Source organism: Brienomyrus brachyistius, chromosome 11 (genome assembly GCF_023856365.1).
Source record: "Brienomyrus brachyistius isolate T26 chromosome 11, BBRACH_0.4, whole genome shotgun sequence".
In the NCBI taxonomy this organism is placed as follows: Eukaryota; Metazoa; Chordata; class Actinopteri; order Osteoglossiformes; family Mormyridae; genus Brienomyrus; species Brienomyrus brachyistius.
In genome coordinates, this window is record NC_064543.1 from 19,195,599 (window position 1) to 19,339,777 (window position 144,179).

The 144,179-nt window shown below is 50.2% G+C and overlaps 1 protein-coding gene across 1 annotated transcript; it reads left to right on the forward strand.

Annotated features, from left to right (window-relative positions):
- Positions 1-50,307: 50,307 nt before the first annotated feature.
- Positions 50,308-121,047, forward strand: LOC125751459 (zinc finger protein 536-like). The gene is made up of 5 exons (XM_049030284.1): positions 50,308-50,471; positions 54,747-56,992; positions 83,283-83,441; positions 87,671-89,290; positions 118,911-121,047. The coding sequence occupies exons 1-5, from the start codon at positions 50,452-50,454 to the stop codon at positions 119,036-119,038; spliced, it is 4,173 nt and encodes a 1,390-aa protein (XP_048886241.1). The 5' UTR covers positions 50,308-50,451; the 3' UTR covers positions 119,039-121,047.
- Positions 121,048-144,179: the final 23,132 nt, after the last annotated feature.

Genomic DNA, 144,179 nt, shown 5'->3' on the forward strand with positions numbered 1-144,179 from the left:
GTAGTCCGGTTCAGTCATCATATTGCATATATCTAATAAACTCCTTTGCACATAAAATAACTGTAATTAGAGTATGTTCATTACCTCTGCTTTCCCTTCTTTTTTTTAGTGCTGGTCAAAACATTCCCGTACAGGAGTGATAAATGTACAGCAGAGGGGCGATTTTGGCCCTGTGCTGCCCCCTTTGCTAAACCGCCATCGTCTCATGGGTTAGAGACGGCAGCTCGGATACCTACCATCCCTCCCCCGGCGCCCCAAATGCTCGCCTTTGAAGTTTTCATAATCCATCTGTCATCCTCGAGTGGGGAGGGCACGCGTTCCGCGGGGCGCTCTTATGCCAGGGCTCGTACGGGGCGGCCCGAACGGTCGGCATTCCTGGGATTCGTGCCCCCCCCCCCCCCCCCACCCCCTCACTCTGAAAGAGAAGGCACAGCTCGTCTGCTATGGGAGGAATGCCTCAACCGCTTCCCACTGTCACAACTATGAGAAGTTCAGGCGAAGGGTCATTGTTCCGCAGAAGTCAGTCGCATAAAACCAGGAGCCCTGGCGTCTCGGGTAGCTAATCTCGCTTCATTTGAAAGAAATATTTACTCCAATTCGGAAAACGGGGGAGAAATCTAATTTCCAAATGCTGGGATGTGCGTTTTAATTCAGCGCTCCCCCTTTTCGCTTAGAGATGCGTACAGTCGGAGCATTTGGTGTTTGTTTGATGTGCATTCTAATGAAGTTTGTTGCCGGGCTCGGTGTTAAAATCGTCTTTAATTAGAATGCGCCTCGCTCTATTTTTTTTTTTCTTTTAAGTGACATGGTGAAGGTTTCTCTTTAAGGAGGGATGCAAACTTTGCACACTGCAACTTTAAAAAAATACGAGATACGACAACAGTGAATTATTTTGATTTGTGGCATTTTTTTATTTACTGATAAAAAGCCTTTAACAGTTCTTTTACATTATAAACGCTGCCGTTAGATCCATGTCTTGTATCTCAGCTGCAGGAAAAGAAATAAAAGCACCTTTATATGATAAAAGATTGTGCTTTGCAACAAAAAAGGTGATTTGACATTCTCTTTTGCCTTTGAAACTTCAATATTTAAAGTAATTGTTTCATGCAAGTTATATATCTTCATTTATGGTGGAATAACACGCGGATCTTTTTTTTGTAAATAAAAGTAGCACCCATCTGCTTGTTGAGACGCCCCCGGTGCCTCTGTATTGCAAAAATAATACTCGTCCTAATGACTTCCACATATTTTGAAATCTCCCTTTTGAAATTGGTCTTGGCATGTTATTTGCAGGTACTTGAGTTGCATCTGTTTGCAATTTTGCAAATGTGGAAGACTTTAATGCAGAGCTCCGTGCAAGCGAAGGGGGCTACTCTAATCCTTGGGTAACACCGGCTGTCATCACAAAGGAGTGCTTATCTCCATCCTCCGAGGTGGGGGGTTGGGATGGGGGCGGGTGGGTGGGAAGGTGGCTGAGGAGGGTGGGCTGTCGGGTCCGTGCGTGATGTGAAAAGTGCCCTCAAGGGGTCGAGGGTCAAATTCAAGGTCTAAAGTGAAACCACATCTGCCCACATCCCCCCATCCCTGGTAAATCCCTGGTGACGTCTTTGTCCCTGCCCCCCTCTCCTCCAATTGGAGGATGGCCCCCATAAAAGGCCCAATTAGGAAGTGAATTAAGCTGAAATAAATGTGGTTTGTTTCCCTTCGTTTCTCCCACGTGGCATGCAGCTGACCATGGTAAGCCCCTTCCCCTTAAGCTGTAAGAATCTGCTCTTTTACCCCGGTGGCCCTTCTGGAGCCTGCCTGGCCCGGCCCTAGTTGTATAGGTGTTGCATAGGCATTAATTAAGGAGCGCATAACCAGAGTTTGCTCGCTCTGACGATGAAGGCAGAGAAGTTGTCTTCCGCTATGGTCGTGTTGCCAGGATTTTGTTCAGTTTCGACGGGTGTGTGCGGGTGGGGGGGGTGCCGAGGCTCGTATCGGGGGAGGAATTATTTTGAAAGTGTATGCCTTGAAACTTTCTCTCTGTTGGAAATGTTTATTTGAACAGTAAGCTCATGATTTGAATATTTGTAATCCATGCTTAAATTTACAGGCCAGATGAACTTTTTGGCACAGGATCGCAGCCATAAGTAGGATTTTCTCAAAGCTTTACAAAATTTTAAGCCATTTGTGCAGCTTATCTAATTTAGAAAAAAATCCCTTTCACCTTTAAAATTTCTGTATAGATTGTCTATATATCTGTAAATTTATATGTATATTTGGATTGTCACATTAATTTTTTTTTCATGTATCTTGACAAATAATAAAAGGCAAAATAGGAAAATGATATACAAAAAATAAAATAATTGCCTACTATGGATGCAATGGGAATTTTTTTGTCTGTACTTTCATCTGATCACGTTACTTGACACGGACTGCTGATGTGAAACGCCAGCCTTTCCGGGGGGGGGGTTGGGGGTGGGGTGGGGTATTTAAACACCACTAATCGGCCAAGGGAGGCCAGGCCATGGTCACCACCGGCCGTGTGTGATTCAGATGTGCTGAGAACTTGAGATTACATGTGTCAGAATGTGATGGCGGGTTGGGGGGCAAAGGGGAACGAAGAGAGCCCTCAACAGAAGATGGAACAGAAGCTGGTATCACCCCCCCCCCCCCCCCCGCATGGCACTGTGTAACCGGCTGTGATCATGACCAGAGTCCGCTTTTACAGTTTGTTTTAGGGGTAGCATGTGTGTGAGAATGTGTATATATGGGTTTGGGGGTGGGCTTGGCAGGTGGGCTCTGCGCTGGCTTCTGGCTCGGCAGCTGAATCTCTGTTCTGAGGTCTTGCCAGTTTGCAGTGTGAAAAAGACAGTCCTTCCAGAGCATTATATAGATTAATTTACTGTGCCACGGGCTTCCAGTGACACCTCGCAGGGGAGCCTGTATCCCGTGTCTGTTAGCTGACGGGGGTGTGGAGGTGGGGATGGATGGGGGGGGGGGGGGTTTGCTAAGAGGACCAGCGTGGGGCTCTGCTGAAGGCAAACAGCGACGTCTGGGCTGGATATGAGAGGATTGCCACGGGTGTTGTGTGTTTTAGGATGTGCATCATCTGGTGGGGGGCGTAGTCACCACCCCACTCCCAGGCGGATGAGCTGGCCCATGTCCTGGCTGCTTCTCCCCCCGTCCACCTGAGGTCCGGGAAAAAAAAGCAGAACAAAGGAGAAAGCTTCACCTGTGTTATCCTGCATGCTTCGGGCTCCCTCGGAGTCCGAAGGGCAGTACATTAAATCGATATCTACCGGCCTATGTTTGGGGATGTTGGGTCTCCGGTCTCTGGGCCCTGTGTTGCTCTCCAAGGGAAATCACGAGAATGAGTGCGTCTCCCAGACGAGGCGAAATATAGGTGACGCGTGACTCAAAAAGGAAAACAAGCTTTTGAAGGTACACGTGAAAAGAAACCCAAAAAAAGCAAATGTAAATCCGATATGAACCTTCCCGCACAAACAAATTAGGAACGACAGCTTCTTTGTGGTCTTCGTTGTCGTTGTTTGTTGTCTTTCCCTCTCTGTTAGGGATTCACAGATCTGCATCCCCTAACTATGCCTGGTAGAATGAAAGAAGAGGGGGGGAAAAGGATGGAGGGGAAATCTTTGTTTATCGGGATGTGTGATTGTAGCAAAATCCAGTTTGGCTCCAGTTGGCGTCTTTGTGTGTGTGCCCGTGCGTGTGTGCGTGCGGGTATTGTTATAACAGAAACTCTGCTTAAATAACCTACTTTTGTCTGACAGCGGCTTCGGTTGTAGAGGTGCATATATGCAGAAAGCTATTTGGAAAGGCCTCTTCGTAGTTGTCAGCTTTTATTATGCGGGAAGGTGTCATGTTTGTAACGAAGCTGAGTGCAGATGGCAGAGTGGAAGAAATGGATCACTAATTTTAACAATGATTAATGAACAGAGATGGAAAATGAATTACATCGGACTATTGGATGCAAGGAATATTTTCAGCGAAAAACGTTAACTCCGTCTGTCAGGTGAATGCTGGAGCTAAATTATTATTTTTTTTTTCCTTGATATCCTCTGTAAAGTAGACACTTTGCTGTTTATTTCCACTATCCTCTGCCTCTCCTTCTATAAGTGCCTGGCAGATAATGGATGTTTGTGAGATCTTTTTACCCCCAGTATAAAACAACAAAGGTAAATAAAACCGGGGGGTAATATTTCAAAACGGGGTGATTAATCTGCGCTGTGCTTGCCTTTGTCTCTGTGCGGCGTGTTTGGATTCCGCAAGGTCGCAAAAAATCGCATCCAAAGTGTTCAGGGGCAGCATGGGGGAAAATCAATGTCCCTTTTCGAGGCGAGAGGGGTTCTGCAGTTGTACCCTTGAGTAAAGTGGAAATATGCTTCTATATGAAGTGTTATGCTTTTACATAGATCAGTATAGACAGCAAAGGGAATAATCTTCATCAGTTGGGTACCTTGGTCATTTAGGTAGATTTTGCAGTCTGTAAATGTCACTCCCCCGGAGAATGACTTTGTGGTGGTGGGTGGGTGGGTAGGGGGGGGCCGGTGCAGCACAGTTGTCTTGAACCCACAATTAAACAGCACAAAGTGTGGGAACACACCGAGAGGGACGTGCCCTGGAGCGTCCAGCGTGATAACACGGCCGACGGCAGAAGGGTTCGCGGTCTGTATCCAGCGAGTGGCCACGTGCCCCCCCTCGGCACTACGGCGCGCAACAGGAACCTGCCATCCGAAACAATAGATGTACGTGAACTATTTTGAATGTAATTAAACTGCTGATGGGAAATGCTTTGGGAAACAACTTCTGGAAAGGGGACAGGAATGCGTGTGAGCGTGTGCGTGTGCGTGCGTGTGCGCGTGTGTGTGTGTGTGTGTGTGTGTGTGTAAGGAGCAGCTTGGGTTACCCTGGCAGCGCGATGCTAACGGTGAACAAGGTGGGGCGCAGGCTCCGGGGAGCCAATTTAGAACATGACTTAAGGCAAGTGTGACTCTCTCCGTCAGTTTGCTTTCTTCAGACGACGGCTCAGAGGGTGGCCTCTTCCGAGACGTGCATCTGCGCGCCCACCCCTGCCCTTTTGGACTGGGGGGGGGTGCGCAGTCACTGGGTTACGCATCACTTTAAAGGCTGAGGATGTGCGGTTCTCATAGTTGTTGTGCCTGCTTATTTGTGTAGTGTCGAGCGGGAGCCTTTTCAAGCAAGATCGCGCTTCCCTTTGGCGTTCACTCTTTCTTTTCGTCTCTTCCTTTTTTTTAGATGTGTAAAGTTTCTGGATAAGATGGGAGTCTGTTTAGATTATTAAAAACAATGCGTCGATGTGATCGCGCATGAGGCAGGGCTCTGTCTGTGTGTGTGTGTGTGTGTGTGTGTGTTTGTGTGCCTGTGCGTACACGTGCGTGAGCGAGTGCGTCTGGCAGAGATGAAGGGGCCCGTTTGACGGGTGAAGGATTGGTGGGAGGAAGGATGGAATTGAAATGATGTTTGTTTTCAGAGAGGGGGAGGCAAGAATGGAAATGGTGAGGGCAATTAGGAGATTCTCAGTAACGCACAGAGCCCAGGCCACTCGACACCTAGTGTATGGTCACAGCATGCTTCATGGAACCACATCTCACCCAAAACAAGTGCATGTTGTTCTGATATAAAAAGTGTATATATTCTCACTTACCACTATGTGAAGCGGTATTCTTGTCATAGAGGTGTTTTTTGGATTCAGTTGGCAAGCTGTACATCTAAGTGGCTAAAATTTTACTAGCGCTGCTCTGGATACGATCGTGGATGAAGACAAGATGTATTTATGGGGGATGTACCCTGAGTGATTCAGGTGGGGACATGTATTCTTGTTTTAATTCATAAAGGGGGACCCTGATTAGGTACCGTCAAGGGGAGAGTCGCCGGATGGGTCGCGTGACAGAGCGTGGGGTGGCATCCAGGCCCGTTAGTGGAGGCGAGGAGTAGCGATGTGCTGAGACACGCGACGGCAGACTTTAAGGGTCACATGCCTGCTCGTGTACGTGACACTGCAAGCACGTCTGAACCCGCGACTGCATCGTGGTATTGAGTACCGGCTTTTAGGAGATAGGCATGTGCATATATATTTTCATGTTGTATATACACACGCACACACACGCATATGTATAGCAGTAGAGGTGCCATGGATGTCTGGAAGTGCGATTGGTGGTGTCAGACTCATCAGTGCCAGGTTGTGCTAAACAGCCCCCGGTGGAGTCCTTACCGGCTTCGTCGCTGTATCAGTACTGAAGGTAATAACTGGGCAGGCTGCCTCATGGGAACCGATCGGTCTTCTGACGGACACGTGCCGGCATAACAATGTTTCCTGGAGACACGCTGACACACGGCCGACTGGGCACAAAAACAGGCTTCCTGACCAAACGAAAACCCTTAGGGTGGCGGGCGTAAGCAAGACTCGCGTTCGAGGTTGGGCCGGAACGTTTGGGAGGGGACGTGAGGTTGCAAGGAAGCACGACGCTGTCGAGCTAATCATGTTTCAATGCGGACGGTATTAGTGTAGCTGAGGCAGCCCGGATAACTGGATAAGTGGGCCTAATGTAAGAAGAAAAATGGTAACAACCGCAATCCCAAGGGACTCTTGGTATCCGTGAAGCTCCTTGTGCATCTTAAGATGCGGATCCTTTTTTCCCTGATGGTGTCGTGTGAATTTCCTGGTTGGTCTGCCTCATTCCTGAGGACTCGCCCTCCCCTCCTCATAAAGCCGGCAGCCCGCTTGATTCTGGGGACTAACCGGGCTGGCGATTGATCATTTAAACGGGAGGATATTAAAGTTGTCTGTCACCTGCACCTCTTTAGCCCCAAATAAACAAGTGGATGTGAACTTTTAGCGGTGTGCTGTCACCCGGCTAATCGGGACGCGGGATGCGCACCGCGACACTTCATTTAGTTTCAGCGAGAAAAGAGAACAATCGCGCTGGAGGTGAAGCGGTTTCTAAATAAACGTCACCTGTCAGAGCTCTAGACGCATTTACTTTCCGACGTAGCTCAAGGAGACAATTAGCCAACAGAGGTGACACGGTAAACAGGTGCACCCATTATTCCCAGAGCTCATGGCAATATATTCCCATCTCTTAGACTGATGGGAGATCATGTGACGGTTTGGTGAATTATCTGTCTGCATCCAGTGCGACTGATGATGCCTGCCCGCGGTTCGAGCATCATCTCGAAACGGCTGCTTCAAATTATACGAGGAAAGGGGAAAACACTTGATACTTTGGGGGTAGAGCTAAATCTCTCTCTTGCTCTCTCTCGTTCTCACTCTCTCTACCTCCTCCCCCCCGCCTCCCCCCCGAATAATTATTAACGCATTTTATTCCGGACTGCTGATCTCCTTTAATTCATAACACACAAATGCGCTGCATGGAGGTCAGTGCGATCCGTGAGAATGGATCGCGCTAAAGTGCAAATCGATGAAAACGTCTCCCTGTGAGCTGCGACAGCTCGCCCAATTTATTTAAGAAATACTTCCAGTGTCGAAATCTCTGTTGTTCTACAGATGTCCCCCGTAGCCTACAGTGCTTGGAAATTAAAGTCAAATTACTGGTTGTCTCCAGTTTGAACATTTTGCTTTTATTGAGAGTCATGCCCAGGGTATTGCTGTTTCAGCTAGTAAGAATTATGTCTTTTCCTAGCGAATAAAGATTGGTTGCATTTTCCTAATACAAACCCTTTCGCTCTCATTAGGTATGAAGCTGTAGTGCAGCTGTATCATTTTTCAGAGCAGTGTATGAATCACTGTGTCCCCCAGTCTTTTCTGTGAAGTGTTGGCTTCTGATTTCTTATTTTATATTATAGTCAACCTGAGGTGCATCTTTTATTTGTAATTTTTGGTTTTTCTTCTTCTTCTTCTTCTTCTTCTTCTTCTTCTTCTTCTTATTATTATTATTATTATTAACAACAAAACAACAGGAATGATATTTAAAAATTATTTTGATACATTTACTATATTATTTGTGGTATTTTTTTATACACAGTACTTTCTGTTAATTGCTATTTGTGATGCCATTAACGCCTAGATAATTAGTTAAGCGGCCCCTACAGTAGAGTTACAGGGATAATCAGCCAGGAGAGATTACTGCAAATCCACAGGCCGTCCGGCATTCTGAGGCTCACCTGAAGCGGACGGAAAGCACGGGACTCCGCTATGGTCGTGGTGCTAGCAGACCGGCCTTGCCTCATGAATTCATTTAATAGATGGGTAAAAGACATGCTTTGAAGGTATTTCAAATTCAATTTAAGATAAATATGTGAAATTGCAGCTGTAGTATACCTTGCACGCTGTCCCATACCCCCCTGTAGGAGAAGACGCTCAAGTTATAGGAGCAGTCACACTAAAGCGATGCGTGACTATTTCTGTATGCCCTGCATCACATGTACGCGTGCATTTATGAAGGGGGGGGGGGACACGCCCAGGCATCGGCATGCCGTCCCATGGCTGGGATCGAGCCGACTGCAGCTCAGAAGAGGCTGTCCTACTTTCCCCACTAATTGCCTAATTGGGAAGCTTCTAAACGAGCTGCCGCCTCCACCCCCCCCTCCCCCCAGCAAATCACAAAAGACCATTTTGGGAATAATAATAATTTCCAACAAAAAAAAAAAGGGCCGTCGCTAATCCTGGCTCTGTCAGTGCCTCCTCCCTTCCCCTCCAACCCCCCACCCCTCCATCCCCTCAGCTGGAGCCACATATGGCCGCGGAGGACTGGGGGACTGTGGGTCACCGGCGTGTTCCCAACGCTACCTTGTGACGATGTCAATTATTGATTAACGTGGTTGAACCACAGGCACTCAGAGGAGGGTGACCGAGCAGACGGCTGCCCCGCTCCCACTACTCGAGAGAGAAATCTCCGGATTCAGCCGGCATTTCTGTACCATGAACATCAGATGTCATTTCCGAGCGGTGCACACCTCAATAAATTTGCAGAAATTTTTTTGCGTATTTAACAGATTAATTTCTCACATGATTACAGAGAGAACCCCAAATACAAGACAATGGGTTGTTTAAACCGTCAAAAGCACATTTTATTATTTTAAGTTAAGCAAAATATATACAAATCATGCTGCAGTTCCTGTTTTGTGTTAATTTTATATTAATATGGTAGACAACTGGTATAATGAATGAAAAGTCGAATTAGCTCAGTCTTAACTTCTTATCAACTAACTGACTGTACTGTGCCATGTGTTACCATGTGATTCCTGTACTCTGCTGGGACGCAGTTTACACTTTTCATTTATAAACCAGGAACCGCATCATTAGAGTCTCCTGAAGTGACGCCTGTGATTTTCCGTGCACCCAGGACGTGGAGTACAGGGGAAAGACCGTGGGTAAGCAGGGGCACTGCACACGTACATGGCATGTCTGCGTCTGTTTAGTGGTGTCGCGCTTTGAGGATCTCCGCATCGGCAAGCGAGATCCGGCTACATGGTGGGAGTGGTTTCGGCTAAAAGTCTCTCCGAACGGTTTCGGAATCACAAAAGGGTAATTGTTTTAGCCCAGATGTTACTTTTAGGCAACATGCAGGATACAGTGTTCCCCCTGAGCTGATGAGCCCAATCAGGGAAATGATTAAAAATTGATTTTGTCCCTGTAATTACAGTATGTAAACTACTTAGCCAGGATTGCAAAGGAAGTGATTTTCTAATTACGTATATACTCTGGTGTCTAATGATTGGTTTTTTGAAGTAATGAAGAGAGAGCCTTAACGACTCCTTGGCGTTGTGTTGTTTAAAAAAGACCATAGTGGGCGCGGCAGACAAAGAACTCAAACTGAATCCCCGCTGCTGTAAACGCATGGGGCATCTATGCCCGTCCGGCGCGCCTATGCCAGCCCCCATGCGCTGCTGCGGCCGCAGGGAATGCTTGAGGTCTTCATAGCACAATAGAGCATCCTAATCTCGATTTAATACGATCGAGTACCCCTTACAGCAACCTTTTAAACCTACTGATACAATGAAGAGTCTCTAAATAATGTTCTCATTGGGTTGTGGAGCATTTCCAACTGGCGTTACTGGGATTTTATGAAGAACCTTGACCTTCTGGACGAAAGCAGTGTATCCCAACGGTAGGTGAAAGGCTGAGTTGTTCTTGTCTTTCAGGTTCTCTTTTTTTGCAAGCATTTGAGCAAAGCTTACTGGTTATGAACCGAGGATGATTGACGGTCAAAAGTCTAGACGAAAGGTGTTGCAGCTCACGGAAGCCTGTGATCGTCTGCCTTTGTGGTCGCATGCTTCCACGTGGATCCCATCACGGTCACCCCATTGTTTGGCCATGGAAATTCCCACCTTCAGGGAAGGGGGAGGGCGCAATGATTCCCAAAAAATCTTTGCAGATACAACACAGGCCTTCATTCCTGCATCCGTTAAACTCTCAGCGTCGTTTTCGCGCAACCCGTCGTTGGTTTTACGTCCCCGGAGTTGGAGCTGGGCGTCCGAGTGGCGCGGAGCGTGGCCCTGTGGCTCCGGACGGGAAAAGGATGCGCGCCCAGATCCGCGGTGCCCTTCCAAAAGCGAACGTAACGCGGGAGATGCCCCCAGGCCGTCAGACTCCTCCCTGGATAGGCACTTAAGCGGGAAACAGTACGCCAGTGCGTGTTACTCTTTAATAATTCACCTAGTAAAGCTGTAATCTGTCATTCTGCATCTTTTGACATATGATATTGAAATTTAATATTGTGTTAGTGGAAATGATGTATTGCCAGTGAGAGATGGAAGCCTTTCAATTTGTGTTGTTAAAGCCACAAAAAAAAAACCCTCAGCCTCGTTTAAACCTATATGCTGTGTTTGTGCCCCTATATGCTGGGTGTGCTGTAAATGTAGCTCATTTGGGCAACATTTTCCTATTCAGGAATTAATATTTAATTGAAGCACTTAGCTGGCAAGGTAAAGCTTCACGTGTGATGTGAAAAGATAAAAAAAAGTGTCATATGGAAAAAAAACTGTTGCTTGGATGGCCTTTTGGTTAAGTGAGCCATTTTGGCAGACAGCGCAGCCAGAGAACCGGGAAGGTACGGGGAGATGGCACCCGTCTGTTGGACTGTGTTTTCGGTGTGAAATCCGTGCGGTGACCTCCATGCTGCACCCCGTATGTGACTGGGAGCCACTTCTATCCGAAGCTGCTTGGACAGTGTAACATTTTACACGGGTTTCCCCCCTTTTTTCTTATTTTGAAGCAGTTCTGGGAAATTGAGCTTGGGAGGACAAGAGCAAGTCCCCTCGCAGAAACGGATCCAGCAACCTTCTGGTCACAAGTCCAGTCTGCCACGCTACCAGCTGCCTTCACGGCTCCACTAGAACATTCTCCTTATGTTCCCCGCAAGCCGGAATGGCGTTGGATCCCGGCTCTTCTGCCGGAATGTTCCTAGCGATTTATATGTTACATTACCACCACGTTTAGAGAGGAAATGTATTCTGGCCCGGTTTGGAATGCGATCGCGGCTTGGATGCGAGTCGTAGCCCTTTTCTCAACTCAGTGTTTCTTGACACGTAAAGAATGCGTCGTGTTTTTAGCCTCTGCGCGGGTGCTAATGATTTGTTATTCCTGTGATTTCGCTGATGTTCCGCGTGGAGACGACAGACCTGCGAGGGTGTCATTAATGCAGCTTTCGTTCCTCTCTGTCTCCCTCTCTCTCTCTCTCCCTCCCTCTCTTCCCATCATTCAAGTCCCAAACGGGCTGTAGATGTATATTCTGTGTCTAATTCCAGCCGGGATGCGACGACGCGGAGCTAGAGGCTGTCGTAGGCAGCCCAAGGCCCGACATGCAGCCTAACATCGTTTTATTGACTCCTGGGTGCTTAGCTGGTGTCCTTCCAGAGAAAGACGTAGGTAGTCGTGTGTTTGCTCAAGTTGTTCAACAGTACAACAATCAGACCCTCCAGAAACAAAGGTGGGCGGAGCTTTTTCAGCAATACAAGAACCATGCCCTATGAAAGCATAATATGCAAGCTTTTGACCATGTACCTGCCTTCCTAGTCTGTACTGTAACTGCATGTCTATATGTGTGTATGTCTGTGTGTGTGTGTGGGTATGTGTGTGTGTTGGGGAACCTCCATCTCCCCTGTGGCAGCAGGAGTTGTGACCTTGCTGAAGGGGTCAGCGCTGCCATGGACTGGTGCAGGGAGCTTAACCAACATACATTCTGGGGGCAGTGTGGCCGACTGGGGCTCTGTGCTCCCTGAACACCCCCCGTCCTTTCAATGCATGCCCTTCTGCCTTAGATGTGATTTATATCTTTATCATATATTTAGGATGCTGGCGGGGTTGGGAGGGTTTTTGCGGGCCAAGTTATATGATCTGCATCCTCATCTCAGGATTCCTCATGCGTGTGTGACTCAAAAGAAGAAAAAAACTAAGGAGAAGGATGAGAACATTTAGTGTGATTATGAAGCTGGCAGTGGGGCACACAGTTTACACCTCGCTTTAGGAAATAGCCTCATGGCCTCGCCTAATGCAAAAGTGCATCTGACACACCATGTTTGTTCAGGGGACCTGAAGTGGTGTTCTGTCTCCAGGCCAGGAGCTTGGTCTATTCTCTATATCTCTGTATGCCTCCTGGCCCATCCCCTGTGTCCCTGCATGCCACCCGGTCTGTCCCCCATCCCCTGTGTCCCTACATGCCACCCGGTCTGTCCCCCATCCCCTGTGTCCCTTTACACCGCCTGACCTGTCCCGCATCCCCATGTCCCTTTACACCGCCCGACCTGTCCTCCATCCCCTGTGTCCCTTTACACCGCCCGACTTGTCCCCCATCCCCATGTCCCTATACACCACCCGACCTGTCCCCCATACCCATGTCCCTATACACCGCCTGACCTGTCCCCCATCCCCTGTGTACCTATACACGCCCAACCTGTCCCCCATCCCCTGTGTCCAGTATACACCGCCCGACCTGTCCCCCATCCCCTATGCCCCTATATACCGCCAGGCCTGTCCCCCATCTCCCAGTCCCTAAATGCCGCCCAGCCCGTCCCCCATCTTGTGTCTCTATACGCTGTGCAGTGTGTGATATAATGGGATGTGGTTGCTATAGGGAGCAGGGTTTATGACATGCAGTTCATTTCTGATGTAAAACTGCCAGGCCTTGATGGAGTGTCCCATTAGTGCCTGGAACAACATTTGATTTGCTCAGAATTATCGATCTTTTGTTTGGGAGCCGAGGCAGCAATAGATAACCAAATCTGAGAGGTGAGTCATTATCACTGTCCCAAATGACGAGCCCCTGTCAGGACCCCTCCCCCTCCACCCATTACCTAATTTAATCCTTTTTTAATTTTGTGTGTTTTTATATCACTCTCACTTAAGGCTTTTCATCCTATCTGATCCTGTATAAATTTGAATCGCGCTGCGATAACCTATTTTATTTAATGTTTTATATACATTATTTGGGAGGGTTTGCTGTTTTATTCCTACCTTCTTAGTAAAAAAATCCTTTTATCACACAATGGGTAATTTATATCCATTACCAGCGTTTTCAATCCCTTTCAGTTTCGCTGTCACTGCCTTTGGCATAGTAATGATTAATGTGATCTAATAATAGTGTGCCATTATATTTCCTTTAGTAAAACACGTACCAACATCCTTTTCAGATCCACCAAATTCATAGCCCCGCGTAATGTGCTGCGTCTGCGTCTATAATGTGCCACATATACATGCACACAGTGTTGATTGTCCTTTTTCCCATTTGTTTACATCCGTTGGACGGATTGTTTGCATTCAGTATCTCTCTCGTGATTGAAACTTTTTGAGCTTTTGGGGGTTGGAATGTGGGTGGGGGTGGTTGTTGCTCCACCACACCTGCGTCATTCTGCACTGGGATTCTCTCCTCCCAGACGCAGATCGCCCTCTCAGCCTGCCTGTGGCTCCGTCGGCACCACACTCATGCGACGAGGGCTCACGCGTTTCCAAGCTGCATCCCGTGGCCATAGATAAAAAATAAATACATGCCGTGTGTCAAAATGGCATTCAGTCTAAAGTGTTCCTTGCCTTGTGTATGTTGCTTGAGGCTTCTGGCTTACTGTGACCCTCTACTAATAGATGGATGGATGGATGGATGGATGGATGGTTAATAATCATTTCTTTTTCGTAATGTTGAAACTATGTATGGAAAGTGGATTTGTAAAATATATGGTTTGATTAGAAAAAGAGAAGCTGTTTATTGATTGAACCCATTCAGTAAAAATGAGCATACAAAATGTATGAAAATATATAAAGAAAAATATGAAAGATTAAATAATACAGGTCAAGGACAAGGAACCTAAGTAGCAATGTAATTCCATCCCCACAAAGAGATGGCTGTCTTCTGTACAGTCTTTAAATGATGTCAGTAGTGATGGCATGAAGGATATTCACAATAAAACTTGTTTAGAATGTCATAAAAGTTGGTTAGAATGTGGGATGAGCCAATCACAGGGCGGCGAGCCCGTTCGGAATATGGGATGAGCCAATCACAGGGCTGTGAGCTCTTTTAGAATACGGGATGAGCCAGTCACGGGGCCGTGTGTCGGAGAGAGCCGGCGCGAGTATGTCCTTGTGGAGCGCCTTGGCTCCTTGCTGAGGGAAGGGTAGATCTGGGAGGCTTGGAAAAAAAATGTGGAGCGGTCCAGGAGTGGGCTCCGGTCCCGCCGGGCTGGACCAACTGATCCGGACCACACAGCATGGGCACACGTATCGGCTGGGGGTGCCAGCACCCCCCAGCAACCCCACACCACCCTCCCCGAAAGTGTTAACCCTTGTCATGGAGTGCCAAAGCTTTGTTTGTGTCCAGAATGAACAGGTGGTCTCTCCAAACATGGGCAACTATTTACAGATGACTAATCTCAGTGTGTGCGTGTGTGTGTGTGTGCGCGTGTGTGCCTGTGTGTGCGTGTCTGAGTATTCACGCATATCTGCACTCTGCGTGCGTGTGTGCGTGCCCGACTTCACGCGTGCGTACTCCACAGACACGTGTGCTCCCTTATGCGTGTTCACGGTTTCTGTGTGTGTGTGTGTGTGTGTGTGTGAGCACGTGCACTCGCCTGTGTCTCTGCACTCTGATCTCTTCCTCTCTTTCTCTATCTTCCCCCCTCCATCTCCCTTTCCCTCCGCCTGCATGCGGCTCTCGCTTCCCTCGTCACTCATTGGCTTGTGTGTTGTGTGTAGCAGTCCCCCGGCGCGTCAGCTGACATCAGACAGGAGGGGCTTGTCTGGTGCCTCGTTTGATGTGAAGGTGTAGGTGTTAAGCTTCGCCCCGCCCTGCTTGTGGGGGGGCAGCCATTGGGCGGGCGTGATAATTCCCACTTTTTTCTATTTTTTTTACTCATTGGGCGTTACTATCCAGAAACATCCATCATATCTCTTTTCCATTTCACTCATTTATTTCAGAACCAAAAGTTTGAAAACAAAGACTTAGGTGAATTAGTAGCACTTGAGTGCATGTCTCAAACCGTAGTGCTTATCAACTTCGTCTGGTCTTTATAGCTGCTGATGATGTTGGGGTACGGTGTGGTGCAGTAGGGGTCCTCCAGTTCTGCCAGTGCAGCTTTTGGATCTTTCCAGAATGATGGATTTAAAAGGAGGAGCAGGCCATCATGCCAGCCGTGAGTTGCCCCCGCTAGCCGACCTGTCCATCCCCAGTTCAATTCGTGCCAAACTTGAATAACGGGCTCATATTATAGGGGGGGGGTATGGGATGAGTGCTGGAGGAAAGAGTCAAGTCTTGACCCCCCAGAGTACTTACAGCAGGTGTACAAGTGAGGAGAGCTTGGGATCAGAGGGCACCTTGCCCTCTGATCCCAAGAGGCCAAGGTGCCTCGCCTGAGGGCATGACAGTGATAGAGTTACTCTGCCAGCTACGGGATTCGAACATGCGACCTTCCAGGCACAGATCTGCCACCTACTTATGAGGGAATGTTTGCAAGCTTGTTAAAGAGAGCATTTTGCCTGTGGTTGGCCTGTACTCCTTCAGCCTCTAGGTCCCAGGGGGATTCAGGGATGAGGGTAACTCCACATTCACACAGCTCAGCTTCATTAGTGAGACCGCTCCCCCCACCACCCGAGAGGCAGAGCGAGCCACGAGGTGCCACAACAATCCTGCAGTCCCCCCCCGGGGATCCCAGTGGGATCAGAGGTTGGGTAGATGGGGATCCTGCACTGCAGGTGATGGTGAGAGCCCCTCCCCACCGCACACAGGTGTAATTGCATAAGGGTTATGTTCTCTGGGTATGTGTATGTATGCATCGTTGTGTAATCACAGGGGGTTTGGGGGTTCTCGATGTGAGCTCAGCGTTTTCTTTACAGGGTTCATGGGGGGTGGGGGGGGGAGGTGATGTGGAGGAGAAGTACCTCCCTCTTCCTGTACCTGTTCCATCCTCAACACTGGAACTGGCAGGCCGCCCCCTCCCCTAGTTGATTTCCAGTTTAATCGCATAAGTTCCATTACATCAGAGTTGTATTATAACCCCCCCCCCCAACACATTGATTGGCCTTTAATTGGAAGTTGGGGGGGTGGCGGTAGAGGCAGGTCGCCGGGGGGCCATTGGCGTCCATCCCAGTGTCATGCCTGTCTGCCACACCCTATCTGCCATGCCCTGCTCGCTATGCCTCACTCGCTATTTCTAACCTCTGTGTGAAAATGCCTTCACCCCTGCGACACACTGCACCACGCTGGGGAGGTGCGGGGGCAGTGTGCTCGGGGGCATGGACACGGGGTGCGGATCAACTGTTGATCTCGAGCGTTTGCAGAGGGAATGAGGAATAAAAGAGGAATAGGCAGACCCCTGCGCGTTGATTTATACATGCAGTTATTAATCCGGAGAAAGTCTGCGGGCTTCTGACTCGGCAGCGTGCCCCTAGCCCCCCCCCCCGCCCCCCCAACATGTTCCGGGGGGTGACGTTAAATGGATACGTGTTAAAATTCAGAGGGGGGTGGGAAGACGGCCTGCGAGTGCGTGGTTATGAAGTGAGGCATTGTGGCAAAAACCCTTAAATAATTTAACACTCACATTATTTTGTAATGTAATTCCTCACAGAAGGTTCAGTCATGCTAATAAATGCTTTCTGGAAAGTTCATAGAAGTTGCGGTAGACTTCTGACGGATTTCTTACAAGATCCCTGCCCTCCCCCTACCACCGATTGCTGGCACCCTGTATGTTGAGCTCTGTTGGAAGCGGACGGCCCCTACAGCCGGCATGCTGAAATAGAGGTGTATGTCGTCTCGTTACTGAAACGTTGATGCCCCGCCCTTACGGTTCCATTTAGTCGGCCGCGATGGGGCTGTTTCCCAAGGTGGCCGAGCGATCAGTCGGCAGCGGTGGCGTCGCTTAACGGCCCGGCCTGAAGGAAGCCGACATTCCGGAACTTCCCCCAGCCTCCCTATAAATGTCAGGGCTGCGCTTTAAAAAGTATTTTTTAATTTCCGTAAAGGCCGCGCTGGTGTAAGGACCGGGATGGCAGTTTGATTGTAATTCATCCCTCGCTTTTGAAAGGGAAGGGAGAGGGAAGAAAAAAAACAGGAGGATTCTCTGCCATAAAAGGGATAGTTTAACAATTGATTGAGGGTAGTGGTTGAAATGGGTGCCCTAAATCAATTTTATCTTTGAGCTTCTAAAGAGTGTTTTCTAATGAGGTTAATACCTTATAATGACCAGATTCTCCCATCCAAAAACGGCCCGCAGGTGTTCATATAGATAGATGTCAGTCTGCGGGCCAGACCTGCGATCCACAACCGGCTTCCTCAACGCACTCAGACCCAAAGCGCCTCCAAGCCCAGCAGACACTGAGAAACAAAAGAGCATCGCAGCTATCTCTTTATCTCTGGGTCCGTGGGGACGGCTGGGGGGGGCGGTGTTAGCGGGTAGGGCCGGGCCATGGTGCCATCCAAACGGGTCTCAAAGGATAGGCTGACCCATCACTAATGTCCCCTGAATGGGGGCCGTGCCTGCGCCTGTCTCTGAGGCCTGTTTACCAGACCCAGGGCCAATACAGGGGATTTAAGAGAATTAATTATTGGGGGGGGGGGACCCGGGAGCTGCTGTTGTCCAGTACAGAAAGTTCTGCTGTCTTGGGTGGACCACCCCTACCTCCCCCCCACCTGCCTGGGGACGTCTCCCACTATCCTCCGATGCTGGACCACGGCGCTGCCCCGTTTTGCCCACCCCACCCACTCGATTCACAGCCCAGGGTCCTAAAACTATGATTCAGTTGGGCTCACCTTGATACTGGGTTGTGCTGCTGTCCAAAACAGTGCCGATACCGATTACAGAAGTCTGCCCCCCCCCCCCCCCCCCGAAGCTAAGATTGCATCCTCTCATCTTCCACAGCTGTTGGAGTGGCCTTGTGTTTCCCTTTTGGGGGGAGATTCACATGTCCTTTCTGGGGGTGCGTTTCCTGCGGTTTTGTCTTGGAGGGGTCCAGGTAGCACCCAGTGAGGCTCCCTCTTGCAGCTCCATTAATCCTGTTGTCAGGGAAACTGTATTTATATGTGTTTTATATCTAGGTTTCGGTGATCAAATGCAATTTGAATTACCAACAGTGACATGTAATTAATTTTCAGTGTGATTAGGCCGCAGCGCTTTTGTGTGCTTGGGTGGGTGTCTGGCTACGCATCGGGGCTGCTCTGCTGCGCACTGCCCCCCCACAACCTGTGCTGTGCTTTGTTTGGCTGTGCGGGCAGAGGGGAGGGGACCGGTGGGAGCTTGAGGGGGCGGGGCTGTGCATGCATGCAAAAAGGACGCGGTGCATTTCAATGATGCTCGACACGTCCGTGCAGCTCCTCCGCCTGCACCTGTTACTGCTCCCCCTGTGGATAGTAATAGCACCTCCCTATCCCAGCATGCCCCGGGGCATCACCTCTGACATGCCCGGGCTTGAGAAACAGTCGTAACTGTTTTGGCATCCAAGACAGTATTTCTTGGAGAGTTCGCTCCCCTGTCTTTTCCTTCTCCACGGCAGAACACCCTGCTTGACCCTTTTGTCGAAGTCTGAGCTCTTTGGCTGAGATGTGGCCCCGCACCTTTTACACTTACATATTTTATACATTTTTTTTTTCCCCTCCTTTGCGGTCCCCCCGTCCTCCATTGTGGGCAGTGCCCTGTCTAAATGAGACAGTATGTCCGCCGCGGTCTCAAGGACCCACTCCTCCAGCTGAGGGTCTCCGGGAGCCCGGCTCCTTTGATTGATATGTGAAATAAGTTTCTTTCTGGCGACATAAAGGCGGGCCCACTGCAAGGCTGAAAGGTGACCATTGTCGCGACGGGGACACTTTGTCAGGGAATAATACCGTTCCCAAGGCTGAGGAACGTGTAAGAAAGATACCGCCTTTGTGTACTTTAGGAACTTTAATTTTACTTGTGAGGTCATTTTAATCCTGATGAATTTTTATAGTTAAACCGCGCAACAGAATGGCGGGCGGCTCCAATGCAGAGCCACCCACAGACTAACCCGAAGCCCAAACTTAAAGAGGGATGAAAAAGGACTTTTTGTTGAAGGACACATTGGGGTGTATTTAAAGTTGTACAATAGCGGTGCCCTGAATGGGGCTGGGTTTTTTAACATCGTGCTTTCGGAATGGCGTGGACAGAGGCAGGGCCGCGCCGGGGTCAGCTGGGAGCGATGCTGCGTTCCCTGGTGGAGATGCTGCAAGGCAGGAGGGGAGAATCCCGTGGAAAATGGGCTAGTTTTTCCTGGGAATTTTTTTTTTTCCGATTTCTTGTTATTTTTTTTGAGCAGCCAGTTTCAAAGATGTCCGACGTAGCCCGACAGCCGCTGACCGGACACGGGTTCCGCTGGGCCTGGTCTTCAGCACCGTGCCGATCGGTGCGAGGGGGTCCTGACTCGCACGTGCATCTGAGCCAGCGCTGAAACGCGCAGCGGCTGTAGACGGGAATTCAATTAAGACATGCTGAGGTGCAGTAACTGAGCCACCGGACCCCTGTCTCCCCTCCGCTGTTTAATCAAAACAGAATCCTGTTTTTGGAATTGAAAAGATGACTGAAACGATGAGTCATCATCAGCCACTTTCAAAACGAACACGTCCTGATTGGAGAGGGCCATGTCTTCTGTCTTTGGCGGGGGGGTTGGTGGTTCTTGCCGTTGTACGCTTTTCTTTCTGCCGCTCATTGTTTTATTAACGGGTTTTCTTCTCCTTTTTCTTTTTTTTTCTGCAAAAGGGGCCCTCTCTGAACAAATAAAATGAAATGCCAGCATAATCCTTTTCCCCGCTCTGCGTTTCCCCGAGTTAGTGAGCGCTGAGGGTGTTTAAGCGTCTAATGGTGAAGAGTAAACATTTATTTTTGGCCGAGGAGTAAAAACGAAGCCTGATTTATCCCGACGTAACATCTTTGTTTGCTCTGCTCCGCTTGTAATTTGAGGACTTTTGTCCTTAAAAATGTGCGCCCCCCCCCCCCCCCCCCCCCCCACCTCGGTTCCGCGGGCCCTGGCCTGTCGCTGTGGACGTCCACTTCATGCTGCTGGGCGCTGATGCTGACTTCCTGTCCCGCCTTCACCGTTCTTCAACACCTTTCCCTGTGACCAGCTGACCTGAGGTTCTGTAGGGATGTGTTCTTTTGGAAAAGGGGGGTGGTCTCCGTTCATTGACATTCATGCATTTTTGGGCGTGTGTTTGGGGGTGCACGCTAAACTTCCCCATTTTTATTTCCCCTTCATTCTGAAAGTGATCGTCTGATGCATCCCCCTCCACCCTGATAACAATAAAGGATGGAAAGAGAAAACTGTGTGAATACTTAAAGAGCCCGGAATGTTCTGTTACAATATCCTTGCATAGTTAGAGCTCAGCAGAAGGCCAGTGGAAGGGAATACTTGCTATTTAATTACTGTCAGCTGAATGAACGCAGCCACCCCCCCCCCACCCCCCAGCGGTGCACGAATTCTTATTCACTTAGTATGTAGGTCACATTACGGCGCTGTCTGCCATTGGACGTGGGCTTAGATAACTGTTTGTTGAGTATTAAATGGTTTCGCTGCCTCAGCACACTTTGGACCTGCTATTTCTCACACGGCTGTGCGGGTGCAAAGGGCCGGTGCGGCAGCAGGAAGGCCCCGTCTCCACTTCCTGTGGCCCTGCTGGGGCCCCCAGAGGTGGAGGGGGATGTCCCAGGGGCACAGCGGGAAGGTGGCGGATGGCAGGGCAACGGGGCGCGTGGTGGTTTGTTCCCTTCTTCATTCAACAGCCTCACTCTGAGCCTCTGAAGGACGGACAGAGGGACGTCACCTCGGCCCGACATATTTCTGAGCCCCCCCCCCACAGATGGCCATCGATTTTCCGAGCTCCCGCCTCCTTTGTGCTGAGCCAGTGAGGCAGGCTAACGTGATGATGCGGCTTTTGGCGGGGGGGCGCCCTGTCATGCAATGCTAAACGTCACATGGAGGTGATGCCCCTCCACCAGGGCCTACCTTTCCCTGCCCCAGCCGTACCACTTAGACCGTAAGACAAACAAACAAGATAAGGTGGACAGGACTGGGATGTGCCCGAGGCTCTGCCCCCCCCGTGGATACGGCAAGGCAGATCTGTAATGGCTCCATTGAGTCAATTCTGCTGCTAAATGATGTCATTGGCTAACTAGCCGTTCTCAGGCCATTGCCTCTGTTTGCGTGACTAAATACATACAATTAAAGCCCAGCACTCCTCAGTCTCCATGAACTCGTTGTTATCCAGGGTTCAAGAGCAGCGATAATGGGCCTGGGGTGGGGGGTGGGGGTAGCGGGGTTAAGAGGGGGCGGCCGGCGTGTCATGCCACATAGAGAGCCGCTCAGAGTGAAGCTTTCGCTTTGGGCCCTGCTATCCACCACGTCACTGGGGGGTATGAACTGTGCAGGCTGTGATCTACAGGATGCCAAGGGGGCTTGGGCACTCTCCACAGCTGCTTTTATAAAGGAAATGCGGTCATAAGAGCTCCTGACCTGACTGGTTACTGCCCCCATACTGATTAAGCAACAGGCTGTTTCTTTCCTGTGTTTGTTTGCTGATGTATACACATATGTACTGATGTGTCCATGTGTCTGCCAGGGTGTCTGCATCCTTGCCGGTGTATCTGCGTGTCTGCTGGTGTGTCTGCTGGTGTGTCTGCCGGTGTGTCTGCGTGTCTGCCGGTGTGTCCGCATGTCTGCCGGTGTGTCTGCGTGTCTGCCGGTGTGTTTGCATGTTCTCATAGCAATGAATCACAGGGGTCCCTTGGGTAAGTCAGGGTAACTGACAAGGCTAAGTCAGGGTTACTCCTACAGATAAGGCACAGTGATTCCTACTGATAAGTAACAGTGACTCCTACTGATAAGTCACACTAACTCCCACAGTCACAGTGACTACAGATCAAGTTAGGTTACAGTGACTCCAGTAGATGAGTCACAGTGCCCTTGATGGGTTAGTCACAGCAATTCCCCTTTCTGACACACTCTCCCTGTTCCTCCGACCCCCGAAACGACTTGCTATCTCTGGTGACCGTCAGCAGACGCGCCGCGGTATTGGGGGGGGGGGGGGGGGGGCTTTCTCGAGCAGAGCAGGCATTCCACTGGCGATGTTGGTAAATGGATCTTACTCTGCAGTGCGTCGACACGTGTAAGCGGCCCATGGCTCATTAGCTGGCCCCGATCTGGCTGCAGATAGGGTGATGGATGGCGATCCGGCCCTCCCCCCCACCCCCGCCTGGGACTTGTTACGGCGGGGCCACACTGCCAGCGAACTGCAGTGGTGTTCAGCCGTCGTCGCTGCGTGGATCCCTGGTGTGACATCATGAAGTGTTAACCCCCCCGTGTGAGCCATCCGCTGTCATGATGACACTGGCTCCATTTGCCCACCCCACACACCCTCCCCCCTGGTTTCAGCCATACCAAGATGACATTCCCCCCGTCCATGCAATAGTGGTTTTTCCCTTTCGCCCTAGACCACACAGATCCTCCCGCGTTACCGGCCACACCAAAGCTTGCTGAAGGAGGACGAGTTGCTCCGAATGAAGGGGCGTGTCTTCCAGCAATCTGTCACTCCCAGGCATCTAGTGCCCCCCCCCCCCCATCCGTTTCCCGTACCTCCACCCCACCCCCGTGCTAGTGTCACGGCGAGCATGCTTGATCGCCTTCACGGCAGTTGATGGGATGTGGCTTCCGGAAGCTGCCATCACTCGCCATCCTTCTGTGAGCCGTGCGCCACTGGCAGACATTAATGACTGCGTGGAAGTTCGGCTATTACCGTCCACACCCATTGGCTGAAAATAAGGAGCGTGCTGTGTTAATTTCTGCCATCACCTTGGCTAAGCTCATCGACTGGCTCATTTGCAGAGTATTTGTGTAGTTTTAAGGGGCTTAGAGTGCGTATAGGATAGCAGAAATGCTGCCATTTAAGTGGCACGTCACACACCCCTCCCCAATACGGTCGCAGTCGGCCGTAGACAGGAGAGGGAGTCCCTTTCGTAGGCGTCCCGTTTTATGTTTAATCCGTCGAATGCGCCTCACAAGATCACTCACTTTTTTCTGAAGTGCCTTGTTTATGCTGTGGGGGCTTTGCTTTCCCACCCCAGCACTCGGCAGAGAGCGCAGAAGACCCATGATCCTGATCCAAGGCCTCTGCTCCGGGTCACATCTGTCCGGGAGCTCGGGAACGCAGCAGTGCGGTGTGAATTACTGTGGCGATAGCGTCTACTAGCTGAAATAAAAAAAAAAGTCTTTGAGCTCAAGTCAAGCCTGATGCGGGAGGACGGCTTAGACCCCAGAACCTGTTCTGCTTGACTTCTGAAATGACCTCATCTTCGTATACGTGTTAGTGGGGGGGCAGTTTGGGAGCTATCGTGTTGGCTTGGTCCGGATTGTATTTCAATGCCGCTTTGTGAAGTCACCCTATACCATCCAGCTCTCTCACCATCATTTACCTGATAAATGCAAACTAAATCTGGCCGAAGCTGACCGCAACCCTTCAGAAGACGTATTTAGCATTAATGTAAGCGCTTGTAACCCCCCTGCCCCCGAGCCTCCTGCCCACCACTAGGTCTTTGCCGTCGCGCCTTTGGAGAGGTAACTTCCGATTGGCTTTCCTCCGTCCTGCCAGCCGTCAACTGGATCTGACAAGTGCTCTCGCCCGGCCGCCCTGGCAAATCGTGATCACAGAGCCTGGGGTCTCGCAGCGGTGCTGGCGACTTTGGTGGTAGGGGGGTTTTGAGGTGCACCGGTAAATAGCCGGGGTGTCGCCCTGCCAGACAGATGGAAAGATCGATCCTGGTGTAGTTAGACATCTTTAACAAGGCCGGCCGGCGACCCACTTACCTGCTGATTAAAAAGGGGGCTCGTCCTGCCATATTCCTAATATTTTTATTCATTATGTATCTGCTGGAACAAAAAAAAAACTCAGCCCAGCCGCTGGCAAGATATATGATATCTCAGACGTGAGGAATTTGAAGAGGGGGCGATATCCAGTAAATGGATGGACAAAAGAATCCCTTTCACTTTTATTTGATTCGGTAAATAAGAGTTTGAATTTACCACTTATGTATAAAAAGAACAGGGTTTCGGGAAAAGCGAGGCCTTCCTCGAGAGCCTGTTTCGAATTAAACGCAGGAGTGACTTGTCCAGATTTCTTGCCCCGACTTTCAGATTAATTCTTTGCAGACTCTGACTGTTTGTTTTTGATTTTATTTTTTTTTTCCCCTCTTGGTCTGAGAGCTTTTCTCCACAGCAGGTGCTCACCATACTCAGGGTCTAATAAAGAGCAGGGGGGGACGTGTATAAGGGCGGACCACCCACAGGCGGTTTGGGGGGCATCTCTGTGTAGGGGAGGGGGGTGTTGAGAAGGAAAATCTATGCGTGTGTGGAGTGCAGTTCATGCCACTCCTGGGGGGGAGGGTGCAAGGTGCCTCGCCAACAGACTGAGGGGCCACACTGACCCACATGTGTGATCCCCTGGCTGGTGGGGGGGGGGGGGGGGGCTCCTGCAATGGTAAGCTTGTCCTTTCCTAGAGACACAGCCTTTTAGGAAGCTACGTCGCTCCTCTGATTACGACGTCTTCTGTCTAGACTCCGATCAAAGCAGGTTTCTCAGCCACCCAGAGCTTTTTGCTCAATCTGCCCCTCTGAGGGGGGGGGTATTTGGACCGCTCCAGTAGGGGCTGACCCCAAAGGTAAGTAAGGGAGCGAGTGCTTTGGCCTGGCTGGGTGAGCTGCCTGTCCGTGTGGCTGTGATGGATCTTTCACCCCGGATGACCACGGAGAAGCCAGGCTCACAGGCCAACACAATGGGTTTGAGAAACGGTCTGTCATCGCCATGGGAGCACATCCCATCACGGCCTTGGCCCCGGCACGCAAGTAAAGACACTTAGAGGACAGGTAATTGATGTGATTCAGGCTGATTCATCTCGCGCGTCAGAAGGTGCCATCTGTGGCCTCTTTCCTGATTTTTTTTTTCTTTTTTTACTACGCCGATGACCTTTGGTTCGGGGGTGTCTGAACTTGTCCTCAGTGATCTGGGAGGGGCTCTGCTGCTGTACCATAGCACAGCACCTGCGGAGATGTTAATCACTACTTAAACCCCGCATTTGCATGGTGCCCTTGAGGTTTAGGGGCCCCTGCTGTTAGGGCCCCCTCCTCAGTTGGCATGGTGACTTTTTGAATGTGGCTCCAGAAATGACAAACCGGCCTGCTTGCACCTGAGTGGCCTCCATGAAGCAGGCGTGACCGTGAATGAGGACTGATTGGAGGTTCAGTTATTAACGTCCACACTCATTGGCTGGCCTGCGCTTCACCGTCAGCTAATGCATCTCACTGACGGGGCTTCCTGGCTTCCTCACGAAGGAGAGACAGGGAGAGCGAGGTCCGCATGGACCTGCGTCACGCAGCGTCAAGACACTTTCTGAAAGGGTGGGCAGGCTGGAACCAGGAGTCAGAACAGACCCGGTCACATTCATAAGGGCATAAGGGAGGGATTTGTGTGATTTAGAGCATATTTTCGAACTGCACTCGTATTTCCTGCTTTTTAGAAGGGTTTTTTAAAAACATGACATCAGATAGGCATTGTCCAGTCATGTGTCCATCCGCTTTCCGCAAAGACTTCCGTGAATCTGAACCATGCTGCCACGACCATTGTTCTGTCAAAGAATTTACAGATCATAGTCCTGTGTAAAAAAAGTGGGAAGAACGTTTTTTTTTTTTTAAGTTATTATGAAATGTCAAAAAAGTGAACCACCCCCCACCCCCCTGCCCACCACCACACCTCCCCCCACCCCCAGTGACTGGGGATGAGAAACACACACTCATCCTTAAGGCGACACGTTGCCAATAAGTCAGGTTAGGAAGTGATTAGAATGTATCAGGACACACCTCCTCAGCAAGGCGGCCGCTGGAAAACGCCAGTCTCCTCACAGAATATCTCCGGACACATGGCCTTTTTTCTTACGGTTTTTTTTTCATCCCTGATGCACACTTTCACAACTGAGGATTTCATGTGTTTGTCATTGCATTTCGGAAGCTCTGTCCCCTTCCCTTTTTGGCCACTCTGGGTTCCAGCCATTCTCTTTTGCCTTGCTGGGCCCCCTTCGTAATGAATATGACCCCTGTGTCCGGTAAAGCCAAAGGTGCAGGGCTATGAAGCTGACAGCTCTGGCCTCACTGGAGAGCCCCCTCGATCCCCCTCTCCTAAAGTCACACGGCACTGGGGGACTTGGGGTCTAATCTAATCTACGAATGACCGCCTTCCTCAGGAGGACCCTCTGATGATGCCCTGCTGGCGAGACAGCCGAGGGAGGGTGGGGAGGGGCTTTCTGCGTCTATAAGATGAGGCCTCTGCGCGTCTCCCCCCTCAGTAAATTTCATTGCTTTTCTCCTTTTGATTTCCATTTTACGCATAATGCTCTTTCCCTGCATGTTTGAGCTGGTATTATTAACATGCGAGTGTCTCTCAGGAGGATCCCGTCAGTGGGATCCTTCACTCCGCATGCATTAGTGTCTCGTAATCGCCCAGCGAACTTGGGCAAAGGATGTGAACTTAGATACAAACCGGGGTCCCTCTCCCCCTCCAGCACAGACACTCGCTGATGATTAATGGAGTGCGCCGGCTTTATGGAAATAGAGAAGCCTGGTTTCAGGAGCGGCCGGACGGTCCACGGTTGGCGTGCGAAGTGCTTAGATCTTGGCATTTCCCAGCGCGTGAATTTTTAAAATAGCAAATATCTAATGCGATGCACCATGAGTGCTACCCGCAATTATCCCGGCGCGAGGAAGGCGCTGGCGCATCCCGCAGGGGGGCTGAGATTTCGGGATCACAATTCCTGGGAAAAGCGGCGTTCGGGCCGGACGGCAATCTGTTTTCCAGGGAGGGACTGATGAAACCCTTTTTGCAGGATTTGTCTCATGTGGCAATATGGTATCAACGAGGGGGGTGGGGATGGGGGGGGGTGATAAAATCAGCTAATAGGCTAAAATCTTACACTTATGGAGAGCGAACGATTTGCGCATCACAAACTCACTATATGATGATATTCATGTCTCCATTACCTTTGGAGAGTTTGGGCTCTATGGTTTTATACGGGAAACCAAAAGAGCAGTTATTTCCTTTCCTTTTTGGTTAACGAACCCCCCCACTAAGACCAGATACATTTGACAGGTGGCATTTTATTTCTTCTCTGAAGGCCAGCAGAAGATATTGTTGTTTGATAAAGCCTCTCATAAATGATGAAAAGTTAATGAAGAGGTAACCTAATGATGTAATGAATATTGTTTCACAAGGTCAACGGCAAGGGGAGGGGGTTGGGCCAGACCGAGGGCTAGGGGGCTGGGGGGCATCTTTATATAAAAGGAGGAGCTGTATTTTTGGCTGGGGGGGTTGATGTTAAGATCTGAGAGCAAAGCAGGTGATTAAAAATTGAGAGGGTTTGAGTGACACCAGGGAGGTAGAACTGGAGCTGGGTGGAATCGATGGGACTTCAGCAGGGGGGGTCCACATGGTGGGGGTGGGGGGGTGCACTGCATCCCGGCCCCAGAAACAGAGATCGAACGTCTGTGTTTGTCGGATGTGAGGTGTGACCCCCGCACCCCTCGCCCACTCTGTCTATATAGTGACTGCGCTGACGGAGATTCATGGAATCCATCCCCGGGCACATTGATTAGTGTACGGGGTTACACCAGCAGGGGCGCATGGGGAGTCTGCGGCCCCAGCTCTGCCCACGACCGGGGTAACTCTGAGGTCTGTCTGCACACGGGCTATTCCTTCCCGTCGCTGAGCCCTAAGTTAGTCCTTGACGGTGGATATGCTTTCAGACTCACCGCTGCTGATGGAAACCCAACTCGTTTGAATGCGGGGCAGTTTCTGTTCCCTGGGGCAGAGCGTAGGGGTGAGAGCAGGGTATCGTAGCAGCCTGAGGAAGAGCCCGCAGGCCACTTCCTCTTTCAGCCTCTCCGAGCCTCCAGAGGGGAGCTGCTCACTCGCGAACCCGTCAGGTGCTCCCTTCGATCTGTTGTATCTGTCCTGTGGTCCCCACGTGCCTCGCCGCTGTGCTAACATTGTTCCGGAAGTGTACCCAGGGCCGATGGGGCGGGGGAGCTCCTTCCAGGGTTCTGATTCTATGTTAGCGTCTGCTAGCGTGAGGTACTGTCCTGAGGATCGGACGGAGAGGCAGGGGATGCTTGCGGGTTCATGGATCTACAGCACGGACGTGTATCAGATTCCGAAAGTACCAAGGGTGGGGCAACAGGGGGCACTGAAAGCAGATTGGCGCTCGCAGTACCCCACCTCCAGTCAAGCACTGATTCAAAACACATCATTGGATATTGGTAAGGTTGGCCCCGCTGTATGACCTTTAAAAAATCGTAGAATGCCTGGAAAGAATACTGTGCTGTCATTCAAGCACTGCCTGATTAGCCGTAGGATGGGTGTAAGCTGGGGAAGGCTTGTCTTCAGCTGGCTTCGAGGGAGCTGGCCCAAATGGGTCCCCAGAATCCCCCGTCAGACAGGCACGCCACATGATGGAGATCCGGAGATCCGCCTGCTTGGCAGTTTTACTGGCCACCCCTATGGAGGCTTAGCCGTCCCTGTTTAACTTCTAGCTGGATTTTTCTTCCCTCTGCAAAAAACAAATGTTTAAAATAATGGGGGTACATCTATCTTGTTTACTCTGGGTGCCTCAGCGCAGGCTGTTTACGCGCCGGACGACGTTGGAGGTATTACACTGATATTTAGATATCCGCAATAGAAAGGGCCAGTTTGTTGAGATTATGGGCAGGGGGCTTATGGTGAAACGCGAAGCAGGACTTAATAAATATATCCAGCGACACAGCGGAGGATGGGGGATGGCTTCACAAGGACACAGAAACACGGGAGGGGGTCAGGGCGGGGGGGATACCATTTGAGTGAAATCATTTCCTTTTCTTAATCGAAAGATGACAGGCTTGTCTGAAAGCCCCCATCTGTGCAGCACAGATCTGGGGTCAGCTGCTACGGCAGTGAGCTGGCAGGGTGGTTAGAGCTCGGGTTCGAGAAGGGCTGAGAGATGTCGGGTTAAGTTTGAGGATGGCTAACACACATTCATGCCTAGCAAAGGGGAGGCGCTCAAGGACCCCTGTGATTTTTAAATGACTCATCTGTGTGGGATATTGGATGCTGGGTAATGAAGGTGCTTGGATTCGCCTCCAGGTTAAAATGTGCGGTGGGGGCGGGGCAGCAAAGTGGGCGGTCCCTCAGAGGTGGAGCCATCTCCTGTCCAAAATGTAGGTAGTTCTGCACACTCTTGCCGAATTTTCATTAGGAGGGAGACAGTCCATCATCCACTTAGGAGCACCAGTAAAAAAAAGAAGCCAAAAAACAGACATCTGCTCTGCAGGCCGATCTCCCGCTCTCTCTCCCTCCCCAGCCGTAAATCACCTCCCAGCGCACATGCACCCAGAAGCCATGGGATGCGCACGTAAATGTCACCCTCCGCGCCCCCCCTCCCCCACCCCCCAACACCGCTCCCACAGCCATCAGTGAGGGAGAGACGCCGACCTTTGCACCCGGATACCATGTGGCTCGCCTAATGGGCCGCTGTTAAATGGGGCTGTTAAACGCTAATGTCCTTTATGAGGCGGCCATGTTTACGGGTTGGGGGGACGGGGGATTGCAGATAGCTCCCTCCTCTGCCTCTTCAGCCAACATGGGATGATGTAAACATGTTGTGAGGAAGCCTCGCATTCTCTTCCCCGAGACGGTTCCGCAACTTCAGGCCCCGCTCGGTTTACGTAGGCCGACCCATTTAAGCCACAAGTAACACTAAATCTTACAGTGATCACTCTGTCGCATTAAACATACGTACATAATCTTGGTAACGTGTTTACACGTATGTAGCGATGATGCCCGGCTAACAAGATGCACGTTTACAGACACGGCACATCACGTGCAGATCGCACGCAGAACCGTATTCTGCACTGTAAACACGCTTCAGCCAATCTGACAGCGTGATTTATCCCAGAAGAGCGTCCCAGAAAACAATCGGCCAGTACGTAAACTTTGGGGAATGTCCTAAAAAGAAGTATGAAACAATAATCTGTGTGTGGGCCGCGGACACCGGGAAGGCAAACATTTCACAATAAGCTGTTTAAATAAAGTCCTCGGCCGCGATGGTCGCAGATACGACATGCTGTGTTAATTACGCGGCCCCCGGAAAAATAATCGGGTAAGAGAAACGTGGCTTTCCGGACGGACCGGGAGAGAGGGGGGGGGTGTAACCTGTAAAAGAGCGAGGCGCTCACGGCGGACGTACAAGAGGATGTGTTGTTTTAACACAAAACAAAATAGGCCAGGGCAAAACGAGAGGGAGAGAGAGAGGGACTGGGAGAGAGAAAAGCTTTACAATCAACAAAGGCCTCACTGTTTACTCTGAATTTAAAGACTTTCCAGTTCTGGCCCTCTATTGTACCATGTTACAGAAAGAAAACAGCTCTCCTAACTACCTCGTTTATTATTCTTAGGCAGCGTGAAAAGTAATATGCATAAAAGTCCTGCTAATACTCCACGGTGATGTGCGTCCACAGTAACACCGATATGCCGTACCGGAGGTGGGGGGGGTGGGGGAGCAGAGAGGGCGGATTATTTTCTGCGGAACTCCAACTCGAGGTCGCGCTGTCGGGGTGGGCCGCCCCGTTTAGGCCGGTTAACATAAGAATAGGGGTTAGCTGGTTTAAATTATTCCGCTCCTCTGTGGCTGCGTAGCAGGGGCTGCTGTTATCCACTTAAGACTTCACAGGCAGCCCCCCCCTGCCCGCCCCCGTTCCCCGTCTCTGTGGAGGACTTGGGGCAGCGTATGCGGTCGCACAGGTCGAATCCCGGCGAGTGAGTGTGCGTGGGGGGTTGGGGGGGCGGGCGGAGTGTGCGTATCTAACACCGAGGCACCATCTCCAGCTAATCGCATTACACCCACGGATCTAACCTTTGTTTCTGATTAACATTAACTCACCTTAAAATTGACTCGCGTAGGATGCGTGAAATACTTCTGTTCTGCGATTTTAAGGTCCGCTGAGGAATTGGGTTACAAACGCGTGGTTGGAGACCTTTTTTTGTGTGTTTATTTTTATTTATTTATTTTAAGTCATTTCTTGGACTGGGCTGATAGAGAGGATGGGTATCGGGTGAGTTCTGCTTAAATACATCTGGATGAGATGAAGTGGCACATGCTTAAACAGAAAGCGGAAATCCCACAAGCCACCCAGGCCTGTACGGCGTTTTTGAAAGAGTAGCACAATGAGAGACAATTCATCGCGGCCAAGCAGCAGACTCTGAAGGCCTGGTTGCAGGATGCCAGCGTTTTCGCAACTTCTGCACGGCCTGTAATAGTTCTGACGCCATCGTCAAGTACCACTCTTACAGAACAATCCAGTGGATGTATTTACTGAAAGTAGATATTTATTCGGTGGGGGCCCGTAGCTTTCATAGCCTTCATGCCGGAGATCTTGTTTATGAGATTACTTGACCCAATGTGAACAACGGTACGATTTTAACGCGCATAATTAAATTCCGCATTGATTTCCCCCTCCCTTAATCACGGAAGACCTTGGGACGATTGAAGACGTAGCACGAAAGTGCTGACTGGCGTTCTTTAACGATTATTTTGCTGTTCAGATGGCTCCTTGACACGCTTTGGCAGAAAGATATGTATTACTTACTGCTTCAGGGCTCCGTGGAATTTCGGGAAAAGGCTAGAAGGGGCAGGTGTGACTGACACTCCCTGGAGTTTATTTAGCAGTTACGACCGAACACCAGCCGGAATGCCGAATGCCTATCAGACGTTTCGGCCGCTTTCCTGGTTATTGGTGCCCCGCCCCCCCCCCCCCCCCCCCCCCCCGCCCCCCCCCACACCATACAGTAACAACCGGCACCCGAGCACAGCGGAGACAATCGCGGACGTAGCGACGGGCCAAATAAATATGTAAATAATATATCTAAATGCAAAACACTACAAGTTTCCTTCTTGTATGTTAATTTAGGTTTGTAATCAATCGCCGGCTTTACAGTGTGGGTGAGACTCGGGCAAAGGGCGGGGGAAAGGGGCTGGGTGGGGGGAGAGAGCGAGAGAGAAACACCTATAGATTTATCCCTTTCTTAATTCTATTTAAACAAATGGCGGTGAAGCTAGAGAGCGCCGTGCAGAGGCATGCCTGGAATTATAAGCATCATGAAATCTAATCAGATTTATAAGAGGAATTGATTGTTGTGTGGCAGCATGACAAGGAGAGGGGTTGACAATAAGATGAAATTTTAAGTGTTAATTTTTATGCTAATCTGCCCACGTCTGCATGTGATGCAATTTGGGCTCGGTGCAGCGAACAAAAAAATATATATGAAATTGTGCCATGTGGACGTTGGCGGGGGGGCAGCATGCCTGCCTCCGAAAGCTTATAATTTATTAGGCATGTTTCTATTAGTATGTGTCACATTTGTTGGGGGGGCACGTACATGCACACGCACACACATGCACATGCTCTGCCCCCCCTGGGGAGCCCCGCCCTCATACTGCCACCTTCCATCCCCACTCCACCCCCCCCCCCCCAGCGTCTCAGCTCAGTGGCTGGGACATGGGGGCATTAAGGCATTATCATATATCGGGTGGTCTGTGCCCCCTGGACAAAAGCCTATTTAATGCAATTTAATGACATTCCCGAGGAGAGTGGGGGAGTGGGGGAGGGGGGTTGTGGGGGCAGGGGGGGCCATCTGTGTTTCTCAGGGTTTACTCATGCAAACATTTCAGGCTAGTGGGGGGGGCAGAGGAGCAAGAAAATAGTGACGTGGGGGAGAAGAACCACAGATAGGGGTCACACCGGGAATGCCCCTACGGCCTCCCCGGTATGGACTACGACTGTTGCCCCCTCGACCACTAGTCGACGGGTTTACATCACCCTGTGATGATGTCATTGCAACCTCCCAGCCCTTATGCCCCGCCCCCCGTCTCGGCCCCGCCTCTCAGCGTTACAGTGTGCCAGCATTTAGGGTCCATGTCTGTCTCACATATAGGTCAATGAAATGCACCGACATCTGCTGCCCCCCCACCTCAGTATTTGCATATAGCATTCATATGTTAATGGCTGCCCTCCTCATCCCTGTTTATACCTCCTGATTCCCCAAATTTCCGCCCTCCCCCTTGTGCCGACACCCGCATTGTGCATCCACACCGGTAGCTGTGGCAGCGGAGGCGAGGGACACAGCCTGTCCCTCGCTAGGCCCCTCCACCCCTCCCGAGTAGCTCTGAGCAGAATTCCTCGAGTGGTGCGGCCTTCCGTGGGCGCCCCCCCCATACCGCATGGAGACGGTACCCCCTTCTCACAAAGCCTTATAAATCAATAATCACACAGATGGACCAGTGATAATCTATTTAAAATGCCTGCTAGCAAATATTGTTGAATGGGGGATTAGGGCTGGAGTGCCTGTTTTCTTATGTATTTCCTGTTTTGGTGCTGACATTAAAGTGTACCTTTAGCTAACAGTAAATACAATATAAACACGTTATTTAAATAAGAGTATAGCAATTAGTGAATATAACTAAATTAATTTGGTCTATATTTATATTTAATGTATGTATTGAACATCCTGTGGTTTGGGGATGGAGCAGGTTCAGGATAGCTTTTGTCCCCAGCCTGGACCCAGTGGCCCCCCCCCCCCACGTCTGGGTTTAGCAGGAGGACGGGTGAGGAGATGAAGTGGATGCTGTCAGGGGCAGCTGCGAGAGATCCTGATAAATATAAGCCCGTATTGATCTGCTGAAAATGAAGGATCCCAGGGTGAGCCGCCGTGTGGGCCGTCGGCGCGGCCTTGTGTCGGGATACGTTTTCATCCTGCCGCATGGTCCGGCTCGCGTTTCATCTTTAACCTTTCTAGACAAGTTTCCTTGACCTCTGCGCATCGCTGTGATTTGGTGAATTTGTTACATTTCACTTGACATCATCTCTCTACCCACCCCCCCCCCCCCTCTTCTTTTGTGACAGGGAATCGGAGTGCTTTCCTCCCCACTTTGGCCTCCCCACGCCCCATTCCGCTGAACGCGGTTTAACACAACTGGCTCTCTTGGCACAAGTATGCTGCTAGTGTGATAAGGTAAAGACCAGCTCCTCCCGGCTCGATCCAGCTCAATGTACCTCACTCCGGTTCGGTCCAGCCTAATCCAGCTCGCTCCAGTATCCACTGTTTCAGTCCAGCTTACTTTTGCTCACTTCGACTCACATTGACCCACCATCGGCCTGTCATTGTCCCCCCTTGAGTAGCCTCTCCTTATTCCGGATCCAATACCATACTCTTTATACACATCCCAATTCAGAGCCTGGGTCATCGTGACCCTCCCACTCGTCACACCAACGCCACCGGGGCTTCTGGGCCGCCACTCAGCACGTCGCTCCTAGCTGCCAGCATCTTGCTGGATGAGTATGCGATCCATCATTTGTGGGGGGGGGGTGAATCACGATATGCTGCGGGGTTTATCTTCGCTGGCTGTCAGGGGCAGAGTGGCAGGTAGGCCCAGGTGAGAGAACGCCGCGGAGATGCAGATAGTGGGATGCGGATCTGCGTGTGAAGCTGGGCTCGCCTCACACTTGTAGATGATGAATCTGCAGTCAGGGTGACTACAACAGATGTTGGCAGACAGGGTAGATATGAAAATAGCAGCAAAAGCATTAAACATTTATATGCTATTTAGCTTCGGTGTATTTTAGGTATTTGACATTTTCATGTCCGGGACAGACTAAATTTATTCATGGTCCAAAAAAAAGCCTTTGACTGCAGGCTGCTCAGTGTTAACGGCTCCCGATCTGTAGGGCAGGGCCCCGTCTGGCACGCCGATCCCCCGCGCCGTCGTCCAATCAGGAGCTCCCTGCTCTGGATTGGTCGTGTAAATTCCAGAAATTAGCTCATGAATGGGAAAGAGATTATTACTCGAAGGTATTCCCATAAATAAAAATACTCACTAGAAAACATAAAAAAAATATTCTTCTTCTCCCAGTCTTATTTTTCTTAATAGTAATAAGATAGTGATGAAGATGATGATGATGTGTGGAAAGCAGATAATGTTTTGCCGAGCCAACGGACGGCTTGAAATCCTATGTCCAGACGGTGAAATAGCTAATCCCAGGTTGCTGTGTGATTAATTACTAATGCTCCCCCAGAACATCCCCGTACTCTTCACAGTCTCATCCTGCTGAAATGTAGGCGTGTCCCGCAAGCACAAGGCTTCTGTCTATGACCACCTCTTGCTCTCCTTCCCTGTGTCTCTCCTTCTCTCCCTCTCTCTCTCCCTGTCTCCTTATCATAGTCTTTGACTCGCAGCAACACCCGAGGACATTTCACCCGTGAGCCAGGCCTCTCTCTCTCCACTCACACGATAAAAATCTGTTGTTATTCCTCGCGGGAGTATGTGATAATATCCCCGGGGACCCTTCAGCATCTAACTCGACTCCCCGCCAGTCGTAACTTCCAGCACGGAATAGTCCGGAAAGCTAAAAGCGGAGACACCCTCCATCCTTTTAAGAATACAGTGCGGTACCCTGGGAGCAAGCGCGGTTGAAAAATGTTCTCCTTTCACTGAAAATTGGATCTACGGAGGTGACGCGGGAATATCAAAGGGAATATCCCCCCCCCCCCACCAAAGTTATCCTGTTAGCAAATTCCGGGTCGGCCTCGCCGCTGAGGTTTGAGTGAGACACCTTACCTCTTCTTCAAATGTCAATGTCCCCGTGCCGCTAACGACTTCTAACGCGGCAGGAGACAAGCATGGCGGACACAGTGGAGAGAGGCTTTAAAGCACGGCTGGCGGCCGGTGGCTGTCCAGAGCGGGACTTTGTTTACGGGACATTAGCAGTGTCTGTGCTTAACGCTGTGGATCACAGGTAAGACGAGGAAGGTGTCTCAGTCGGCCGGCTTCCCTCTGTCGACTGTCACACGCAAACATCCTAATTCCGTTCATAGAAATATAAAATGAGGCTTTATTATTTCTTGGAATGTGTTTTTTTCAAACATCCCATCATGCTCTCCTTTGAGATACACACACATGGGTTAGAGTGAAGCTCGGGGTACTCAAACCTGACTTTCTGATTGTAGGCACAGAAGCCTACCCTCTGAGCCCCCTAGTCTGAGACCCCTGTTTCGATCACACGGCGAGTTGCCCTGCCCTCCCTATTCCCAGCGGCCGGACACGAGTGTGGCGCCCCCTCCAGGCAGACGGCATATCACACATGTGCCATTTTCTTTCGAACCGGATTGTTTCGGGATCTTCTGAGAACATGTGAGAACAGAGTGTCAGATCATAAATGCCCGCAAGCTCCCTGTTAGAACCCCCTCCCCCACCCTGAGGCCGCCTCTACGGGCCCCACGACGAACAGGTCTCTGAGCTCCTGTATGAGTCCATGAGTAGTGGGGGGGGGGGGGTCAGGAAGCCTGGGAGGGTTTAAGGGGGGAGGGGGACACTGTACCATCAGACCATCACTGTAATCTCGGGAGTAATTGATATTTGGTGCCCCCCCTCTCCGGGGCTGGGTCGACTTATCTGCTCTTCCAGCCTGATCCGTCCCTCTCTGTTACAGCCCCCTGAGATATTAGCACTGAGCTGCTGGTGACAGTGAGCGGGCATTATTCCTGACGCCTAACCCTGCCCGTTATCAAAGTAACTTCCAGCTTATTAGTGACAAAGGACTTTTATTCTTGGCGCTGGCCCCCGCACGCCGCTGCTTCCTGAATTAAAGCGCTGATTTCCTGTCCTTTGTATGCGCGGCCACATCTGGGCGGCTTGCTCACAGCCCCGCTGCTTAATAACAATCACCTTCCCTCTCAGTCTGCCCTGATTGTTTCTAATTCACTATGACAGATAGCGCCTGACAAGCTGCCCATGCCCCCCCCACCCTGACCCCAGCTCCCTCATCGCACTCATATAGGCTGTCATTTTTAATATTTGATTTCGTTTTTAAGTTATGTATTTTACCCTGGATGATGAAATCAGTGTTTAACTGAACACAGAATGGATCTCTCCCTTCCATTCTCTCTCTCTCTCTCTCTCTCTCTCCCTCTCTCCTTTTTTTCTGCCTGGGCTCTGTTCCTTTTTATGTATTATTCCCTGTTTACTTTGCTCCCTTATCTATCCTTTATTTAAATGCCGTAGTTCTGGGGATGATCCGGGTCCTGTGTTCCCGGGAAGACCCCCTTCGGCACCCTGCTGTCCCGGAAACGCCGGTCTTGCCCTGCGGCCGGCGTCCCCCAAAGACTCCCAGCCAGTCGTTGGCGCGCAGGCTCATGCACAGGGGCGCTGGATGGGTTTCGCCAAATGCTTGGGCTTCATGAGGCTCGTTTTTCATGAACGGGACACTGATGTAAGCGTACAGACGGATCTGTTAAACCCAGATCGGCCCGGAATCACCAAACGCCAGTTTGAAGTCTGAGGGCAGCGGCTCCAGGTTCGATCCGGGGTGGAGAGTCACAGCCTCCCCTTGCATTTGATTTGTGCCTCGTGTCAAATATTTAATTTCACAGGAGCCCAGGGCTTGTGCGCGTTTCATATTTTTTTATTGACAGGCTTCTGCGTGATAGCCATTGAAGGCAGATATATCGACTATTTCCATAAGGTAAACCGGTACAAGCAAAATAAATCGACAGCTAGACAGATGTGTGAGGGAGAGTTTTGTTTCAGGCTGTTTTAGCAAATTTAAAAAATACATCCAGGGTGGTTAGAAAGTGAGCGGTTTGGGTAGTCTGCCCTGTTCCCAGCTGTTCACTCATTCCTTTATGAGATTACATTGCGGCAGCAAGGATGGGGCAGGACAGAGAATGGGCTCCCTGTAGTGACGACTGAATCGGCAGGTTCACGCAATGACGGAGCTGCTTTGGTCACATGATGCGGAAGGTGGCCTCACGCCCTTCTGCACGTGTAAGGGGGGGACCTGCACCACCGTAGTCTCATCAGGGGCCACTCCAAAGCCCCCCCCCCCGCCCCCGGCATAGCCGGACCCATTCGTTTAATGATAAAATGCAGCTAATTGGAGTACAACTGCACAGTTTCACCAAAGGCACAATTTAATTACATTTTTGCGGGGAAGAGTATTTGGGGGAAATTATGTTCGTTTTATGTTCATTCAATAAATAGAGCGAATGAAGAGCAATATTTATTTTGCTTTGATTAACAAATCGGCTGTGCAATTTGTTAAGGGGGGGCAAATGCATTACATATGGCTTTTGCCCCACCCAATCTTCCCCCATGGCTGTGCCCCAGTCCCCCCCATGTCCTTGCTGTTTTGTGACTCCCCCCACCCCCCCCCACATCCGACATGATAATGAACCCTTGCCCCTGGCAGTGGGCGCTGGTCCCCAGACCCTCACCCCTGTCTGATAGCACGTTGTCACTACATACTTTATTAATAAAGTTTTTAATAATGTAAAGAGCGACGCTTTCTTCGAGGTTGTATTGATAAACACGAGTGAATTTATCTTAACAAAGCATAATTAATACGCATTAGCCACCTTATTGCTCAGTCGCCAAAAAAACCCATCGCCATTAAATATTAATGACTCGTTATTAATGGTTTCGCGAAGAAAATAAGTTATTAATCCGTTGATTAACAGGCGATTAACCTTTTTTTAAAGTCAATCACGTGATTCATATGTTGCTGATTTGGAATGTACCGTCTGCGTTGAATAATAATCTTTCATTGTATTTTTTTAGTTATTGGGAGAATTGCACACTGGAGATTGGAATATTTCCGTGGGCACGCGATTTGACGATCACATCTCACGGGGAGCCTCTGACGGGCACGGGGAGCCGCAGAAATTAAAAGGATAAAAATGCTGTATTTTTACAGTACAATGGGGGAAAAATGCGCATGTATCCGTAGTACAAAGTCGCCATGGCACTGACGGGGGGGGTGGGTGGAACGCCGTGCTGACGCTGAAGGACGAATGTTTTCTCCCCCTCACCCCCCACCCCGTTTTTATTTAGCTCATCAGTGTGTTGTTCGGTGTATTTTTAGTCCTTCACTGAAGCTGTACTGAAAAGCTGTTCTGACAGAATCGCATGGAGAGAGACGGACAGTGAATGATACACTGTGTGTGTGAGTGTGTGTGTGTGGTTCTGACATGTCTTCAGGGAGCATGGGGAGTACTGATTCCAGCACCTTCAATAAGGGTGGCCATAGCTCTGGTACGGAGGTGCAGTATGTGCTGGATCCTGTCTCGAAGAACCACGGGGGTGGGGGGGGGGGGGGGGTTGTGTAGAGGTGGGAGAACATCAATAGAGTGCTTCAGCTGTCCTCAGTCACCGGCTGGGGTAACACTGGGAAGATGGCTGTCTGCGCCCCCCTACCCTGTGGCTGGTGTGATGTCCATCCGCCAGTTACACAGATGGCTTCAGGGTACCGTGAGAGGCATGATGTCCACTCCCCACCGGCGCCCAGCCTGAGACTCCCACCATCCACTGTACACTCCGTTCTAATTTCATTTCTTTGAGCCCCTCACCCCAATCCACCAGATCTACAACTTCCTTCCATTACGAGTTTCATCCTTCAAAGGCCCATCTTGTGGCCTGTCCACAGTAGCTGCCTTTGTGTAGAGATGTGCTTGGCGATAAGCCGGTCTGGAACACTTGTTGTCCCTAACGGTCACTGCCATGATGGATCGAACTTCACCCCGCTGGCCGTCTTTGTTCGGGGCACGTTTTTTTCACTCTGATGACATATTTCACCTTCCTCGCTGTTCCCTCATCCCCCCCATGTTGGGCTGAAGTTCACCCCTCTCCCTCCCTGTCTCTCTCACCCTTTCTCTCTGAGAAAACTAGCCGCCACTGAAATTTTTTCAAATCAAGTCACATTTCCCTCCAAAACAATTATCTTTGAACTTGCTTTTAGTGCTGTTTGTCCTAATTACAGATCATTTTCTCTGTCAGCTTTCCACTTTTCCTGTGGTTTTGCCCTGGATGCTGATCCTATTGAGGTTCAACCTTATTTTACTCAGTGGAACACCCTTAAGACCTGGACTCATCAAATATTCCCTCTTGAGTTCTTCTCTTTCAAATATCTTTTTTTTTCTCTACATTTCCTCTTTTTTCCCAGATACGATTTTGTGGTATTATCCAAACGAATTAATGTCAGATCCCAAAATGCACAGAAGGACGTACGCCTTGTCCCAATTACCCTATCATGGTTCGAGTTTACAAATTTTCATTCAGCACTTATATCTGCTAGCATGACCTAAGCGCTGCGTGTGAATTAGGTCACGTCGATGGCCTGTGCATGGACACTGAGGTGGTTGCTGCCACAAAGGAGGCCGGCAGGAGGGATGCCGTGTGTTATCCCCAAAAACTTAAGTGGTAGCGGCCCGACTACCGTTTGACCTGGAGGGGGACGGAGACAGCCTGTGCCAAAATGTTCTCCTGTAGTGGGAACACGACTGCTTCTGCCACGGTCCAGGGTATTTAAATTACAGTGGGCCTGCGGAGATAGGCTAGTGGGCGTTGGCCCGGGTTGACCGAGGGGGTCAGGCTGAACACCGGTGTCTGGCTCTAGGATAAGGACCTGCTGGAAAAAGGCACGGCGAACCACAAACCGAACCGACCCAGTCCGACCCGACCTGACATTCGGGGACATCTGCAGCTCTGTGCTTCTTCGTGTGGAAACTCCAGCTCGGCTGAATCCAGCGGCGACAGCGCAGCTGGGCGGGAGGCAGCGAGGGGGGGGGGGGGATGGGGGGTGCGGGTAGTGGGAACCTGGCCCCGGTTCAGAAAGTAAATCAGGCGTTGCCAGCAACACTGACATCATTTATCATTTGCAACAAGATGGCGGTTTCATAGGACCCGGAGACCTCTTAGAGGAGCCGGCGTGTTTAATGGAAGCGACGCTGCGCGGTGCTCTTCCCCGTCCACCTCACAGGAGGACGCAGCGCTTAATTACACAGCAGCGTGCACATTGATTTTATACTCCCCTCTTTTTGCTGACGATTCCAAACAATATCTGTATTCCAGCGGCCTTTGTTTCCTGCAAATGAGAGCAGCTGCACTACAATCTGAACTGGCATGGAGATCTGCCTCATCCCTGCCCCTGTCCTCCCCTCTGTCTGCCTCATCCCTGCCCCTGTCCTCCTCTCTGTCTGCCTCATCCCTGCCCCTGTCCTCCCCTCTGTCTGCCTCATCCCTGCCCCTGTCCTCCTCTCTGTCTGCCTCATCCCTGCCCCTGTCCTCCTCTCTGTCTGCCTCATCCCTGCCCCTGTCCTCCCCTCTGTCTGCCTCATCCCTGCCCCTGTCCTCCTCTCTGTCTGCCTCATCCTTGCCCCTGTCCTCCTCTCTGTCTGCCTCATCCCTGCCCCTGTCCTCCCCTCTGTCTGCCTCATCCCTGCCCCTGTCATCCTCTCTGTCTGCCTCATCCCTGCCCCTGTCCTCCCCTCTGTCTGCCTCATCCCTGCCCCTGTCATCCTCTCTGTCTGCCTCATCCCTGCCCCTGTCCTCCTCTCTGTCTGCCTCATCCCTGCCCCTGTCATCCTCTCTGTCTGCCTCATCCTTGCCCCTGTCCTCCCCTCTGTCTGCCTCATCCCTGCCCCTGTCATCCTCTCTGTCTGCCTCATCCCTGCCCCTGTCCTCCTCTCTGTCTGCCTCATCCTTGCCCCTGTCCTCCCCTCTGTCTGCCTCATCCCTGCCCCTGTCCTCCCCTCTGTCTGCCTCATCCCTGCCCCTGTCCTCCTCTCTGTTTCCCACATCCCTGCCCATGTCCCCCTCTCAGTCTACCTCATCCCTGCCCCTGTCCTTCTCTCTGTTTCCCACATCCCTGCCCATGTCCCCCTCTCAGTCTACCTCATCCCTGCTCCTGTCTCCCTCCTGTCTGCTTCATCCCTGCCCCTGTCCTCCTCTCTGTTTCCCACATCCCTGCCCATGTCCCTCTCTCAGTCTACCTAATCCCTGCCCCTGTCTCTCTCTCATTCTATCTCATCCCTGCCCCTATCCCCCTCCTGTCTGCCTCATCCCTGCCCCTTTCCCCGCTCTGTCTGCCATATCTGTGCCCCTGTCCCCTTCTCAGTCTACCTCATCCCTGCCCCTGTCTCCCTCCTGTCTGCTTCATCCCTGCCCCAGTCCCCCTCTCTGTCTGCCTCATCCCTGTCCTGCCATCTCTCTCTGCCTCATCCCTACCACTCTCCCTCTTTCTGTCTTCCTCTCTTTCATTCTTTCTCTCCCTCTTTCTGTTCCTTTCTATCTCCATTTCTTTGTTTTTCCTCTCTCTCTCCCTCACTTACACCCTCTAACTCTCTGTCTTCCCCCCTCTCTCCTTTACACTTTTCCTCTTTATTTCTTCCTCCCTTCCTCTCTCCCCCTCTCTCTCTCCTCCTCTTATTTTAGAACACTTCTCACCAGTTCAGTAACAGGGTAGAGATCTCCTGCCTCGTGCGCAGTGGGGCAGTATCTCCTCAGCGGTGATGATCCTGTGGTAGGATGTTCTGGGTGCTGCATGTTTTCTTGTGGAGTGGAATCTCCTCCAACCCCGGATAATACCGCACGTTCCAAACATCTCCTGTGCTGTCACACAGATAAAAAGGCACAGGATCTCACTGTGAGTCACAGACTGAGTTGTTGCAAAGCCAGACTGTATTATTCATATTTTTCTCAATCCAGCTCTGTAACCACCATGCCTCCTGCTGGGCCAGGAGTTTCACTACATTTCAGGCATAAAGTTAATTGTTTTGTGTTCTGTACGAGTCGTCAAGGTGTACTGTAGACTGTTACCAAGCAGTGTCTCCTGCAGGATATTGTTTATGTGTCACCGCACGTGTCACGGTGTGTGTCTTCATCTTCTGTCCTGTTTGTTCCATTTGTAGTTGCTTTATTCCCCCTCCCCCAAAACCCGGCCCCAATGCCCTGTGCAGGTGGTACATTCCACTGACTCCTGACACCTCCTTCCCAACCCCTTCCCTCACAAATAGCATGAAGAACCAAAGACCCCCCCCCCCCCATGACACACACACACACCGGGCCCATCCAGCATGTTACACCCCACCAAAGGACAGCCGCCGCCCGGGACTTGGGGGGGGGGGGTGATCAGCCTGGCACTCGTACCTGTCAGCAGGTACTCAAAATAATTGGTAAATGACTACCCTGGGAGTACCAGCCGCTCCTCTCCTTCCCATTTGATAAATATTTGAAATCGCCAGGCAGTTTCATCCCGTGACGCCATCACTACCGTGAGATTCCACATCCTTGCCCAAGCTGGGGGGGACACGTCCTCCTCGCTTGTCCCGATTCTCTCGAGATGCGGTGGGAGGGGGAGCAGCTGAATAGTTCTGAGAACTTCCCATGGCATGAGGTGTGCATAGCGCATGCGGGGGTGCGTGTCGGACGCATGTATTAGCCATAACTTACACATATCTCGCCCTTTCGCTTCAGCCGACCCACAGCCGATTAAAGCCCGACGGCGAGTGAATGAGCCAGTAATACTGTGACGTTTCAACTACCCACCTCAAAGGATGTTTCGCTATTAAAGAAATGATGGATTCCATTAGTATGCTACACCTGCGTTGGTCTTGTTAGGCTGATGGACAGGAACTCTCGGAACCAGTTGAGTGTAGTACCCGTAAAGGAATTGGACCCTACACAAGCATAGCCATAGAACCTGAGTGCCCTTCTGTGTGGGTCGGCACCGAGGCCGTTGCTGTTAGCCATGCTAGCTAGCGACACAGCAGGCATCCAGCATGACTTACTTACCTGACATATCTGTGCACCTCCTGTTTATACAGCTGAGTAATTTGCCAGCAGTCCAATGAGACCCCTACTAGGATTTTTTAAGGTGGGGGCCCCATATGGCCCCGCCTCTGTATATGCCTCTGCCCAATGACACTCTCATCCTGAAAACAAAACCACCTATGATGTGGTACCAAGAAATGTCGCTTTGATGGTTATAAGCCCAGCCGTCCTGTGGGTCCGGTTAAGGTAGCACTAACCGACTCCTTCCAAGTGGCATTTTCAGAAATAAAGATGTATAAAGACCACCCCCAGTTCAGCAGTTCAGGCTCTGGCAAGTTGGGGGGGAGGGCTGTCTTTCAGAAAGGGCAATGCCGTGTTTCTGTTTGCATTATATCGGCTTTCACCGCGCCATATTGCGAGATGAAGCCCGCCATTAATGTCTGTGTGCCAGTGAGCGGTCTGAAAGTCAGAACAGTGTCTTCCTTTTTTTTGCACATGTAGAATGATTTAAATCATACTTCTGGCTTACAGAATGGAGATTTAAATGTTAAATGGGGGTTGAAGTCTGTCTGAACTAATTTGTAGAGCTTTTCAGCATGTTGACATTTAAATGTGATAAGAATAGAAGAGCGTAATGCCGACCTATTTTGAAGATGCTTTCTCAATACATTCACATCAGTTTCAGTCTATAATTAATAGAAGAAAGACAGTGGTTTTGCTCCAGATTTGATTATAATAGAACCTTATAAAAGCTACGAGGATGGCGGGGGGAGGGGAAAAAAAAAGCTTGGAACAAATTAGAACGAAGTCAAGAGCACACCTGGGCTCGACAAAGATTGCATTTAGTGACTGCTGCGCGATCATATTACGGCGCGCGGGCCAGCTTCTGGGAGCAGCTGTAAAGAGGGCCTGTGAAATCAGCATGCAAATAACGGCACATTGTTAACTTAATCAGATGCAGGAGAGGAGATGTAGCGGTAGGCGGGTCCACAAACAGGCGACCAGGCAGGCAGATTAAACCTCTCTACCCTTGGGGGCCGTGTTGGCGGGGTCACGGTGACAGACCCCCCGGGGGAGGTGGGGGCGAGGGGGGGGCACTTTACCCTGTGAATCCGAGCACCAGCACATCCCCTGTCACACAGCCCCCTCCCTCCTCCCTCCTGCCCCCGCCGCCTCGATCGACGTCCCCGGTTCTCCCATGTCCTGTCAAGTGGCTCTGACAAGCGGTTAGCGGCGACGGGGTGCCACGAGCCTGTTCCTGCGCCCGCCTGCCCGCCCGCTCGCTCTCCTCACGCACGAGACATCCCAGCTGTAGGATGTCGCTGATTTAATGCCTGCTATTATAAAGAGGACAGAGACAGCACGTGTGTGTGTGTGTGTGTGTGCGCTGCGGTCCTGCAATAGCACATTCTGGCTGTTTTTCACCATTTAGAGGATGCACAGATTCTTATTTTAATACAGTGTGCGGCCCTGCAGGTTTAGACACTGTGCCTGTGATCAGAAGGTCGCTGGTTTGAATCCCTGGCTTGACAAACTCATTTCACCTTTGGGCCCCTGGCAAGGCCGTTAACCCATAAGTGCTCCAGGGACTGACTGAACCTGACTGTCTCAATTGTGTGTCACTTTGGATAAAAGTATCTGCTAAATAAGAAATAAGACCAGGCCATTTATGAGGACTCTGCTAAACGGCAGAGACCCCTGTGCACCGTCTGCCTGGGGCCTTACTCTTATTTACAAGGACGTAATCCGCAAAGGTCGCGACCTTTAACGAGCGGCTCGCGCGGAGTGGTTCCAGGTTAAGCGTGGCGGGCTGCGCCTACATTCAGGTGACGTGTTAACAAGGTCCCGCATCTGCTGACTTCATCCTTAGCGGGGGCGGGCGGGGGGGGGGAGACCTATAATTAAGAAGCACGTGGTCGGAGAGGAGAACAATTAAAGAAAAGCCTGTGTGTTTCTCTCCAAGCCAGCGGCCCCCTGGGACGGATCCAGTAGATATAGTGAACAGGGGTCATTTTTCATTAAAACCTCCTTGACATTGTGCTTTTTTTATTTCCCCCCCCCCACTCCCACTGTACTCTGTTGATATCCATTGTAACTACTTGGTCTGAAAGGGGATGAATAAGAAATCATCCCCAAGGTCAGGAGGCCAGAGAAAAATGGTAAGAATGTAGAGCATGAGCCAGGCGGGGGAGCAGGTGGGCACAGGATAGGGGAGGGATGGGGGGGGGGGCTGGCCAAGCACTGTGTCTTCCCTGACACCCCTGTAATTTAGCTCGTGCTTGTGCCCCGTCTCTATTAAAACGTGTTAAAACATTTAGTATGGCATCCGTCTCGAGGCTGGCTCCCGCTCACCTGTGGGCTCGTCCTGGGGCAAGCGCCGCGGAGCTAATGTGCCAGAGAGGATCCGCGTTGTTCTCGACGATATCGCTTATGCCCTTTAGATGTGTCTCTGTGTGTCATCAGGGTCAGCGATATGAAAGTTTGTAAGACCTGGCCGGGCAGGCATTGCCTTCGTGTGCGCAGGAGGTAAGCTCTGTGTGTCACTTGATAATCGTGGTGGATTAGTTTTTGTAACATTTGTCCTGGTCTGTTCAGACTGGGCCCACACCAAGAGCAAAATGGAGCCTAGCAGGGTCGTGTCTCTTGCCCTCCTGGGTCCCGACCCCCAGCCCGCCCCCTGAGGAAGGGCATCAGGCCCAATTCCTCCCTTAAATTAGCATCTGGTGAATGCAATACATCCCCAGATACCCCCTGCTCTTTCTCTTCCCCCGAGAGCAGCATTACGCCGCTGCGGCTCACCGGGGTTCCGCGCCTTCCCCATGTGCCCCCAAAGACCACAGGGGTGAGATGACTAAATAAAGAATAAACAGGAGCATGGTGCTGCTGTTGAGCGACGGGGCCTGACTTCCTGATGGCCCCGATAAGGGTTGTCACTTGTCACTTACCTAAACAGGAAGCGAGGCGTTGCTCGGCTGCGGCTTGGGTTACACGCTGCCACGTTGCGTAACGCGGTGACCCCCATACAGCTGCTGGCGGGACGGGGTCAGGTGGGGTCACTGGCCTCTCCGGTATGGGAAGAGCCCATTTTCAGGAGCACGAGGGGCATACCTGTCCTCTGATCCCAGGGTAGTCATTTTAAAAGGGAAACGGCGCCGGCAGAGACCGCACAATGGAAAATAATTACAGGGCTCGCCTTTCGTAATGAGTAGCTTTAATTAGGCGCACGTTTGTCTGGCGAAAACTAGAAAGTCGGAGACACCAGTCGTGAAAAGCTGGTAAGTGGCACCGGAATTTTCCGCGGCACTGATCGTCGCTCGGAGGCACAATTTAATTTTCGATGTATGCACACAAGCGCCGGTAAACAGTCACGGGTGTAAAGACTTCTCTCTCTTTTTTTCTCGTTCTTTTTTTTTTTTTTTTTTTTAATTAGCTACGCGACAATTAAAGGATTCACAAACTAAATTGAACCCTGTCGCCGCGGTGTCCCGGTTTGATTTTACCACCTGTCACAACAGCGACGGCGGCGTCAGTGCCGCGTGTGGCTCGTGCGGGAGGCCGCACCGCCAGCGGGAGAAAACAGCAATTAATTCTGATATTTGGTTATCCGGGCTGTATTGACACAAAGTTCAAATGATCCGCCTCTTTCGCAGCGTCCCACCGAGGGCACCCCCTGTCCTGCTCGGGGGGCTGAGAGGGCTGCACCTGGACACGCGTTCCTCTGACAGCGCCTGGCTCTGCGGGTTACAGCGCCGTACCTGTGATCAGAAAGTCGTCCCTTAAAATCCTACGGTCAGCAGAGTGATTTCACTGTTGGGCCCTTGAGCGAAGACCCTACCCCCTCAACCCCCTCAAATGCTCCAGGACCCTGCCTTCTCAAAGCAATGTATACCACTCTGGATAAAAGCATATATTCGAAATGGAAAAAAGGGGGGAAGTATTAAGCAGGAAGCTTCTCATGTGATGGATTCTAATGGCTCCATCATCTAAAAAAGTAAAACAAAAGCCTCACAGATATCGTGCGTATGACCAGACCGCAGCGAGACCCCGGGGCTCCTTGTCATCGCTTTTGCCCATACATGGTATATATAACTGACACAGACGCCAAGAGGGGGTGACGTCAGTCTCGACTGACCCTCCTCCGCAGAATGTGACAGTATGGACATTGTTCCCTAACCACCAGCGTCCCCCGTCCCCCCCGCGAATGGTGACCGCCGGTGTGACCGTAACCATTGTAGTCGGCCGTGAGGAGATGCCCCCGTCATGCGGCCTGACACCGATAGAAGCAGCCCATTGTCGGTGTGTTAATGTATGCATGCACATGCACGTGTGTACGTGGAATGCGGTATTCCTTTAATGCAATAAACTTCCTCCCATAGGTGGCGACCTCGTTGTAGGTGCTGTTTGAAAACCAACTGTGTCTCTGACCTTTGTTTGGAACACAGTGATGTGTCACAGGGCAGGGAGCGTTATTATATAGGGGACAGCATACTGGTCTGTCCTGTCCCACACTGTACTACACCCGAAGGCTGACCCGGATCATTCTGAGCTCTTCGCCAGTATATATCTCCACCCTATTCCATCTTCTACATACTTTCCATATTGAAATATGGTGTCATCCTGCAGTGTCCTGTACAGATTGTCCATCATACTGTACCATACAACAATCTTATACATACTGTGACATTCTATAATGACCTGTACCATACAGCCACCCTGTACCCCCTGTACTGTCCTGTACCATATAGCCGCCCTGTACTCCCTGTACTGTCCTGTACCATACAGCCGCCCTGTACCCCCTGTACTGTTCTGTACCATACAGCCACGCTGTACCCCCTGTACTGTCCTGTACCCTACAGCCGCCCTGTATCCCCTGTACTGTCCTGTACCATACAGCCACCCTGTACCCCCTATACTGTTCTGTACCATACAGCCGCCCTGTATCCCCTGTACTGTCCTGTACCATACAGCCACCCTGTACCCCCTGTATTGTCCTGTACCATATAGCCACCCTGTACCCCCTGTACTGCCCTGTACCATACAGCCACCCTGTATCTCCTGTACTATCAGGTGCCATGCACTGTGGGAACGTGGTCTGCTTGTTCCTGGCAGCGACGTTGGGGTTGAAAAGACGCATCTTTTCAGGGCCTGCGGATGAGCTGAAAGCTGAACTGGCTGATGACAGTCCTGTAAGGCCGCTCAAAGACGGATTGTATGACGTTTTTTTTTTTTTTGGGGGGGGGGGGGCATGGGGCCGCAGACGGATTTGTGTGGGGGGGTGGGCTTTCATGCATGAGCCGGGGGCCTGTCGTCCAGGTATTTTGGGTGAATTTTGAAGTAACCTGACTATCTGGCAGTAAATGAGTGATCCCTGCACTTTGGGCCCTTTGTGTTTGTGGATGGACTCATCCTGCTTTGATTCTCCTGATGGGCCGGTGTTGGTTTCCCCTCTCCGGGTCCCTGTCTGTGTCCATGTCTGCAAAGACCCTCTGCCTTCTCCTCCTCTACCTCGAACCTCGGAATCTCATAATCCATATTGTTAGAGAACAGTGACCTTCTGTCTTTCTATTCCTATTGTTGCTGTTATTCCTATTATTCCTATAATAATAGTATGAGTAAAAAGAACGGAATCATTAATAATCACTATGATTGTTGGTGAGGTATTTATTAGTATTATTATTAGTAGTATGTTAGCATCGTTTTGCATTGATGAGCATGGTCATTGCTTTAGTGTAGGTTTTGTGAACAATTTAAAGTTGATAAGGTTTAATATTGCACACTTGGTGAATAAAGATTGATTTATTTATAATGATGACTTTCTACGTAGCAACTAATGAGCTATTGCATTGTAATTAGTCAATAATTTCTGGTCAATAAGTGCCTGAGATGACAGAGTGAGCCATAATTAATGTTCCTCCACTGTCTTCACGTCAATTTTGGGGGTCAGGGCCGATTCCCAGCCACCGCCTCCCCCCTCTATCCCCTCTATGGCTTCAGTGTCGCGTGCGAGTCACACATCCGCGTTAGTACGAGCGCACACAGCTTTGCACATGGAGATTACCTGCTCCTGCAAGCCGGCCGGGTAGCAGGGGCCGCCATGCGACTTGCAAAGCAGGACGCGTGCTCGTCACAGCGCTCGAAGCAGAGAGTATTAACCGCGAACTGTAAGGCAGCTGCCTCAGTGGCGTCTCACTGACGGTGTCATAGGAAGTCCCGGGTGCGCTAAGAGCTGCGACTTCAGTACCGTGGTATTTATAAAAGTGCATCTGCCGGCAGCAGGTAAATGTTACGTGTGGCGATTTGTCGGAGAGCCAGGAAAGAGACATGCGACCTCCCTCAAAGGGGTGAGTTTGGGGGATGTGGGGTGGGGGTCATGGTGTGATGCCATAGGGAATCCACCTGCAAAGCCAGAGGTGCAAGCAGGTACTAGGGCCATGTGCTGTCCTGAGCAGGGGGGGGACTAGCTAACTGGCTAACAGAGAGAGTCGGAAGCAGCACCCTCTCTGTCATACGTCCGCCTGCCTGCTCCCTCCCCCCCCCATCCCCGTCGCTGAGGCTGCTGGATCAGACGCGTCGGTTTGATAAACAGATGAAAAGAAGCAGGGGGAGGTGTGTTAACAGAGTATGAAAATTCTGTTGGTTAGTTTAGCTGCTTTGTTTGAAACTTTCCCCTCTTGTGTTGAAACAACTTAAGCAGAAACTCACTTTCGCAATTAATCTGTTTTTTTTTTTCTTCTTTTTTTAAATTCCTCTGTAAGGGATGAAATGTCGGCATAATAATAACACAGTGAGCCCCTAAGGTTTCGCGCATCTGTGCCCCAGGCCAGGCCCGGCTCACGCAGACCGGTGTCAGGGTGCGGGGATTTGTCCAACTGTTTCATGGGCCCTTTGCTCAGATTTGCAGGACGGAATTTGCAGAGACGCTCATTGGGAGTGGCGCCACTGAATGATCCTGATGAAAGTACGTATGTGTCACTTTGGCTTGCTTGCCTGATGAGCTTTGGGGGGACGCAGGGCAGCCGGGGGAGCATTGGGTTAAATGACTGCCGTTATCGTGCTGAGCAAACACTGCTTTTCTTAAAGAATAATCACCGGCCGTAAAGAAACAACATCACCGGTGGGCGCAGAAGCTGAATAATCGTGGACAGTGAGAGCTTCACTCAGGGTGTGTATGCACGGTGCAGGAACGGGAGAATATACGGCATGTTTTATAAATGCTCTTTTATCCCTGCTGGGGGATAGAGTGCGCACCCTGTACGCAGCGATCTCCCAGAGCAGGCAGTGAGAGCCCCCATTAAACTGACTGGTGCCCGCAGCTCCACTTGGAATAATTTTGCCATTTTTTATGACTAAGAGGAGACTGAGGAAGCAGGCGCGTGGACAGGCACCCCCCGACAGCTCACTCGAGTCACAGATTTGTATCTCAGATAGCGGCCGCCGTGTAAGATATTTGCAATTGTTCCTGCATTAATTGTGCTAGACATGTTGGATGGCCAAGCCTTGCGAGGCATTATGGGTTAACACGTGTAGCCAGCTGCCGTGGGCTCTCCTGGCCCGGGACTGACAGGCATTTCCATACAAAATTCCAGTGGAAATGTCACTGAGGTTCCGTCCATTTCAGTTCTTTGGCCTCCCAGGTTGTGGGTTCGAGGAAGCACAAAACAAACAGACAAACAGCGAAGTGCCCTGCCGCAAGATCGCCCTGATCTGTGTTTAAGTTTGACTCTTTTTAAATTGCTGTTAGTTAATGTGCTCTGGCACAGGGGCAGGCAGGGAGTGGGGGCAAAGTCGCACGTATCACCTGCTCAGGCTAAAGCCGCACTAAAAGAATAACCATAATGCTAGCAGTGTTTGCAGCCATGTTCGGAATCAGACACTCGCAGTCATCATGCCAAGTAATTTTTATCCATTTTCGGTGATGCATTCTGCATAAACGTGCCCGTTTCAGTTATTCCCTGATTTATGGGGCCTGAACGTGTGATAAGTCTGCAGTCAGAGGTGCTTATTTTTCATAAAAATTGGAACAATATGAACCATTTTTCGGGCAGCATCTGGACAAGCACATTAATTGGAATTTACAGCTGCAGTGACATGGGCTTGAAAGCAGCCCCCTCACACACACACACGCACACATACTCTTAATAAAACCCACAGAGGAACATTAGTGTTGCGTGTTTGTTTGCTTAGCGCAGTAATGTAATTAGCATGTGAATTTACAGCTATCCATGCATAAATCCATGCGGCCGACCAGGCAGGTAGCCGTGATTTGTGGGCGGGGCTTGGGGTGGGCACCCCTTCTCTTTGGGACGCAGCCTTACTCTGCAGGGTTTTCTTCATCCAGAGAGATGCCACACATTCGCTGTACGTGATTCATACTGAGTCACCACGTCAGCGCAGATGTGGAGGTGGGGAGCTCGTGTGGGTGCGTTTGGGAAGTGCGGATCGTAATTAACTTACACACCAGCAGCGTTGTGCTTTAAATGCGCTTTTTTTCTCCCCTGGCCTCTTATTTTGGAGTGTGCAGCTTTAAGAGGAGGGACTGACCACAGAGGTTTAATTTACACGGAGATGAGAGTTTCCTCGCAGGCCTGTGAGGACAGGAACGGGGGCGTGACACCAGCAGCAGCACACGTGTGTGTTCCATCTGGCACGAGGGCCAGTTCTCCTGTGGTGTCTGTTTCCGGGGTTCCCCCTTAATCTACACGGGGTGGGGGTTGGGGCAGTCCAACCATTAGCATCAGCACATAGCTATGAACTGCGCTCAGCAGTGTGGCCGCCCTCTGCCTCATTCCTCACCAGGTGGGCCTATTTAATTGGGCTGCTTTCTGATTGGCCACACAGTTCCATGCCACAGGGGAAAGTGACCAGAGGGCTGCGTCCAGCTGTGGAACAAAACGAAAAAAAAAATAGCAAAATACAGTCCTTAGAAAGAAAATGGGCCAAACATTAAGCCTTTAATGGTCTCAGCAGCAAATAATTGGTCAGAATATAAAAAAGAATTAAGCAAGCAGATAAAGTAATTTAGCTTTTCCCTTTGATATCCTTAAGTTTCTAAGTCTTGTGGGTAAACTTGCGGATATCTTTTTATATAAAGAAGAGTCAGTGTTGTTCAACTCAGTGTTAATGGCTTTGAGCAGTTGATGAGTAGTTTCCTGGATAATTTGTGTTTAATATGAGACTGAATATTCTCTGTAGGGTTCAAATCTGGTCTCTGATCAGGCAATTTTCGTTTTGGCCTGTTTTTTTTGCCCAGGAGTGTATATACACCTGAAGAATAAGTTACAGTGGAAACTGCACTCGCCCTTCACCCAAAAGAGAGAAACTTGGAGCGCAAAAGCAACGTGGATGCCGAGGAGCCTGCAGTTAAAGCCAACTCTGCGTGAATCACGTGCCGTTAATGGCCGACGCCTAAGCAAGGGTCAGCTGCCCATTAATATTCAGCACTCCCCTTAATACTTAGCAGCAAGCGCGCAAGATTATAGCTGCGCCGTGGCACCCGGCCGTGTCACCGGGCAGCACGCTAATCGGCTTAATCGGATATTATAGCTGTTTCTGTCGACTGGGGCGAAAACCTCGCTTTATTGTTTCCCAAGGTTTGACCCGTCTGTGGCAGAGGCAGAGAGGCGTAAACTCCCTCTCGAGGAAACCTCAGATATGACAAGTCTGGATGAGTGGTCGTGCGAATGCAAGGTAGCGTTGTGCCTCGCCCGCTGTCCTGGGATACGCCTGGGATACTCCAAGCAGTCGTCCAGACTCTCTTCTTATGAGTCGCCTACCTGCTGTTTTCATGTTATCGTGAGAGTGGGTGGGGCGCAGGGGCTATTGGAAAAAAAAAGGCCAAAAACAATACTTAGCGAAAGTGTGTGGCTTCCAGTGGGTATTAAGCCCCGACGAGTGTCCCTGTGCCGGGATAAGAGGGCGTGTGCGCTCGAGTAAAGCCTGGCTTTTAAGTGCTGTTGTTAATATCGTAATAGTGATGTAGCAGTAGCTCCATGACAGGACTGCCGCTCTGTTTCATTAGGCCATGTAATTGAAGGCATTCTGATAGGTTGGGCCGAAGTTGTTTAATTATGCGGCGCTATGCCTGTTTACAGTGCAATTACTGCATTCGCAATTGTATTACGGCCTTGAGATGGCTCTCGCGGTGACAGGCTCCCCTGGCGTGAGGCTGTGCCGTGTACTTTGTAAATTCGAAAAACGCTTCCCAGTTGTCACTTAAGTGCTATTCTTGTCTGCGGTTGCTTCTCCAAGCCGCTCTCGGGCGCGTACACGAGCACCGGGCTGCGCTCGCCTCTATGAAGCTCAAGTGCGTCGCACGGCGGTGCAGGATGAGGGAGATCGTTCCGGAGCTATATTTGATCCTGTGAAAACATGTGATGCGACTGTTAGGCTCCTTTCCTTCTTTTTGCTGTTGCTCAGGCAAGAAAATAGATTAAAGTTGAACGCTAAAAATTTATATTCGGGTAAAACCAACACACTGGGAGATGTTGGACTGCCAGATTTCAGTGTGTCTAGCAGTGGTATTATTTGCTTGTCGTGTTGTTTTGGGAAGGCGGTTTTTTTTCTTGGGCTGCACGCCGCTAACCATGGTATATGCTCTTTTTCTGCTCCCTCCCCAGGATGGAGGAATCTAGTCTGTGCCTTGGCGTCTCTTCAGCGGTACCTGAGGCCGACGCCCACCTCAGCAACTCTGTCCTCAATGGCCGCTATCCCATCAGCCAGAAGCTACACCAGCTGACCGCACAGCTGGGTCATGCCTTCCCCGACCTCCAGAGCCGGCAGCCCATCCCTGAGGAAAAAGCCGCCGCCCCACTGGATGAGAAGAGCCACGCCCCCCTGGCCAGCCAGCCAATCAGCAGCCAGATGGCCCTGCTGGCTAACCAGCTGAACCGTGATATCGACGCCACGGCGGGCCTTGGCATGAATGGCCGGGTGGACCTGCAGCAGTTCCTGAACGGCCAGAACCTGGGCATTATGTCTCAGATGAATGACATTGAGGACGACGCGCGTAAGAACAGGAAGTACCCGTGCCCACTGTGCGGGAAGCGCTTCCGCTTCAACAGCATCCTGTCACTGCACATGCGCACACACACCGGAGAGAAGCCCTTCAAGTGCCCCTATTGTGACCACCGGGCGGCACAGAAGGGCAACCTGAAGATCCACCTCCGCACCCACAAGCTGGGCAACCTGGGCAAGGGTCGTGGGCGTGTCCGCGAGGAGAACCGCTTGCTGCACGAGCTGGAGGAGCGAGCCATCCTGAGGGACAAGCAGATGCGCAGCAGCCTCCTGCAGCCACGTCTGGACCTCAAGCAGCACCCCCAGGCTGTCCAGCACCAACACCCGGCCCCACAGAGCCACCAGCAGCAGCCACAGCCCACCTCGGCCTGCGGACTCCTCACACCAGCTGGCCAAGGCCCCGCCACCACTGTCGTCGCCACTGACAACCCCGTACAGCCGTCAGCCTCTCCCAAGCCGGCAGGCCCGCAGGACGAGCAGGCAGCCGTGCCCAGCGGCTTTCGCTGCACCTTCTGCAAGGGCAAGTTCAAGAAGCGTGAGGAGCTGGAGCGCCACATCCGTATCCTGCACAAGCCCTACAAGTGCACACTGTGTGAATTTGCCGCCTCGCATGAGGAGGACCTCATCGGGCATGTTGAGAAGGCGCACATCACCGCCGAGTCGGCGCCGGGCCAGGGCAGCGGCTTTGGTGGTGAGAAGCCGGCCAACGAGTTCCGCTGCGAGGTATGCGGCCAGGTTTTCAGCCAGGCCTGGTTTCTCAAGGGCCACATGCGCAAGCACAAGGACTCATTCGAGCATTGCTGCCAGATCTGTGGCCGGCGATTTAAGGAGCCCTGGTTCCTGAAGAACCACATGAAGGTGCACCTCAACAAGCTGGCCATGAAGAGCAAGCCGCCCGATGCTGACGTCCCCCTCGGCATGAACAGCATAGCTCAGGAGGCCCAGGCCAACCTCTACTCTCGCTACATCTCCTGCCTGCAGAGCGGACTCCTCTCTCCTGACAAGTCGAGCCTCTCTGACCAGCACCAAATGCTCACCAAGGCTGGCATTGCCATGAAGGAGAAGGAGATGCTGGGGAAGCTGCTGTCACCCATGGGTGGCATGGGCCACGGGCTGGCTGATGGCGAGAAGCGGCCCCTTCTGGGTTGCCTGAACCTGGTGCCCCCGCTGAAGTCCAGCTGCATGGAGCGGCTACAGGCAGCAGCCAAGGTGGCGGAGATGGACCCGCTGAACAGTTACCAGAGCTGGCAGATCTTGGGCCGTGGCATGGCCATGGAGCGCTCCTTCATGCCCAAGGAGCCACATCGTGGCACGCGGGGCGGTGACGAAGACCTGCTGAGCCCCAGCATGCTCTTCACCAAGGACAAGCACAACTTCCCACTGCTGGGCAGCTCTGATATCCACAAGCAGAAGTTGCACGTGGAGACGGCGCAAGGGGCCAAGGGTGGCAACGGGGCCCCATCATGCAAAGACGACGGGGCCTTTGAAGGCCACCGCGACTTTGCGGGCCACTGTGTGCGGGGTCCAGGCTTTGACTGCAGCCCTGCTGGCGCCAAGGAAAAGCCTGCTGAATGCCCCGACTGCGGCCGCGTCTTTAGGACTTACCACCAGATGGTGGTGCACTCCCGCGTGCACGGCAAGGAGCCCCGACTGCCTGAGGAGGGCCCCCAGCATGGTGGTGGCCTGGACGAGCGCCGTGGTTCTGCTAGTGACCCTGAGTCTCAGTCTATCAGCCGCTCTACCACACCAGGCTCCTCCAATGTGACCGAGGAGAGTGGGGCCGGTGGGGGCCACTCCCAGACAGGCAGCGCCCAGGAGGACAGCCCACACCCATCCTCGCCGTCCTCAGGTAACCACCCTCACTCTGATTAACACACCTTAGTGTGAGATTGTCCACATGTTCCTGACCTGCTATGCACTGGAGTGTTGTCCGAGGCACCTCCTCTACCAAGGGCTTAACTTTGGGTTGAGTATTGGGGGTCAAGGTCTCCACCCATTTAAGGGGGTCCAAAGGGTTGCATTGGCTGGTTTTGATTACCAGGTGTTACAACCCCCCCCCCCTATAATTTCCACCCACCTACCCGGTGTCAAGCTTTATCAGCAAAATTCCCCACTCTGGTTCCCCACACTCTGCCCGAGCTGCCTGCCTTAGGGCAGATGCCTCATGAAGTGTTAACATGGACCAATTGCTGTCTTCCCACAATGCCAATACCTGTTGAGCTGCTGTAGACTAGACGAAACACCCCGTTACTCCAGAATCTTCTTTTACCTCTTAGTGGATGTCGGGAGGGAGGGAGGAGGAGCAGGAGGGCCAGGTGACAGTGGTGTCTAGGTACGCGTGAGGAGCGTTAGAAGCAATTAAAGCGTCCTTTAGTCGGAAAATCCTACGCGTTCATGGAACGAGCGGTGGAGGCTGCGTAGATAAAGTGTATGTTTACCAGGATTTAAGTAGGCTGTAGCTAATGATTAGAGAAATTTTTAAGGTAACTTTGCTGTTCCTCGGGGCGCGAGCGTGCAACTGAGCCGCATGCCTGTTAATTGGGTCACGACTGTGTGATAATCAGTTGGTTTAAGCTAAACAAGACACTAATTAAAGATATACATATAAAGCAGGTCAAAAAAACCTCAAACTTCATTTGCAGAGTAAAATATGCTTTAAAGTCACAGGAAAAATGGCTTAGCCGACGGCTGCAAGCAACTTAATTTCAACAGCACATAAGAAATTGTTTGTTTATTCACAGTACCAGTGAATCCTTATCTTCCCCATGTAGTTCAATGAGTCTGAACATGCAATTGGCTATGTTTATTTTAATCTAAGGAATAATAACAGGCAACCCCACACCCCAATTAGGAATTAATGAAAACGAGACAGAGATAAAAACCTATTTTCTTATACAGACTATTAAACCTAAACACCATTGGATGCTGAGAAGGGTAGATGTGGTACGGAAGTAATTATCTTCTGAATTATAAAGCAGGAAGTTTTATTTTCATTTTTTTTTCTTTCTTGAGTGCTTTAAATTTCTCAAGTGAAGCTTGTGGCGTTTGCAATGTTTGTGTGAAATTGGGGTAGATTTTGGCAAAAAAAAAAGCAACAGGAAGAGCGTCAGCAGAAACTGCAACCATGATTATTGAATGTACTTCATGCGAAATATCCTGTAAACAAAATATCATCGTGACGATTAGCAGTAAATAAATTTGATATGGGTCTAAAAATGCTAAATAATCCATTGATATTGGCTTGTAAAATGTGAAAATTGCTAAGACTGTGAAAGACTGGGTAGTGTAGGAAGAGGGTCATCCAGTGTAGGGATGTCAAGTGGCCAGAGATGGCAGTATGGGTGTCCATCGCTTCTGGGTGGGTCTGCACCTTTGGCGTCATGCCCACCACTGGGCATGTCAGTCCAGTGTCCCTGAGTCATGTGACCATTCAGGTGGACACCGGCAAGGTCTCCAACCGCAGCCTCTATACTTCCTGAAAACTGTACGCTCTCTCTCGCTCTCTTTCTCTGTCCATTGCTCAGTGAGTTTCCAAAGCAAAAGAGCACGGGAGGGCTAAGCCCCTCCCTCCAGTGAATGCCAGTCTTTCAAACCCGCAACTTTTGTCCCATTTCATGAAGCCTCGGTCCGTGGAGGGCAGGAGGGCACGGCCCCACAGGTCTCATAGAAATCCATGACCATCATCACTTCTGTGTCCGCCATCACCCACACGTACTCCCCCCCATACCACGCTGCAGAAGTCACACAGAGGAAGCTGTCTTCGGCTGGGGGGTGGTATTTTTGTTTTCTTTTTAATGAACAGGATGTGGTCGCCCCAAAGTGTGCATCGTTTGCCGGTCGCACGGCGAGTATCTTCATTCTCCCATACACCCTGCTTGCTTATTTTTATATTTATTTATTTATTGCACTGGTGACAACGCAGAGCACAGCCGTGCCCGCCCACCCCCGCGACCCTCCCCCCCCCCACCGCAATTTTGACAGAGCTAAACTTGAATTACAGTAATCAGCGATAACATCTCGGCTGTGAAAGAAGGTCGAGGCGAGTCCCTTTCTCCTCTTCAGCGGCGGATCTGTGTAGCGTCTGGAGCTGGCCTCAGGATGTCCTTTACAGATGCCACTCGTTTGCCTGTGTGTCACTAATAACCCCTAAATACACCTGGCTGTCCGGCACCCCCACACTTCACTGCGTTCTACTCCGTCTCACTCTTTTTTTTTTAATGCTGGATCACCTTGGCTGGAGAAACAGGGGCCGCTGTCATTTTGGCTTCATAAGCAAGAAGAAATAAGAACCCCCCCCCAAATGAAACAGCATTTCTGAATTCATTATGGGGGGGCCTTTGAGCCATGCTTCGCAGGAGGTGGCTTTCAATGAATGACAAGTGTGGGGAGGGGGGCATCCTGACCTGATGTAATACTCTGTAAAGGGGTACTGGGAGGCACTTCTTAAAGGACCATGCTTGTTCAGTAGGGGTGGGGGGGGGTCCACTCTGTTGTGGTTTATTGGGGGTTGGAGTCTGGCTGAGGTATTGCTCAGTGGGTTAGGATGCTGTGCCTGTGATTAGAAGGTCACTGGTTTCCGGGGCCTTGAGTGAGGCCCTTAACCACCAGTTCCTCTGGGGACTTTTATTTCTAAAAAAAAAACATCACTTTGGATAAAAATGTAGGATTTATATTCAATTTGGTATGGAATATGTCAATGAGGCAGAAAGTCTGTTAGAGAAGGGTGTTTCTCGTGGGGTAACTGTGATCCCAGGGAATGTGGCCTAGTCTGACCTGAAAAGAGAGAAATCTCGCATGTGCTATGGCCCCTCCTCTCCAATGCTAGGCCTGTTTTTGTTGTTGGTGATATACTCCGAATGGGGGCCGCGGTAGACGATAGCCCTGCCACTCTTCAGATTTCAGATATACGGGCTAAATACTCGGCCATAGAAAATTGAAATTGAATTTGCTTTTTGCTGCCTTGGGTTATAAGGCATGGATATCCATCTCATTACATAATTACGGCGGGAGTAATTACACACACTGATTTCCCGTACCATGTAATAGACGTGTTTAGCAGGAAACGGCCGGCACTGTAACCTGGCAAAACAGTGCCTTACCCCCCCCCCCCCACACCCCCCAGACTGCCAGTGCAAGATTCAAGAAATTCAAGAAATGTAGTTTGTGAAAGAGACGGCAGCCTTATCAAACCCACCTGTGTGGTAAAGCTCCGGTGTGTGTGGATCAGGAGTCTGCATGGAGATCCAGGAATCTGCCAGAGAGAGCGGAGCAGCCGTCTCTGCCACTTCGCAAGTCGGCGAGTGATTTCTCTACCCACCGTATTTAGTGTCAGTGCTTTGAAATGAGGACAGTCCTACTTCTGTGTATTTTCCCAGCTAATTATGTGGATCTCTCGGTGAATTATGTCACTGTCTTTCGGTATAATTGACTTCCATTACTGCTTTTGAATCTGCAAACCTACTTTTACTAACCTGTAATTTACCCACTCATTTCAAGCCTTCTGCTTCAATCTGTCATGTAATTTTTTTACATGAAATTTGAAAAGATGTCTTTTTATATTAATCTAATTTATTACAGTGCGGCATTACAGTGCGCTAGGTCAAAGCCGCTGTCTTACATTTCCAGTTTCCCTCCGTGCGCTGATTGTCTGATTGGCAAGTCGTGTGTGAATGCAAAATGAATGATATCTCTGTAAATCCACACACAGTGTGACGTAAAGAAGCTCATTTGTACACCCCAAAATTCACGCTTCGTCCCCACCCAGTGCCCCCTATCTCCTTTCTCACTAATTGCTGAAAGGTTAGTCATTTATACATACACCCCTGACCGTAACAGATAAGTGGTTAGAAGATGGATGGATTTATATATGTCCGATTGACTAATGTGGCTGTCACGGGGAGGGTAGTTAGCGGGGTAGGTCGTTATTAGCCTTTATTATTTTGGTATTAATAATGATTTAAGGCGTTGTGGAATTTCCCTTTAGGGGTGTAAGGCATGATGGGAGGCAGGCCACCCGGTTCGAATAGGGCGTCGACAGTGGTTGCCATGGGAACCCTGTCTTTTAACTTTTTTGATTTTTTTAATTCCATGTTTCCCAAAATCCTGCTAACCTTTTTTTCTGAATAAGCCTTTTTTTTTTTTTTTTTTGGGAGGGGGGGTGGTGCACTCTCCCCATTTCTGTTTTATGTTTTTATAATTAAAACATAACATTTATCGTCGGGTAACAGAAGGCTGCCTTGCTGGGGTGGGGAGCCGATTTAAATATTAATATTTTAAATACATCAGCGTAACATCGCTTTGACTCTCAGGAAGAGTGTCAGCGGCTGGCATGGAGATGCCACAGGGCCGTCAGACGGGGGGGGGGGGGGGGAAACAGCCCGAGCAGATGCTCTTTTAAAAACGGGTATCCCGTGAACGCAGAACCTCCAGGCCCAGTCCGGAAAACCCCAGTGATCCGCGGCCGAACCCAGGGCATGGCCTGCCCCTCGCCGCCCGGAGTATGGCCACCTGTCCGTGCCAGCATGTCCCCAGCGAGAGGAGCCCAGCGCCCTCTCATCGGAGGCGTTGTCATGCAAATGCGCGGCTGTTTGAACAAGTTAACTTGCGAGATGATTGAGGTTGTTCCCATGTGAAAGCGCGACTGAATTCATTGACCTTTGTCTCATTAAATATGGAGGACGAGCCATGTGACACCGTGACAGAGAATCCAGCTTTTTTCATCCTCTCTCTCTCTCCAAGATGCACACACACACACACACGCACACACACACACACACACTGAAGTGAGCAGCACACAACACTAATGCAACCAAAATCGTGGGCAGACACAAATGAGCCCAAGCAGGACATTTCCGTCAGCTGGTGGCGTTCCTTTTATCCCCCCCTGCCCACCCCCCACCCCGTCACCATCTCTGGGACAGACGGACATTCATTACTTTGCTATGTGTGTCCATTCCATCCTTGTTCCTAACCCCATTGACAGGCCACATAAAAAGGGTTTTTGTGCTGCAGACCCTGACATGAGACAGATAATGACATGAAAAGTTTGCCTCTGTTATTGAGCGATAGTCATCTCCTAATCAGGGTGGGGGGCTGGGGGGTGGGGCGCGTCGGAGAAAATGTAAGTCCAAGGATTAAGATCTCCATTTTTCTTTTTTTTTTTTTTTCTTTTTTTGGCCGTGCATTCCAATTGTTCTTAAAATATTTGGCAATGTCAATTAGTAAGTGAGCAGAGCTAGCTGATGAGCGCAATTTTCCACTAGACTGAGCGCCCTATTGTAGTGGAGCGAGCGGCAGATTTCTGGGGTCATTATCATTCCCCGTTAGCCGGGGCCAGCTGCTCCTCGCGGCTCCAGCCAAACTTTACACCACGGCTGGGGCTAGCGAGGCAGCAACAGGGGGCTGGGCGGGCCATGCGGGGGGAGAGAGGGAGAGGGAGTGGGGGAGGAAAGGAAGACATGGGTGAGAGAGTGTGAGAGAGAGGGAAGGAGGTGGATTATTGCTTCTTACATTGAGAAACTGAAAGTTAAAAAAAAAAACCTTTAAGATATTATGGCAGGAAAATCCTCTTTTCAGACTCACTTCCTGCTATCCTGCTGCCACCTCCCCCTCCCCACCCTCACCACACTCACACCGCACACACACAACACCCCCCCCCCCCCCCTTCCGCTTGCAGACTGGGGGACACCAGCTAACTGAATAAACCACAGCAAATTGAAGTTATGTCATTATGTACCACAAATATGTAGAAAGGCTTTGGTGGTGCTGGGGGGTAGGCGGTGGTCGGGGAGGGGTGGGTGCTGGAGAGGGTAAATGAGCTCTCTCATGCATCCTTCTCCCCTCGCTGTGTGTCTGGCCTCTAAATGGCCATGGAGGGAGCAGACAGGGGCCCTGAGACTCGCTCCACGGGTCTGCCATCAATATTTAAAAATAAAAGGGATCCCTCCGAAATAAAACATAAATATTTGCCTTCCATCTCACATTATAATGAAGGCACGGCTCGCCCTGATTTGATTTTGTTAAGGTTTTTGGGGGGGGCTGTTTTTTTTAAGGGTGAGGGGATGCTTACTCAGTTAGCGTGTGTTTAATATTTCATATATGCCGCGTGGTGCATTGGCGGGCCCCGCTGGACGATGGCACCCTGGACCCTGCTGTGGGTACGGAGTACATGACGGGGCTCAGCCCTCCCTCACAGGTACCAAGGATGGGGGGGTCTGGGGGAGGCGCAGAGAGGAGGCAGCACCTTAGCCACCAGATTTCCTCTGCTCTGTGTACTGAGTTGGATGCCCACTGTTCTTGACCATGTTGCGGTGTCCTGCACACAAACAGCAGCCAGTGAGGGTGCAGCAGCAAGCAGGTGTGTGTTAGGGGGTGGTGTGGTGTGGGGGGGGGTGGGGGGTGAGGTAGCATCGTCCTGGTAGTCTTCCAGAGCAGGGTGTCCCTCACGACTGGCTGTGGCTGCAGAGGGGATGGTTACCACACGATTCCCTGAACTGCCATGCAAACTGCTTGGCACAAAGGCATGGTGAATAAAACAGCAACACAGCCCTGTGGGTCCCCTTACTACGGTACCTACACCGTTATATCATAAGGCAGCTGAACAATATAATAATAATAATAATAATAATAATAATAATAATAATAATGTCTATTTTGTTAAAACTATAGCTTTGGTCTGTGGCAAATGTACATTTCTGCCTCAAGCCTCCCTCCCCTCTCCCAAGATCCTACCTTTATATATTCCAAAGCCATATAGCTAATCCCACTCGCCTCTCCTACCTGTGGAAAGTTAGCATTAGTTACGTGCAGCATCAAAGCCTCGTCTGGGCTTACAGCTGCCAAGCGTCTTGTCCCCTGTTATTAGACATCCAGCTGTCAGGGAGAAACGGGAGGAAGAGAGGCAGGAAATCTCTCACCAGCCATATGGTAGGGAGATCTGCCGGCGCTCTGGGCTCCGAGGAGGGTTCAGCGCCGGTCCTCAGGCAGGCGAGCGAACGGCAGGCTAACACGGCTCCCCGCTCATCTAATATGCAGCCTGAGAGAGAGAGGTGTCCCTTTAAAAGGAAAAGGCAAAAATAATGGCCTTTGTGAGCAGCTCTCTGCCCTGTGTTATGTGCTCGAGCACCACGATAAATCAGGGAAGAGGAGCAGGGGGTCTTCATTGTATGTAATGTTTGGTTGGGGGATGCACACGGACATCTACATTTCTACTCGTCTACAGTCTGCTTTTATTTTTGTTTTTCCCTTCTCGGGGTGTTGACGTTTCTGCATTAGGGAGGTGATGACTGCCTTCCCCGGCACCATTTTGCCAAACCCGCTGAAGCACAGTTTCATGGCTCCAAGTCAGAAACGCTTAACGTGGCCTTAATGTGGGGACAGTGACTGTCCCAGCCCCTCTGCTGTTAAATGACTGTTGTGCCCTGATCAGAACGGACTAATTAGCATCAGCGGCTACATATCGGATCGTGGATCCCTTGCGCTGGAGCATGTCCCAACATGCCAGTGGAGGCGGGGGTCTTTGGGAAAATAAGTACAGTGTCAGAGGTAATAAAAAACAACACAAATAAAAGCACTTGTCTGGTGCGCGGTGCTAAGCGGCCACTGTGTAACGAGGGAAATATCGATTGGGGAAAGTTATACAGCACAACCTCTGGTGGCCGCTGTCGTCTGTTCAGTGATTGGTGTTGCGCTGCCGGTTAGTATGACGTGCATGTAATCGGAAGGTCGCCGGTTTAAATCCCAGAGTCAGCAGAGTGATTTCACCTTTAGGCTATTGAGCACGGCCCATAACCTCCAGTTGCTCCAAGGACTGACTGACCCGCTTTCAGTCGTATGTTGCTTTAGATAAAAGTGTCTGGTAAATAAAAAGCTTAATTGTCTTTAAGGTGTTTTTCTTGGCTGCTTTGCGGGTCCCAGCCCCTCCGGCACACTGAGGCCGGCTCATTCTGAAACGTGACCAGTTCCCCCTCCTTTTGTCTTCCTCTTGCGGGCTTTTAAGGCAGTGTTATTTAAGGCACCCCGATTAGGCCATCGAGGGCTGAAGGGAAATAGTGTTTGTGGGCATGAGGACACTGCTGTTCGGGCACCTGCCCCACCTCCCTGTACACAGGGCCCCGGCGACAGTGGGCACCCGGGCCCCGCTGAACTTCTTTGTACTAAGCCTGTTATAAAATCAATAAACAATTGTGCCGTTCTCTTTTTTTAAAAGTGTCCTTTCTCGTCCAGATATGCTCCGCTCTCTTCCCTCTGGTGATACTAGCGAAAGGCGGGCTCTCTTTCAAGGTGCACTGCACACATGCAGATTCACTGGGATTCCAGGTCTATTGCACTTATCTGTCAGCTGTCAAAAAGGTTTCTGAAGGCTGTGCATCTCCAGCTCGGGCCCAGAGACCAAACCCGAGTGCTGTACGTAACGGTGAGCTATCGGCAGCTCTGACTTTCTTTATCGGGAAGCTTACGAATCAGACAGTCGATTGAGCCCTCCTATTATGGGGGAATGGCTGCCGGTTACACAGTCTCCGTACCTCCTATTCTCCTCACGCTCTGGTCCTGAATTTTAGGCCAGGTTATATCTTCTAAAAGTCCAGTTTTTGCCGTTAATTTTCCTTTATGCCTTTGACAGCAGATTTTTATGAAATACAAACCATTAAAAGTTATGCTAATCAGTGTTAAACTCCTGGATTCCCATAGGACAGGCCTAACGGGCACATGATATGAGTGCCACGGTCCCTTACGCACCGGTCTGGTGACCTCGATGTTGGGAGTGCCCGTGGCTATGCCCCGCTGCTGCTGCCGTCGGTCAGCCCGCTGGTAATTACGGGTAATCATCAGCAGCGGAGGCTCGACTAATGAGACAGTGTTGTGTGCGGCGCTCATATGGACCCCGGCCCTCGCCGGGAGCCGTGTGGATAAGGAGGCTGCACTTTGTTCTGTGCGACTCTGCCAATTTGAAATGCTGCCTTTACCGCATGCTTGCGTCCGTTCACTTTCTTTATCTATCCCTTTATTTCTTTGCTTTCTCTCTCTCTCTCTCTCTCTCTCTTTTTTAATGCTCCGTGTGATTAGCATATTTCTCCAAGCTGTCACTGCCGCTGCCTTGTGCGGTGAGCTGCCCAGATTGGCTGGTCGTTTGGTGACCGTGGCCCACCGCGGCCGGCTCCCTGAAGCCCCATCATTGTGCCGGGGAGTTTCACTGGGGAAGGACGCGAGGGGGGCGGGTTGTGATCATGCGGGTGCCACTCAGGGACCACCATGGTTACAGCGGGGACCTCCCCCACATATAAAGCACAAACAGGACCATGTGACAGTGAAGTGGCATCCACCTGCATCCTGACACGGTCAGGATTCCACAAAACCCCAAACGGGATTATGACCGTAAACCCGCATCCAGTCCTCGTGTGGGTGGACGGCGGAGTTGGCGGTAACTGCTGCCCTGCATGTGCCACATGAGTGACACGGGTGGAATGTTGTGGAATCGGGTCCCGGATGTGCTCTCTAAAATATGACTGGGCCTCTGCATCTCCAGCCAGCCTGCCCAGGTCCAATTTAGTCAATTAAACCAATTAAATTCCTCTCCCTCTATCATTGGCTGGTGAGAGACAGACACTGCAGCTGACAGCGGGGGCCCTACCCCGTGTGCCTAACCCCTGACAGATCGCCCCGCCTCTCCTTCTGACACCCCCCAAGCTGGGAACCTCCTTCTCTGTCTTGTGTGCCTTTCTGGTGGGATGTATGATTCTGTTTGTCCAGCACATGTGTGGGGTAGGGGGTCGTAATTTAACCCCTGCATGGTGATGGGTGCGATACCAGGAGGTTTTCAGAGCTACCAATAAAAATAGGAGGTAGGGGGTCAAGGGGTATCCCACCTCCCCAGACCTGTACTATCGCATTAAACGCTGCATTGTCTCTCAATCTTTTTTCCACACTGCCTCTGGGATGAGCATTGACCTCATTTGTGAGGACAATAACCCCCTTGACTTTGGGGATTAAGCCATGAAACCTTTGTGGATTAATTAGGCCCAGAGCTGAATTCATTTAGCTATGTCGGAATGCTAAACTGGGGATGCACTCAGGTTACCATCGCTCTGTTAAGGACTCATAAGCATCAATTAAATATTTACGTCGGCCACATTGATGCTGTTTTGCCTCTGTGAGGTTGGGCGGCCGTGGATGATAGGCCAGCACCGGGCGGCCATGGATGATAGGCTAGCACCGGGCGGCCGTCGATGATAGGCCAGCACCGGGCGGCCGTCGATGATAGGCCAGCACCGGGCGGCCGTGGATGATAGGCCAGCACCGGGCGGCCGTCGATGATAGGCCAGCACCGGGCGGCCGTGGATGATAGGCCAGCACCGGGCGGCCGTCGATGATAGGCCAGCACCGGGTGACCGTGGATGATAAGCCAGCACCGGGCGGCCGTCGATGATAGGCCAGCACCGGGCGGCCGTGGATGATAGGCCAGCACCGGGCGGCCGTGGATGATAGCCCAGCACCGGGCGGCCGTCGATGATAGGCCAGCACCGGGCGGCCGTCGATGATAGGCCAGCACCGGGCGGCCGTCGATGATAGCCCAGCACCGGGCAGCCGTCGATGATAGGCCAGCACCGGGCGGCCGTCGATGATAGCCTAGCACCGGGCGACCGTCGATGATAGCCCAGCACCGGGCGGCCATGGATGATAGGCCAGCACCGGGCGGCCGTCGATGATAGGCCAGCACCGGGCGGCCGTCGATGATAGCCTAGCACCGGGCGACCGTCGATGATAGCCCAGCACCGGGCGGCCGTGGATGATAGGCCAGCACCGGGCGGCTGTCGATGATAGGCCAGCACCGGGCGGCCGTCGATGATAGCCTAGCACCATGGCCGAGTTCCTCCAGATATCCATAAGGGAATGCTGGAGTAATGAGCACAGAGCGCTAACACTGCTGATGTGGGAATTGTATTGTTTTAGTTGTCTTGGTAACAAAGCTAAGTGTTTGTTTGGGAGGATCTAGCACAGTTGCAATTGAGTTAACACCTTTTGTTTTTGTTAAGAGCATATGTTATTTTATTTTAAGTTTTGTGTGAAAAGAGCTGTGAGCACAGTTTGCACACAAATGCTTAAAGTGTTTAACGTACTGAAGGGGAACAAAGGAAAGCTGCAAACACGGGCATCTGCACTTTTTTCTTTATTTATCACTTCATCACACGTTAGCGGGATTAAAGAAATGTGTTCCATGCTCACCTTGCTTGGTGAGTCATTTTTTTAATGCCAAAAGATTCATATAAATTGTGGGGGGGGGGGTGTTGCTTGAAATATTTCGGGTGACAGTCACCTGCGCTTTCCAGAACATTCTGGCATCATTGCCGTAGTCTCTCTGTCAGGCCTTCATGCCAGACTTATGTGGCGGGACGGAGCCGTATGAACGAAAACATGGCACCACATTCATTCTCTCGCTCCACCAGCAATGGCGTCTCCAGGCTCTTGTGGATGGAGAATACAAGAGACGAGGGACCGCATTTCAGCGTTCGCATTGGAGGAGCCCATTGTCACATCACCCCTCCCCTAACCCTGGGACTGCAGGAAGTCAGGAGCCCCACTGGAGCAGGATGAGCCTCCCAGCTTCCTCTGGGGCCACTAGCTGTCTGAGATGTAGATTAAGTCCCGGCTGATCCGTGCAAACCCGCTCTACCCAGCGAGGACAAAATGGCCGCCACAGGTGAGGGCTAATCAGGCTTGCACAGGCCTCGGTGGGGCAGGATCAGGGACGAGGCTCCACAGCGAAAATATTCTGACCAAGCGGATGCGGCGTCATCAGGCTCGTGCTGAATCGCCTTCCCTGTGGCCCATTCGGCCTGGGTACCAGATTTCTGTCTCAGCACTGTTCGCTTTTTGTTTTAATTTCTCTCACCGAAAATAAATAAATAAGCAAAGAGAAGAAGACACTTTTCAGAGTTTGAGAAGGAGAAAGTTTGGAGGACGTTTCTGGATTGCGTTCACGAGAAACAAGCTGCTCGCAATCTGATAATGGCAGCGTGTCAATGAAATCTATTTCCATGAGCTTTATTTTTAGTCCCGGTGAGACATGATGTGGTCGCACAGGAAAGAGCACTTATGTAAAGTTATAAACCCTGATGCCTTTAGAGAGACAACGAAGAGCCTTTTTGGGGTTATAGCTAAAATGCGCTTTTGAAGAATGGCGGTGTTGAACGGACAGGCAGATCCGGGGGCAGACTTTGAGGGTCCTAAAACGCGCTGTGCTCCTCAGGTGGCACGTTGGCGCCTGTGCGCCGTTCTCCCAAGCGTGGCGGAGCGGTGCCAGCGTGGTGGATGTTCACCTGCCTCGCGTAGCAAGTCCTGGACGGGTCCAAGAAGCCCCCGGAGACATGGAGAAGGGAGCGCCAGCGTAGGGGCGCGGCGGCGGCGGCGGCGGTAGGCTCGTTTGGCAGCGTGCGACCGAGCTCCAGAGAGCGAAACAAACGCTGGACGAGTGCAGCTTGTCCAAACCCCCCCTCATACTGCATTGGGGGGGGGTGTATCTTCCTGTTTAATTACATCGATTCCCTCTCTCACGCGCCATTGAAGTCCGCCAGCTCCTTAGGAGTATGAGTGCAGCCAGGAGGAGGAGGAGGAGGAGGGGAGGAAGGGAGGCGGGGGGTGTCGAGGGGGGGCTTCTGCCGGGGGTCCTGGCAGCCCGGGGAGAGTGGTGGGTGTCTGCACCCCCCGCGTCTCCTGCATCCCGGCAGCGACACTATTTCAGGGGCACGCTGCTGTAAGAGGATCCATCTGCTTGTTGGCCACCAGTGTGGGGTGCTGCCACCCCCCACCCCCCACGCTCTCCTGCCCCCCCGTCTGCTCCGTGGGCGGGCCTCTGAAGATAACACGTAACACGATAACGCAGGTGTACCCACCCTGTTAACCATCACCTATGGCACGGGCTTGCCTTTGAGATGTGACATCAGCTCACGGGTCCTCGGGGGGCGGGGGGAGGGGTCGCGATCGCGATTCCGCCCTTGTCGGCTCGCTGATGAAAACAGCCCCCAGATTTCACCCCCCCCGTTGTCTAATTCTCTATATATTTATCCCCTTATTTATCAGTGCGCTGTTTATCTGTCTTTAACAGACTGCTGAATGGAGATTACTAAAGTCTGCAAATTAACTCTGAATGTCAGTGAAAATAGTTTTCTGTAATAATCTAAAAGGCTTCTTTTTTTAACCTTCTCTCCCTGCCTCTGATTTTGACCTAGTATTTTTTTCCTTTTTTTCCCTTAACCTCCACATTAAGAGTGTATTTATTGCATTTAACAGGCTGATTGGAAATGAATAGGAATAAATTAGCTGTTAATCCTGTAATGATGAGGTAATAGTTAAAGAGCCTGCATTATTATTACAGGCCTGATTTGCATAGGCCCTCCCCCACCCACTGCACCCATGGCTCAGTATTTTAATATATGCAATCTGGCGCATGGATGTTGCGATTTGGCTCAGTTGTTTTGACCTTTCCTTTATGCAACGCTGGCCACTTAAGGTGGTCGCGTCATGTTCGGTTTGGGGAACATCATTTGCTGGTGACCCCCTCCACCCCCCCCCAGCCCAAACTCCTCCCAGGAGAGCAGGATTCTCTAGATATCAGGTGTGGGAAGCCCCAGACTCTCTCAAGTCTAAGACAGGAAGTACCTTTTCCTTGACGGATTTCAGTTGGCTACCAATTAGATTTTAAGCAACATAATGAAGATGGAAGCAGCAATATCCAGATGCTCGATCCTGTACACACTCACAGCCACCACCCTCTCGCAATGCCCTCACGCCACCGCTGCCTCCGCCCCGTTCACCTGCACTGCCCTCTCGCCAACGCTGCCTCCGCCCCGTTCACCTGCACTGCCCTCTCGCCAACGCTGCCTCCGCCACGTTCACCTGCACTGCCCTCTCGCCTCCGCTGCCTCCGCCACGTTCACCTGCACTGCCCTCACGCCACCGCTGCCTCCGCCCCGTTCACCTGCACTGCCCTCTCGCCACCGCTGCCTCCGCCCCGTTCACCTGCACTGCCCTCTCGCCACCGCTGCCTCCTCCCCGTTCACCTGCACTGCCCTCTCGTCACCGCTGCCTCCGCCCCGTTCACCTGCACTGCCCTCACGCCACCGCTGCCTCCGCCCCGTTCACCTGCACTGCCCTCTCGCCACCTCTGCCTCCGCCCCGTTCACCTGCACTGCCCTCTCGCCACCGCTGCCCTCCGCCCCGTTCACCTGCACTGCCCTCACGCCACCGCTGCCTCCGCCCCATTCACCTGTACGGCCCTCTGTTCACTGCCGCTTCATTCACCTGCACTGCCCCCTCGCCACTGCCGCTCCATTCACCTGCACTGCCCTCTCTTCACTGCCGCTTCATTCACCTGCACTGCCCCCTCGCCACTGCCGCTCCATTCACCTGCACGGCCCTCTCTCTCGCTACCACCTTCTCCTTTCCTCCTCCATCCGCTTCTTTTCCCAGCCCGGGAAAACGGGCCATTGTCCCACATATCATGGATCTGACCATATTTCAAACTGAAATTCATGCATCCATTCATTTTCTGAAACCACTTGTCCTATTCATCTATCCCTTTTCTGAAACCACTTGTCTTATTTAGGGTTGCAAGGCTACAGGCGCAAGGCAGGGAAAAACACAGGATGGGGCGTCAGCCCCTCACAGGGTGTGCTCACGCACCATTCTCTCACACATACACACCTATGAACAATTTAAGGACTCCAATTAACCTCAGTGTGTTTTTGGACTGAAGGGGGAAACTGGAGAATCCAGAGGAAACTCCTCAACCAAAGGGGGGAACATGCAAACTCTGTGTGGAGTCCCAGAGGTGTGAGGCAACAGTGCTAACCACTGCGCCACTGTGCCACCCCTCAAGCTGAAATTAAGTATGTAAAAACCCTTTTTTCCCTTTAAAGGTCAGACATTAGTGCTGGTAAAAATTGATCAGTGGATTTATGAATTTAGCTTGTGTTGGGCCTCCTTTGTAATGGAAGATTCAGTCGAAAGCTTAAGGCCGCATTGTTTCCCTTTGACAACGCTTCGGCGAGACACACTGCAGCTGTTCCCCGGCTCACAATGGCAGATTAATTAACACAATCATGTGTTTCTGGCTTCTGCTCAATACGCAGGTCTGCGCTGGGATAGATAGGTAAATCCTACACACGCACTTCGAGGCACAGAATATACTTATGATGGCTCCAGCTACTAGATAGATTTCGATTCTTGACTGGTCAACTTCAACTCAGGGGTCTAATTGGACCGGAGCGTTTCTGGGAGTAAATGTTCCTGAAGCTTGTCGTTCACATCCGGTTGCCTCTCTGTGCACATAACGGGAATTATGAGCTCCGTTCCTAATTGAGATTCTGAAGGCCAACCCCCCCCACGCCCCCCCCTCCTTTCTTAGCTAGTTTCCTGACATTTTAAACTGTCTATTATTCTGCTCCGCTTTCAGGTGCAATGCTGTGCAAATGGCACGCCGAGAATTATGTATCTTTTTCATACAGTTATCCATCAAAGACTATTAGGGGATCGGTCTCACTGCTTAAATCATTACCCAACGCTCAGATCTTTCCCCACTGATCTTATTACTTACAGCCATTGTCGCTTTATGACTCTGCCTCATTTTTTGTTCCCCCTCTTCATCTTTTTTCCCTCATTTGTCTTTAACAATCGTAGTTTTGATATTCTGACTCTGTACCGAGGCTGGAGTTGAAATGAGAATTCCGTTAACAGTCCACATTTCGCTAAAGTCCTGGGGGGGGGGGGTGGGGGGCGTAGGGGATCACCGGCGATAACGGCAGAGTTTGCCTTTAATGAAACGTGCAGGCGTTATGAAGTCGCTGTGGTGTTTTCACAAAAATGGGTGTAGATCAAGGTGGGGTGAACACCTGCGTGGTGGTGTCACCATGCATCCCTCTCCCCCTGCCTCACCTTGACCAGCTAGACAGTTCTTTCTGATCCATTTTGAGTAGAATCAACCGGAAATTGCCATTTTGCTGGACTTTGCCCAACTGGGGACGTGCACGTCTGCCGTGCACTTGCCTACCTGTGCAGAAGCATGCGGTGATTCCTCTCTCTCAGGCTACCTTTTGAAGTATTTCATTGCACGATGTCTGCCCTTTTCGGCTGCCGGGATTCGGGGGGATTCGAACTGAGGCCAGGGGCACAGAGGCAGTGCCAACCTCGGGTCCCATTTGACCGCAGCGGTATGAAGTGTGGTTCCGACCTAGTCAGAGGGGAAGTGGTCTGATTGGAGGAAACCACGGGATTCATCGATGCGGGCTGCCGTGGTTCCCCTCTCTGCACCGCATGCAGTTAACATCAGTCAAGTTGCCCCCGCTGGAGCAAAGAAGGGGGTGTGCGGGAGGAAAAGAGGAAGAAGAACCCTCCCCCGCCACCTTATCCCAGCCAATTGGAGCTCTCCGTACGGGGCTGTCAGTGGGAGCTAGCAGATCTGTGCAGAAGCAGCACCACGTTGCCTTCCTGTTTGATGTTTCAGCTTAAAAGTGTTGATTACCCCGTTGTTGCAGCATTCAGATGCATGACACTCTATTAACCGCCGAACTCTGCGCCGTGACGGAGTGGGCGGTGTACACCCTAACAGCCTCTGCTTCTCCAGGTGTGCCATGACCTGTAGTAATGTTTGTAAGCCTTTATTACTCTTAAAGTGTGCCCGGCCGCTGGTTAATCACATCGTCCATGAGGTACAAAAGTCATCCGGATGAGATCTGGCTGGTACTCGGCCCCCGTCACTGCCTCACAAGCCCATCAGGCCGTGGAGAAAAGGCTGGCCGCAATGCCACCTGGCACTTAACCCCTGGTGCTTCCTGGACACCTCTTCCCCCTGCGTCCTTCTGAATCTCTCGTTTAGATGCCTTATCCGCTGAAATCCTGACTTACAGGTTATGCCTCACAATGTCTGGGGGTGTGCGTCGTCTCTTTTAAAAAAACATGGCCTCCGGGGCCCTATTGAAAGGCTTTGAAAGGAACGGAACGTTGGGGCGGCAGTAAAGGAGCAAACGGCATAAATACCCAAGCCTGCAACCCTTAACCTTGATGCTGGTATATCTCTCTATGACTAAATGGAAGAGCACAATATCTTCTTTTTTCGTTTATGCACTTCCACCCAATCAGTATATAGAGATATTTATAAATATATAAGATAATGCTTAGTGGGACAAATTATTGCCATCATATTGCTGATACACAGATCCAGATTAATTTGTAATTAGTCTTGAGATGTTGAGTCTCTGAAGATAAAGGACTCTAACTTCCATTTGCGATTCCATAAATGCTGATCGCTTAAAAGAACAAACGCTTAAAGCCCGATAAAAATAGCTTAAGCCAGAATTATTTGGTTCACTGACAAATGCAGACACATATGTCTGAATACCCCAACAATGTGGTGGCTTAGAGTAAATTAGTTTTAAATAAACTGTTATTGTTTTGTTGTAAACATTTTTTAGTGGATTGCATCTTCATAATGGAACCCCAATCGCCATCCAGGCGTCAGCGTCAAAGGGGGGGGGAGGGGGGGGTTAAAAAGGGATGGGAGGGCAGAGCAGGAAGGAAAGCACCTCAAGCCCCCAAGCTGGAACATTATTATTTAATTTTCCAATATGCAGTTGTGATTCTGGATTTGTGTCGCGTTCAGGATCACATTAATTTGCACCAAATGTCAAATATCTCCCTCGGATCGGAGGTTTGACACACGCAGGAAGACATAAGGGTTTTTGTGAAAATACCAAAATAGTTTTTACTCATATAAGACGGAGTCTATTAATAGTTGAGTCATCAGGACAGCAATGTTCCGAAATGGCAAACTGTTAGATCCCCCAATGGTGATTATTATTCTCTGTCGATGACCTTCATAACAAATTAACATTCTGGGAGTGGCGTCGTGCCTGCTCTTTAATGGGGATATGGAGATCGGGTGAGGTACCCTTCCCCTCTGTGCCGTAAACCTTGAAGTGTGAAGTGGGGAGTGGGGTGGGTGGGGCGCTTTCAGGCCGTGTGTGTGTGTCTGTGGCGGGGGGTGTCTTCACCCGAGACAAAGTGAAGGAGATTTATTTTATTTCTTGTTATTGATTTTCCTTCATTTCCAGGCAAAGAGCAATTTTATGATGTTAATGTCACAATATTGCTGTTTTTTGATGGGGGGGTGTCTTGAATACGTGGGGGGGGGTACTGGTGGGTGTCGATGGGTGCTGGGCAGGGAGGGGCTTTGTTTGAAGCCACTTTGCCACAACTCACGGCTTTTAATTTATTCTGATTGAACTGCTCATACATGAAATGTCGCAGTGTTCGACGTCGCAGAATGAATTTTATTTTCCATAACGTTTGGCCTGGCTCTGTGTATGATAAAAAGGGAAATATATCCCCCCCCCCCCACCCAATTTATGAGAGCTGAGCTGCCATGATGACAAGCAGATATTGTTTGGCAGTGTAAGTTAAAAACAAAAGGGTATGAGAAGCTGACCTGAAAGAGGGCAGGGGGGTGCACAGTGACACTGCCCCCTGCTGGTTGCTCACGTGAAAAGTGCATGTCTGCTCTTTGCGGTCATAAACAGGGTATGGATCACTCACGCCTGTCACCAGATACCAGTGCCCTGCCTCATGATGTATAAAAGCAACGTTACTATTTTTGAAATCCTCAGGCGGTAGCTTTGAGGCCAGCGAGCCACACCAGCGCGGGATGCACCAGCGGTCGGGTCATTCGGCTGACGCAAACGAGGAAGTCTACGATGTGGCGAAGATGTCGGCCTCTGGCTTATAGCTTCAGATTTGGTCTTCCTGATAGACGTGCATTTTTACAGTCGGGGTCAATAACCCCCGTTAGTTATACGTTTCACTCGCTGCTGATCTGCGGCGGTGGAAAAAATAGGAAATCAATATCAGCCTGGGATGATACTCCCCTCCTTAAAGTCGCAGTGTCTCCCATCACTCTTGGCATATGCGGGCTGTTCAGCGGCCATGCTTCGCACACTGAAGTCAGACACGCTGCTCTGCACCAACGTCCCTTTTCCGAACGACTGCCACACTTTCGGATCCCGGAAAGCCTTCTAGAACTCTCTCTGAGATCTGAATGCGGCCGGCCGTCTCGGATCATATACCATCCAAAGTGGGGGGGGGGGGGCGGGGTGTATATTTACGTAAACCTATATACATCAATCCCCAATCTCCTCGGCCAGAGGGCCAGCCCCCGTCGCCGCGGCTGTCGTCAGGGCCCCCCCCCCCCCTGGTGTTTTCACCCCTAGCTGTGATCAAGCGGCTGGGTAATAAAGTTAGCGAGACCCCATCACTTCTCTGGCTGCTTCAGTATTTTTTTTTATTTCTTTGAAGCTTGGAGCAGACTTCACAAAGACAACAAAGATGGACCCTTGCCAAGAGAGAACTTATGGCAGCTTTCCTGGCTGGGGAGCCTGGTGCCGATCTTCCCTTTAAAGACAGTGAGGTGCCCCTTCTGTCTCTGCTAATGCAGGAGGGGAGGCACTGGGGCTGTAATCATCGACAATATGTTGACTCTTTGGCTGTACCATCACTTGCCACTTGAAGAACGTTAATCAGGGCCCTCTTCCGTACCCCCCTCCCGGACATAAAAACTAAACACGACTGCCTTTTGTGTCCAACCCCCCCACCCACCCCGCCTATGTAAAAAAAAAAAAAAAAAAAGGTCTGAAAGGAAATAATAATCTGTTAAAATGAAACATTTTATCATGGCTGCGTTTCAGCCCGTTAGCTCTAATTAATTCCTTATACAAAGTGTTAACACAAAGCCTTACATGGCGGTCTTAGAGTAACACGACCGAGATCTTTGGAGGTAGGTAGATGTAGGAGGTATCCACCATCACCCTGACAGTGGTGCTGGGGTGACAGTGCAGAATGGAAAGAAAACCGGTAATTTAACCTAATTCTACCGTTGACTTTATCTCTGACATTTTTCCCAACAACAAAACCAAACACACACGCACAGACGAACCCCACCTAATGTTTCCCCCACACCACCACAGGAGCTTCTTCTTTCCCACTTTTTTCTCCGCTGAATTTTCTTAATAATAGCATTTTAATTCACGCCGGCACTAATATAAATAAATGCTTCTGATTACGAGCTCCGCGACACAGGTGCATGTTTGTTGCAAGGAGAGGCATGTTCATTAATTCTCAGCCATGGAAAGTGTCCCGTGCCATAAACACACAGTCCAAAACGCATCCGCTGATGAATGGATGCACAGATTGCTAATGCACCATTGTACGCTGCTGTGTTGCAGGGCTTAGGAGAGCCGCTGCCAAGTCCAGGCTCAATGGAGGTGCAACAACCCTTTCAAGGTCTAGATTATGCATGATAGAGTGAAAAACCTGCTGTTTTTCACACGGGGCAGCAGATTATATAGGAAAACAGTGTCCCCTCGGTGCTGCCGTACCATGTGTTCTTAAATTTTATCTCCTCTTGCAGTTGGATGTCTGCGGTTGGGGCTCGTGTTGTCTGGAGCAGACCGCATCATCCTGAGGGTGGCATAAGGTTCCGGCTCTCCGTTTGGCCCCGGGAGTGACGCCGTACGGTTTGACAGTTAAAAGGAGCCCCCCAGCATCATGCCACGTACGAGGGTCATCATGTAGCTGCCCCCACCTTCGCTCAGCCTCTGCCCCGTCCCCCGATTTCATCTGCGTCTGCCTCCCGCGCGTTTCACTCCCACCCCGCATAACCACGTCTGTGATTCATGTAAAAAAAAAATTTTAAACAAATAACAATGACAACAACATTCACATTATTCTAAATACAAATTCTAAAACCAGCCTGATCAAAATGACTTTTGTTTTGCCGCATACCCTGCTTGCAGCAGGATAAAATAGTTTCACGGGAGACAAAGGGGAAAATTCAGCCCGAGATGGCTGTTTTTCAGTCCCTGCAAAAATGTTTTATTAGGGGAGTGAAGAACACCTGCCTTAAAGAGCCTTTCCCAACATCTCCCGAATGCCATTTTGCTTAATTGACTTGGAAATGGCCCAAATGTATTGCTGAATGCAGTCTAATTAATATTAATAATAAATGCCATTATTAACATCAAAGAACATCTGGTACCCCTGTTTACTAGCAAGCCTTATATGAAGCACATTTTGTGGCCGTTTCATCTCACAAACGTTGTGCAGTAAACATTATTTATTTATTTATTAAAAATAAAAAATACACAGGTCACAGAAGCCCCTGCCCAATTGTGCTGGCCGGTGTAAACTCTGGTGCCTGTTCTTAAGACTTTAAAAAGGTTTATCTTGGATTGTGTTGTTGCCTTGATACTGGGGAGGGGGAGGTCCTTTGTGTGCATGACATTAAAAAAAGGAAAAAAAAAAAAAACTGGGATACTACCAGCTGCTGTACGCGGGGTCACGTCAGGAGTACAGCAAGATAAATCAAACACTAAATAACTTTAATCTAAAATTTCATTAAGTACTTCTTGTCAGGTAGTAAAAGCAGAGATAATGCAGGGGTGTTTAATGATAATTGGTATTTGGTTAATAAATTCTGCGAGTTCAAATGACTTTCTAGCAGTGCGTAGAATGCAGGGCTCAGCAGTAACTAAACCTCAAATTGATTAACTCGCATGAACCGGCCGTTCACAAAGATGGCACTGGTCCAAATAAAGAGAGGAGCGGTGCGTCCGCCGGATGGTGTTGTGTTGCTCCGGAGTAAGGAAATAAATCCCCCGGGGGTGCATTTTTAAAAGCTAATGCCCCTCAGATGATGTCATCACCTTTTACTTTCTTTCTGGGAGCTGGCGCTCCCTTTTACGGCACGCGCGGGGGAAGAAAGAGGGGTCACAGGCTCGCGCAGACGTGCGACACATTAGAATAATGGAAAGAAACATCCTGTGTTTTTTATTATATATTTTTTTTCTTTCTTCCCCCGCCCCCCATTCCCTACGTGTGATATCGCAGTAATCAAAACCGCAGCACAATTTAGGTCGGACGTGTGATTGCAGAGGCACCATTAAAGGAGATGGCTTCCCCCCCCTCACCGCTTGTTGTTATGTTTCTTTGTTTTTTTTTTCTTTTTTGTTTTTCTTCAGCCATTAGCGAGAGCAGGGCGTGGCCCATTTGGAGACGACTTGTCCAATGCTCAGTCTCCGAGGACAGACGCATACGCACACTGTCTGCTTTTGAGCTGCTAGAAGATGGCTCTTGATGGGCACACACACACGCACGTAAGCACGAATATATCATATGCGTGCATTTATGCGTGTTCGAGTTTTTTTTTGTGTGCGTGCATTTCACCCCGTGGCCATATGTGCACGCGTGTGTGTAACTGCGAATTCGCTGGTAGGTGCTTGTGCACTCGCCGCGTCCCTCCGGCTCTGATCTCCTGCCTGACAGCCAGCTCGGTGACTGGTGGTCACACTCCCAGATGGTTTGGGAGACTTTACCGCAGTTTGATCTTCCCTTTTTGTTCTTTAATAGCACATCACATGTCTGAGAGAGCAAATACACCCAATACAGGACCTTTATTACTCTTTAATCTGAAATGGAGGGAAGACGTGAGATTAACATATTCGCGGATCCAAGGATTTGTCATATTATGTATAATTAAACTAAGCGTGTATGTTTCTGGTTTCTGCCTTTTCGTATTGTTAATCAGGGTTATATTACAGAGGGTTTATCATTATTATTTTTAATGTTTTATTGGTCGTGATAACGGCAGCAGCAGCTGCAATATTGCATTATATGGAAGCCACTGGAGATGATTGCAATGCACTGGGATACCGTATAAGTCATTCACAGGCAATTACATTGTTCGCTGTGTCCAGGGGCTGACGGGAAACTCGATTGAGAATGACGCGATCGGAGGAGGTGGGGGTTCGGGGGATGGATCTGGTCCCACCGCGACACCTGCAACATGAGGCAGTGGGGCATTGGTTCGCGACCCTTTGTGATCGAACTTTTCCGGCGACGGCTCTTTGCCATATACGCGTTTAAAATTTATCTTATGCATTGAAGGTCGTGTGGGTAACGGTGTCGCAGGGCTGATTCTCCGAAATTAATAAAGTGTGAACAAATGTGCTTTTAATTTTCACTGAACGTAAACATTATTAATAAGGACCCCTTGTTGCTGTCTGGCGGAAATCAGTACACACTGGCATCATAACACTGTTCGGAACTATTCAAAATACCACAATTTTATGAGAATAATATGATAATTAACCCTCATTAAGTGTTTTTGGTATGAATCATTTTGCATTAAATGATGTGTTCAAATAAGGTTTATACTCCTTAATATTCAAATTTTTATTATCCATATTTTTCTTTTTTCCCCAAGAAGTCAGTGTGCCAGTGGTCTAATAATGTAAGACTTAAGTACCACGCCTGACTTTGTTAAACTGCCGTTTAATGGTATTTTTGAGATGTATTTTCCGTTCTCTATATTCGTAATGCTTGTTTAATAATAGCATAGAATCCTTTTTTAAATATATAATTTCCTGCGAGATGCGTGCCTTCGGTCACTCTTCGGACTTAGGGTTTTAAAACCATGTCCAATCATAAGGTGCCTATGTGCAAGTGCCTTTAGAAATATTACAGTCTGCGTAATATTTCACGTGTGTTTGTGGGCGCTATGGAAAAAAAAGAAAAACACATTCACTGCCGTGCAGACTATTCCATCCCATTCCAAAGGAAACGCTGCAGCAACTCACGAAATGCAATTTTTCCTGCTTATTTAACAAGTCATAACTATTGTGGGTAGCAGTGAAATAAACATGGAATTGAATAGCTAGCTGAATTATTTTTTATTGTTAAAATAACTGACATCACTGTATACATTTCTCACTACCCTATCCAGTTACTTCTGCATTTCAGCTTTTCGCATATTTGGGAGAAGCAGAGCTTTTCTTAAATTACTGCTGAATGTCTGGTTTTCTATTCACAGGTCCAGAGAAAGCTATTTGAATTCACACATTTTTAGCAAAAATAAATAACTTCATGTGACCCTAACCAAGATATGTTAGATACAGAGAGTATAAGGATAGATAGATAGATAGATAGATAGATAGATAGATAGATGGATGGATGGATGGATGGATGGATGGATGGATTAGTAATATGTTGGTGTGGTTTCAGGTTCCAGTAGGGAGAGGGTAAGCGGGGAAGACATTGGTATGGTTGTGTATCATGAAGTCAAGTGACATTATAAACCAGAAAATGGTTAATTGTTGGCTTTCTATCTGATAGTTTTTTGGGAACATCTATGATGGAGACCGGTCAAAATTATTGTTTCAGGCTTTAAATCAATTTATTAAACCCATGGCCTGCTTGTGATTCTCGTTTAAATTTGAAACTCACAGATTTTCCCCATTGACTGAAAAAAAAAGAAATGGAGAAAATCAATATATAGCTTATAGTTATAGCTGGCGCGTTATCCTGTATCTCTCTGTCCTAGACACTTTTCCAGAAGACGATGTATAATGTATGGGGTGACCTTCAAATGTCATAAATGTGTTGTGCAATAAACTGTCAATATTTGTGGTTATGCGAGGCGGGATGACTTTTACAGTAATTGGAACAGCCGTATTAAAGCAGCGGATCAGTCAGCTGATTAAAGACAAAGGCCCGGCAAACGGCGGCACGGGGGACTGTTTCCCCGCCAGTTACTAAATGAAAAGATACAGCGAGAGGGTTTTATTTGGATGTGTGTGTACGTGTGTGTGTGGGGGGGGGGGAGGGGTTGGGGGGGTGGTTGTTATGTCCAAACAGACAGTGATATGGTGGCAGGGACAGCTGATGGGGATATCGAGGGCTTAAAAACCGATTGTTTTCAAGCACCCCCCCCCAGGCCCCCAGCCGCTCCACCCCCCACCGTGTGACTCTCCTCTAGGACTGAGGAATGAAGAAGGGGGTGGGTACCCCACGTGGGGTACGGAGAGCAGCTTCCATCAGGGGGCACATGGGAGGGGTGGTGCATGTAAATATGTAAATTCACACCTCTGCGTGTGTGTGCGCGTGTCTGTCTGTCTGTCTGTCTCACAGAGTTGGTTGGGGGGGCAGGGAGGAGGGGGTGGGGCAGGGAATCATGAGACTGAAATCAGTCTCGACACTTAATACCACCGGAGATGCAAACTTTGTCATCTCTGCTTCTTAAACTTTTTAAGGTCTTCTGTTTGATTCAGGAGACAAGGAAAAGGAGCAAGCATTCAATTCTGATGTAACAATGCACAGCGTAACAATGCACAGCGTAACAATGCACAGCGTAACATCGAACTTTAAAAAAAAAATTAAAAAGCATCAAACAATTTTAACTCTGTTTGTGTTGCTGTGGGTCATGCGCTGACCAGAGTCACTGACTGTTTCACTAGCCTTGACCGCGCTTTACTTATTCATCTGGTAATACTTGGGAGGTATACCACGATCTGCGTATGTGTGTGTGTGGATTTGGTTTACATTACATTGTAGGGACCAAATTTCCCCCACAATGTAATAAAAGCCTGTTTTTTTTATATTGTGAGAACCATTTTTCAGGTCCCCACAAAGGTCGTCATGTTGTGAATAGCGTATTCCTCATAGTAATGAAGGAACAGTCCTCAGAAGGATAGAATTATGAACCTGTATTTGTGTGAGAGTGAGTGTGTGTGTCTGTGATGGTGGTATGTGTGTGTGTGTGTGTGGGGGGGGGGTTATAGGAACTGCTGGTCATTTATGAAAGCTTCCCATAAAGCAGCGATACATCAGACCGCATGTAACGGCTCAATCCAGCTGTGGCGGCAAGCAAAGTCGAATTCCTGCCCCTCACACCCCAAAGGCCGGATGCACATCTGGGGGGTGAGAGAGCATCTATATTGCTCTCCATTTGCTGGCTAATTGACTGGCATCGGGCTGGGTGCTGCCTCACGGGGCGTGAATCAGCAATGGCCTCTGCTGGTTGTTCCTTCCCCACCTCCCAGGCAGAAGAGCTTGGAGCTGCACCATGGGTCTCGGTACCACTTAGCGCGATAGGGCTGCGTGCGGCTCGGGCGGCAGGCAGGCCCGTCAGCGTGAGCCCTCTCGAGGCTGCCGCCGGTTTGTCAACATCCTATCAGGTAGAGACAGGCTGACAAACGGCAGAGTGCCTGACACCCGCCTGCATGCTCACGGCGTCTGCATGTGTGTGTGTTTGCCCGCTGCAGACGTCGGGGAGGATTCTGGGAGACCGGCGGGGATCCAGCCACCCTCAACCCCGCAGCACCGGGAACGCCCCATGGGCTCGGCCATGAAGGACTGCCCCTACTGTGGGAAGACCTTCCGGACGTCCCACCATCTCAAGGTCCATCTGAGGATACACACGGGTGAGCCTACACTCCCTGAGGTTTGCTGTCCTCTCCCCTCGACCCATCCTGCAGACTGGACGCCCACCTGCAGCCGCAGACCAGGAGACAACCACACACACACCATATAATGCTTAAAAGACAACAGTTCCAGTGCCAGGGAAAGGCGTGAATCGCCACTATGTGACTCGAAGCTTCCAGGTGTTTACAGGCTGTACGATTTACACTCTTAGAACAGTGTGACTGTTTCACTTTGATTGGAGAGAGCAGGTTGTCTTTCCATTGTGTCAAATGAAAATGTTTATAAATGTAGTGTATATGAATATATGTAACATATGCATCGATCTGTATATGTATACAGCTACTGGAATTGAAGGCGCTTTGCAGGGTAGCATGGCTGGGAGGTGCACCAGGGTCTGTATGCTTTGCCTGTAGAAGGGGACCACCCAGGCTGCACCTCCCCCTAAATAATGAGGGTGCTGTTCAGCTTTGAAAGCAACTAACCTGGGGAATACCCCCCCCCCCACCCTTGTTGCACTAGAATCATTAGGAAACTTTCAGTTCAGTCCGAGCATCTCCTTCTCGGAGGCCTGGCCTGCGACCCCCACACACCCCGATTCCCTCAAAATGCACATCCTTGTATCTGAGGGCCTGTCTCTTTAAATCACTGTTGGGAAAGGGTTGGGGGGGGGGGGAGGGTGCAGCTTACCTAATGGCAGGATATTGAATTATGTCTGCTTGAAGTGGTGTGGTGAGGGAGCCCCCAAGGATCATATTTTGCCAACAAGAAAAACATGGCAAAGAAAAACCAAGAGCCGCCGAGAGCCGACGAGAGCCGCCGTGCTGCTGCATGCCGTTATGGAGCCGCGCGAGGAAGCGAGCGGTGTTCCCGGGGGGGGGGACACTCGCGGGGAGGGTGTCCGTATCCATGGCCAGACGGACATGGTGCTCCCAGTTCAAAGGCTCCTCAAAAAAACACCTGGTCTTCTTTCCGTCAAAATGCATCTGCCCCTCCTGTGAAGGGGGGGGGAGAAATATAGCTGTCATTAAAATGAACTTTTATGGAATAAAATAATTGAATAAAAATGAATAAAGTGGCCTACATATCCAACCTTTCAGAAAGCAACAATTGCATTGCTTACCAAACAGGATGGTATCGTGAAAAATAAAACGTTAAGATTAATGACTTCCTAACATTTCATTGAAAGGAATGAAGTGAATTTAAATTTCTCTAAAAGTTAAAGAGCTAATGTTACAGTATTAATTTTCCTCTCGAACACTGAGTGGGAAAATATCCATTAGTGAAATTAACTACAGTTTCTAGGTAGCTAACAATGTGCAGTATATACAGAGTGGGGAGCAGTTAATGAACACTGCAGAGGGTGATATTTCATTATACAAATTAATGCTCACATTTTAATGGGAAAGTCACATAATGAATCTAGGCTTCGGTGACAGCAATTAGAGACACAGATTGTCCCCTTCTGGACAAGGCAGTATTTAGCGGTAAGCAGATGTGTGTTAAAACTCGACACTCTCCACCGTGCTCGCGTTTGACTTTGGGAAAGCCACGTGACACCCCCTGCCCTGCAACCATCGTGAGAGGGCGTCGGACAGAGGGTGAACCCTGAGCGATTACCCTGAGGGGTTACCCTGAGCGATCCTCAGGGGCATGTAGGGGGCGGGGCATGTAGGGGGCGGGGCCAGAGGGGTTCTGGCCCCAACTGACAGCTGATTAACCCTGAGAGTGCCTCCTCCCCTGTCACTTACTGATTCAAAACATACTATTGGATAATAGTAAAACCGGCCCCTCTGTATGAATTATGGCTCTCTTATGCCCCCTGCCTTAAAGAACAATTCTAGAATCGCCCCTGGAATTCCTTTCAGAGGGGGGTCCCAGTTGAAGGGGTTGTGCGGATCCATGCGGGGGGGGAGACGGGGACGGACCTGTTCCTGGATACGTCACTGTCCCCAGAGGCTTGCACACCGCCTTATTTGATTATATGAGGCCATATGGAAATCGAGCTTAAAGTATGTCATATCTATTAACCGCTTTAATCGCATCCTGTGCTGCTGCACCGTGTTTATCCAAAGCGGTTTCTATGGAATCGTAATAACTTACACATCCCCAGATGAAAGTGTTTAAACCGGGCCCATTCTCATGGAACGGCGGAAGCATCCGAATATGAATGACCAGTGTGGTCAAGGATAAAATTCGAATATAAAAAAAAATATGGGGTGTGCCTGTGGCCTGTCAAATAATTCTTGTAACCTTTAAAGAAAAAAAAAACTTGCGATGCAGGAACACACAGTGTTAAAATGTTACTGTTTTCCAGTATCGGTGTTATGTTTTATTCTTTTAATCGGCTGGCATTGCTTGTAAACCCTCCGCCATGTTAAAGATCTTGTGTACAAGCCGGGCTTGGAGACGTCTCTGGCTCTGTGCTTCAGCCGGGCCGTTATGTCTCTCCCAGCTTCCTGTGTTTGTTAGGATATCAATTAAAAGTGGATTAACGGGTACATAATGACCTTTAACGGTAAATGTGTGTAATGTAGCAAGGCGGGATACAGTAAATTTCCCAGATGTCACACATGGCCCTGACGCGTGATGTAGCAGATGCCTGACTGGGCCCAGATGAGGCACCGAGGGGGCTCCTTCACCGAGGGGGTGGGTGCGCAGGGGGGGTCGATTCCGGCCTGCTCTGACATACACCCCCGATGTGCCCCCTCCGAAGCATTAGACCTCTCTTTAAAACAAAAAGGGAAGGAGAGGATCAGTTTTGTGCTTCACCCCTAATTGTGGCCAAAATAACAATTTGTCCAATTAAAGGGATTGAAAATGATCATTTGCTCCGTAGCTGGTTCCTTATTTAATCAGCACGTCCCCCCTTTCCCACAGAGAGGCTGAGCACTTATTGAGTTAAAGTCCCATCTCACACGGCTTATTTTGAATATAAGCTTGAAAGGCATCCTGCTATAAAAGACCATTTCGCTGGCCTTAGTATTGTATTAAATCTGTATTTGTAGACCTTTATTTAGGAACAATGCAGTAGGTCTGCAGATCTCCAAATCTTTTCTGGAATGCTGCCTCCAAATAGTGATAAATTACTTGAGCAGTATGCCATTTGCTAATTATATCCATGATTTACTACGGAGAAAGACTTAAATCATTCAATCCAGTCTTGCGTAACAATGCAACATTTTTTCGGATAAAAAATGGCTTCCATGTGTATAATCTAAATAAATTCTATAGCTATATATAAACAAAATATTTGACAACCATCGTTTTATTACAGGCTCTACACCAGCCCCCCAACCAGCTGCGCCCCACCAGAGTATTTATTCAGGAAACTCTGATACATTTAGAAATCAAGCTTAGCATTTTTGTTTATTTTTTTATTGATGGTAAAGCTGGCTTTAATTATGAGCCTATCGTAATTGCTAGCAGGACGCATTTCATGTCAGGCCATGAAATATGGTATTTTTAATGTTTTATTCCTGCGCTCTGCAATGCCACGTTTTTTTAACTACAGAGATCAGCCACCGGGTGATTAATTTGCTATGCAACATTATGCTTAAGTGTTGCTAACATTATGGGATGGAATCGGTTTTATTGATGGGTAGTGGGGAGAAAGAAGGAAGATGTGAGAGAATGTAATGTGCTCTAAATGTTGTTATGAGGACTGCGGCCACATACACAGTGTGTGCCATGCTGTTACAGTGCGCGCCCAAGCCCCTCACACCATCTGAGGTAGTGTTGTCCCGGTCTTCTGCTGCAACTTGTCTGCGTGTGTATATATATATATATATTTTTTTTTTCAGTTTTTCTTCATGGTTATATTTCTATTACCGAGTGTGTAGCTTCTGGGGACTGTGATTTATCTCGACTGTGATAAAGTGTAAATGGAGGGAGACCAAGAAAGTCTCCACTTCATTGCCAAGGTAGAGTCTGACAGCGAATGAGGCCAGAAGAACATCCACTCACCCCCACCACCTTCCACCACCTCCGCTTCCAGCCGAGATAATATTGAGACAGTTTAGATGTCGGTAGAGATACTATATATTTATTGTTCTGAAAGCACCATATGGCAAACAGGCTTAGATGTGTTGACATGAGTGATAACCTACTTTGTAGTCCTGGATTAAGCTGAAAACCATATTAAGGTGACATCTCTAGACGGTGTCGGCGGCTGTGAGATGTTATTCGCTCGGGGACTTGGCCTGACTCTTCTGTCTTGCTCCCCCGGCAGGTGAGAAGCCGTACCGGTGTCCGCACTGTGATTATGCAGGCACGCAGTCAGCCTCCCTGAAGTACCACCTGGAACGCCACCACCGGGAGCGGCAGAACGGGGGAGGGTCCTCATATGGACACGCCACGGAGCACAAGGAGGAGCACGCGGCCGGCAAGAGTGGCGTCTTTGTCCGGCCAGAAGTCCTGCGGGGAGTTTTCAAGGGTGTGCCCGGCAGCATGGACTTCCGGGGCGGGCAGATGCTTCCCCACCAGTGGGCTGCTCCAGGAATGCAGGACCGGGACCGCCATGGGCATGGACACGGGGCATCCACTGAAAACACTCCGGACCACACAAAGAGCCAGGAGCCCCCATCCGCTGAAGGGCCGGCGAGCTTCTCCGACCTCAGCCGGGCCTACCAGAGCATGGTGGGCAATGGGATGAACTTCCAGGGCTCCCTGCAAGCATTTATGGACAGCTTCGTCCTGAGTTCCCTGAAGAAGGACAAGGAGATGCGTGACAAGGCACAGATGCAGCCGCATTTGGGCGCTGACGGCATGGAGGCACGTGCCAAGCGGGGCGAGGCTGTGGAAGAGCGGTCGGACACCAAGCCCGCCGGATCCAAACCCGAGAAGTCGCAGTACGAGCCGCTGGACCTCTCCGTCCGACCGGACTCCGTCTCCCTGCCGGGTTCTGCTGTCACCATCCAGGACAATGTGGCCTGGCACGGCTGCCTCTTCTGCCCATTCCAGACATCCTCTGTAGAGCTGATGGCGCTCCACCTGCAGGCCAACCACCTGGGCAAGGCTAAGCGCAAAGAGGCAGGCTTCCTGGATGCGAAGGCGGGGGAAGCATCCTCGATGGGAAAGGCTGGCCTGGTGAGTGCAGTCCTCCACCCTGGCTATGAAGCTGTCTCTGCTAAGCCAGAGCCTCACATGGACAAACTGGTCCAGCAGGAGCTGGGCAAGGAGGTCAAAGGGGAGCCAAGAGGCCCGGCTTGGTCAAATCACATGGAGAGTGCAGGTTTCCAGAATGACTTCTTCAAGCCATTTGGCATGTACGACGCAGCCCCTGGTGGCCTGGTCCCCCACGGATTTGGAGGCAGTGGGCCGGAACAGCAGGACCCTCTGAAGCAGCCCTGCGATGTAAAGAGCTCGAAACTGTCAGCCATGGCCGAGCTGTCTGAGGGGCACCCCTGCGGTGACTCGGAGCCAACTAAGGAGCGGGAACACCCACGGTCGGAAGACGAATTTTGTCCAGCAGACCGTGCTACGAGACCAGGTTCCGACGAGGATGAGGATGAGGCAGACGAGGAGGATGAGGACGGGGAGGAAGAGGAGATGGAGGAAGGAGAAGAGAACCGCAGCATGCAGCTGCCGCTACTGAGCGAGGACCCCCAGAAAGCGGGAGCTGCCAGAGCCACCCTGTCTCCGCTACTGGAGAAGCCCTGGCGGGGGCTGAGTCTGCTTTCATCTGCAGGCATTCCCCAGGGGTCCCCGAGGCCCGAGCAGGGCCGCCTCGAGCAGCAGATGAGCATACTGTCCGTCCTGAGGGCCTACAGCGCAGAGAACCTAGCGGCCTTCAACGGTCTTGGAAGCACCTCAAACAACACCGGTGCCATCAAGAGACCAGACATGCCCGGTGAGTCTCTGCCCCGCTCCCACCCCCACACCCCCCGCCCCCCCATGTGCCGCGTTTTTGATCCTATCACCTCAGCACGCAAATACACACACACACACACACACACACACTCTTTCCCCTGCCGTTTGCCATGTGGCACAGACAAATAAACAAAAAGGGGAGCCTGGATGGGCCCTAAAGTTATTTCAGCCTTATTTCAAGCAAGTTTAGAAGCTATTCGACTTGTGAGCAACAGATTAATCTTTATTACTAGTTTATATTACTGCAGCCAAAGCTTCCCCTTGATGGATACGAATAATCCTGTCTGCAGGAGTGCAGCATCCCTGCTCCCATGTCTTCTCAAGCACCGCATTTAACTATCTTAAGTTTCATAAAGCCTGGTCCCTAAAGCCCATTACTTTATAATGCCGAAAGATGTATGGGCAGCTGAAAAATGAGCTGCCATCTTTCATGATTCTGTTAAGGTTATGGGCGCTCCTTGAGAAACCAGCGTCGCTGGGTGCAGTCTTTGAATCTCGGCGATAAAAACGAGAGCAGGAGTAAAGAGTAAAAGGAACACACACGCGAGCGCAGGCACGCATGCATGCACGCACACACGCACGCACGCACAGCGGGGTAGCGTGGTGCAGGAAACCGCGCCGGGTAGTGAAAGGTAAGTGAGCAAACCGCAAACGCGAAACAAGGTCGCATCTCACTGATCGCATTAAACAGTCTGCAGCCCCAAAGACAGTTTTGCAATCCGCTGCATGCCTTCTTGTGCAAGCTGGTGGTATGGGGAAGCGTTGCTTTCCTTCAACGCATTTCAGGGTAGCTGTTAAAGCTAGGTGCCAGAAAGATGTCAAGATGAGATTTAGTCACATGACCTCTGAAGAAAGAAATTAATATTAAAAAAATTAAAACGGCATGATGGAGACAGTTAAACAAAGCAAACCGAATAACCTTTATCCTGTTCTGGAATAGCTAAGAAAAGCCATTTAACATTCGCAGACAGAGGAACTACATTCAGTAAAAGGGATATTTATCGAGTCCTGAAGCCGTGCTTCAAATGTACGAGGGGATTCTTCCCCGAAAGGGCCTGCAAACGAGTTAATCGTCTTTATTTTCCCACTTGACTGCAACAGGAAGGAAGGACACTTGAATGCAGAGGTGACAGCCAGTGTTATTCTTTACTTTCTGTCATGATCCCTCCAAGGTCCACAGTACATTTACTAAGGCGGAGCTCGTGGTGGCTGTTTCGGAGCAGAGGGATAATAAGCAGAGGGAATAGCGGAATAAACTCTGGAAGGAAGGAGCACACAGTTCTGCTTGCCGCAGACTGGGCCGAGGCGGCTAGAATCAGTACCATCGTGGTTTCTGGTGTCAGGAGGGAGGCCCGGCAGACACACACACGCCTAGCTGTTGGAGGAGGAGAGGTCGGCTGCTGTTTGCTCCCTGGTGCTGCCGCGTGGCCTGTTAGGTGCTCCAGCCGTGACTATACATACAGCTGCAGTCGCTTCAGCAGCCTCAACTCGCTTGGAAATGGCACGCACTCACGCGTCCACAGGTCCCGTGTGCGCCGCTCGTGTGTTTCCAGTTAATTGTTAACCACGTGTGTGTGAAGTGTCTGACATTACACCTTATTAATTCAAGACTTAGCAAATCCATTTTTAATATTTTTTGGTGTTATTTTGCTGTGTTGGCTGCGAAGGAGGTCAAAAGCTAATCAACAATTAATTGAATTCCGAGCGGCGAGGTTCTCGACCAAATGTTGTAAAGGAAATCGCACGTAATTTATCAGAAAATGCATTTGTTTTTTATTATTATTTTTTAAATTTCAAAAGCAGCTGCCACAGAAACAATCAAAGCAGGATGAGTGGGAAACACTTCTAAGGCAGGGCGCCTAGAGCCGGTGCTCGGTGCCACTTCTGACCCGTGGTTTGCAAAACGCAGAGACTCAGTCCCAGAAAAATGCCCACACCTGCTGAATTTTTAACTCTGCTTTTGAAAAAGCATGGCCCTGCAAATCTAGCAGAATGATTAACGGCCGCTGAATGGCCCCTGCTTAGATAGCTGATCTGATTCCACCAGGGGACATTTTTAAAAAGCTGTCATTTATGGCCCCCAGGGGCAAGATTCAGCCTCTTTGTTTGTAGTTATTAGGCCTTTAGTGTATGTCAAGGGACAGTAACGAGCTACTATTTACCTGCATTGGGAACTACATGGAGAAAGTTACCACAGCGGCAGGAAGAGGACACTCAGGAAATCATCATGAGCTAAAGGACACTACCCCACCCCCACCTCCAAGTTAGCAAATCAGATTTATTTTCACCATAGCAGTCTCATACCTGTGGCCTCGCTGCCCAGTCATGGTCGGTGGAAGCCCGCCAGGGCGTCATATGACCTCGGCCCCTTAGCAACACGTGATGAGCGGTCTTTGCCTCTGTGAAGCTGACCGGAAGCCTGGCAGGATGGGCCAGAGGGAGGAGAATAAGGGGCGATGGGCGCGTCGTGGGGGCGGCATGGTGGTGCAGTGGTTAGCACTGTTGCCTCACACCTCTGGGACCCGGGTTCGAGTCTCCGCCTGGGTCACATGTGTGTGGAGTTTGCATGTTCTCCCCATGTCGTCGTGGGGTTTCCTCCGGGTACTCCGGTTTCCCCCCACAGTCCAAAAACATGCTGAGGCTAATTGGACTTGCTAAATTGCCCGTAGGAATGCATGTGAGAGTGCATGGTGTGTGAGTGTGCCCTGTGATGGGCTGGCGCCCCATCCTGGGTTGTTCCCAGCCTCGTGCCCATTGCTTCCGGGATAGGCTCCGGACCCCCCGCGACCCAATAGGATAAGCGGTTTGGAAAATGGATGGATGGATGGGCGCGTCGTGTGACAGGTAGCCTGGCGGGATGGGTCAGAGGGAGGAGAATAAGGGGCGGTGGGCGCGTCGGGTGACGGGTAGATTGGCGGGATGGGCCATAGGGGGGAGAATAAGGGGCGGTGGGCGCGTCGGGTGATGAGAAGGCTGATGTCACGCTTAGCTCTAGGCTCAGCACTGTGTTAATTTGCCTGACATTCCCATCCGGGAGAGACTTACAGGGCCATTAAGACAAAAGTACAATGGGTACATGGATCCCCTGAAAAGGTCAGTATGTAGCTCTGGCTGTATTGCGTTGCCCCCCTTCCCCCCTCCCTGACCCCTGCTGCAAGCGAAACTGGTGGGGGGAGGGGGGGGGGGGGCACAGGAGAACAGCAGCTAGCCATGTGACACCCTGGCTCTACTTGGAGGTCATCCCTCTCAAATAGGGGAGTTGAAAGTTTGCGATAGATGGTTGTCATATCTGCGTTTATGTTCTCTTTATTTTTCTGTAAATAAAAGGTGATTGTACAGTATGCGACCCCACATTGGGTCCATTCTGCATTCAGAGAGGCAGCACCGATCTAGGTTCCGGGGGGCCGTCCTCTGGGTTCGCAGAGGTGCTGGTGGGTTCTTACTAGTGTCTTAACCACAGTTTGGCCACAGGCTTGCAATTAAAAGTATTTAAAACGGAGGGGGGGGGGGGGGGGGGTTGTTTCCCGACAACACTTTATCTCTTGGGTCTCAAGTATCTCTCAGGTGAGAAAGGCAATCTAAACCCCACCCTCACTGCCTTCCCGTTCTGGTTAACTGTGTTCGGAGAATCCAGTGTTCCCCAGTCAGCCAGTGCGCCTTAGTGGCTGCTTACAGTGCCTCCGATCCGCTTGCTCCTTTGGGAAGCTAACCCAGTAACCAGCACGGGTGCAGCGTAAGTGACCCGCTTACTGTAAATTTCCGGCTTCCAGGAGGGCCGGCACTCAGGCTGCTTCCTCTTTCGGTAAATGGTTCAGCGAGGAACCACAAATGACAGCTGTTTTATTAAAAAGTACACGTCAATCATCAAGGTCTATTACTTTCCTTTGTTTTTTGGAAGCACTTGTAGAACTTGTTCGATGGCATTTGTGGCCCATGATGCACTTATATATCCCATAAATAAGAACACTGCATTGAGAATCGTACTGTGATTGCGTTTGTATGTTTACATACTACCATTGTTTACATACTACCAGCCGTGTGTTCAGTAAGTAGGTGGCTATGCGGTTGTTCTAGGACTGCTTACATCCAATTTTGGATGCTATTTGCTTTATCCTGTGCTACCTCTATGAGATCTTGGTCGTTAAGGTGTTCAGTTGGTTAACGGTAGGTCAATAAGTAACTCAGATTATATATTATAAACATATGACAGGTCATCTTCTCCTCCTCTCCTTCGAGGTCATCTTCTCTTCTCCTTGGTCTCCTTCTCCACTTCCCCATCATTGCGGGCTGTCTTCTTCACCTTTTCTCCTTGGGTGAAATGCTGTAGTGGGGTGGAGGGTGTGTGTTAAAAATGTTGCCATTTGACATGGCTCCTAGCGAACAAACGGGCATGTCTCCCCCGTGGCAGAGCACGCCGCTGATCCCTGTCTCTGCCTCTTTGACGGGCAGTGAAGCTGTTGTATTCCACCTGCTCCGTGTTCATGAGGCCCTGGGACCAGCCAGCGGCGGGTGGCATGCGGCGGCCGAGGGCGGGGGGAGGGGGGTGCCCAGACGTGAAGGCAACCTCACCTTTAGGCAGCCAGAGAGAGCGTCTGTGCGAGCCGCACCTCAGCCCGAGCTTATTACCCCGAGCGGCAAGAGCGCTGTTAGGAACAACATGGGCACAATCCTGGAGTCAGACGGTGGCTCCCTGTTGCCAGCAGCGACCTTTTGTTCTGAGCGTATAGCCATTCTGCTTGGGATGAACGTGAACGTGAGCATGTCGGGAAGCAGTGGCCCGGCCGGCGTGGGGGGGGGGGACCGGAAACCCCAAAGGGTGGGTCAAACATCAGATGCCTGTCTGTGAACATGGAGTGCGGAGCTCTGGGGGTAAAGTTGGTGGGGGGGGCCTTTTGGAGGAGTGTGGAGGAGAACGGAGTGGGCGAGAGGGCCTCCTCTTTGGGCAGCTTTTCATTGGGGCAATACGCCACCTGGTGGAAAAAGTAGAAATCCACCTTCTGACACTGTAAGGGGGCAACATTATTATTATTATTATTATTATTATTATTATTATTATTATTAAATGCATAAAAAGACTGAATGTTCCGGGGTGACCGTTCCGGGGTGACCCTCGGGTAAACTGATGACCATGCCCCCCCTGGTGTGTCACATTCGCTGTTTTCCACACAGGAGTGTCTGATGCCAGGCCCCCTTCCCTGGGGTTGGGGGCCGAGCAGCGAACACAGATTGCCAGTGTCAAGAACATAAACTATGTAAAAAACGTAAATGTATTCAGGCCCGCCTGGTATTTTTAGCACTGCTACAGCGCTCCCTGACAACTTTGGTCTGCTGCTCTGTGCTCACGGGACATTTTGGGGATTGTCTACTTAGTCCTAGCAATGTTCTTGTCACTGGTGGCCAATTACCCCTGTCAAGGACGGGAGATTTAATGTCCGGACTCCCTGCGTGGGGCTTGAACCCGGCACTGCTGAGGTCAAGAGCTGGGCCCTGGAGCCCTGGGGCCTGACAGCCTTCCCGTGCCAGCCCCCGCGTGCCCCCCCCCCCATCTGAAACCGTTTAAATTACAGACCACAGCAATAAAAGGATCATATGCGGGGTACCCTCAGAACAGGTTCTTTAAAGCTATTACAATGATTAAAAACATATGGTGCATACAGCAGAGCGCGGCACCTCGCAGATGTGCCGGATTAGCGTCCGTGTTACCGAAGCTGCTTTCCCTTTCCTCGGGAACACAGCGGGAGCTAACGCCAGCTCCGTGGCTCATGCCGATCGCTTTTCCGGATAAACGCGCGCGGGGCGGACATACGACATGCTTTCAGACACCGGATGCGTCCGCTTGCTAGTGGAACGTCTTAGTCATGTCACGGTCATTCACGTTATCTTTGTTTTCCAGGAAGGCTGCTTGCACAATTAAAAAAAAATAAATAATTGGGAGAAAAAAAAAAAGATTTGGGAATCATCAACAAACATGGTGTCATTCTAATTCGCTTCTCTTAACATTGATTTTGATTGGCAGACGTGTTTGACGTACAAGGGAGGCAGATAACTCATTACAAACTTACGGCTGTCAATGAGTCGACTCGACAATAAGTGCAGTTAGACTGAACATCCAGTGAATACCCAGGAATAATGTGAGCAGTACTGGAGCAGGAGCTGCTCAGCATCTACCAGACAAAGCAAGGACCTAATAGGACTGTTAGGAAGAACCTATTAAAAGTACTGTTCAAGGAGCAATGTACTCACTTGCAGGTCACAGGACTTCAGTATGCAGCCAACCAGTATCGGGACAGTGGGGACGGAGGGCTACTCACCCCCAGGCCCATCGTGGCAGGGGGCCCACTGCAAAATTTACCCACCCAGTCATGAAATTTTTCATAACAGACAATCATGCAAAATGCACAACAATTTTTTTCCCCCATGCTTGACAAATTGTACCTAAGGGGACCCCCCGTTGCCCCCCCCACTCCGCCCCTGGTGTCAACACCATGCCTATAAGGTACACACAGCCAAACACTTTTCTTGAATCTGTGTAGTTCCGCTCCTTTCTGCTTACTCTCAAGCTCGTCAAAGAAGGAGTCATCCGAAGAATTGGTGCAGGCCCCGTCATGGGGGCTGTGCCATGTGTCAGAGGGAGCCCCCCCTTTGTGCCTCGCGGGTGACGCGGGACGCACTGATGACGCGTGAGCCCACGTGTTCCAGCTTTCCGCTGAGGTGAAGTTGCACCTTGTCACTCGCCGGCACAAATAGTAGGCGCAAGGAGCAATTAACCGTAATGGCTGCTGTCAGCCTTGCCGTGGCGGACCTGTTGCTTGCCTGTAGCAGCTGTGCCATCTCTAAAAATATTTCCCTCCCACTAATTCTCCAATATCAGCTTTAATGTTGTGAAAACCAACGAAAGACTGTCCTCGGCGTGGTGACAGCGGGTCAGCAGCGACCACAGAGGACGTGCTAGCTGTGAGCTAGCCGGCGGGATGGTGTAGGCGGGGCTGCAGGGCAGGTCAGGCCGCAGGTCAGGGGATCGGGCAGGTGGGACCATGAGGTGGGGCATGGAGTGGGCAGGGCTGCATGGTAGGGCAGGTTGGGCCGTGGGGTGGGGGATGCGGCAGGCGGTGCCATGAGGTGTGGGGTGGGGCGCGCAGGGCTGCGGGGCAGGGAAAGTTGGACTGCGGAACAGAAGATGGGGTTGCAGGGCAGGGCAGGTCAGGCCGTGGGGCAGGGAACAGAGTGGGTGGAGCTGCAGGGCAGGTCGGGCCACGGGGCGGGGGATGGGACAGGCAGGACATTGAGGTGGGGGATGGAGCAAGCAGGGCTGCAGAGCAGGGGATGAGGTGGGTGGTGCCGCGGGATGGGACCGGTGCTAATATCAGACACTAATGAATACCGACCAGTTGTTCTACTCATCAAATTACACAGTGGGGAAAATAGAATTTGGGGCTGTAAGGCAACAGAAAACAACATTTCCAGGGGAAACTGTCACAGTGCAGCTCTGTCGCGTGTGCGTGCATGTGTGTGTCTGTGTGTGTTACTGTAATCCCTTTATCTGTTGGCCCATCTCTGCGCATGTTTGCACCGCGTTGACACAATAGAGCAGAATGAGCGAAACAGCGTTCTCTTAAGTTTAAGGTTTTGATGTCAGCTAATTTGTCTCACCGCTTGTTATTCCTGTGTCGACGACACGTGCGTGCGGGCAGGCGGGCGGGCGGGCGCGCTGAAATGTGAGGCGTTACCGCCCTCCTTCTTCTATCCCAGGGCGGCAGTAGATGTAAGAAGCCGTCTCGGCGGGGTTGTACCGCTAAAATAACACTTCTTTGCCGCCACGCAGGTACACAACACACTGACGCAAACATAATGACCGTGTTTATACTGTCGGAAGGCACTTAATGAGAGCAGACTCGGAAAACTTCTGCGGAGAGATGGAGGAAGCGGGAAGGTGGGGAGGAAACACTCCGGCATCTGCGTACAGCTGAGTGCCGACTCACGCTCTTCCGCTCGACATCAAGGCGCTACATGCGCAGGTAAAGGCGGAGCCAAGACGGCGGGGGGGGGGGGGGGGGGGGGGGGGGACGCCTTCACCGTGCCCACAATTAGCGGTGGACAACTCACATGGTAAAAGGAAAGGAAGATCACACCTCAGTGCTTCACAAGCCCAGTTCATGCTTAATACCCTAAACAGAAAAATGACAGATTTGGGGGATTTTCTGCAGATATTGAGGGAGCCAGATAGAAGGACCCAAGCATTCCACTGTTAGCTGGTTCAGGAGCAAAGTCTTCAGAGATGAAAATGAATAGCACGTGTTTTCCACTTTGTCTCAGGCAAATCCCATTGACTGGATTTAGAATGGCGCATTGTTTATTAGGAAATATGGAGGCTGGTGGAACAGTTGTCGCTCTAATTACAGTAATTTAATCAGGATTAGTATGGTTACCTGTGTGCGACAGCACTGAATCATTCTGTGGAAATGTACCTTTTCGAACATATAGGTCTTTTTTTGATGATTTTTCTTCCAACACTTTTTAAAGCGCCTCTTTCCGGGTGAATCTGGCGATTCGAGCGGTAAAACAATGGCGGCCGTTTCAGAATAAGTAAACAGTACGCTCCATTGTTTTCTCGCTCGCTCTCTCCCCTCCTCATTTGTATTCCCTCTCTCCCCAAGCCCCGTTAAATACGGAGCAAAGAGAATCCATTTTAATCTGATTAATAACTTAGTTGATCACATATAACCTAATTTTCATTCAGTGCTGCCCTTGTCCACGGGAGTCATATAAGGAATGACCTTTGAGTCGCCACGGCAACCATAAAGCACAATAAGCACCATTGTCCTGTCAGAAATGGAAGATGTTTTACATCATTACAAAATTTAATGTTCCATCTTTTCAGATGTAATACTTTTCACAAAGGCCACATTCCAATTGAAACTCGTTAGGATCAGAGTCAAGTTTCTCAGGCTTGGGGATGGGAGTGACTTTCTCATGCATCTGCAGTAATATGAATCAGCCTTTTAAAACAGATATGGTTACATATTAGTTTTGAAAGGTACAGTAACTACACCGCTCTGACCGTCACTAACAGAAGGCCCTTTGTTCCTGGCAAATCTGATAACAAGCACTGCACACTGCATATTATTTGTGTTTGAATAAATCAGACTTTTTAAAAAGTTCAACAGGGTTGAGCTCCTAGCGAATGCTTTGGGCTGCAGTTCAAAGCTGTGGGCGTACACAGAATGTTCCGGAGTGTCAGTCCCTGTCCACCTGATGGACCTGCTTGCCGCTGCCTTACCTGTTGTTTCTATGCCTGGTTTTATACCAAGAAATTAAAAATCTACAAATTCAGTGCCGATATGAAGATCATCATCTTCCCAAGCAGACCTAGTGAGATTTAATTAAAACCAGAGGAACAAAACACATGCACGGAGAGTAACACCAGGAAATATGGATAAAATATTTATGAAGTAGGCCAACGTCGGCATGGCTCCATATGTTTTATCATTTAAGCAGCTTGCTTCTCGCTGCAACGTGATGTAAAATTTCATCAGGACTCAGAGACAAGGGAAGGCTGCTTTATTTCCCGTTTTTGGGGAATTATTTCTTTATCCAGACTTCTGGGAAGATAAGACCTTCATCTGTGTTTGTAATACAATTACCCCACTACCACTCTCAGTAGCAGTCCAATTACCGATGATGATTGTAATTACAGCCATTCTTCATATACGTGTATTATGTGTGTGTGTGTGTCTTATATATAAAACATATAATTGTATTAGCTCCTGCTTTAGAAAGGCAGGTGAAATATGTTCAGTATTTAGGCTTTCAGTATATAATTTTATATATTTTCATGTGTTTGGCTCAGACATTTGAATCACTGCATAAATAGGACCCTCCATTATAAATGGTTTAAATTTGATAAAATTCATAAATATCTGAATTTGTAGCATTACCCTTAGTAACCAGTATCTCCCAGCCCACATATTCCACAAAGTAAGAAACTGGTTGTTATAACTAGCAAGAAGTTATATTTGCTCTATGCACAAAAAGAAAAGCCTGTTTTGCTTTTTAATTAACTTATCAGTCATCAAAAATGCTTCTCTTGTGAGGGATGAATTTCATGTGTGAATCACTGGATAAAAATTCTTGTAAAATAAAGATTGTGCATTGGTTTCCAGAAATTGTGAGAGCTTTATGGTTTACAGTTTTTATTAGACTCAGCAGAGAAAGGGTCGCAGGAATAGGCACGGGAGTAAGGCCATTCGCCCACATAAATCTTCCTTGACGTTTAAACCTCATCCTGGATCATTCCGGAAAACCGCTGTTATTAACCACTTTGTATCCACCTTTGTCCCCCAGTTCCCCGGCCATGGGGAGCATCTTGGATCTTGCACTCTTTTCCATTTACGCAAACAGATTCTTTAAGCTTTGTAACTAAAAACAATTGGATACCATGTTGCTTTGCACATTAATGCCTTTGTAAAGAACGAGAGAGGGGGGTGGAAAAATGGAGGGCGAGACGAAAAGAGATAAGCGGGGCCTGGCTGTCATGCCCCCCCCTCTCCGATTCTCCTAAAAGAGACAAACAAAATCTGCCTTTCCATCATCAAATCCGGCCTGATCTGTATGCTGCAGACAGTAACAGACAAACATCATACTCAGACTTTGCCTCTAATTGACTGAACAAGGATTGGTCACACTTTTAAGTACCATCCTGTAATGGATTTTCATGTTTGTGCGCTTTAACTGGCTGTGCAAATGGAAGGCAAAACGTCTCTTTATTGCAAAAACAACAGCATCCCTCTCCGTGGCGATGCTATCAACCTCCTTTTCTGTTTGTTGCAAGGTCAACGGGGCCTGTCAGATGACAAACGATCTCAAGATGGCCGCATCATCTGTCCTCTAATTGTCTAAAGGGTTTTAGAGGGAAGCTACACGTCTCTCTGTTCGCTCTCTCCCGCCTTTTTTTTTCCCTTTTGGAAGTGGTAGCATTTTAATTTCTTATCAAGTAAATGAGCGTAAAAACACCAAACGGCCTCAATTTTCATAGCACAGAAGTTTCCCTTCTTCCACATATCTTCTCGAGCTTGAGACAAAGGACAGGGAATCTTTAATATGTGGAGTTATGGCTCTTCAGTACTGGAACTTGGCACTAAGAGCAATTCAGTATAATGGGCAAGCTGGTCATCAGATGGGAGTTGGGTTTATATCGGTTTTTTTCCCACCTCTCGACTGCCTCTCGTCCAAGATATGTCTAATTTTTGTACTGGACGGCTCTCGCGTCGTGCCAAAGAACTGGATGTCCTTGAGAAGACCAGATAACTTTTCCCATGTTGTTATCCCCCCCCCATTCAATTATTCTCCTCCTTATAGAGTATTTGCATTGCTGGAGTCTACAAACTTCAACAATGACGGGTGCTTTGACAAAAAAATATACAAAATACATTTATAATTAACAGACTTTTAGCGTTGTTGTCATCCCACAGACAGTTCCCACTACTTGTGATGTACTTATTATGTTCTCATTTGCAATTCAGGCACTCTGCAGGTAGTCTGGTCCCCCTCCCCCCTCCCCAAACCCCAATCTCTTTTTAGGATGTTTAATTGCATTAAAAGACATAGTCGAAGGAGACGAGGTGTCATCACTTTCCGAAACACAGGCGGGTAACACCTTGTCGGGGCCCCGTCTCGTGTTGTTGACAGGCTCGCGAACAATCGCAATAACAGCACAGCAATATTTCAGCATCAGCTTGCGTTTCCTCTGTCACTGGCCATGACAGGCATTTCAAGGAGAAGCCCTACTGGCAACAGCGGCCCGTCTTAATCACGTCACCGAATCGATGCAGCCCAAGGTGTGGCGTATGACGGCGGGCTTTTAACACTAATGAATCTGTTTTGCATTCAGCACGTTCCGTTTTTTTCTCTCCCCCCCCCCCCCTTTTTGACAAAAGAAAAACCCACTCGTTAATTTGAAAAAAAAAACAACATTCAGCAAGTTTATCAAAAGTCTGAAAGAACAAACTGCCGGCGAAAAGGAAAAGTTGTCCAGAAGTCTGTCGATTTACATGAAATACAAGGAGAAAAAAAATGAAAAGCGGGGAAATAAAAAAACAAGGCCGGTGACGGCTTATTTGAAGTTATCGTCTTTGTCTTAATCTGTTAATGTGATGATGATGAAACAGAGTGGATGCACCGTTAGCTAACTGGCCCATCTGCCTTATTAATAACGTCTCATCCTGATTATTTACTTACCGTGCGTCAGCCTCGGATACCAAAAGCGGCCGAGATAGCCCTTGATTTAGTCAGTTCAACACGATCGCGCCTAGATGTTGTACATAAGATGCGCTTCGTTCATTAAAAAAGACCTGTAATATCATAAGGGAGTGTTTAAACTGCCGGCAATTGACAAGGTGCTATGACAAAGTTAGCTTCACAGGAGCTATTTACCTTGACTGTGAATCGTGCCATTGATCCCCAGCGCACCGGAGAAAATCACAACGATTATAAACACACGTCCATATGGGGGGGAGTAACAGTTAAGTATGATAAATGACTATTGATGCAGGACTTGCAATAGTAATGGTGGTTAAAAAAAAAAGTCGGTTTAAATATTTGAAATGATACGGTTTTGTGTCGGAGCAGGGGAAAAAACAATAGATGGCTCCATATAGTCACCTGAGAGCGAAGCAGAATAAGGAGGAATGCGGGAAATAAGAAATGAAAGTGTAAAATTATTATAAACTATAAATGTGAATGATCGCTGAGTCGGTGGCGTGCAGTTTAAAGGCATTATACGTCGCCTTTTGCTTTTTCAGGGAAAACAAGGTTTGACAGTGCGACTCCCTAATGAAAAAAACCATAGAGCAGAAGTGTTTGCTGCCCGTGTTTTTTAATTTGTCTGGGCATATGCAGTTTATTTGCATTTCAAATGGCTGCATTTGAAGCAGGTGGTTAAATGCCAAGATGCGAACTGATGGCAATCACCTCTGCTATACACACCCGGGGAGCGCCACTTGCCTTTGACATTAAAAATAGACCGATAGGAGCAGAGCAGACGCGCAAACCCACCACGAGCCCCCATCCCTCCTCCTCTGCGTGTTTGAACCGCGGCCGTGAGGCGCGCTCCTGTGACGGCGCATGCGCGGCTCGGCGGACTGCGGTGGCATCGAGCGGCGTGGGAGCGGGGCTCAGGAAATAAGAGAAAAGACAAAGAAACTAAAGTAAAAAGAAGAAGAAAAAAAAATCTGTGCTGTAAAGTTCCGGATTTATGTGTATGGGTATATGTTCTGGCCCAGCCTGACTCAAGATTCTGCTTTCATCACATTATTTTCATTCCTGTAATTTACAGTAAATCCACTAGTTGTCAATCACATATTAAAACTCAAAATTTATGACAGGCGGAAACAGCTGCCTCTACATTTACCGCAAGGCCACTCTAAAATATTAAACGCACACCACTGCCACCGGCTGGGGTATATGTGTGCTCTCATCTGATTTTTATTAAACATTACAGCTTAAAAAATGCTTCTATACTTAACGGAGGAAGAAAATGAAAGAAAATAAGAGCAGAAAAAGCGCAAGTGTCTTTTGGTGGTTTCAGAATCTCACTGGGGTGTCCCGAAGGAGAGCTGGTTTAGGACTGAAGGGTCTGGAAAGCCTCACAAATCATATTATTCCTTTAAACGGTGATTTGATGTACGTTTCCCAGGGATAGCGCTGAGATGTCGCAGGGGTGGGCTGAGGTTCCGCTCGGGTTTTGCGAGGACGCCTGCTGGCAGATATCCTGTGCAACAAAACACCAGTCAGTCAAGGGAAAGACTTACAGCCGGTGTCAGAGGTAAACAGTTACGGCATGGTGAGTCATCATTTGGAGCTGCATCAGGCAGATCTTCTCCCCATCCTAATAGGTAGTTTCCCATCCTTCATTTTTTAAAAATCCTTTTTTTTTGAAGCACCATGAGAAATTCCGTTAATCTGATCTAATTTGGAATCTGTAATTATAAAAAAATACGTTACTATGATATATATATATATATATATATATATATATATATATAGAAATTTTCTCTCATCAGTCCTGTTCAATGAGAGGTCCTTGAAAACACTAGCCAGTAATTTTGATGATTAGACTTATTCAAAAGCTTGCATATATTTGGATACAAATATGAATTTTCTAATTTATATAAATAGCATTGTACTTTGATTTAGAGCCTGATTCTCTTGCACATTTCTGCAGTGGTCTGTGCATGTTTTATATGTGTGTAATATATGCATAATACTTTTTCCCTCTATACATTTGTACACACAGGACATACTGTATGTGTTTTTTTCAGTTAAACAGATGAAATGATCTCCCCTCATCTCTTTCCTCTTTTTTCTCTTCCTCTCATTCCCTCACTTCATCCTCAGAGGAGGGGTAGGAGCCACAGGTGTGTTGCAATAATTACATGTACACTTAGAAAATAATGCCAGCTTAACATTTAATAACTTTACACGGCCTCCGCCAGCCCCCCCCCACCCCCCACACACACACACCCCGGTATCCAGCAGAAGCCCAGTGATAAGGAAGTCTGAATCTTATCCGATATCCCCTAACTTAATCATATGGCTCTTAAGAGTAGGGCAGAAACAGCTGGGCCACAGTAATGTGCGTGCAATATGTGTGTAAGACGATACGCTTTAATTCTGAGCCACTTTAAAGCAGCGACAAAATCTGTTTATACAAAGACATTAAAAATGCCTGTTAACTCTCTCATTTCCGCCACAAACGGCGGACATCTGCTTGGCCTCGTCTCGGGTCGGATTATTTGCCCGGGCTGGGCTTTGTGTCCGCGTGACGCCTGCTGTGTCACGCCTTCCTCTGGAGGCCCGAGAGGGCGGCAACTATCCGTATGCTTCGAAGCGGAGACGCTGCGGCCTTCACCCATCCGCGGCCTCCGTCCGCCGCCTCCGTTTCCGGGAGACCGGCCCACGTTTTGTGTTTTTTCATTGGGAATGATGCTGGGGTAAGAAAAAAAAAGGTTTGGTTCTGTCATGCCACGTGCAGTGATTTTGGACCGGTATCATTGAGCATGTCGCCAGTGGGTGCTGCCAGGCGCTGAAAAAGGGTTTCGGGGGGTGGGGGGGAATGCGGGGGGCTGTAAACTTCAAAAGGCCCCCGACTCAAGATGCCGCTGGCCCAGACCAATCCCCAGATGCTTTCGCTCAGCCCTTGCTCTCTCTCTCTCTCTCTCTCTCTCTCTCTCTCTCTCGCTCTCTCTCTCACTTGCCCTCCCCCTTTCCGTATGTCTGTGGTGATATACTCGGAGTGAGGATATCAAAGTAACACTGTCTGTATAGACTTCAAACCGAGCCTCTCCGTCAGCCCCCATAACATCCGCTGAGCAGCGGAAGAGCACGGCTCAAGTGGAATATTTGATCTGTCCTCTTCAGGAGGATCAACAGTCAAAAATGCCGGCAGAAGTTAATAATGGGGGGGGCGGGGGGGGGGGGGTGGCAGGATAGAGGGGTGGGCTGGGGGGGGTGGGTCGCCATAATATGAAAGCACAGCGAGCACCAGCCATGTCCAACCTGCCTTTCTTTTCTGGAAAAGTCTGTGTCCGGCATCTAAACGGGTCCAGCCTTTCTGCAGTACTTACAGAGTTTTCCAGATTAATCTGGGGGGGCAAATCATTTTACTGGCTTTAATCAAAGTGCCCAGGGCCCTGGGATGAACTGTCAAAAGCAGGGAATTTATGGAACGGCCCTTAGTCTTGATTTACAGATTTCCATTTCTGCGTGAAATAAACAGGATCTGCTGTGTATGTACAGATGACGGCAGCGGTGCCCGGCTGTCATGGCTAAATCACTCTGGAGTTATATGACCCTCCCAGATATATACATCCTCTGATTTTCATTTCACTGAAGCTACATTTGCTTGCTTGTATACAAACTGAAATCTCTTTTTTGGCCCTTTTGTTTTATAAATACGCTTCTTCTTGTTTATAAATTAAAATAATTTTTCTGTCTCACTGTATAAATAGAATAGAAATACACTAGTAAGCACAGCGATTGCTGTGCCTGCTTTTGAGGACAGCCCGATGACTGGCTTCATTAAGCCTTTTCTGGCCAGGAGAACAAGGCCCTGCTGGAGCACAGGAGAATGTGTGAGCATCTGTCACTGTGGCTGGCACTGAGAGGCAGCCCAGGGCTAACATGGCAGTGTCTAACCCAAAGCGACACCCCATTGGCTGCAGGGGCAGGGGGCGTGGCCGAAGTCCCAGAGCCCGCCCTCCCATATTAGACATATGGAGAATAATCGCGCATGTAACTATGGTGTATATCACCATTTGAATGTCATTTTTTCTGCCTTGAAAGGTGTTGGCTGCACTCATTTGAGTCGCCATTATCACTTCCCCCTACACCCCCCCCCCCCCCCCCCGGCCCATGGACTGAGAGCTTCAACCTGCTGACCAGTACAACCCCACAGGTAACCCAGGCAACCCCTTCCCACAGTGGCTGTAACGAGGACGTTGGTGACGATCTACATAAAACACCCTCACTGCTAATCACCTTATATCACCTGATCCCCCCCCCCCCCCCCCAAGTTGTACTATTATCTAATTATATTAATGACATTTACCCGCTCAGGCCGTGGCTTAGCCTGTGAAGGTGCTGAGGTGGCCAGTCGCTAAACCCAGTTTGGGAATGAAATTAGTTCATTTCTATGTTCATTTCTATGAGGGAATCTCTAATCCCAACATGATGACCTTAACCCCTAACCTTAACTGTAAGTAACCAAACACAAAAAGCATTTTTACTTTTTTGAGTGCATTCACCTTTGTGGGGATTTACCTTTGTCAAAATAACAGGTTTTTATCACGTTCGTTCCCTACAATGTAATATAAACCTAATCCACACACACACACACACACAATGCAAATGGTGCCTCATAGCTGGACAAGTGGATTGCCAATCCCACCCTGGTTCATCCGCACGTTTATCTCGCAGTGATATAACACTGGCCGATTTGCGGCCTAATGCTCGACATTGCCGCATACGGCTGTGCCGCACGGCGCTGTCTCCGTTCCAGCCTCTTGCACTGACCGAGGTTCAGCTGAAATCGGACCTCAGTGTCGCGAAGTGAGAAAAGCAGCCTGTGGTGGCACTGATGGGAAGGGGAAGAGAGGGGCAGCAAAGGAAAAGCAGTTTGAACAGACTCATGAGGACAGAGATGGAGACCGGCGCTGGTGGAAGGGAAGGAGGGGCGGGGCTATTCTGTCTGTCATCTCTAAAGACAATTTCCTTTCTCAGAGCGGTCTCGCAGGGTAATCATTAAAAAGGAGTGGGGGGGGGGCTGCTATGCCAAGTCGTTTCTGCCATAAACAAACAAACAATTTAATTAATTTCAATTGCACACGGGGTGGGGGGGTGGGGGGTATTTTTTAAACAGATGTCCAAGCGGGAGCTGAAAGGCGAGCATTTTGCCATCTACATGTGTTAAGTGACACTGATAGACAGCGGAATCCTTAATAATTCAACGTTCCTCAATAATTTGTTTTCTCTAAAAGCGAAAATCTAGCTCTTTGACAAGGTTATGATTACACGAAATCCACGAGTTCCCCCGTCACGATAACAGACGTGTGGCGTATTTATTTGTTTTCCCTGTGACTCTTATTTATTTATTTGTGTGTTTGATCGCCCGTCTCTGTCCTGGACGTGTAATTAATAGGGTGATCCGCAGACGGGGCTCACGGCAGCTTGAGTCGTACGAATCGTCCTCCTTTGTGAGCAATCAGATGGTTAAAACGGCAAGACAAAAGCAGTTGGGTGGGGGGGCTGGGGGGAGGGAACGCAGATAGGGGACTTTGCAGTTTCAGATCAAAATGACGCGCGTAAGTAAGCCTCAACTGACCAGAAAAGATTCGCTTCTCCCTGTTAGACACGTAATGGAGTCGTTTAGCTAGTCAGCGTAGGTTCCGTGGGAGCGCACCATGCTTCATTACTGGGTTCGAATGAGCACAGCTTTACGTTTACACCAGAAACTATTCAGGGCAAATTAATGTTTTTATTGTCTAGTTAAAACGTTCCTCTTACGCATAAAAGATGAGTTTGGCCTAAAGGAAACTGGACCTTGGGGGGGGGTTTCTATAAAACAGCCTGCGAAAATGAAATTTGAACCTGGATACTCGCTTTGTTTGTTTGTTAATAAATTGTGTACTGTGATACATGAGAACCCCCCACATCATCAATGACCCTGGTCCGTCGGGTTGGAGAAGCCCGATACGGTAACCTGGTTAGGGGTGGATTATGGACTGAAATTGGAGAAGCACATGCTAATCATTACACCCAGCACACTAATGATGGGATCACTTTGCATACACCTCTGGAACATGCCACGTGCTCAGGTCACCTTTAACCCTCACCCTCCCCCCCCCAGGAACACGCTGTAATGCCATAACCAGCATCCAGGGATGTGCGTTTAAGTGAGGACCATGCTGCTGTCACTGCAAGCTTTAAGCTTTCGCCTGTGCGTTGCTTGGTTCTCTTGCGGTTACCATGGAAGCTTAGCATTCCTCAGTCACCTCCTCCGATCCCATCATGCCCCCAGCTGCCCCGGTTCTGCCAGTGCATTCCTCAGACAGGTTGCACTCCCCCTCAATCATGACACTGGTGTTCTGCACAACCAGCCTCTAATGAGCAATGACCCCCCCCTCCCAGTGCTGTATTTTAACAGAGGACAGGTTGAAGTATCTGGGGTCCGCGTGTCGGCCCTCCTTGTGTCGTCTGTGCTTTGAGGCAGGGGGCGCTCTTGCATGGGATCCTGTGCAGCTCTCCTCTGAACTCTCGTGGCTCAGGGTGTGCTCCTGTCCCATGCCGATAAGCCAGATGTGTAACGAACACTCTCTTTTGGCACAAGTACCTCTTTTTGTGGTGCACTTGTTTATCACCAGGAAATAACAAGCAGAGCGCGGCGAGAGCATCGTGATGACATACGGGCCACGTCTTTGGTTCAGCTCATCATGGGCTACCTGCTCTGCTTCCCAGACCACTCCTTCTCAAACAGGAGAAGACGCGACACTCGTTCTGTCAAGTCTCTCACAACACTGCGTTTCTCAGAGTCGGAACTGGAGAGCGCCCTCTGCCCTTTGTCAGATCAGCGCGTCCTTCTGCCAGGAGTGAAGGGAATGAAAGTGTTCACAGATCAGTCTGAAGTAAGCAAAGAGTGAATCAGAAAGAGGTCAGCTGACTGATGCCCTTAGAAGTACTGGCACTTTCTAACTAGAGTCTGAATGAAAAATGAATGGCTGTGCGAGTGTGTGTGTGTGTGTGTGTAGATTATGTTTATATTACATTGTGGGAACCATTTTTCAGGTCCCCACAAGGATATGTGAATGCAGTCAAACTAAAAATGCCCTCTTGCACTCCTGTATTTTATTTGGTTATTTATGGTTAAGGTTAGGGCTGGGTAGGGGTTAGGGTTCTCCCCATAGAAATGAATGGAGAGTCCCCACAAAGATATAATTACAATCCTGTGCGCGTGTGTGTGCGTGTGCATGTGTGTGCGTGTTTGTGTGTCATTTCAGCACCGGTCACATGACCCACGTGTGACAGGCAGCTCCGCAGCTGTAAAAGCAGTCCGACAGATCGGCTGCCCTGGGAGCGCGGAGGGGACTCCTGTCGCTGGACAGTTAAACTTTAATAATGTCACCTTGTGAATACAAACCTGAAGTGCAGATCAGTATGGATTTGTTGTCCGAATGGGCTCTGTGCGTCCCGTACAGTGACTGGAACCCGAATGAGGGAAGGGGTCCGCGGCCAGGTTGCCTGACGTCTGCCTGCCCCACTCCCCCTGCCCATTTGCGTTCTCTCACTCCCACACCTGCCGTTCCTTGAGACTCACTCTTTAAACTTTTATAATTACTTTTTAGGAGGTAATGGTGTAAAATTACCACTCTAGATTGAACAATAGGCTTCCATTATGCTACCTTGTCTGTGTTTTGTTTTTTTTTTGACGGTCGCTGTTTTCAGCGGGGTGGACAGCGTGTGAAGCGTGTGGGGGGGCCGTTATCACACCCATCAGACCGAATCTCCCGATTCGCTTTGTTAAATGCGCTGGCCCCCGCTCGACCTAGCCCCCCACCCGCCCCGCGCGGCGCGCGAGCACTGCGGCGTATAGGGGAATCTTTCGATAAATCAATGTGACTTTAAACGCATTTCCCCTGTGGCGTCATTGACCTGATAAGAACTGCTAATCTCTTTTGAGGCCATCGCAGTGCTTTGAACAGAATCTAGTTCACATCTATCAGCAAGGTTATTTGTCAATGACTTCTAATCCCAGGTATATTTTTCTGGTTTTATATTAGAAATGGCTGATCGTTCTCATCTCTGAAGTTTCCTCGGCTGGGAAGAAGGATAGAGCCTGAGCAAAAACTATATTATCAGCGCAACTACCTGGGAAATGAAGGGAAGTGTACAGAAAATGGGAATGGTGGGGAATTTATATAAGATCCATCCATCCATCTTCAGTAGCACTTATCCGGTACTGGCCTGGAGTCCATCCCAGACAGCATAGGGCATGAGGCAGGGGACACGCCAGACTGGGTGCCAGTGGATCTCATATAGGATGAAATATAGAAGTAGCGATTGCAGTGGGTCTTCAGGCGGCCTGCAGGGATGGGGCCTGACAGGGCTGACGGATGGAGGGGAGCGGGTCTGGACGGGCCCTGCTTCTGGTCCAGCACCAGGCTTTGAGGTGTGTGCGGCCCGATGTCCGTATGGCGCTGGAACTCATCATGCCGGGTCTAACCGAGCTTCCCGAAGCACATGACCCCGTTCTGGATGAGCAGTTGGAAGACGAATGGATGAATAGATGGGTGGCACATGTGCCTTTCAGTAAAGGCGTGTGCTGATCTAATACATATGAAGTGAAAATTCCCGGACTATACCAGAAGCACGGTGTGCATGACCCTATTTTTCCATCCATCCATCCATCCATCTATCTGTCCGTATGTCTGCCCGCCCACCCATCAATCTATCTATCTATCTATCTATCTATCTATCTATCTATCTATCTATCTATCTATCTATCTATCTATCTATCTATCTATCTATCTATCTATTGCCTCAGTGCCCCTCTTTCCATCACGTGAGGATCCCGCTCTCTCTCTCCCTTAAGGAGACTCATACATACAAGGACTCACACAGATGAGGAGTCCTAGCGGAACATTCTCCCGGCGGCTGCCTGTGAACGCGCCCGCGGGTAAACAACCGCTAAACACGAGAACATCGCGCAAGACGCTCTGCTGCCTGTTTACCTGAGAAGGACAGCACTCTTAAGCTCAGAGCTCAGACCTGCTGGCAGAGTCGCTGGATCCTAGAGGGACGCACACCTTCAGATAAAGAGAGAAAACTGCGGGGGAGGGCCGCGACGCCAAGCGCTTTGATACGTCGGGTTCCTTCCGTGGTGGCGGCGAGACAAGTGCAGACGCCTGTCGTATCTGTCAGCCCGGATCAGACGCCAGGCCCCAGAAGAAGAGCCTTCATCTCGCGCTGCTGTCTACGGCTGCACCGCGCCAGCACACACTAGCCTTAAGTGGTTTGCCCGGCGCGTAAACGGTTTGACATCACGTCACTAACAACAGCGTAGCATCGCGAGACGAGCAAACACGAGAGTAAACAGGAGGCCGCCTTGGAAATGGAGCACGGCGGAACGCGAGCGGCGCGGGGGGCATCGCTGCCATTTCCTCTTCCTTTTTGAGCAAGACGTCAGAGCAGGTGTCTGCTTAGCGTAGCTTCAAGCACATGGGCTACGTGGGGGGGGGGGGGGGTTGTATGAATAATGTAAATTGGGGCAAAGGTCCTTGTCACCAGAATGGGAGCCATAAGCAGGGGTGGCCTTAACAGGAGAGTGCGCCTCTTTCTGGGAGGGGGGGCGGTCAAAAAAATACACCTGCCCCCTGTGTCTCCAGAGGCCAACATGGGTGGCCTTCATAGGACATGGCCCCAAAATCAGCAGGGAGGAGGAACTGGGACATGCGCCCTCTAGTGTGATCGCCACAACATTACACCCACATATTAGGGTGAGAAAAGTGCAGCAGGCATTAGTAAAATATGGTGCATAACCCCCCCCCCCACCCCATTATAACTGACTTCCGTTGTTCTCACCCTCCCCCGAAAAAGATGGCCTGCGATCTTAGGGTGATGCTTAAGGTGCGTTCTCTATGCTAAGGGGGGCTTTCTGTAACTGAGACCCATCGATATCTTCTCCCAGAGAGAGCCACACCCCAGTTTTGGAGAACAATCTCTTCCCCTGTTAAAAGTGACTCAGATGCCACAGAACGCAGACCCTCTGCCAGTTACCCACCAAGCTTTATCCACACTCCGCCATAAAAAAACCATAATCGATCATTTCGGTCGGCTGCCCCCCCCCCCCCCACCGGCGACTCGTAATGAAACGGGGACCTGCAAGCTTTGTCTGTCATAATTATCCTGTTAAGCAACCCTTGGACTCCCCTGAGAATATCTTAACGGGAGATTTTAAATTAGAATGGGATAGAAACGCATACAGTAAGGAGTATCCTGTTTTAATTTACATAATCATTCCCCTGCTTTTTGTCCTGCCTTATATATGGAATGCTAATTCTGTTTTCTTTTCCGCATGTTAGATGATGCTATTCTTCCGGAATTTTTCTCCCCCTATTTTTTTTCCCAAGCACCCCTGCTGCCTTGAGCCGCAGAAACAAAAGCCGACGGCTGTGGCGGGGCTGTTGCGCGTCAGCGTTGCTGTAAAGCAGTGCGATCTTAATTGAGATCCAGTAGGTGTAAGTGGCAGATGTTATGCTGGTAACTACGAATCACTGGAGACCAGGCGATCGGACCGAAAGCGCATGGAAAACAAAGCCAGGTGCTCCGGGTTTTTCCGTCGTCGCATGTCAACTGAGAGGAGCCTTAATCCGCAAGAGATCAGCACGGGATGAGGAACAGGACGGCTTCGTGTCCAACCGTCTCCCTGCTCCCTAAGTCGTTTCACTCATTAAGTGCGGCTGTAATGAAGAGCAGCCTCGCGTCTGTCTTTCCTTAACACCGTTTTGTTGTGCACCTGAGTTGTCTTCCGGAAGCTTCTTTTTTAGGAGGTCTTCGAGCCTCGCGGCAACAGAACGGTATGCCAGCTGATCACATGACAGAAGTGCGGTGGTAAACGTTGGATCTGTCAGGCGGGGGGAATCCCACGGCCCGCATAGCGCTCATCTCGCCGGAGCGACCTGATTGAAGTCGTTCTTCTGGATATTACATCATCTCGCTTGGCAGTTCAGGTGTACGACGCCGGTTAATTAAGACGTTCGTTCGTGACCTGAAAAGACTGTCGTCCTTGAAGGCTGGATTTTCTGAGGATAAGTAATTATTTCGGCTCAAAGGGAAGAAAACAACCCCGGCGCTTGTTTTTTTATGAGATTTTTTACATTTATTTCTTGTACCAGGTTTTAAAATTTTAGGCACTAGGTGGTGGAACGAGTGTAGGCGGTGATCTGCCGTCTGGGGCCTGCATTTGCTGTGACGTTCCTCGCTTTGTTATCAGGGCCCCCATCGGTGACATGTCACCGTGACCAGAACACGATTGCCCCGCAGAAGCATAGCTTGATCACGGAGCCATCGAGCAGCAGAGGTTATGCTGCTTGGAGGAAAGGACCAGAAAGTGTATCAGGCCATGTGAGGGAGTGAGACCCGGGGGTTTTCATTAATGAAAATGGCCTATGTGTGCGAGTGGGGTTCAGATAGTGCGCGGAGAGAGTGCGGAGGACTAATGGAGCCGATTTCAATAGGTGCGGGGGTCTAGCCCATGTCCCGGAGACAGAATCGTCCTTGTCTGGTCATCGCAGGTCTTATTTTCACTGTGCGGTCACAGGTCTATTAAAGACCCCCAGACTGCCAGCATATCACCACATCGCTCCTCAAACACAGGGTCCTGGGTTCGAAGCTGACCTTCTGTCCGCTGTCCTCAGCGCTCATCGCTCTGGTTCAGTGTGACTGCCTCTGTCACATACTAAACAAGCCCCGGGTGCTGATCTTTATCATGGCATACTCCGTTCATAGGTGAAGCGACACGGTTCCATTGGAGAAATCCTGCAGGATCCCGCCTAGGCGTCCATGCATCCCCAGGGCATAAGCAGCAGGGCCGCCGCTGCCGTGGAGAAGGGCCCATCACCGCCAGCAGGATGTGCGAATCGCTTGTGTGCGCCCGGGGAAGAGTGCCGCTCACCGTGACTGATTCATATCCAAACCAGAGCTGATGAGCCAAATGACCTCATCTGCACCTGCTGTTATATGGAGCGGGCGAGGAAGAGCCGGTCTGGGCTGGCCGGGCCGAGCCGAGCTGGGCCGGGCCGGGCCGGGCCGACTCCCTCAGAGTCTGGCCTTGACCTCGTGAACGCCAGAGCTTCGGCACCTAATGGTCTTTTTTCACTAAAGCCAGCCTGTGCTGGACCCCTGCGTGTCACAGTAATTTAAGATGCAGTCATTTCGCACATTCCAACGCTGCCGCCACCATTATGCGCCATTGTTAGCGAATAAAGGCCGTATTCTGTTCCCCGCGATGAAGGACAGAAGAGGCCTCAGTCTGATCTACTGAACGAATCAGTCTGGATTATGTCAGCTGAGAAGAATTGCGGAGTGGACTCGCCAACGGACAGAGGGATGTGTTAGAAATGTCTCCGGGGGTTCAGATGGTACCTCGTGGGGATGGGATGTAGGGACAGGGATGCGGGACAGGAGAATGGGGACATGGATGTGGTGGCAGGGGTGTGAGGATACGGGGATGAGGGACAGGAGAATGGGGACATGGATGTGGGGGCAGGGGTGTGAGGATACAGGGACGAGGGACAGGAGAATGGGGACATGGATGTGGGGGCAGGGGTGTGAGGATACAGGGACGAGGGACAGGAGAATGGGGACATGGATGTGGGGGCAGGGGTGTGAGGATACGGGGATGAGGGACAGGAGAATGGGGACATGGATGTGGGGGCAGGGGTGTGAGGATACGGGGACGAGGGACAGGAGAATGGGGACATGGATGTGGGGGCAGGGGTGTGAGGATACGGGGATGAGGAACAGGGATGGGGGGATGGTGATGGGACATGGAGACTGGGACAAGGTTATGGGGACATTAGGGACGCAGATCCAGGGATGAGGTGATGGGGATAAGGAGCCCTGGCTCGCTCCTCTTATTTTATTATTTTCTGGCACCAATTATCGTTTCAGCAGAAATGATTAGGAGATCAAATGGAAAACGAGTGTCATTTCCTTCCATTAATGCTGGGGCCATGACAGCCGTCCGGACTGTGGGAACAGAAGGGGAGAATAATGGGGAGGGGGTTAAGGGGGTGGAGGGGGGGTGGCCGGAGTCGTAGAGCTATTCATTTGGAAGGACCATAGAGGGTCTCTTAGAGACAGCAGGTGCCCCTCACATTGTCAGACACAGGGGTGGGATCTGATGTCAGCGTGTCAAGTTCAATCCCCAGCCGTCTCCCAGCATCCCGGGGCTGCAGACCCGCTCTGCTTCCTGCCTGGTTCATTTGTGGGACAAATCCATCCATCAGGTTCCGGGGTCGCAACGGCAAGCCTGAACTTCCCCGGGTTGTGCTCCCTTTGCTTTTTGGTGAAAAACACTAAGGGGAGATCCGATGTTAATCGATTATTGTCTAAGAGGTCAGAGGCTGAAATGATCTGCATGGTACCACACTGCACCATCTGGCGAGGGACGCTCCACACTGAGCCATGTCACTGTGAGAAGAGTTTCGGGCTTATGTCCTAGGGTGTTTGCTATACCTCATCAAGGGGAATCACCTCCACCTGATGCGATCCAGCTCCTCTGTACCATCCAGGGTCAGTCCGTGGGGTTAATTGCCATGAAAATCACATACAGCCCTGTGGCCTGTCCTGCCTGGGATGGATGGATGGATGGATGGATGGATGGATGGATCTGCCAGATAGGGATCGCCCTCAGATGACAATGCCTCGGTTTTGCGAGTGATTCCCACAGAAGCTGAACTGCATGCTCTGAGAGGAGGGAGCGAAAGGGTTGGGGGTGGGGAGCATGGGGGGGGGCTCTTCCAGTCTTTGTGAAATGTAGCGACCGGTATTCGTAAACATCCTGTATTCATTAAAAGCGTCTAAAAATATGTCCCCATGCACTTCCTGTTACCCGGGCTGGGCCCCTATTTACATATTTATAAATACTGCGTGTACAATAAGAGGTATCCCGCCAAAAACAACACTTTCTTAATGTCACCGGATAGCTGGGGGGGAACAGGGACCTCAAAGACGCTCCAGAAGCTGGTGTTCAGTAAGAGAAGAAGAGAGGAGGGGAGAGGAGGAAGGCAGTGCGAGAAGGCAAGATGGGGAGGCAGTTCAGGGAGGCGGGGCAGGGAGGCGGGGCAGGGAGGCAGAGAATGGAGACAGAGAGGGGGAGTGGAGCAGGGAGGTAGGATGGGGGGCAGAGCGGAGAGACAGAGAAGGGAGGTGTAACAGGAGCGTGGAGCAAGGAGGCAGGGTGGGGGGTGGAGTAGGGAGGCAAGGCATGGAGGCAGTGCTGGAAAGCAGGGTGGGGATGGAAGGGGGCCCAGAGCGGGGAGGCAGAGAAGGGAGGTGGAGGGAGGGTAAACCGAGGAGGCAGTGTAGGGAGGTAGGGTGGGGGGGCAGGTCAGGGAGACCAGACGGGGAGACAGAGTGGACAGGCAGCGCAGGGGGGGCAGAGTGGGAGTGTGGAGCAGGAAGGGGGGTTAGAGCAGGGAGGCAGGGCAGGAAGGCAGAGAGGGGAGATGGAGTGGGAGGCGGAGAGGGGAGAAGGAGTAGCGGAGGTGGAGCAGAGAGGCAGGATGGAACCTCCTTTTATGTTCTCCCCGTTTTACTTTTGTTTCTCCTGACTGTGTCAGTCACCTGAAATCACTGATCAGAGTCCCACTGAAAGGCCCACTGAAAACACACGGTCAGACTGAAGCACTCTGTCTGGGCTGTTTATCTTGGCGATGGGGGGAGGGGGTCACACTGAACCAGAGCCATGAACAATGAGAGCAGCAGACAGAAGGTCGGCGTCGAACCTGGGACCCTGAGTGTGTGAAGCCGACACAGAGCTCTCAGCTGTGTCAGCTACACTCGTTAGCCATTGTTAAATTAACCCGGGATATTAATGTGTGGTTCAGAACAAGGGGTCTTTGGAAGACCTGTGAACCCTGGATAGTTTTATCCTCTGAGAAAAATAGCACGTTCTGCCCCTCGGTCACATGTGAAGGACTGTTCTATTGATTTATTAATTTATTCTGCCGTGCATGACGCTACCATTAACATATGATGGATCCCGGAGCTATATTTCCTCATTACCATATGCTTTTCCTTTCTGGGGAGCAGCCTGGGATTTCAGTGTTATCCCACAGCGTGCCAGTAGAGGGCGGCGTCATGTCTTTAACTATGTTGGCTGGTACCGTGCATTGGTTATAGCTCTTATGCTGCTCCCATTGATAAGGCACATTTCTCAAGAAGGAACTCGAGTAACATCATATCTTGTGGAATTTGTGTAAATTCGAAGCACATCAAAATCTCATATATATCAAATAGAATGATTAACATTCAGAAACTACCTAACTGTTTGTGGTTCAGAGAAGACGCAGTGAAAAGGCACATTAGGAACAGTCATACTAAATATCTGAATATATAACTGCACTAGCAGGTTCGAGTTATTAACGAACTAGAAACAAAAGTTTTATCGACGCCTTTAAAAGTCCGTGGAGCAGCCAAGATGTACGCTGGAGCATTTGCTTGCCGTGGAAACTGGGAATGGAGGAAGATTTTAAAAAAAAATCATAAAGTTGCAGAGAAATCTCCTGATTGCAGTGGCAGTTGTTTGGGGAGAGACGAAGGCAGACTCGAATAACGGCAGTCCAGGTGGCTTAGTTAATGAACAGTGAAAGGCAAGTATGCGCCTTAATCTCTAACTTGTTATTCAAAGTTTCTTTAAAGGGAACTTTTCAGAAGCCGCTGTTTCCCGAAAGCTTCAGGATGATATTTTAATTTGAGCCGCTGCTGAGGTCTGGCAATGCTTCCCTAAACCTGGAGGGGGCGCTCTCTCTATGCGGTCCTGAAAACACAGTTTATTCGGATTTGCGTCTATGAAATATACACCGGCGGCAAATGGACATACGTAATGATCGCTATATCGCTCTGGCCGGCTTGGCCTGGTCTGCTTAACATCTAACTAACAACAAGCAAGACGAAGGAGCACAGCTCTGATTGTAATAATTATACTATGAAGTTAGGAACGCAGAAAGCCCCCAAGTGCAGTTTCTTTTGCACCGTTCGTTTCCTCCAGTGTGACATACTGCTAACAGTGCAGAAACAGGAAGTGAATAAATGAGGTGACATGCATTTGATTTACAAATCAATAAGAGCACATCGTTTAATGGTGTTTGCTGCAACGCAACTGCAGTCTGTACTTAGGGAACGGCATGAAAGCTGGGTGACGGAGGCTTATTGCGCCATCTAGTGCTCGCTGTCCTGATATAGCGGGCAGAGCTCACTCTCGACCTGCTGTTTTATCGAAGCGCTTGCATTTTGTTCAGATTTCTCGAGATCGCTACTTAGACATGTTATAATATACATTTCAGAAGAAAAACATATACTTCTCCTCATGTATATTTTAGCCGTCTGTGAATTGGTTTGCAAAACACTGACGTGGTAGGGATTTATCTTAGTTTTACCTATATTTCTCGTTTTAAATAGACGTAAAATATTTTATTTATGTGGCTGTGTGCCAACATGTCTTGCAGTGGCGTTTTAGAGAAATGGTAATGCTGGTTCCACTTCGCAGTTTTGAAATAACTTAGGCTATTCATTTATTCGTTTTATTGTCAAATCACCCTTTGGATGGGATTTCGCAGCTGAAGATCCATTTTATTTTGTTGATTTATTTTTCTTTGTAGCAGAACATAATTACTAATATTCGAATAAACAAATGATTCAGGACTCAGAAGTTCAGTTTTAATTCAGCTTTAATTGTTTGTGATGTGAGGTGTAACAGATGACCAGACTTGCTTGGTAAAGGAGGTTTGTTTTCTTTTTTTTTACTTCCCCGTTTACGGTTGGACGTAAATTTAGCTGTCTTATTTATATATTTACGTAGTCACATATTTTTTATTGTGTATACTGTGATATACAAGGTCAGCTTGCGCAAAAGTACAAGTATCTAGTTTTCCAAATTATCGTACTAGTATAACTACACAAGTAGAGTGGAGTTAACCAACTTGGAATCTTCAATGTTACACCCGGCAACGTACCTCTGGGATTCGCTGCAGCCACTGATTCTGTGTGATGCTGCAGCAGTGTAGATAAGCAGTGTAAATAAGCAGTGTAGTTAAGCAGTGTAGATGTGCAGTGTAGATAAGCAGGGTAGATAAAGGCCTCCAGGTTTGCGGTTTGTTACTTCGCATGTAGACTGTCCCATACAGAGGTGATGTCTCTGGAATTCACACCCCCCTGCAACCCCCACCCCCACAACCCCAGACTCCCACGGCATCCATGTCTGCTGTCTCCACCCTCTCTGCCCGCCCGGGCCGGTGAACACCCCTGTTAACCTGCGCTTTTTCTTTAAGCTGTAGTTCACCCTTGGGTAAGAGAGGACGAGGCTCCCCCCCCACCAGGCCTGCCTGCGACCCCCACCCCCACCCAGGAGTGTCACCTAGTCGACACTGAGATGCAGGAGGACCCTCTTACAGACTAGCGCCCCCCGCTCTGTCTGGCTGGAGAGAGAGGGAGAGAATGACTGTAATCGCTACCCAAGCAACGGAGGAAGAGACCATGATAACAACTTTGTTCAGAACACAGGAGGCAGACACAAGTCTTTTAAGGGAGCGCCCTCTGCTGGGCTGGATCGGTGAGCGTGGGCGGACTGGGCCAGGGCCCGCTGAAGCCCCTCCCCCTTCCTTGTTCCTCTTCTCCTGCTGGTCGCGTCTTCGCTTCTTCTTGTTTCCCTTCTGTGACGCTCTTCCGCCTGCCTGCCCCAATCAGCCTCGCATCCCTTTCTCTCGTGTGGACGTCGCACCACGAGTCCAACCTGGACGGCAGAGAAACTTTCCGGAAAGTCGTGCCTCCACCCACCGCGTGTAGGAGGCTCGTCGCGACCCTTCGGAAGAAGAACCAGATCCTAAGGCTGGAGTCGCAATTTAACCAGGCCGCATCTTTCCCTGCATGGATCAATGCGCCACCTAGGGTAGAATATCCCAGGCCTGACCCGCCCCGCTTCGACATGTCGGACTGAGTTATCTGGCCACTGTGAGGCAGCAGTCGATCTGTTGACAATCCAGCTGTTTTGCAGGACAGGGCCACCACCTTCAGAACAAAGGGCATTACCACGACGGTGCTGCCCGTCACTACGGTGGCACCTGATTGGCCGGTTGCACTTTTTTTGTTGAGCGAACAGTTAACCAATGAGGACTTCAAGGTGCAATGTGACCCAAGTTGTGGGCGTGGCTCAGCGATCTCTCCTCCTGACAGACACAGCGAAATCTAAGCAGTGACTGTTCATATTGTCCACAGTTTGTCCAAATGTAGATTCTGTCGATTCAATGAAAACTCAATGTAATGAAAATTTAAAAAAAAAATGTTGTGAATGTTATAAGAAAAAAAAAATACGCTGAGGTGACCGTAAAAACTAGTTTACAAAGTATTGTCCAAAATAGATAGACATAAAAAAATCTGTAATAAGAAAGTGAGAATCCTACTGGCGTGTGCCCTTTATCTTCCTAACTTCTTGGACTGTAATGTTTCAGATGTTTATGAAATCCTGCCGCCCATCTATGTTGCAAAGTGTTACTGACTACTGAGATGGTTTTGATGTATTTACTTTAAAAACAAAACGTTAAAAAAAAAAAATCTATAAATACAGTTATCGTCTAGCCTTAGATAGTCACACACTGATGCATTCACAGATGTACGTAGTCCTGTAGGTGTAGTAGATGTAGGCTTTGGATGAAAGTGTTCTTTGAGTACTGTACTTTTGCCTTCTACATAAGAAAAAAAAGATTGACAATCTTTTCATGTCCCATGGAAAAAAAATATCCACACGTAAAAAAAAAAAAAAAAAAAAAGACAAACGCTTTTAGCATATATCTTTTTCTCCGAAAGTATTTTGCACTGTGATAGTCTGAGGTGGCATCAGGTGCAGCAGCTACTAACCCAGCTAACTAAGACATGCTGTGTGTCTGTCTGTCCCTTGACATTGTGCAATGTGTCTGTTTCCTGTGACACCCGCCTGGGCTCCTGTCCTTCCTCAAGCCCATATCCGTTTCCCCGGGCGATTCAAAGGACGCCGCTGCGGCAGTGACCGTTGGTATGGGTGGAACTGGGGGCGGAAAATCTGATTGGCCGAGACCATCCAAACCACGCCCACTCTGTCGTTTGTGTACCTAACGGCTCGGCTTGGTCGAAAACCATCCACAGCCAAAAAGCTTAATGCCACCGTTTGGCTCACGTATGGTTAAAAAAGAGACAGGCATGGGTTTTGGGTGGGAAGCACGCTGCCGATTGGGCATTGAGGATGCCTGGAAGAGAGAACCCACCAATCATGGCGAACCTGGGTGCTTCATTGACCAATACAGGCCCGGTTACCTTGCTCCGCCCCGTCTTTCTGACCCTGAACCCTTGGTTGCTGTATTCTCATTGCAGTGCAAGCCCAATGGATGCTTTTTTTGTAACTACTGAACTGTACTTGTAATAAAAATAATATGTAATCAAAAAGATGTGCTACTTGTTTCAATTAAACGTGTCACCTTGACTTTGCTCCCGGGCACATAGAGCATCACGTGTGGTGATGAGTTGACCCAGCCAATAGGGGGAGTCTCCTTTGGGCAGATCTGGATATCTATGTAGAGGGATTCAGCCTCTCTCACTTTCCATCTCATTCATCACTTATGGTCTAACGCTTTACCTCGCCTAAGAGTACAACCGCCGTGACCTCTAGGTTTGTTCATATGTGGTCTGACCATCCACAAACTCTCAGATGGCTGGCAGTAAAAGGTCTGATGAGGTTTTAGGGGGGCTGGTTGGGGGCAGTGGTCCACCATATCCACAGCTTACCGGCTCACATGACCTGCAGAGTTACTCGGTTCGGGACCCATCCGGTTCTGTTCAAATCCACTACTTTGCGGTCTAAGCGACTGTGACCCAGAAAGCACGTCTCCTTCCCCTGGGAAACCACACTGTGGCCAGTCATCCGGTGACCCAAATTAGTCGACAAATCTTCAGCTGGTGACCAGCTGGTGTACCACTGGTAGGGCTGACACTCGCCCCACTGAATTAGTGCAGCGAAATACCGTGAACACACACACCTGCACACACAGCGAGACCCGCACGCCAACATTCATACAATAAACACACACGGCGCCACAGAGACTCGCACGCATACTCACACCGCCGCTGACATGAGCGGTCCGCTTCATGCCTGGCGGAACAGGATAAATGACTCCCAGATCAATCTGTGCTGTGCTGCTGCATGGCGTCCTGGAGCCCGCAGAGGCCACACTGTCACCGACCCTGAATTTGAGAGCAGATCAGGTGAGATCTGCTCCTGTGCTTGAGGGTGATGCGCCGTTAATTCCTCATTCTTCAGGGGTCAGACGCCCTCCGCTGCCCTGCCCCAGCTTGCTTAGGATCTGGTTCTCATTGTGCCATCTGTGTGACAGTGACGGAGATCAGACACCAAAGTGACATTCTGTTCTGTCCCTAAAGCCACCTCACAAATCACTCTTACATAAACCCCTGCAAACAAGTAGGATGAAATAGCAGAAAGTTAGTTGAAGGCCTCCCTGTTTAATCTTAGACTTATTGTCAGTGTTCGATTAAACGGTCAATTATCTTTCGGAAGCTGACGATATCACCACTTCTCAGAACCAGAATCTGTGATCACATACTGTATGACACATGACAATATTAACACCTCCGTACACAAACTCGGCTCCGAGCAGCTTAACACTTTTCGCAATCAACACTTTTCCCCAAGGCGACAGTAAGACGACTGAGTGCTCAAGAATCGCCATGACGATTCGTTGGAAGCACAGCTGAGCATCCCCCAAAAAAGGCCCCGAAATAAAAGCACTGATGGCCCCTGAAGCATGGGCCCCAAGCTGGGGATCACATACGCTACGAGAAGAAACCATAATGCTATTTTTAACTTCAGCAGCCCCGTCCAGCAGCAGTAATGTGCCCTGCGTATAATTACCTATCATCAGAATTATTTTACCCAAAGTAGCTTGGCTCATTCCTGCTTTTTTCATTTATCCTTTCATCCGGTTGGAAGTTTAAGCCGTGTGGTAATCTCCAAGGAATGGAATAAGTTCCCAGCTTGAGATTCGACTCAGGAAGTTGTGCGCTGACCATCAGACTAGGTGCTGTCTGTAAGGCCCCAAGCAGGGAACCGTTGCTGTAAAACTCTTTTAAAATGCGATTAAAAGCCTCGTGAAGTGTGAGGAACGCTGCCGTCTCTGTCAGAACGGAGTACTACTTAGTTTCCGGCATCTTCTGGGCCTCTGGTTCTGCACAAGTCGCGGTCTACCTTTAATGTGCTCTCCGGGTACTCTCGCAGCAGCGGGCTGACATGCGACCGCACATGCAGCGAGGGAAGGGGCCGTGTTCCTGTTAACCCGACGTCGGGCGAGCAGCGGGGGGTGCCTTGGGGGGTTAACGTCTCACTAATCCAGCTCACCAATCGTGCTGCATCGGAACAGATGTGGGCCAGGCGGGGGTGGGGGAATCTGTTACTAATAAAAGTTACATCTTGAAAAAAGGAGCTTGCGATTTAACGCTTAATAGGTGGATAGAGAGAAGTTTACAGTAAAAAGTATGATCCAGGCAGGTTCAGTCGTTAATGCGTCTCGTTAACACATCTGTGTGATCGCCGGTCCCATTTGTGCACATAGACGTGTAAGCTGTGTGATGGCAGTACACTGCAGCCGGCGCGCGTGAGCATTACTTATGTCAGTTTTCCATGGGGTCTTGGGAAAAAAAAGTGCACCTGTCTACCCTGCTGTCACAATTAAATGTAATTACCTCTAAATCTGCAGAAGAAGAAAAAAAACCCACAGTTATTTTTGTTCTGTGTTTGAGTGATTTTCTTCAGCTTGTCCCCAGCTCACGGTGTATCGGCGCCCCTCTGGTGGCATGGAGGCGCTACTGCGTTTGCTCGGTGACGGGGTTTGTCGATTTACTTGAAGTATGTGTACACGCAAGGGCGCGTGCGTGTGTGTGTGTGTGTGTGTGTGTCGTGTCACTGTTTCTGTCACCGCTCCCCCCCCCCCCCCCCAACCTCCCCCGCCCCGACACACACGGTATAGCTGAGCAGCACGGACACCGATTGATGCGTTTAAGATGACAGCGCGGCTCAAATCGAGCGTGCCAGCAGTTGTAACCAGGCAGATGGTGACCCCCAGCTGAACCTGCCTTCATGCTCATTTGTTCAGCTGTATTCAATTCCGCCTCCATATTGCGGCTCCCTGCTCGGCACTTCCTAGGGATCACCACTAGAGGGAGAAAAAGACCACCATATCACACCTTCGCTTAAAACCGAGCAGGATTTTCCTGAATATGGATGGGGTGAGAGAAGGCTGGCCTTGCGCATGCTATGGTGGGTGGCTTTGGCCCCATTCGGTGGGAGCGCCATGCCCATTCGTCCTAGTGGGGAAAATTTCGTTTGGAAAACTTGATGAATGGTGTGGTGTGGGGATCCGCAGTCCATATGGTGGAATAATCTCGCCTCGGATTTATTTGGCTCCCAGCTCTACATATAACAGCCGTGGCAACGGCACCAGTCGACAATTAAAATGTTTTGCAAACTATCTGTGACTCAGTAGTCATTTGGTCAGTCGTAAAAGGAGCTTTATGCCTCTTTATTTCCTTATTTTGATGAAAAATTCATTGGGCGGAGCCATGATTGCAGAAATATGACACCCCTGGTCTCAGGATAATTACACCATGAAAAAGTCAACCTGTGGTAACTTCTGGCTCTTCCCTGTGCTGCCTGGTGCCTAATCGAAGTCTTCAAAGACACATACGCACGCAGGTGACCATGCCCATGTTTGGAAACACCCGTCCGTGCGTGTTCACCAGCCAGCAAACCAATACAGTTGTGCAAGACACGGAAAACAGCAAATAGAATATATTACAGCAGAAATGGTATCACTTTTTGGCTAAACAGCAGGCGGCTCGTGCTAATTCCGTCTCTTACAGCTCCAGTCGTGACCCCGATGGTGGTTTTTCAACCACCTGTGCTGTGAGTCAGAACGAAGAGTTACAGCAATGTCTCCAGTGGCCACACAGACTGGCTCGTGAATTGCCATGCATCCTGCTGGCCATGTGGGCACTGGCGGCGTGCCACTGCAGGCCTGAGATCAGGCAGGGAGGGTGGCCTGTTCGGTGAGAGTGAGAGGCAGCAATGACCCTCTGTTCACACACATGAAGGCCCATTGCATGAGAAATATCCTGTCAGAGATGTGTGCATGCTAGCACAGAGATACATGTAATGACACACATACACGCACACACACACAATACAGACATAAACATGCACATATGAACACACACAAACACATGCAGTAGCCATGATCACACACAAACACAGACATGCAGATGCTTTAGAAGCATAAACACGCATAGCCCTCACATGCAAGGTGTTCCTTTGCCTCCTTAGGGAGGCGTGAGCACACACACAGAACCCCCCCAGCATCACCTTCAGGCCCCCCCCCCCCCCCCCCCCACCTTTCCTGGGAAATGCATCTTGGTACAACTAGCAGCCTCCGGATTATGAATCGATGATGGCGAGGTGTAAGAGAGATAGATGGCTCTGAGCTCCTTCTTGTCTCCTCTAATTGTAAAATATTAGTTACATTACACTCTGGGTTTTGATTAATGGAACTTATTTGGAGGTGGCCCTCTCCCCCCCACCCCCAGCCCCACCCCCACCCCTCATTCGAAAGCCTTCCCCGACTTTGGAGAATTGAGCGATTTTGTTTAAAGCAGACCGATTGGGCCTTCAGACCGGCGGACGGCAGTCAGGGCTGGAGGCTGGGCTGCTTCTGGGCCAAACACCGTAGTGGTCGTCTGTCCTCTTGCGGTCAGGAAAGTACTAGAAAATACTAGAAAATACCAAAGAGGTGTTGCTGGTCCTTGCTGGGTCGGATCTACGGGTTCCATTCGTTACGCTGGGGTGTTCAGACTAAATGGGTTTATGGACCTGCAGACGCAGTGCAGTTACACCATGGGGGCCCTCTGAGGCAGAGGGGGTGGCTGGCATCTGTGTGCGTGGAGGGGGGAGGTCACTGCCTGTCTCTCTGTCGTGACTCTGTTGGGGAGTGTTGGTAGAGGTTAAGCTTATGAACTGTCTTTGAATCAGTGTGGGGGTTGAATCTTTGTCAAGCGTCCCTGGTCCTTATTGAGCTGATGGTGACCCCCCCACCCGTGTGGGAAAAGCGAATGGGTGGCATTGGTGAGATATGCCCTTCATTTACAGATGCTGATTGTTCAGGGGCCTCGTTTGCAGATTTTGAATTCTCAGACCCATTTCCATCCTACTGTATATCTCTTCTTACTGTCACTCTTCTCTCTTCCTTTCAGTTAATTGGCTTTAAGTCCTTGAGTAGCACCTGGCTGCTGATCAGCTGGTCCTTAAAGAGACAAAGGTCCGTTTCCCGAGTTCTGGATCTTAACCCCTGGAGTTGTGGTAGTCATGCTGTGTAATATCCAGCGTTCGCTGTTATGCTTTGCATTCCTGGTGTAATGGCCCCTTCAGGACAACGGGTGTGGTGTTTGCCAATTCTGTGCCATTTTATAGGACTTCTCTTCCTAACCATGAGTTCCGGGAGTAGGGCTCCAAGGCGGTAGCCAATCATAGGCCCAGAAGTGGAACTAGCTATTTCAGGTGTGCATGTGTGTTAATATCCATGCCTTTGCAGCGATGTCGCGGCAGATGTTCACGTCAGTGAGGGGAAACCTTACCGCACTGTAGGATGGACACCAGCATGGAGGATCCTGTGAATAAGGTTTGTGGTCATGGCCAGTAACACCGGCAGCTATTTTGGATATTTATTACTGAGTCCTGCTGGATCTGCTGTTAATAATCTGCCTCAGCAAGGTTCCCCGTGAAGCTTTCTGTATTGTGCTTTTTTCCATTATAATTAATAAAGTGTTACGTCCATGATCTTTTTTCAGATGAGCAGAGAATCGCAGTCGCTCTTTGCAGACAATCACAGTCGCTGATTGCAGAGAATCGCAGGCACCCTCGCAGAGAATCGCATGCACTCTTTGCAGACAACTGCAGGCGCCCTCGTACACAATTGCAGTTACTCTTTGCATACAATCACAGTCACTCTTTCCAGAGAATCACACTCGTTTTCCTTTTCCCCCAGCCCAATTTCAGGCTGCAGTCTCATGATGCCCCCCTTTTGCTGAAGAACATTTTCTTAGTAACCGACCCCCCCACCGGATGTCGTTATCTTCACTTTTCCCGAAAACGGCATGATGGCGCCGGCGTGTCCCTGGCGTGGGGGCTGGGCTGGGCCGCTCAGATGCGTGCCCCGCTGAGCCATCTCCAGGCCTTTACAGCTCGTGGGTTACGACTGGCTGACAGATGGCGCATGCCGTTTTATTGCTCACACCTTCTGTGAGCTTGCTCGCTTATTTATTTATTTCGCCGCCGCCCCTGATGGCCGCAGCCGCAACGCATGCAGCTGCCCAAGTAGCCCGCAGGGGTCCGGGCCCCACCCGCATGCCGCCACAGCAGAACATCGCATACAAACACTGTGGCCATTTTCTTCCCCGTCACCATGCCGGCAAAAGGAAACCGAGGCAGCCCCCCCCGCTTGAACGTTAACTACACCCTGTGTCTCTCTGGACCATACTATGGCCTGATGGACACCTCCCACCCTCGGGAAACGGACTGCGGGGACACTCCCCTGTGCCCCCTCTGTTTGCACCTCCCTGCTCAGAAAGTCAAGCAGGACAACTTAGCCATGCCCCCCCCCCCAACCCCACCTTCTCCCCAAAGCTCTGCCCCCCCCTCCCCCATCTCACCGGGCAAACGGAAGCCCCTTGTCAGCAGACTGAAGCCCTAATAATGCATGGGACGGAAGCAGAGCAGACTTCACGCCCCCCCCCCCGCCCCCCCCCCTGCCCCCGTGGCATTTTCCCCTCATTCTGCAGATAGAATTACTGTTTGTAAGCATCTGAAAGTCATCAGAAGGCCTGCAGTGTGTCAGGTGGCAGAGTTGAACGCGGGCAGAGGCACTGAACGCGGGAGAAAGCGCTGAACACAGGAGAAAGCGGGCAGCCCCTTGCAACTGGGGGGGGGGTGTTTGTCATGTGCTGATGAGTCCTTATAACAATATACGAGCGAATCACTAGCGTTCGGCAAATTAATCAACTGCCTCCCCCGCAACGGCAGCCACTGTCTCCCTTCCAGCACCCCCACCCCCCCCCACACACACGCCCCCCCCTCGCCCCCACCCTGTCCCAGCCGCGCTCCCGCCGGCCAGGGTAGCTGAGGCTCTCCCGCTTGCAGATGGCCGAGCTGGCATGGGGGTGGGGGTTTATATAAGCATGTTGCTGATGGTCTGCCAAGGTGGAGTGTCTATGTGTGTGTGAGTGTGTCTGTGTGTCTCTCTGTCTGTCTGTGTGTGTATGTGTGTCTGTGTTTCTGTCTGTGTGTGTCTCTCTCTGTCTGTCTCTCTGTCTGTGTGTCTGTGTGCGTGCGTCTGTCTGTCCCCTCACATCGAAAAAGGAATACATGGCCCGCCTTAGATCGTGCAGGGTCTGCTTGTGTGGGTGTGTGTGTTTAGTCTGCATGGCGTTCCTCTATGTGCGACCGTATATGTGTATGCCTGTCTCAGTTCGGACCACCAGGGGGAGCAGTGAGGGGCTGCTAGGGCTGGGACCTTCAAGCCAGCCAATCACGTGCCCCTCCCACTGTGGTCCCGCCTCCCCACCTATCGACTGGGCTTCACAGCTGCTGCATCCCTTGGCAGGGGCGACACAGACCTGTTGACCCTTCTCACCCCCCCCAAAAACTGGTGTCCTCACATAAAAAAAACTCCACCTAAACACAAACACACACAATCAAGCCTCTGAGCTCATGCCTGGGGCCTGCAGGGGTTAATTAGGAGGCTGTGATAATGCCTGACAAATGAACACGGAACACAAATAGGACTCCCCCCACCCCCACCCCCCCACCCCTGCCCGACTTCTTCCTTGGGAATGCTTTTTGTTTGGTTTCAAAGTTTCAAATAGCCAGTGCCCCCAGGGAAACAAGAAAAGAAGATCAGATAAAGAGAGGGAGGAAAGCAGGCGGACTGGAGTTGGGATGCGGTAGAGGGGCACCAGGGCCCCGGCACATGTAGGGCCACAACAAAGGGTTGTAGAGTGCAGCCCTACCGGGATGTGCCAAGCGAGGGGATGTGAGGTGGGGGACTGAAACTGGTGCTTGTTTGGGGATGGGGGGCGGGCGGGCAGGGATGAACTGCACATATGGAAGCTTCTACTCAAGGACACAGGAGAAAGTTTGATATCGCAGCTGCACAACGTCATTTGATTTAAATCCAAAGGTCTGTTTCCGGGGGCCATGAATGAAGCCAAATTAAACATTGGGGTGCTACACATCTCCGGCGCCACCCCTGTCTCCTACGCCCCCATGTATACTGAGAGATGTGGATCTCGAGAGCTGTGTCTCTGAAACACCACATCCATTTGTTACTTTTTTAAACCACTAATAAAATGAGACAGTTTAAAAAAAAACACATTTTTAGGTGCCTGTGATTATAAGTGCACAGCCTCCTTTGCAGGACCCTGACAAATAACTTGGCAGATGTAATCAAGGGCTTGGACTCTAACACACGCCACCTTCCTACCGCTAGAGAGTGACTCAAGCCGGATACAATGCTGTGGATAAATTTAATCCGCAGCGCAAATCTCTGCCTCTCCAGCCTTCGCGTCATTATTACCATGCGGCTTCTAAGGTGCACCGGTGAATTCCTCGGAATATGAGTGCCGTATCTGTAAGGCTGCGAGTGTGATGCCGTCGTCTTTCACTGCATCGGGGGAACGTGTTTTCAATGGTCTCCTTTGGGCATCGAAGGTTCAGCTGCTCATAAGCAGATCTTCGGCCAGCTTTGGCTGTTCCTCGCTTTCCCACTATTGACTGTTTGTGTGTGTTTGCGTGTGCTTGTGTTTCGGAATAGTGCAACGCGTTTCTTATCTGGACTGTAGCTGCCGATGACTATATCGGTTGGGGGTCTTTGTTTGGTTAAACCTTAAAACGCAAGAAAATTGGGGGAAGTCTTACTGGAAAACTGATGAGGAGACCAGCCTTACGGACCCAGCACAGCAGCACAGACCCAGCACAGCCTTACAGACCCAGCACAGCAGCACAGACCCAGCACAGCCTTACAGACCCAGCACAGCCTTACAGACCCAGCACAGCAGCACAGACCCAGCACAGCAGCACAGACCCAGCACAGCAGCACAGACCCAGCACAGCAGCACTGCTCCTAAAAGAAAGAGCACAGCCATCTTTCTGTGATTCAGGCTTCCTCCCATCCAGGGATGTGTCTGGCTGTGGCATCCAAAAGTCGAGGTAGTCCCTGTCGCACACTGCGAGGCCCACGTTTTGGAACACGGGCAGGGTATCGATTTCAGTCCCCCGTATGGATGCCTTTGTATGTGTGACATTCTTCTCACCTTTTTTAATGAAAGGTACTTAGGCTTTCCCTTGAACGGGAGGAAGAAGACAATTTGCAGTATTTAGTGTCCACTGTAGCATATAGCGCAGGTTCCGTGTGGCGGGGCTGGGCCCACTGATGCTCACACGCATCTCTGCGTTCTGCTAACGTAACCATTCACGGAACGTAGTGGCACTTTGGTACAGAACATGTTCCCCAAAGTTCCCCTTTGAAATGTCGCCTCCGTTAAGTATCTGACCGCTGGTGTGTTGCCCCCCCCCCCCCCCTCCAGGCCAGAAGCCGTTCCAGTGCAGTTACTGCCCCTACGGCGCCACCCAGAAAGGCAACCTGAAGACCCATGTGCTGTGTGTTCACCGCATGCCGTTCGACAACAGCCTGTACCCCGACCGACGCTTCAAGCGCCCCCGTGTGGACACAGACGCCCCATGCAACTTTGAGGATAGCCCCCCTGGGGTCTCTCATCTGAGTGCGGGGGACCCGCCAGACCAGGAAGGCCCTCATTCCGGGGAACCGCAGCAACCGGGGCACAGTGAAGGGCTCCACAACTCCCGGCACTTCGAAGCACCTCCTGTGTGGGAATTCACGTTGCCGCGGCAACCGCAGCAGGAGTAAACGCCTCAGGGGGGGTCACAGGGCGGGGGGGTCACAGGGTGGGGGGGGGGTGTGATGAGGTGGGGTGTGCCCCTAAGGATATAAAACATGAATTAGAGTTATATCTTAAAGGTGTTTAATAACGCAGGTAGTGAGGAGATGTTTGAGCTTAATCAGCGGGCAGGAAGCTGGGTAGAACCAAAGGCACCTGCCAGTATCACTGTAATGAGACACACTGCCACACTCCCAGATGAATGATTATGGGAATTTTTTTCTTGTGAAAAGAAAAATAGCAGGAAAAAAGACATTAAATATTTAAAGTGATTTTTTTTGTCCCAAAAATAATGCTTTTACCAGAAAAATGATCCACGCGAACGATTTAGCGCTGACTGGAACACGGAGCGGACCGGGCCACGGCCTGGAGGAACCCGACACCGGCCGCTGCTGCTCGACCAGCGGGGAGCATAGCATCATGGGGGGCACCGCGGTGCCAGCCTGACTGGTGCTGTCATCACAGACGAAATCAATCGCGGCACTGTGGCGGAGGCGCTGCGGGAGAAATCGTAGCTAGGCGGGCCGGCCGGGTCCCCGCCTGGCCGCTCTCGGGTGTCACATTAGGGAGGCCCCCCCCCCACGCTGAGCTAAAGATAGCACGTCGCCTCTAGGCGAGTCAAACATGAACAGGAGCTGTTAATCCACAGAGATACGTGACGTGTGGTCTCGGTATTCCTGTCGATCGCTCTCCTGCTCCGGGAGGGAATGCGGAGCCGCGGTCGTGACCACGCGTGTGCGGCATCCCACTGAGTGTCACAGGGAAATGGGGGCCGGCGTGGGGGCCGGCCTCCCGGACACGGCATGGGGATCCCCTCATGTCCCACTTAAGACACCACTCACCCCTCAAGTAAACATAGGACCATCTGTTAAATACAAAGATAATCACTCCTCGATCTGTCTCTAACGCTGACCTTTGTAGTTTTCATAAAGTCTCTCTTCCAGATTCCTGCCTGTTTCTCTATCCACACAAGGCCTGGTTCACTAGTTTCCCTTACCCATCCACCACGACTCAGAGCTTCTACCCTCGGTGACGGCCATGCATTGGATCCTTCCGGAACATGGCTTGTGTGAGACTTCCAAAAGACAAAGGAACAAACCACCAATACGCTCTTTCATCGAAGGCAAAAGAAAAGTGAACGAAATTTAAAAACAGCACGTTTATGGAGAACGTTTCCTAGAAAATATAACGACAATGAAGAGAATCCCAGGCTTCCAGACACTGGTTGGGCCCTGTGCGGTCAGTTAGCGGTTAGCATGTGTGCATGCGACTACAAGCGCCACCCTGAGACCAGAACAGAAGCAGAATCTCAGGACAAAATACGAAGACAAAAAAGGATCAACTGTGTTTCCTAGTGTATAAAAACGACAATGAGTACAGTGACTGTTTTAATGGGGTTGCTTTATAATTTGCTTTTTGGCATAAAACAAGCTGCTTAGAGATTTTTTAAAATTATTTCTTTCCTAGTATAGTTTTTTCTGCCTTACTTAAATCAAGTTGATCAAATTAATGCAGCTGTTTGTACAAGCTCTTAGAAGGGGCCGTAGTGTTATACATAAGCGTACTTTATGACTATAGTCAGCTTTAGGGATTAATATGCACTACTGTGTCTTGGTGACTGTGTCAGCTGCTTGCTTTTCATGTGTGTGTGCGTGTGTGTGTGTGTGTGTGTGTGTATATGTGTGTATGCGTGTGGATTTGGGCTCATGCACTGCCCTCCGTATATTAGAAAAAAGAAATTTTAACAGGTAAAATCATAAAGAAAATGAAAACATTCCGTTCTCTGACTTCCCGACGTCTCCCTGGTGTCTGTTCGGATATAAGCTTCCATAATTCCCTTGATGCCACTGGAAGCTCCGTTCCCCCCCCCCCCCCCCCTCCCCGTACCCCTGCAGGGAGTGTTTCAGTGCCACAGGGTCCACTGCTACCGTTTTGCCCTTTCCAGTTCCTAAAATCCCTCTCATTGCCGCCCCCAGTAACTGTAAACTCCATCCACGACAGTCAGAAGACCAAGCGTCTCAATCTCACCCAGACTCAAAGTAAATGCTTTGACTTGTTTCTCTGTAAAGACCTATAATATGTGGTAACGGTCTACATTCCTACGCAAAAGACAATTCCCATCGCGGAGGAGGAGTGGAGAGGATTTTATTGCTATGCTCATAACATTGACATTGATGACTATGTATTTAAGGGTTATTCTTGGTCATTATTTATTATTGTTCATCTATTGAAATAACTTGATTCCGCTGTAGAGGTATTGAACGTTTTTAATTCTGGCATTGACTAATTTCTTTTTGCTGTGAGAAGTTGACATGTCTTTTGAAGCAGTGCTGTTTTACCCAGTGTTTTACGCAATAAACCTCTACCTCTGGAGAAAAACAAAAAACATATACGACTGAGCCTGTTGTTTCATTTTCAGTCTCTACATTTCCTTTCAGGCTTTTTCAAGGGTTCGCTGATGGTCTAAAGTACCAGTGACTGCGTTTTGCTAATCTTGAAAGTCAACACGCTCGCACCGGCCAATAAAAACTGTCACATGGCCTAATATTAGCTATTCACTCAACAGCCTGACTTGCTGTTTTTTTCCTGAGTCGTAAAGTTTTAACGTAACGGAATTAAAACTGAACCTGAAAATTCCACAACTCGCCGTAAACAACGTGGTCTGCCGCCGCTTAAATCGGCGACCTCTGCCATCGAATTAGCAGTTGTCATGTTCCCCGCACACAGCAGACAAACAAGTCCCATAAAGAATAAATAAATTCTACATCATCCTTCATAAATGGTTATGAGCTCCACCTGTAACAGGGCGCTGGCTAAGAATCGCTAATGAAGGCCTCCGCTAAAGATGGCAGCTGTAATTTTTACACCTACAGAAGAGTCTTCCTTCCCTCCGTCCGCCAACGACATGCAATTGACGTCGGAATCGGCAACTGTCGGACCTGAAATGCAGGAGAAGAGCTCGACGACAGTAATAAAAGGGGGGGAAAAATTAGAAATGTTGTACCCGCCCTGAGTACTTTTTACTGTTAATGGAGAAATACGGTGTGGGTCGTGTTTAATGGCTTTTATTTTTATTATACTATGCTGAATAATTAACTGTGAGGCGGGATGTCATACAGATTTATCTTTTAATTAAAACGGCATGGTTCACGCGTATTTGAGCAGTAGCCCAAATAAATGCAATATAGGAATTTATGTTTTGTTTATCATGCTCTTAATTATCAAGAGATTGTTCTCCTCCATATATATATATATTTTTTTTGTTTTATAAAGGTCCATATCACCAATAAAGGCTCATGTTCAAGTTTGATGCGGTTATGGGTAATTACTGAAGCACAGAAGGATGCAATTCATACCAGGGTGTCCCCGCGCTGCCCCCGCACTCCCCTCCAGTCCCCGCCCACCTTCCTGCCTGCCCAGTTAGTAGCAGTGGCGATGGGCGGCTAAAGGTTTGAAGCTCACTGATGCTGCACTTTGGCGTTCCTTAGATTAAAGCAGGATCCTGTGTCTCTGCTTTTCTCACCTCGATGGAAGATGCTACTCTACAAGAACGTTCCAAATCAAAAGGAAATAGAAAGGCAGAGGTGTGCCGGCACCTTTCCGGAAGCTTCTGCCAACGTGCTTCCCTCACCATACTTCGAGTTCCACACCACCAGACTGCAAAGATTCTGGTTCAGCCTCATTTTTCTTTTTTGAACCGCCACCATTTCAATATTATTTTGTCTCCAGCTAGCTAATCTGTATGAAAGTACATTTTGTACATTTTCACACTGAAGTATTAGCTTCTGCGTTACATTTCTTTGCATATCTATTTAGTGTCCTGCAATTTGTATGGTCATTTTAGCTCCACACACATTCGACAATTCGTACTCGATTCGCACGTCCTTGATGGAACCATCAAAGAATGAATGATCTGGCAAATGAAATTTCACGATCCCGAATGGGCATGACGTCGATCTCGTTTGGAGCTTCCAGGCTCTCAGTAAACGAGCTGCCTATGCCACGGCTTTGTTTTGGTGTAGCTGATGGGCTAAATTGTAATGAGGGTGAGGTCTCTATTGATGCCCCCTCCCCCAAGCCACTCAGAATGTGGGTAACACAAGTGTGCTGAGTGACTCCCACTATGGAAAGGGAACTTTTCACACCACCCTTAATAACATCACCCATGGACCCCCTCCCCTCACAAGACCTGCTGATTTACATGTACATAATTAAATACATATTGATCAAAAATCACAATTTAAATAACAGATTAAAAGATAATTGAAAGGGAAATTAAGGAATTTTCAGGGCATTTTAAACTAGTGCAAATAAGAAAATAAAGATAAAATAAATAAATAAACAAACAGACAAATAAACAAACAAATAACCAAACAAACAAACACATAAATGGATAGGCAAACAGATACGTGAAATAAAGAATGGGAAATTTTGGAGTGATTCCTGATTTGTTGACTAAAGATCTGTTTTTGGTAACATTTGGTGCCCTTGTGGTGCCTGTATGGCCCCTAAGGGGGTGTCAGTTTCGGGGGGAGGGGGCACCCTGGCACCCCCTCAGACAGGGTGGGCCCCAACTAACACCCATTACCCACAAAGCCAATTAAGCTGTAGATCAATCACCTCAAAGCTCAGCCACTCTGAGGGCACCCCCACGCCCCCCCCCCCCCCCACGCTCCCTCTGCAGGGCCGCCTTTAATGGGTCCCCACTAATCGTCCTTCTGTTTCCCATGTTACTTCCTGTGCGTCTGGGTAGCAGTCGGAGCAGTAACAGGAGGTCTGGCTTCAGATGGGGGGGTCGGCCTCCTTTTTTTCCACCGAACCCATTTTTCAAAATGTCCATGAACGCCACCAGAAATGACCCATCTCCTGAAATCAGCCATGAACCACCTTTCTTTCTAGGGAAAAACCTGCTCTCACCATTTTCACATTCCTGGGGATCCACTCACACAGCGGAGGCCCGTTATTCAGATGAAAACAGTCAGCGAGAGGGCAGATGGAGAGCAGAGAGAACTCTAAAGAAACACAGAATCCTGTTCTCCGTCTCCACATTCACATTAACTCCACATTAACACTTTACCTGAGATTTCGGGATTATCACTCATCATGTGGAGGGCTCTGGTGTTCCCCCACCCAGACAGTCACTGGATCCGAATATTTCTCCAGGTCCCGGGAAGCTGCAGTGTTCTTGGAGTCTTTATTGCAGTTAATTACAGTTCCTTTCCAGCGTGGATTAATTAGGCAGCCTTGGGCTCCTTTTAGGGGCCATCAGCGAGTCTTTGGTGGCCCAATTATAATCTTTAAAACTGGACGCTGACGATTCCTTTGCCGTGTTCCTGAATATGTCTGCGAGCGTGTCTGTGAGCATCTTTGTGAACATGTCTGCAAGTGTGTCTGTCTTAGCGTGTCTGTCTGCAAGTGTGTCTGTCTGCGAGCATGTGTTTCTGTGAGCACGTCTATGGGCATTTCTGTCTGCAAGCATGTCTGTCTGAGCATGTCTGTGAGCATGTGTTTCTGTGAGCATGTCTATGGGCATTTCTGTCTGCAAGCATGTCTGTCTGAGCATGTCTGTGAGCATGTCTGTCTGTGATCATGACTTCTGCAAGTGTGTCTGTCTGCGATCATGTTTTTCTGCGAGCGTGACTGTTTGCGAGCGTGTCTGTCTGCGAACGTGTGTGGCAGTGTGTCTGTCTGTAAGCATGTCAGTCTGCGAGCGTCTCTGTAAGCCGGCTTCCGTATCAGACATGTGTTTCTCAAGCATGTGTGTGGCTGCGAGACACCAATCCACCGCCCCCGTCTCCGCCCAACAGCAGGGGCACCGCCCTCTGTGCCCATTTGCCATGGAAACTTTAGTGTCTCTTTCAAGAATGAAGATTAGTGCCAGTGAAAGAAATCCTGTCTAGTCATGCTGAACCGGATGGTGTAAAATGACGGGAAATGCGGTAAAGGCGAAGGGGCCTGGAAAACACAGAGCAGGCAGTAGCCACAGATCTTCTGATTCCCGTTTGGCTGTAGGCTGCTGTAAACTCTGTGTTAGCAGGCAGCCCTCTGAATCAGACATCAAACCTAACACGTATCACCCTCATTTAACACAACCTTTACGTATGCCAAATTAAACCAAATAGCAGGATAAAATACAGATCTAGATACCCCAGATTACCCTCTGAAAACACTACTTTTAAATGGACCAGATTACACCAGATTACCTATATAGCACAGCCTTTATGTGTGACGGATTACCTTCATAAAACATGTATTTAGATATATACTATATTGTCCGCCCTTGAAAATCAGTTTTATTCACACCAGATTAAGTCAGATTAGCCTCATAAAACTGAAAGTTTAGATATACCACATTAAGTCAGATTAACGTCACAGAAGACAGCCTTTACGTTTAGTGGATTATGTTCGCAGAGTCTGACTTTAAACCCACTGGACTGAGCCTGTGTTTTATCCCGCATCACTGTCGTCTGTATCACTAGCCTAAGAAGTGAACAGCAACATTCATATTTATTGAAATGCTGTTTGTGTGTGGTGACCCGGGGTGCGAGACCCCACCCACCATGTATCGTTATTTTTGTACTGAGGGACACCCCTTAGAATCTCCTGAAGCAACGAGCCCGACGAGGCAAACACAAAACAATACACCTAATTACTCCCACAGGTTTATTTGGCCGCACAAGGTGAGTATACAGGTACCTTCCTTCCCCAGCTAAATTCACTTCCCCCCAGCCAACAGGTAAGACCAATCGTGATATTCACTCCCCGACTGCAAGATAAGCACTCCACCCGAAATGTCCCTTCCAGGCAGTGCCGCTACACCCTGGCCGATATGTGATCTTCCTGATACTTGCTCCTTGTTCCGGCGAATCCGAACAGGCACCTCTGACGCTCACGAGCTCCGCTGCAAGTTCGCTGGCTCTCATGACGTCCCTCAGCACTCCTCCAGCGTTGACAGCCTCCTCGCCGTGGTAAACGCCTCCCGCTCGGCCTTCGTGGTGGGATCAAGGGCACAGTACATCTCACTTGCCCACTCCCCACCATCGTGGTCAGCGGTACCGCACTGCTGGCTGGCTCGTCTCTGTGTCGTCTCCGCGGGACCGGAATCAGCTTGAGAGTGCTGCAGTTGTCTGTCTGCTTCCCCCCACCCTACACTCTGGCTCTCCCTCGACGGCGACCTACACACAGGGACAACAAACAAAAGCACAAAGACGGCTCCCGGTGGCATAACTGCTACTGCCGCTGATGCTGCTGCGCTCCGTGACTCAGTCCTCAGTCCACTCGCCGAAGCGCCGACGTCTCCCCCAGCCGGAGCAGTTCGTTCGCCAGGGGTCCGTCCTAATAGCAAAGTCACTGCACTAACATTCCCCCCCGGGATCAAGCTCCGCCATACTGGGGGCAGCCATCTTTCAATGGTAAAACCCTGCCTTCTACCCCCAATCAGCCTATCCCACCCCATTGATCGCCACCCCGAAGTGTAGCACAAAGTCCCCCCAGCTATCCATGGCGCTGCCTGAGAAAAAAATAACACACTGCACCAAACCCAAAAAGACCAAAACCAAACACTCCCCTTGTGCTAGCCACGACATGTGCGCTGGGTGCATAGCGCCGCTTTGCAGGATGGAGCCTATGATGTCCTGTGGCAGAGGGCTGGAAGGAACACCACACTTTCTGCATCACATATTCCCTGTGTGCTAGCCACGACACTCTGCCCCACTAAGTAAGGACTCGTCCCGAGCACCTCTAAACCCTATACTGGGCTGGCCTTACCCCAAAGTTAGCCCGCTGTGACCCACATAGGGACCCTCCAGCCTCACCCTGAGGAAGGCCTTCAGCCTCAGCCCTGGGCAAAGTTTCGGCCACAGTCGATTCCTCATCCTCGGCTATAGCACTTAGCTCCCCCTGATCTTCTGCCCCTGTTGCCGCTCCACCCTGTGACCGGGCCAACCCCTGGAGTTAGATAGAACAGGCCGAGGGTCGACCGCAGCCCTCAGCCCCTCTGCCTCCGATGTTACTGACATCCGTCCTGGGGGGCAAAGCCGCAGATGACAACGGTGGAGTGTCTGGAGTGGGCCGCCTCGTCCTTCGGGGCGCAGCTGGAACACTGGGTGCCAGGATCCCGCTGCTACCTCACTACCCGCGGGCTGGCCTGCCAGTAGGGGCCCACCTTGCCCCCAGCCCACCGGCGGAAATTCCGTATCAGGACCCGTTCTCCTGGCACCAGTAGCCAGTGTGTTGTCCCTGTATCGTGATACCTCCTATCTCCTTGCCGTCGCTGTTCCGCCCCCCTTTCTGCCTCTCTACAGGCCGTCCACAGTTGCCTTCGATGGCCCTGCAGCCACTCCAGACCAGCCTCACCCGCAGTCAGGTCACACACCCCCCACCGTTGGTCGACTGGAAGCCACAGCTGTCGAACCCAAAATGGGAACAGGCCTGTGCTACTATGCGGGGTGCAGTTGTAAGCCTGCACCAACTCCGGCAGGTGTGCCGTCCAACAGCCCTGTTCCTTGGGCGACAAGGTGTTTAACAGGCTCAACAGTGTCTGATTCCACCGTTCACACATGCCATTTCCCTGTGGGTAATAAGGCGTAGTCCTTACTTTGCGACAACCGTAAGCCTCACACAGCCCTTTCACCAACTGTGATTCAAAAGCAGGACCCTGGCCAGACAACAGCCATTCGGGGCATCCATAGCGTTGAATTACTTCCTCCCAAATCACCTGAACCGCTATCTCCACCTTCTGGTCTCGTGTGGGCATGGCAAAGGCAAATCTGGAGAATCGATGGCTACTAACACATATGGATATGGATTCCTTGGGCGGCCCAGTGACAGGTAGTCCACTGCCAGAACCTCCTAGGGGTAACTAGTCTGCAGGCCACCAAATGGTGGTGACCCACCATTCCCCCGGCTTCCAACCAGGTACTCCTCACTGTCCTACTGTCACCTCTCCACATCTCTCCGCAAGCCCGGCTAATGGAACCTTTCCCTGAGGGCCAGGACCATTCTTCGCCCCCTGGCATGCCCCAACACCCAGTGGTACTCCGTGGTTGGCTGCACCCCCAACAGCACACAGTCACGTACCTAGGACACAGCTGGATCTTGGCCTTGCCGCTCCGCCCAATTATCCACTGTCCCAATCTGTGCCACCGTGGTCATCCCGGGGCGCCGTGACAGCACGTCCATGTTCTGATGCTCTCGTCCTGGCTTGAGGTACAGCTCGTAATTGAACAAGGCCCACCATTGTTCTACGGCCCCCAGCTTGGTAGTCTTCAGGTGCAGGAGAGAGAGGTGGTCTGTGAACACCTCAAACTTCTCCACCACCTCCCAGTTCAGAGCCAGAAACTCCAGCTTGAACATGCTATAGTTCTGATCGTTCTGTTCAGCTTCATGCAAACTCCTGCTAGCATAAGCGCTTACATGTTCTCTCTCCCCCCTGCACCTGGCCCCAAGGCCCTAGAAACTGGCATCCATGTAAAGGTGGAATGGCTGGGTGTAGTCAGCATAAGCTAGCACTGGGGGTTCCAAGAGGGCTCTCTTCAGGGCCTGAAATGCCTCCTCGCATTTATCCATCCACTGCACCTTCTGCCTGGACACCACACCCACACCCTTCAGCATCCCATGTAGTGCTACCCCTTCTCTGGCTGCAGTTTCAACTCATGGGCCTCCAGTCTTGCGAACACTTTCCCCAGATGGCACAGATGGTTCTGGAAATCAGAGGAATATACAATAATGTCATCCAGGTAGATTAGTAAATAATCATACACCTGCTCGCCCAAACAATGTTGCATTAATCTCTGAAAAGTAGCAGGGGCATTGCACAGCCCAAAAGGCATTTGTTAAAACTGGTAGAAAAACTGGCAAAGGAGGTCTTCTCCCGGTCGTCGGGGTTGACCTCCACCTGCTAATAGCCACTCGCCAAGTCCAGGGTCGAATACCAGGCTGCCCCCTTTAGCCCCGTCAATGACTCCTCGATCCTCGGAAGTGGGTAAGCGTCTTTGTGTGTCATCGCATTCAACCTCTAATAATACACGCAAAACCACCACAAGCCATCTTTCTTCCTGACTAGTACTATGGGGGCAGCCCATGGACTGCCGCTCTCAGTGATCATCCCTCCCTCCAGCATAGACTTAAGGAGCTCCCTCAGTTCCAGATACAGGCTTGGGCGGACAGGCCGATAACGCTCCCTCAACGGAGCTGCTGTACCAGTAGGGATACTGTGGTACACCGCATCCGTGCAGCCATGATCATCCTCATTGCGGGAAAACACCCCTTGCCACCTACTGAGCAATCCACTCAGCTGCTCCTCTTCCTCCGCGGTCAGTCCTTCTCCCTTAGCTGCCAACTCATGCAGCTGTTCGGGAAGAGCTCCAGCCACCCGCCTCACTTCCACTGCAATCACGCCCCCCTTAGGAGGGCGCAGCACCAGCTCCTTCTGGGCCTGCACAAACCCCGGCCAGATCTTTTCTACCCGAGCCAGTGGTCGTTGGGAGGGAAGCTCCATGAGGTACAGGTGGAGGTTACACACTCGGAGTGGCACCTTCCCATCCCAAATACATGCCACGGCCCGGGCCACACACCACTCTTGTTGGCCCCCATGATAATCCACTACCAGGACCTGGTCCCCGTTTTGCAACTGGCTCCAGAGCACATCTGCCACCTAGAATGACATTCGCGGAGGACAAATGAACCCACCCCTTCCCCAGGCTGTTGTTGGCATGTAAAAAAATCAGCCCTCAGCTTGGCCAACCCGGTATCCTCCCAATATAATCCCTCAAGAAAGGTAAGAATCTCATCTGCAGTGTCCCTTTCCTTACTTTTGAGCAATTTCACCTCCCTCCTTGCCTTCCCCTCTATGGCACTTAGGATCTCCTGGAGCAATGAGCCCGACGAGGCAAACACAAAACAATACACCTAATTACTCCCACAGATTTATTTGGGCGCACAAGGTGAGTATACCTTCCTTCCCCAGCTAAATTCACTTCCCCCCAGCCAACAGGTAAGACCAATCATGTTGTGTGTTATTCACTCCCCCACCTCAAGATAAGCACTCCACTCATACCAAAAAGTTGATTCACACAACACCCAACCCGACTACACCTCACACAATCCCCTTAAGGGGCAATAGGGGAAGCTAAACCCACCCAAGGACATGAAACAACACTCCCTCCCAAATAAACCCATTAAATAGACAGGACAATCTCAACAATTAATAAAGCAAAACCAACTCAGTCCTGGGCTCACACGCTGCTCCATGTGCCCCACAAAAATAACCAAAATGATTCCCGCTTATCTGGGCCGAAATGTCCCTTCCAGGCAGCGCTGCTACACCCCGGCCAATATGCAATTTTCCTGATACTTGCTCCTAGTTTTGGTGAATTCAAAAAGGCGCCTCCAACGCTCCCGAGCTCCGCTGCAAGTACGCTGGCTCTCGTGCTCCGAGACGTCCCTCAGCACCCTTCCAGTGCTGACAGCCTCCTCGCCGTGGAAAATACCTCCCGCTTGGCCCTCACGGTGGGGTTGAGGGCACAGTACATCTCACTTGCCCACTCCCCACCATCGTGGTCAGTGGTACCGCACTGCTGGCTCGCTCGCTCGTCTCTGTGTCGTCTCCGCGGGACCGGAATCAGATTGAGAGTGCTGCAGTTGTCTGTCTGCTCCCCCCCCCCCTGCACTCCAGCTCTCCCCCGACGGCGACCTACACACAGGGACAACAAACAAAAGCACAAAGACGGCTCCCGGCAGCGTAGCTGCTCCTGCCGCTAACGCTGCTGCGCTCCGTGACTCAGTCCTCAGTCCACTCGCCGAAACGCCGGCGTCCCCCCCAGCAGTTCGTTCACCAGGAGTCCGTCCTAATAGCGGAGACTCCGCACGAACATTCCCCCCCGGGATCAAGCTCCGCCATACTGGGGGCAGCCATCTTTCAAAGGTAAAACCCTGCCTTCTACCCCCAATCAGCCTATCCCACCCCATTGATCGCCACCCCGAAGTGTAGCACGAAGTCCCCCCAGCTATCCATGGCGCTGCCTGAGAAAAAAATAACACACTGCACCAAACCCAAAAAGACCAAAACCAAACACTCCCCTTGTGCTAGCCACGACATGTGCGCTGGGTGCATAGCGCCGCTTTGCAGGATGGAGCCTATGATGTCCTGTGGCAGAGGGCTGGAAGGAACACCACACTTTCTGCATCCGGTACGCGTCAGGGGCCGGTTTGGGGACAGAGGAAATCCCAGGCTTAGCCCAGAAACTGTCACACATCGCAACACAGTGATGGTGACTGTAAAAGTGACTGAAGACAAAAAGCCACCACCTCGCTAACAGCATTTGGGCCTCCAGGCCTGTCAGCCCAACACTGCTGCCCCCAGCAGGCGATCGTGGTCAGTACATGCCAAGGGACTGACCTAATAGCAACATAGGGTATATACTACTTATTTGCAGCTATGCACTAAACACAAGTTAAACATCTACTGAAGATGTAAAAAAAAAAAAAAAAAACTATATTTTTTTCCTATGCAGAGATAGTTCTGGGTCACACTGCCATTGCACATCCAACATCATCCTCCTCCTGTAAAACATAACTGTAGGAACAGTAAAACGTAATGGCCTGATTAAAATTAATTGGAAGCAGAACGCCTTGTTTTTTAAGTACAAATGACTGCACCAGGCTTCAAAGAGTTAACCGTGGGATATAAAATATGAGCCGTGCCTGGCCGTGCCTGCAGATAGCCATTAAAGCTTGCTGCGCTGTTTTCCATCACCGATTATGAGCCAGATGTTCTGGCCATAGCCAGTCATTGCAGATGTAATGGACTAGAATGTCGCAGTTTGTGACTTTACTGGCGTCCATTTTCTGTGCCGCACAGGGGAAAGCACTTTAAAATATATAATTATGTCCCATTAATACTTAGCTTCTGCTTCCTTGCGGGGGGAAACGCATTTAATAAAAGCTGATTGTTTTCTCTGTGTCTTCGCCGCCATGAGTTGGGTCGGTCTGGCTGCTGCCCGGGAGAGGGGTGTGGTTTACAAACAGGCATGTGGTGCGTTATAAGCCAAGTGGCGGCGAAGGGCGCGAGTGCGTTTCCTGCGGGGGGGGGGCAGGTACACTGACAAACAAACATCAGCTCTGGAAGACAGGGTCCTACTTCAGATTATCAAGCACCTTGTCACTACACCATCAACCTGCCCGACTGTCCTACTGCCTTCCTCTGATCTAGTTGTCCATCAGTGCATCAGCTAAATGGAATTTGCGGTCTGACGGGGGTCAGGAGCGTGACAAGACCGAACGGTCGGGGGGGGGGGGCGCTTATCACCCCGCCGGAATATTGAGCCGTGATGCCGGAGGGATGCCACCAGGGAGGTGTCACACCACAAGACGCGGTGAGCGCCGCTCTGTCCCTCCTGCCTCCCGATCGCCATAACCGGTCTGGATACCTGGGCACCACTCCGGGGGAGTATTGCAGTATTGTTTGTTTTAGCACAAAACTGCAGACAGATTTTTCTAGATCA

Bases quoted from the DNA above. Each gene is read 5' to 3' on its own strand.
- LOC125751459 (XM_049030284.1), top strand. From the start codon at position 50,452: ATGCGACCTCCCTCAAAGGG. The intron at 83,442-87,670 runs GTGAGCCTACAC...CTCCCCCGGCAG, and splicing joins CCATCTGAGGATACACACGG to GTGAGAAGCCGTACCGGTGT. The intron at 89,291-118,910 runs GTGAGTCTCTGC...TTTTTCTTTAAG, and splicing joins CAAGAGACCAGACATGCCCG to CTGTAGTTCACCCTTGGGTA.